Source organism: Apus apus, chromosome 5, assembly GCF_020740795.1.
Source record: "Apus apus isolate bApuApu2 chromosome 5, bApuApu2.pri.cur, whole genome shotgun sequence".
Classification (NCBI taxonomy): domain Eukaryota; kingdom Metazoa; phylum Chordata; class Aves; order Apodiformes; family Apodidae; genus Apus; species Apus apus.
This window is the reverse complement of record NC_067286.1, coordinates 37,418,583-37,540,478: the sequence shown is the minus strand read 5'-3', so window position 1 is coordinate 37,540,478 and position 121,896 is coordinate 37,418,583. Positions and strand designations below refer to the sequence as shown.

Sequence of the window (121,896 nt, the reverse complement as noted above, 5' to 3'; positions counted from 1 at the left end):
CAGTGACATGACCACGTTAAGGAGCAGAATGTATTTGAATGTTGCTGAAAATTACTTAGATTTCTACATGGAGTAGTGTCATTAAACCATTTCCAAACGAAACAGGTGGGACAAATCTACTGAGTCCCTGCAAGAAAATGATTAATGTTTTCACTGATCTCTGAAGTTACAGAGAAATCATTGCCACTGTGATAGATTTTTTTTTTTTTTTTTTTTTTTCTGGGACACTGACCAAGCTTGGCTTTCTATGAGCCAGTGCCACCTAGCAAAGAGTAAGAACTAATGAATCATCCAACCAAAGAGAGTGAGGAAGGCCCTTCACTGACTGTCAGTAAACAAGGGACAGGAGGTTGTTTTGGCCCAACACTTTTTATTTCATATCTGAAGAACTCAGTTGTGGTAATTTTGAAGTTGGCTCATACAAACCTACCTGTAAACTTTTTTACTCTTGGGATTGCTTCAGTCAGCACACTGGACTAACCACTAAGCAATTCCATTTTGGACTTTGTAATTTAAGTGAAAAGATAAATGGTGCACTTTTTTCAGCTCTAGTCATGGGGCTTTGTATGCACAGCAGTGTTGGCCTGTAACTGTGAATGACAGCAGTGTTCCTGAAACTATACATAAGCACTTGAAAATGCTGTGTATGATTTTCAGTCAGCTCTGTGATGTAGCACAGCTAATACTGCATTTAAAATGTAATAATGTGAAACTGATCCTCACCAAAAATACAGCAGGTTTTAAGGTTTATTTCCGAAATGTTGATATACATGGGATTAATTACAGATTTTTTTATAGTTACCATATTAATGAAATGGGTTAAAGTTTTAATACAATGATAAAATTATATATATGAAGATATTTGAGTGCTGTAACAATTCTTTGTTGTCACGTTGCCATCCAGGTAAAGGTGTTTCAGTCTTATTTCTGGCCGAGTTGGGACAACTAACACAAAGAGAGAGAAAACCATTATATTGCTAATCTTATTCACTCAGTGAAACTAATATTCAGTTCATACAACAAGTATTTCTGTCCTATAAGCTTTGTTTGCTTCTTACAAGCAAAAATGTGCTGGTAATAGAGTATTTAATGCATACCCTCACAGGAGAGGATTTGAGCATCACATCTTAAGATGTGAATAAATTTTAATCAAGTCATCAGCAGAGATAGGCTCACTGAAGAGTTGTGAGCTGCTAAGTGTGGTTTGTCTCCTTCAAGTGCAACAAGAATACATTTAGTTCTTTAAAATGTCAATGCTGAATAACAATTTTTTCTCATCTTAGTAGAAAGACCATAGCTGGTGTCAGCTCCTGAAGGGCTATTTATATGCTGACCACTGTGGATAATTATTATTTTGCATCTGTACTGGAGGAAGGCAGAGAGAGTAATGGCAATGTAACATTTTTAACATCATTAAAATACTGATTTTATTAAAAGTAGGGACAACCTCAAGCTCCCAGTAGGCTGATATTTATAAATAGCAAAATTTAAGACAAAGGTTTCAGGATCATAGTTGAATAGCAGTTTCTACCTCATAAAAGTCACTAGAAGAGCCTCGAAAGACATGCTATTGGTGGAAATTTTCTCGTTAGGATTTATATTAAGACAATTATTACAAACTTGTTCACCTGCACTTCCCATGAACTCACATTGACAATACAGGCCTTCAAAAGTGAATTAAAAATAATTACTCCAAACACCCAATTCAATAAAGACATAACAGTAACTTGTCTTAATCTTTCAATATGTATATATTTTTTAAACCCATAGAGAGATTTAAAGGTAAATAAGTCAAAACACAATTACAGCAGTGATAAATGTTATCAAAGGTACCTGTTTTATAAACTGTGTGGCGTTAAAAAGTTCACTGCAGCCATAGAGGACATGTTTGCCTTGTTTACCCTAAAAAAGAAAAGACAGGAAAAAAATCAAGTCTTTAACAGAGTAGCGGAAGTGGCTTAAACCGTGTATTAAAAAAAAAAAAGAGAAAAATCTTGATGCTTAAGTACTACACTTTTGGCTGCGAAAAGAACAGTTGTTACAACAGAGAAAAAAATCTGTAATTAAGGGGAAAATGAGAGACCAGAGGCAGAAAGAGAGTGGGAAAAAAAGGTGCATTTTACACATTTAAACTCCCTAGAATGCTAAGTTCTGTGAATGGTTTGGGGCAGGTAAGGACCTTATTTGAGCAAACCCTATTCCTAAAATAACTGGGCACTGCTCTAAGCATAGTAACATATTTACTGTTTCTGTTATGTTAGAGCCTGAAAACTTATGTTTGTACTTTACTTCCATATAACGATGATGTTAAAACTAGCAATTTTTTGTAAAAGGATTCTGAAACAAAACACTATGTTGATTTCAGTTGTATGCATAAAAAACTTAGTTCATGGTGAATTGTTTAATAGTAGATGCTTGATGGTACAAAGGCTGCTCAAGTGTTATGTTAGCATTTTGGAAGTGAAAATTAGTTTATTTCCAGTGTTTGGCTCATAATCTCCAAGGCTCCTCGAAGTTTAAGCTTGAGAAATCTTGGATCTTCTCACATTAGTTAGGTAAAACTTCCTTATTAAAGAGCAAAATAGGAACATAAGCCTTGACAGAATTATTTAATTTCACATATATTACCAATTGTGCTATTTAAGCAGAAAGTAACAAGCAGATTCTACCAGTCCTGACCTGTCAGTTGCACACTAATTGAGGAAATTATAATCCTGGGTCAAGTCTGCATCTTAATCAATTTTGAGTGGTTTGCAGCAAAAACTATTTTCATCACTGAGCAGAATCATAGACTTGCTCCTTCCCATGTTTCAGGATAGTTTTCTAAATCTTGATACCCAAACCAGTCTTTTATCTCAGCTGGTATTTTGACACCTTCCACTTGCAGTAGTATGACTGAATTTGTTTCTGTCTAGTACCAACAAAAAATCTTAAATGATAAGAAATAAGTGAAATGGGATTGCTGTCTTTCAGGCAGCTCTAAAACACATTCATGTACACTCCCAGCCTGTCATTCATATTCTCCTAAAAGTAGAATTTTAAATAAAAGCACAAACATTTTACAAGTTAATTACTTAGTTGATTCAGACAGAGAGATGTATCTCCAGATAATTACTGAAGCCAAACAGAACCTGCTTAACACCTACAAAAAATAATAATCAAACTCAGTAATCTTCGATGTCCCCTGCTTTTAAGGACTGAAAATCTATGCTGGATTTTTTTTTTTTTTGGTGGTAAATGATAACATCTAGCACAGGTAGACTGGAACAGATTATCAAGCAGTATCCTTCTAACCATCCAAAAAAAGGAAACGAAAGGACATGCTAAATTCTTTTGTACAAAGCAGTACACTAGTCTCCTCTTAGAGGCTTCCCTATGGCTTGCAATTTTGATGACACATTTTCAGCATATTAAACTGAACTTGGCCAATATATGTATTTTAAGGCACAATCTGTTTTATTGCCATTATAAATATTTGTTTTTTGACGATGTGAGATAGTCCATTCCAGCAAAGAACTGCAAATAATTGAATTTGAGGGTTCCACTTAGTTCTCCTACAAAAAACCCCAGAATAGCAAAGTGGAATGAACACCACTTCCTGTTTTAGAAAGCTTTAAAATACTTTCTCTGTGCTTTCAGAGGCAAACCGGCAAAACAGATAGGGCTTAGAAAAATAACAGTGAATAAAATCTTTGTGGAATCTTCTTGGAAGAACAGAGCTGTTGATTTTTCTCTTTTTTATTCTGGAGGAAGACTGATTGAATATTAGAATAATTAATAAGCTACTTCTGTTGAAACAACAAATGCTGGAAGTGCACCATACAGAAAAGCACATTTTTCTGGATAAGCCTGTAAGAGTCACCTGGGAGAGGTACAAGACTTCAGGGACTGGGAGGTGGAATTAAGGCTTTAATTAACCTTTCTTATTCTTTCAAGAGCGAATGGCTAAGTGGGATAAAGGTGAGGGAGTCTTCTGCCTTGGGAGGTCATCTCCCACCGGCCAAGCACACAGTCTGACTGGAGAAACATACATACAGCATCCTTCAGCTGTGACAAATGATGATGAAGAAACCTTTGACCACGGATTCGAGAAGAAGAGAAACCGTGTCCAACTTCTGACTCTCTGTAAGACCTAACATTACTATTCCTGTAGTTTTGAGTTCCTTCTGTCCTCTCCATCTGCTTACTAAATGACCTCCTGCTTGCCCTCTTATTCCTCAGAAGTTTCAGCTTCCTGCCACTCTGTATGAAGTGCTGTTTAACCTGTCATCATACAAGTGCTCTGTACATACACATAACATACATGCAACACAGCAAACCTCAGCTCTGTCAGTATACAGCTACATACCAGAGAAGTATTTTAGCCTCTAGGGGATAAATAATTCTATTTTAGAAGGAAGTAACAAACACACATCATAAATACATGTTGCTGGGAATCTTTTGAAGTGATGTGACACCTGAAGTGGATTTGGGTAAACTAAGGACCAAGCCGAAAGTTAGACAACGCACTCTGCTACAGGCAGATGCCCCACTGAATGCTGTAAATCAAGACTAGCAATAAGTGCTAAGCTGAGCCTAAATAATTTACTTAACTTACATTTCTCTTCCCCTCCTTTCTCCTATCCAGACCAGCTCTGTTCCAAAATGGCTGCTAGAGGGGGAAAACAACCCAGCACGTGTGTTCTGACTTTAAGTTCTTCAAGATTTACCTGGGCATAAAACTCGCGTGTGCTTGTCTTATGGAAGAAGTGTTTCTTCAGTGACTAATGCTCCATGTTTATTCTCCTGTGAGAAAAGCCGCAATCCAGTCCACTGCAGGACAGGACGATCATACCACAAACAAGGTTAAGATGAGGAAGGAAGGCTGGTATGCTGCTGCTCTTCAATAATTTCTTACCTACTTCAAAACTTTATTAAGGTTCCTTTTGTATTTTTATTTTTTATTCCTGGAAAGCGCTTGAATCCCACCCATGTGCCCCAAGAACTGTAATGATGTAGTTACTTTTCTCCATCTCTGATTTTTGGTAGGGGTGTGTTCTGCCAGCTGGAATCAGAGAAATTAAATCTGTTGCACCAGCAGTACACAGTTGGTTACATATTATCATCTTTGTGCACATGGCACCTCTTGTGAATTCTATGCAGAATCGAATAATGTGGCACATCAAGACTGAGCTCCAGTAACTCATTAGCAAAAATCTCTAAATATGGGTAATTAATAAATGCTCAAATATTGATTCCAATCTAATGTTTCCTTTGACAGATAGCACAGTATTTGCATTATGCTGGCTTCAGAAACTGCAGATATTACGCTAGGTAAGACAGCTGTAAAATAAGATACTGTTATCTGTAGGTCCTGAACTGACTTCATACTGCTAAGTTGCATGCAAAAAAAGCACTGTAGTACCTCTCTTGTGAGATTTGTGAAAACTAGAGAATTCTGAGCAGTTCCTTCCTTTTAAGGCTATGATACACTACAGCTGCTTTATTTAACATCAGCAAATTACAACTAGTAACAGGATTATAAAACGGTGTAAGTGGCCACATTGACAGCATTTGATGTATCAGAAGAGAGACTAATGCAGTTAGCTATGCTGGCTGACAGTTTTCAGCTGTGTCAGAGTATATTAAGATAAAGTAAAGTAGAATGCAGTTTATTTACTCAATTCAAAAGTGCAGCATGAGCAAAAATACCAGAAACAGTAACTCTTCGTTGGTCTGAATTAATAATCCAAATTTTCTACTGATTTCTTCCATAATTTTTCCCCAGACTCTGTATATAATCAGGATGTTAAAGCTCATTTCATAGACTTAATCTTCTAAATACTAAGTGTTGTGGAAAACCTGCTAAAATTGGTTTATAACTGACAGAAGTGCACGTACCTTTATGTAGTCAATAAGATTTTGATATTCAATGTAGTTGCCTCCTCCAACGACGAACACAATTGCCTTAAAAGCAACACACACAATCAGAGTATGCATTCAAATTTTTAATGTTTCAGTGGTAAAATTATGTAACAAATCATTAAACCTACAGCAAAAATCATCCTAATCATACTGCAGTCTAAGTTTGTTAACATTCACTATCCAAAATTCTTTGACTATACCATACAAATTGTATATAGAACTTGTTATAGTGCCAAGGCAAAGATTTTGCCTATGAAACTTGGTAGCAAGATCAGATAAGTAATACTTGCATTGAAAAACACTGAAAGTTACTAGCATTTATATAAAAGGAAAACATTCACTGTTTTCCTTTCTTCCTTTAATTGCAGAGACTGTTTAAAATGCTGTCACTTAAATCAGTGGTCAACACTGCTGTTTAAGGCTGGACAATGTATTAGATCTAGAAAATTCTAAAGGTCTGGTATAAAAATGGGGGTTTAAAATTGCTGAGTATTCAACTATGACACTAAAAAATCCCTGTAATTACCTCTAGAAGAATTTTCTAGATTTTTTTTCTCCAGTATTAATGTTTACATGGTCCTTTGAAGATGAAAAGACTTCTTCAGAGTATCAGCTAGTTACAATTAATACTGGATGTATTTAGCCTAAGTGTTTTATGCAAACAAGACCTTTTGTTTTCTTAATTATGATCATCAAAAGTGATTGGTGCTTCAGGATTTGTTGGGTTTTTTTAACGCATGAACTCTGCAAAATAATTTCTATACGACTTACCTCCTGGAATGGATTTTTGTTTCTTGGAACTGAGCTATAAAAAGAAACAAACAAACTACAACTTAAATTTGATTAGGCATTAATATAAATATGTAAAATAAGTGTATAATACACACATCATATTTATGGAATACTATATAACAGTAGAGATATAAAATAGAACAAGAATTGCCTTTCTGGAAGTATTTTATTTAAATTTGATTTGTTGTGGAAAAATCACTCATTCTACAGGAAATGTATATGTGAATAAATAGGAGTTTTACTTCATCAGTTTTAAAGTTGCTGTGTGAATCATAAGCTTTATGACAACTCTTCTTTTAAAGCTTAAAAGCTCTAACAACAGAGCTGCTAGCTAGGAGCAAATGGAATGAGTAAAAAAATTCATGAACATTAGCACAGTTCATGGCACTTAAAATGCTGCCATAAGGAATGTTAACTAGGTAAGGCAGTCAGACTGCAGTGCCTGCATACATACTGATGCTTTACAATCTCAAAAACTACTACAGGGCAGCAGATATGTGTCCCACTGTCAGGTGTTATAGAAACACTAAGATTAAAATTATTTAAGGAAGAAGAGCTAAGTTACAGTTTGGGTGGTACAGACTCTTCATCTCCATTTGCATACACAGCCCTTGCCATAGGGAGATAGTAGGGAGAGGGGAATAAAAGGGCAAACGCAAAGAGAAACCTCTGAAGGGTCAGACTGCTCTCCTGCCCTTTGCTCACACACCATTACTACCTTCCTGACCTGTACTGGCCTGCAGCTCCAGATAGTCAAATACATAATTTAAAGTGCTGCATTTTTCCCTTCAACTTATTTTTTTCCTTATTTCAACAAGTTTTCTCTGAGTGACCAAGAAAAATTGACTCAACACAGATTGCAGTGTATCAGAAAAACAGCTTTTAAGAAGGAATGGCTATCTCTAAGTTGTTGTTTTGACCTGTCATGGGTGCTACAGACTCCCCATAAATAGAACCGTTAGCCCAATTCTTTCACCCTTTGGGTATGACAAATCCACGTACATTGTGTCATCCTTTCAGAGGCAAAGGCTTGTTTATACTTGACACAGGCTTTATACAGGATATAAAGATACTGTTTTGCTAAGACTGAATTACAGTAATGCAGTTCCTACTTTATTTAAAAAATAGGTAGAAATGTCAGTATTTCTGAAAACAGGAGCAGGTTAGAGATAAAAATTAGTCACTGTTCAAAATAATACTGTTTACTATTTTATTTTGTTATTTCAAACTAGTAATATTTTGTCATGCCAGATTACCTATTATTTTATCATCTACAAAGATATTTGAAGGGAGAATGAGACAAACCCCCATGTAGTTATACTAGAGTTTTGATGTAAAATATCCAAACAAACCCCAAACCAGAAATTAAGTTTTTCCCTATGATGATCATTATAACTACACAGAGTATTTATTATCTTCTGTAAATGCCTATCTTTACATTGTTTAAAGCAACATAGGAAATACATAAGAGTGAGTAAAAATGTTACATGAGAAAACCCCATTGGCTTTGTTAAAATAAGTATTTGCAGTTTTGTACCAAATCCTCAAAAAATGCTATAAAAGCAAAACAAAACAATGCAGGTTGCAATTAAAATGAAACATAAAAGAATGCAATTTTTTTCTTTGATGTTTGCAAAATCTGCTTATCTATGAAATTATACAGTCTGTAATAATACTTTCCAATAATATGTATCTATTATCTGAAACTTGTTTCCTATTACTACTTAAGCTGTCAGAAATAAACTTTCAGTGCTTTAAGAACAGAGGAAATGGGGACAGATTTTACTGCAAATAACCAAAACTAAGTCTGGACCTACTTTATCCATATTTGTCCTGTATTTAACCCCTACAATTAAATGAACCGATTTTTTCCCCACATCTCAGATGAACATTCTTTTTAGAAGTATGTTAAGTCGCTTCCCTGTTTCTAGGATATTAGAGGTGAGACTATCAGCCACAGTTACTGGTCAAAGATAGAAAGCCAAACATATAAATTTATAAACTTCCAGTATAATTCCTCTTCCTCTCTTTGTTGGCAAAATAAACTACATCCAACTCTCTCCTGCGTATGCACAATTCTAAAATTTGCACCTGCCTATCGAGAGCAAATGCAGTGAATTTTTACTGATTTTTTTTTTTTCCAAATTTATTAATGTATTACTGAAGAAGGTTTGTCTTCAAATTTAAATTCATCACAAAGTGATAAAGAAATTTTGGTACACTATCAGATGACTTCTTAATTTAACAGTTAAAACCACAACACAATTTCAAAGAAAACAAGCAGCATTAACTATAAAGAAATCTAACATTTATTATTGCTAAACACCAGTGCACATTCTGTGACTGATCTGATGTATGTGTTGGCAACAAGTTCAGTCACTGGAAGAAAGATGTATTGTTCTTTTTGTAGTGTTACAAAAATGTACTTGGTTGATCCAATTTCCCATTGTGGATTCCTTCAACACCAACTGTCTTGACTTAGAATTAATGATTAAAATTAATTATTTGTAGTGAGCAAGTAAAATAAAACTTGACTTCTTTAGTTAGCCTTTTCACAGAATACAAGGAAGGAAGCAAAACTCACAAACTCACCTGTCACTGCCTCGTAACATCTTGGGGTCAAAATACCGGTAGTCATCTGTCTCCTATTAAAAAGCATGTTTTTAACTCAAAAGACTGGAATTTTGGTTTATGAGTATCTGCTTGTATCTATTACATTAGACATCATCCAAACCAATGTAATTTCCCATTAAAAAATCAATTGTGGTGTCCACTAATATTTATAGTATTTGTACATAACTGAACCACTACAGAATAAACAACAAGCTATGAAGGGTGCTATGGAGCTTTCTGTTTCTGGTTCACCTAGAATTGACTATTACACTATTTAAAAAAAACGCATTGGTTGCATAATAAATCCCAACAGAAAGGCAGTATGCAGAAAGAAAAACTACAGTGCTACCAGCTTAAGAGAAACATCACATGGTTAGCTATGAGTGCTAAAATTTTCCAGATTACAGGGATCTGCTATTGATTTAATATTATAAAACAAAACCAAAACACTTATATGGCAATGAATGCCAAATACAAGACAGATCAAAATTTGCTACTGTTATGTAACTTACCCTTTTCATTTCATGATTTATGACTACTATTAAACCAAATTTAAGCTCTTGAAGAAGAAATGAGTTCCAGAAGAATTTGAAAAGTCTGTCTAAAGTATAAAAACGTTCTTCTTCACACAAAACAATGAAGCACTTCCAATGTTTTTACTGGCAACAAGCAGGATTTTTGCCAATTATTAAGGATGAAAAATAAAACTCCTTAGTACCTCCTTTTGACAATTACTTGGCTTTCTTCTCTTTCTATATTACATTTTCAGCAAAGTACTGTGAAGTTTAGTTTATGGATAAACTGCATACAAGACTACAGTTGATTTCATCTGGGTGCCTACATGCAAAATCTCTGTGTTTTGACGAGTCTGTAGAGCAGAAATAATTCTTCTTGAGTAGTAGACAGATTATCTGGGAAACTTATCGGAGATTGCAAAGCATAAATATCTCTCACACTACAGCATATTTAATATACATGTGGTGGTTACACACATGGAAGACTCTACTTGATATTAAGGACTTTTATGTAATTACATAAAATAAGCCCTTTATCCTGAAATTTGGCTTTTTAAAACATTTAATTTAGATCTATTTTCACACTGAACCTCTATAAAATGCTTTTATATTCTCCACCAGGAATTTCAATGACATTTGTAAAATCTGCCAGCATTAATGATTTTGGCAGCCTTGTATGTGAAGGTGGTATCAAGATTTTTGAAGTAAAGAGAGCTGGAAATGGATAGATATTGCTGGACTGAATCTGAGAGGTATTTGAGAAACCTTTAACTCAGATAAGAGTTGCACCTTCCCTGCTTGTTGGAATGAACTTCAGATTAATGCCAGAATTGAAATCAGAGTTTACAAAAACTATAGTACAAACATCTCATCCTGAATGTATTAAAGCTGTGGGTTTTTTTGCTGTGGGCTTGTGTAAGTAGACACAGAAGAAGTGGTAAAGTAATAGAAATCTGATAAGTTAGTTTGTTGGTTTTTTTTTGTTCCGAGGGTGAAGAGAAAGAAACTCTACTAGACTTTATTTGCTTTAAAAGAGAGCCAGTCTGCCAATAAAAACAACTGTATAGCGCTTTGCTTACACAAAATTGAATTTGTGAATTCCCTAAGCAATTCAGGAATAACACGAATACTTTTGAAATTATAAACTTATTTCCAAGATTTCAGATTAAAATGGAGTAAGTTTGGATTAAGGAAATCCCTCATTTTTAGAATATTTTCTTGTAATGCATGAAAGGTAATCATACAGTATATTCTAAGCCTGAAAGATCCCATACTCAGTGAAAGAGAAGTTATTAACCAAAATACAGTTCCATTCATATAAATCACAAATAAGATTTGTCTACCTCTTAAGTCAATACAAATGTACCTAGTGTATGGACAGACTTAGCAACTTTTTCATTAAAATACTAAAGGTTTACTTACTCAAGAATGAAACTATTTTGTGGAAGATACTTAAAATATTTTCTATAATTCTATAGTTAAGTAGTGATCAGTTTCATTTCTATGGGTTAAAATTTGCATATTTATATATATACTTGACAATATGATTTTTTTTGTTGTTAGGAAGATTTAAGATTTTAATCAATCTCTATTTAGTGACATCAAAACAAAGCAACTATGTTACTAGATTTATGAAATGAACACGACTTTAAGAAAACATAATCCCAAAATCAACTGCTTAAAAGATGCTTTGACCAATAAGTGTTACTATTAAAAAAACTCCAAGTAACTACTTTAAGGTCATCAATGTTTTTAAAAAAATACTTCAAGAAAAAGTGTAACTATAATCAAACAATCCAGACAATTTAAAAGGATTAGTATTATTGCCTTATAAGAACTGTTCTATCTGTTCCTGCTTCTGAAAAACTTGGAATGCACAGGTGTAGACTCATTTGTCCTTTCTCATAGCTGTCCCTGTGAGACAAAAGTAGCAGCAGGGACAAGTAATACACAAAGTGATTTACAGACAACCCCACAGAGTTTTGCATGGTGAATCATTCTGAAGAGGTTTCAACTAGCAATAATATTTCTGAATGTTGTTGGTGCAAGTTTTATATTTCATATATTTATTTTATTGTTGCACTTTATATTTAGAAAATAATTTAAAGTGTTTGCATTCATTGCAATAATTGTTTGACTTCTGAATAATCTGTTCTAATTTTGTGTTACAACTTTTATCTGTATGTATATTTCACACACTCATCACTGTGGTGAGTAAGATTCAATGAACTATAAAATCCACAGAATATTCGGCTTTTTCACCCCTCCCTTTGTATTTTCCCTGTAGTGCAACAGTTTTCTATTGTGAGGAATACAAGAAGACCTCAAACATCACAAGGTGAACAGAGGCCACAGTGGTGTTTTTCTACACATTGTCCTTTTCCAGATACAATTTCACTTCTGACGGTACAGGAAGTCTAAACACATTCCACAATGACTCTGGCTTGCTGCTGTTAGCTGAAACTTACTCAAAAAGTTGTTGTCAATTTCCCTGCAGGTTAAGGGAATTATCTTTTAGGGCTTGTCTGGTGTCCTATGACTTGAAAAGCAGGACTCCCAGTTTTGGGCATGAATACCACACTCTGACATGGCAGTGAAACATGAAACTACTGTCTGACAGACTGGTTCGATCTCTTCTTTTTTAAGTGAGAAGATCAATGTTTTCACTGAATTATGAAAGTGATTGTAGCTGTTTTCTGCTATGTAAATTGTGACAATATCAAGTCAGCAAAAATACCCTACAGGACTTGCAAATTTTTCCAAATCAATTTCTTCTAGCCTAAGGAAACCAGTGTTTGTTTAAAACAAATTGTTTAATTTTTCATCTACTTGTAAGTTATCTGTAGCTTTTAATTTCAGTTTTCTGTATTAAGTGCTCTGAGTGACCCCTACTGGTTGACTAGATGGAAAAGATGTACAGGTCTAATTTTAAGTCTTGCAAATAGGGGACAATCCACTGCCACTGAAAACAGTATTAATTTCTTTGTTCATTAAGAGAAAGCAAATTTTCTGCTAACAATCATGACATATATTATCTATGAAGTATAGTTTAAGAAAAGACAGGGTAACTTGCATGTTGATATTTTTAATATTTTACCTTTATTTTCCTTTACATATAGTTTAATACCTGAAGGTGAAAGTGGACTAAGAAGAATGTGTTAAATCTACAGAAGAGTGAGAGATAGCACAATTGTATCTGTCTGAGGCTGATGTCATTAAAACAGGAAGACTTACAGGATGTGGCAAACATATGAAACCTTTCAAATCACTGAACAGGTGATTTTTTCAGAACACTTTTGTGCAGCACAGGATGGTTGTATATGAGAGTACTACAGGAATGAAACAAATAGCAAGAAAGATTGCTTTGACTATACGCTACATCTAGAAGACAATGCTTTTTTTAGCTGTAAATTCTAGCAAATGTCTTGACTATCTAGCTAACACTTCAGTGATCCAAAAGTTTGCAACTTACATAAGTCTGAGTACATTTTAAGAGAAACAAGGGGAAAAGAGGACTTTTCTGACACAAAACAAACTCTGCCTGCAAACTGAAAAGGCTGTACGAGTACCTAACTGTTTTCCTGTAAATAAGCAAAGCTTTAAAGACATGGGAAACAGTTTTCTTTAACATACCTCTCTGTAACCACTTTACTTCTGAAATTACACTCCTAAAAAAAATTACCTTAATGCAATGAAAATTTCAGTCAGCAGTTCGACTTTTAGAAATTTAGGAGCAAAAGAAACTTGGCATAGCACAAGACTAACAGAAGGTCAGAACAGAAAAAAAACCTCAAAAACATTTGTCCGAACAAGACACAAGAAATTGTAATTGTTTAGAAACTATTTTTATGCAAAATAAAAATTTTGAAATAGTTATTAAAATAGTTCTATTCTTGAGATACAGCATGATTAGATTTAATAGCATTATCATGAAAAAAATTGCCACAGCATACCATGGCTTATTACATATCACATCCTCAAGATTTAATTCATTCCATCTCTTTCCATGTGAAGGCAGTTATACTCACAGGGTTTGACTTCATCTCCATAAGGTTATCCAGTATACGTGTGACTGGTAGATTCTGTAAAATATAATGTGAAATTATTGGAATGCTGAAATGCTTACTAAGAATTATTCACAGGCACACTTATTTATGGAATAAAGACCATTTGAAATACTACTTTAAACAGTTTTTCTCTTATATTTTGTAAATTTTGAGCATTTTTATGCTCAAACAGAAAATGCAATCATAAGGAGCACCTAGCTATGAGATGTGCAAAGGAAGTGTGAAAATATTTAGGTACTACTCATATATGCAGACACGTGATGATGTATTAATTCTTATTTTTAAAATACTTTGCAGTTTAAGGAAAGAATTTAAAGCTGATGACGGTAATAAAAGGTGTGATTCTAAAAAAGTACTAATGTTATTATCAAAGAAAAAAGCAATCCTGACAACAAACTGGAAAGTAATAAACTGAGGAGATTCAAGATGATTTTTCCTTATTTAAGATGGGAAATGTTATTTTGGACAAAAGATGCAAAGTATTACACAGTCAAACGCTTCAATTATAATAAACTCAGGGACAGTTTACATAGCAACGGAAATGGAAATGCATCTTGTTGACACAGTGTATCAAAAAAGGACATTCCAAAGGATGATCTACAAATAACACTGAAAAAACAGTAAAAAACCCCCATGTAAATACCCAAATGACTAAATGAGAAAAAAAGAAAGTTAACTTTAATAGAAATACCACAGACCTACATCAAGTTTAAAAATATGAGGAAGAACAGCATTTTTTTTTTGTTACCCTAAAACACCTGGAGAAGGAATTAAGAGCCAGAAAAAATAAATCCTGAAAATACAGGCATTGTGGGTTCTGCATTAAAAACATGCACACACTAGAGTGAGATTTCCTCCTACTTAGTTCTGATACACTGTGTTTCTAAATTAAATTCTGGTTCTTCCAGTAAGAATTATGTTGAATGATCTTTTTCTAAGAAATCTTGACATCAAAATATTACAGAATCAAGATTTTAAACTGTAAATATTTATTTATTGCCATCTGACAAGAGTGCATATTGGAGAAAATAATGCGTCCTTTACGAGGAAACAGGATTCTGGGAATCACAATTCAAAATTTCAGCTATGAGTTATAAAACCAGTGTATTTTTTTGTTGTTTTCTTTTGGGGAGTGTACATTGAAGTTTGCTGCAAGTTATGCTCAGAAATATCATCTAAAGTTATGTGCATATTTGAAGGTAGCCATGTCATTACAAACACACTTTGACTTTCAAGCACATTTCAAGATTATGGTTGCTGTACATTTACTTATATGGGAAATAGAAATGCTTGACTTGCAACTGGACAGTCACTCTGGATTAGATGCATTTAATACATGCTGTTCTAAGTAAAGACCGAGGGCTTCCTTTTGTTTATGAAGGTCTAGTCTATTTTGAGTATTCCACAGTATAATGCTGAAATCAGTCTTAGTAGCACATACTGGCATCTAATTCCTTAGAAACGGAGATATTCAAAGTCAATTGAAACATTATTTGTTACAGGTCTGAAAACTGGAAGCTATAAAGCGACAGATCTATCCACCAGCAGAATGTGATGTTTGTTTTTTTACTGTACAACTACTTTTATTAATATAACAGAGGTACTGAAAGTTGCTTTTCTAAGTGTTCACAATGCTCAAGTGGTATGACTTTTTTTAACTGGTTTTAAACTTACTTGTTGCTTCAATACCAAGTTCTTCACTCCTTCCATTACAAACTGTGATCCTGTATTCATAACACGTGAAAACAGACTGAAAAACAAAATAAAGATTATATGTAAAAGCTTTTTTAATTTGCATTCTTAAGCTCTATGCTGACATCCAATTCCCATTAAAGTTGATGGGACTTACTATGTACCAATTCACCCAATTTGTAATGAAAAACATTCTTCAACCACATGGCAACCAAGTGTTTGAGAATACACCTATAATCTAGCAGTTAGATCCTCACCTATCAATAACAGTCTTGAGTTCTAGTCTTTAATTCATTGAACAGTTCATTTTACACCTTCAGTTAATGCAAGGATTTGAGTGCTCTTATTCACCAGAGTTAAAAGAGATGCTCAGTGTCTCCAATGAAACAAGCTGTAATTTTTCCAAGAGAGACAGCACCTGAATTCTAACCACTCTGCAGCACAGTTTCCTTATGACAGTGACAGTGCATTTCTGAAAGTAAAGCTGGCAATGAGGATTCAAATCCTCTCAAGCATGGAACACCTTAATGAAAAAGCAGTGTGTTCTTGCATTCTTAACAGTCTCTAAACCATGGAGAGAACCAGTTTTGAATACATGGGGCTGTTCTTCTGCCATTGACTAAATAAAGCTCAAAATTATGGCTGTCATACATCAATTTCCCGGTGCCAAACTAACATGGCAGTGCAGGCAGCACTATATTAAGGTACTTTGTGTATTTAGTCACAGACCCCTTTATTTTGTAGGGAATTTTTTTTATTCTGGGCCTAATATAACACTAATTACACTTTCAGTACCACTGAATTAAGCTAAAAGAACCCAAAGGCTTACAGAAAATTAATCAAAAGCATACCCCAAAGGTTTAGGTGTAGTGTTTCCATAGCTGGTTGGAGCCGAAGCCATCTTAGTGAAAGCCCTGTGAAAGCAGGGACAGAAATCAAATGCTTATCTTGTGGCACCTACTGTTGTAGAATGTTCCACTCTGACCATATGAAAGTGAAAAAACTTCTGCTTCTCAAACTCTTTCAGGAAGTAACGGTTTATTACATGCATCCCTCTTGTCTAGAAACACAAAAGTTAAGAAACTGGAAGGAATTACGTATTATACATAAAAGACAAAGACTTTAGTTTCATATCATGTAGAATTAGAATAACTGACAGGCAGCATAGATCGCCCTTCAGGATGAACCAAAACAATCTGGAGTCTGAATCAGTGCAACCTTTAATTTAATTAAATAAGTTGCTTCTGTCTTGGATCATTAAGTGCACTACTCTGTCACATTCAGTGGTGCTATGGCATTACTGGAGTTTTCTTTTAAAATAAGATTTGCATGTATTACCATAAGAAACACAGCAAAGAATGGCAACTTACTATGTATGAGAAGTAACACACAATTCTTTGATAGCAATGTTGAGTTCTGTAAAATTACCCAGCTATAGCCTTACACAGGAGAAAAAAGAAATTACTTACTTCCATTGTTTTATGTAGCTCAAAGGAGCAAGGTTACAACCTGCATCCATCAATGCTTTTTTATATTGCTCCAAATCAATCTGAAATTATGAAGTGAAAAATTGCAGAAAGCTGAAATTACCCTTGATTTTCTTTATGTGGAAAGACAAGATACCCTTATCTACAAAGTTAAAAATTATGAGTCTTAATCCCATCTCCTACTAAGTATGAAAATATAACTTAAAATGCTATTTACCATTAGCAGCTCTCATTAAACTTAAACTTAGCAGTTTTTGTGAAATTAAATCCTGTGCACTTTCAGAATACTGATTTTTGTAAAATACCACAGAAGCAAATAATGTAAGTGAAAAGAAGTTAATATACATTTATAAGAATACTTTATTTTTTGCCTAACTCATATTTTTTCTACAACATATTTCTAGAATAAGAATCTTCCTGGAAATGAATCCTAAATTTAAAAAAAAATAAAATTAATAGTTTCCTGAGTTACTCTGATATTGGCACAAAAATAATTTCTCCTTTATTCATGTGTTAGTCAACTGACCCAATTATTTTAATTATACAAGGACAGAGCGAAAAGAGTCATATTAACATTTTGTTTTATCTACTTCTGTTGAGCAGCAGAGCAGAAAAATAGAAAGCATGCCAAGATGTGTCTTGAAGTTACTCTGAACTAAGTATTTCAAAAGATAATCTTCTTTCTTACTAGTCATTTATATTCTTTTAAATGGTGGCTAAAGCTTTGTCAGCAGACTCCCTGATAACAGTACAAAATTTATGTAAAGTTTCAATATTTCCTGGACCTACAATACTTCAATTCAAAGAGAAGCATAATTATCTTTCTAGTGCTGAAATGACTGAGAAAAATTCTGAGTGGCAGAATTTGGTGTTGGAAGCTGTAAAGAACATACATACCTCTGAAGGTGCCTGAGCTGAGCTTATGTAATAGATGAGAAATAATCGCATTTTGTCTTCTGGAGTTCCCGCTGCAGTGAAGAAAAAATAGAATAAAAATTCAATTGTAACTATGCTGCTATGTTAATTGCTTTTAAGTAATAATAAATAAGTACATTCAGACCTTTAGTTATGACAATAATCCTTAACTATAATCATGGCCTTTTTCAGTGTATAAAATGGCAGAAATACAATTTTATTAAGAGCTGGGTTAGACTGGCTCACTCTTTCTGAAGTTTTACTTACACTTCCCCCTTTTGCTTGTAGCAAATACTATTCTTCAATTAACATACTTCTTAAATTATGTAGTGGTATTATGTCTTATTTTATGTGGGGATTGCAAGCATTTCTAAGGATTAAATCCACGAAAAAGGAAACTAAAGGAAAATTGTATCAATAAAAGCCACAGCACGTTAGTTCTTAGATCTCCAGCTTGTTTATGCATCTCTATGGTTGACTGTAGTGCAACACTTGAGGGCTGCAAATGCATTTATGTGAACTTTTGGTCAGGAAAAAAATCCTGAACTTCCAACTGCTACGTATTCCTGGGAAGCATTATCAATGGCAATGAAAATTCATCTTAGCCAGATCAAAGTGATAATGTGGCCATCCCTGTGTTACTTGGACTATATTCTACTTCAGCAGATTTTGAACACCTTCTACTTCTTTCTAGAAGTGAATTGCTATTAGTAAAGACCATAGCTTCAAATAAAGGTTTCAGAAGTACAACTTCTCAAAACAAACATTTCAAATTCAGAATCAAATATTTCATTAAAAAAGCTTTATAATTTTAGCTATAGTATAGTATTTTATAAACATTCACTTTCTTGTACTTGTGGATAAAGAAAAAAGGCAATTTTTCCCTTGTTTTTGGTTTGTTTTGGGTTCCCTCCTCCACTATGGAATGTGAATCATGTTAGCTGTGGATCAGAACACCTTGTCTAATCTGCAACTTCTGTAATATGTGAACATGTATTTAGTTTGGCAGAAGTTAAGAGTAAGCACTGTCATAATGAACATTTATGACTTGGTACATTTTTTTCTGGGAAACAAGTTTTATTTGCCTTTACGAAATACCAGTAAGCCAGTGTCTTTGTTTAGCCAGCTGTTCTATCATCCAATGACCCTTTCCCACATGGGAAGGGGAATCAGGAAAAGGAAAGAAGACCCACAGGTTGAAATAAAAACGGGTTTAATAAAATAATAAAACCACCTATTATTAGTACTAAAATAAAATACGCTAAGCTATACTCAGCCCATGTAAGGGTCATGAACTGCACACTTCCAGCAGGGAATGCCAGGTGTCAAACACTGCGAGCACCACAGCTCCAGTGAAAGCGCGGCAATCACAGCAAATGGGGGAGTAGGCCTTGGGAGCAGAAGGACTGGTGAGACCCTTCAGGGCTGGTGACCACTGAGGAAAGAGATCTGTCCCCAGCAAACGTTTCAATTTATAGTGAGCATGACATCTACAGTACGGAATACTTCTGTGGTTCAGCTTGCCTCAGCTTTCACTCCTTCCAGCTTCAGCACCTGGCTAACTCAAAACTGCCAAAGACCTCTATCCCTACAGAAACAGGGAGGGAGAATGCTAAATGTTCTGAAGAAAAATTAACTTGGTAAACCTAGAGCAGAACAATTTTATTTTCCATTCAAAAAACAGAAGGCAGCCTTTAGGGCTACCAGTTATCAACTGGAGCAAAGCAAAACCAGTAAGTCCATTTTTATCACTACTCCAGGATATAATAATATCCCCTGAACTGGCAGGCAGCTAATAGCCCCGAGCGGTAGACTAGTACAACACAGTAGAAATGGGAGGCTGAAGCCTGAAGCTGTTAAGTGGTCAAGCATAAGTGCTTTTGTGAAGAGCTTTGCAGATAACATTGACAACATATTTCCACAGATAATTCTCACCACTGAAAGCATTGGAAGACTTGACACAATACTCCTTAAAAATGTTTTCTGCTGGTATTTCTCAGTGAATCACAAAATAGGAAGCTGGCCTATTTTACAAGATGACTGATATGATACATCAGGCTTGGAAAACTATTTGCTTTATTCTGCAATCTAAAAATGCATAGGAAATGTGGATTCAGGTACACAGTAATTGATCCAACAGGAAATACAAGAATTTCTGTTTTCATATCTAAGTTCATGCAAACATAAATGCTGAAATCAACAGTTCTGAACAGTATTAATTTGTAGTGATGCTTAATAAAAGTACAGATTATACATATTCCTTTTAGCTTCATATTAACAACTATTGTCTGTACTGAACTACAGATTGATGCCTGACATTAGATTTTCTGAAAGTCTGTTAGTTTCTAGACTTGTTACAAGATCTAAGATTTTACCTCAGACTTCTACCAACAGTGTACTAATTCTTCTACTGCCTTTTGATTCTCTGGCACAAACACTAATGAAACATTTTTTTAAAAATGTCAGCAGGATTTATGTATTATCTTTCTATAAACATGCATTATTAGACAAACTCTGAGCAGAGATTATGTGCAATAAGTAGCTACAAGACTATACACATAAGCATGGAGTAAGAAAACACTTCCTTAAAGGGCATACTGGGAAAAGCGCAGTAACCCTGTAACTCTAAATGCTTGCAGTTTGCCAATGTACTAGCCAACATTGAGACAAGCCAGTGGTCATAACTAAGTTTTACAATCTTGCTCTGCAGGTTATTTTGTTCCAGCCGACTGGTATCAGATCATATTGAAATGCATCAGAGGATTTCACATATCTCAGGTTGCGAGAGGCTGAAAGGAGAACTGATGCTATAATACTATGAAAAGCTGAGAACCCATTCTAGTCTCAGGCTTTTACAGAAAGACTCCTAGTGACACCTAATAGAGAATGTGAGCATTATCCAGTGGGTAAACCTTCGTTACGTATGAACCATAAACAAAACAGAAGCTGGGATGCATGGCTGTTGGATGATGGAAACAGACATGCCACAGTTGGGTCAATGTCTGTAAAACTTCAGGTGAGTCTCAAAGTGAACTGGCCAATTTATGTTTTGCTTTCCTTCTCTCCACTTTCTCCCATTCATCTTTTTCCTCACCCAAACATGAGCTACTTACACTGCAACTCCTTGATCTAACCAAGTTCTATGAAATGCCCTTGTTCATTCTCTTTGTCAGGTGTGTATGCATTATAAAACACACAGTAGGATTTTAAAGAATCAGCATTCTATAGTTATATTAATTCCATTCCATGCTATACTAATAGATACTGGAGAAAAATGGAAGGTAAAATATTTTCAATTAGGAAAGGATTTTAGAGGAGCTGCAAAAGTTGCCAATATTTTGGATACTACTCAACCCAAATACTATACTCACTAGAATGCTCCTGAAACTCAATAAAAAGTTGTCTTCTTTACAAGTCGTGCACAGCCAGCACATAAGCTTTTTATCAACCCTGAAATCCCAGCAGATACAGTTTTATGGTATATCTTAATAAATTTCATACCAAGTTCAGATTTGAAGTACTCACCATCTGGGTCAGAAATCATGTCCAGAAGAGATTTATCCAAAGTGGATTTGCTCATTATTTTTTCCTCATATTCAAAATACACATCCAGCTTTCGACTCTGTTTAAGATTAAATGTTAGGGTTAACATCTTAACACTGTGAAAGAGTATTTATTTCCTCTTTAAAAAGGTATATAGTTGTAAGTATCACAACTGTTTTTTTAAAAAATATTTTAAAATAAATTATCAGTAAAAATAACTAACTCTTGCACTACAATATGTTTTTATTAACTCTCAGAAAACTGATGCTTATGCAATTCTGATTAAAATGCAGGCTAAGCAAGAGATGTCTGACATGCTAATATTAAATTGGAAGAGGAACTTTGTCTTCCACTATGGTTTTGCCACAACTGAAAACTACATAGCAACATACGTAATGTTATGCTGTAACAGGAAAAAATAATGTTCAAGTGACTATTATGTCAAATCTATGCTGATCCTTAAGTTTCTCAGTCAATGAAGCAATTACTCAATGCAGATAAATGTGAGAAATTCCTAAATACACTAAAGCGTCATCCCAGAGAAAAGTTCACAACTGCCAACTTCGGCTACTACTGAAATAACTACCTCAGATCAAAGGTTTGCAATAACTCATTAAAAGATTGAGGACTTCATAATTAAATTATCTCAAGAGCACCGGAAAAGAAGTCTCTCATTATACAATGACACATGTAGATCAAACTGTGAAAATCCTTTTGTAGGGAGGATAGCACAGGGACTGCACAAAATCAATGAGGCAAAAGCTTTATGGAAGACATCAAATGGCCATGCAATTAATGACTGCATTGCAATGCATCTGCACGAACAGCCAAGCTTTGTACTTCTCAACCATCATACCATGAACTTACAATGTAAAGACAGAAAAAGGCATTCCAAAACTGATTTTAAAAACTTCTGTTACATCACAGAACATTATGAGTGTTTGAACAATAAAATGTAGCAGCAGAAGAGGTTACACTTACTCAGCTTACAAAACATGAATAACCATTAACTAACTCAGTCTTGGTGTTGGGATACATTCAGCCAGGTATTGGCTCAAAAAAGAGACAAGCAGAATGGATCTCCATCTTGTTGCCTTGGAAGTGTTTTAGCTCCACATCATATCCCTTGGGAGACTGAAATGATACTGCCAGAGTGAGGCAAGAGGCCCTGGAGCTTTTCTTGGGTTGATAGATTCAGGAAATTTTGTCTGATAATAACAAGGCGTGCAAAACTTCTATGGCACCTTCTAACCCAGTGCAGTGGTTGTTGTATGAAAACAACGTAAAAACTAGGTTTCATATGTTTTTGAGCTGTACTAAAATTATTCCTGAATTCACAAACAAGGAAATGGAATTTTAATACACATTTATTTCACCACCATTCAAACAAAAGGAGAAAAAGGGGGGAAAGGGGGGAAAAAAGAAGAGGTACTTCTCTAGCTGAAGGATATTGAGATATTTCACCTGGCGAGTCTTATAATTCATAAAAAAAAAGAGTTGGAGATAAGAATACAAAATTAAAGTAGATGTAACTCACAAGCATATTTTAATATTGAAAGCCTTTGGCAATCAGTTTATGAGGAAGGTAGCTATGTAACACTTCTATTTCTCCTTCACCTTCTACCGAACTCACTGAGAAGAGCAGTTACTTGCTGAACAGCAACTTTAAAGCCTTTGTGGAAGCTTCTAGTTACAACTCACAAGTAAATTACCATGGAGAGTGATCAAAAAATGTCCAGTCACTACTTTTATGGGCAGAAGGATGTCTTCTGTTGTTTGTCACAGTGATTAAAACTACACTGATAGGAAAAAAAAAAAAAAAAAAAGAGGGGGAAAAAAAAGACAGGAGGGGGGAAAAAGACAGGTTATGTTACACTAGTTTAAAGTCTGAATAGAACTGAACTACCAGCCTTTTTCCAAGTCCTTACTTGAGATGTAATCTGGCATCTGGCATGTCAGAAATATTCTAGAGCATCTTGGAGACTACCTGCGTTATCGTTTCCTTAACTCTCTCTAGAGAGATAAAATAATTGCAAAGAAACTCCTACAATTTTTCTAGTCTTTCCATTACACTCACTTGCCTTTTGTGTTTTATCTACATTTGTACCTTTTTATATGGAGCTAAATTAAATGCTTTTAAGATTGAAACATTTTTACCAGACAAAAGGCATCCAAGAAAGGATTGTGTAGAAACTTAATCTTATTAAGATAAACACAGTGGTTTTGAATTTGGAAAACTTATGTTAGCTAGCGATCTAGGAAAAATTCACTCAGATGGCATGTACAACATAAAAAAATTTTAAAATTAACTAATTCATTGTATTTGTTTACAGACTAAATTAAAAAAAAAATTCAAACATGAGATACTTTAATTTGTAAAAACAGATTTACAGTTAACTTACTTGGAGCATAAACTAGGTAAACTTCTCAACCACGTGCAACTTTATGACTCTTTGACTAGGACTGCCGATAGTTTAACTGCAGCAAAAACTCACCAGTTGGATATATTTGCTATACTTTGAGCCTAAAATGAAACTTTACTCATACAAGTACACTCACTCCCTCAAAAAATTTGGGACAATTTCTTTTGAAGTGTGAAGTTAGCACACTTTGGTAAAAAAAAAACACAAAAAAACCACCTGACAATCCTAAAACTTCAGATCCTTTCTTTCTCTCCACAACAGGGACATCAGAGATAAGCAGCAATATAAAATTTTTTACTCTTTTTGATGCAACAAAAGCAAAAGCTAAAGAGATGGATCAGTGTGTTGAGGTTATCCAGCTGCTTCCTCACTAGGTAACTAATGAGGGTTACTAGCAAAGATACTAATTAGGGAAATATTTTTCTTAGCCTGGATTGCTAGGAATTAGATGGACACCTAATAAAATTTCATACAGAATACTCAATAGCCTTAAACACTACTAGTTACCTTTTGACAGATTTCCCAGATATGCCACATCAATGAGAGTTACTTCTTGAAGAGCCAACTTGTCTAAGGAGTGCTGATAAGGAGAAGATGTCCCATTTAATTTAAGTACAATTTTGTTCACTCAATGGCAGACTCACAGACATGCCAAGAGGAAAAGCTGGGGAAAAGGAGCTAAACAATCCTGTAGATTCAATAAAAAAGACAGCAGAGAAGAAGTTCTTATGGGTGCCAAACTGGCAAGCAAGGTGAAGAAAAATAATAATAAAACCCAATAATAAAATCAAGATGCATTTACAATTACAGTTATTCCCTTCCTGCCTCCTGTTCTTCATTTTGTTTTATGACATCTTGTTTCACAACAACTTCATTTAGCAGACCTTTCTGGCTGCCAATTCAGGAAGAGGATCCGTATTGCAGTTAAAGTGCTACACTTCAGCTTGCTTTGTTTTTTTCTTTGTTTGGCTTTTTGTGTTGTGCTGATTTATTTGTTTGGTTTTTTTGCGGTTTTTTTTGGGGGGGCATGTTTTTTGTTGTTTGCTTGGTTTGTATTCGTGTTTTTTTAAAATATACTTGAGAAAGCTTTTCAACTTAGCCTCTTTAGAAATAGGCTGTTTGTAAGCCAAAACTTATTTTAGGGAAAACCTCTGCCTGAGCACAATACTTCAAAACAAACACAAAATTCCTTTGTTTTTAAGCAGAGAAGTGAAAGCAGGACCTATGGAAATCTCTTAGAGGGTCATTTTTGTGAGTTCACTCCTATGCTCTTTACAGTCCAAAGATTATTCCTTTTATTAAGCAGGAGAACATGCAGAAGAGACATTTTCTAAGAAATTACTAGGAGGAATTTCTCAAACATACTGACAGAAAACCAGAAACAACTGTAATGGAATTCAGAAAAAGCTGATGTTTTCTGGAAAGTTACTCAATTATCAGTTCTGAAATACAGAAAAGACAGCCTGGACCACTGTGATGTGTATTTCACAAACACATATTGCTTCTGTTCATATAGTAAGACAAAAACATAACTTCATTTAAAACACAGTAGGTAAAACAGTAGAATTCCTTTACAAAATATGTATTTCATAATTTGAAAGTCTATCAGCAATCACAATAATGAAGCCATTCCAGGTATCAGGGCTTGAGAGCAAGCAAAATTGGAGATACATGATTATAAAAATTACGTCAGATATAAAGAAAAACCCTAAACCAAAGAAATGTTAAGTAATCTAGGACAGATAATAATTTACATTAAAATCTGCCACTTAGATTAATATGTATAGAATTCCACCAAAATATTCTCTAATCTATCAGCTCTTCAGTTAATCATTTTAGAAAAGTGTACATATACACCTTTTTATATGCCATGATTTAACACACTTCATATTAGAATGACATGCAAAGATAAACATTATTTGAAACTCTAAAGCAGCTAGAAAGGCGTTGGTAATTCTAGTCCTAAATCTGTTATCTGCTGGGCACAGTCCTTCAGTCACCAACTTCTTCAGAGAAAAATAAAATAAATCAATGCAAAACAGGGATGCATTTGTTCTAAGCACTGACAATAAATACTTGATGGTTCACTTAGTGAAAAAAAGTGATGCATTCTTTCCATTATTTCACTAAACACTTAGATATGCCAGAAAATTGCCAGGACTCCTAAGTATGTGATTAATTTTGGGTTTCCTCTTGCTGTGTTTTAAAAAATGATCCAAGAGAATGTGGAAAGCAGATGTAAACTGAACACTAAAGATGACCACAAGCAAAACTAAATTCACTTAGTGTATCTAAAGTAGGTCTCGGCATTCTTTGCATTGATTCTCATATATGTAGTGCAGAAAAATGCTCAAATGCTTAATGTTGCAATAAACTCCATAATGGACAATGTGAACAGTCTATTTTGAAGTATGAATGTACTTCTAGATTATCTTAAAAGTGAAATAACAGTAACCTGAAGAAAAGCATTGTGCCTCGCCAGCTCCTCATGCCAAAAAAACCCTAAAATCTTTGTTATCCTAATCTGGCTTAATTATTTAACTGTGTATAAAAGATATTAACCACAGTCTCAAGGTGCCATCAGAAGGACTTTAAAAAGTACTGGCTGAGATACTGCCCTTCTTGAGAGTATTTTTGAAGAATCTATTAGGCAGTATATCATCCCGCACATTAAAATTCCACAGCTTGAGATAGAAAGATACTTCTTGTAACACTACAGGGTGAAAAGAGGGGAGAAAATGGACAGCAGCACAAAGCACTTGAAAGAAACTTTACATTCATTCAGTAAAATGGCTTTAGTGTAGATAAATTCCAACAGAAAAACATGTGCTTCTGCACTAGTTTAAGATAGTTTCCTAAATATCTGGAGATGAAGAAAGTGATTCTTTTGAAATTAAAAGATGATACAGATGCACATATCATCAACATATTGAAGAAACTGTGTGCCCATTTGGCTGACAATCTTCTTTGAGAGCTATACAAAAAGAAGGTAAGGAGCTTGAGCACTGTGCCATACCATAATTAAGAATCCTTTAGGGAGACATGGATCACCACTCCCTGGCATCTCTTTAATAGCAGGCTCCCTTTCTGAGAGGAGAGCCTAAAGGCTAGTGAAGTGTGACAGCAGAGGGACCCCAAGGTAACTCCTTCTACCTCTAAGTAACGGAAAAGTGTGTCACTTTCACATAATGAAGAATGAACAAGTGATCTGGCTCTGGTCCACTGCCAAGGGGACACTGACAATCAAAACTGATGTTATTGCCATTCTACTTCCTGCCCTGAAACCTGGCTTCCATCCAACAAATAATATAGAAAATACTACTGGGGAAAGCCTGCCATTACCAGCTCAGTATCTTTCTCAGAAAAGTGAATTTACAGACAAAGCACCAAATAAAACATTGACATTGTCAACGTCTATTTTTGCTCAATGGTACTAATGTACCACTTTTAAATTGCCAGATAGGAAAATTGATATGCAAAAGCACATAAACTAGCCCCTAGAGTAATGAGACCAATATAGGCACACACAGCTCTTCCCCAGTTTTATAAATACGTAAAATTAATTCATTAACATTCAGAATTAATCATTTGTTCATTTATAGCACTTTAAAAAAAACAACAGTAGTAGTCTTAAGGACAGATACTACGCACTTTACAAATGTTAAAGCTTCAAAACACTGCCTTCCCTGAGTTCTAAATAGCATGGTGTAAAATTTTCTAACTACTGATTTCAGTGAGACTTGGTGCTTTCAAAAATAGAATTTCAGTGTTTCTGAAAGCCTCACTTGCAATTTCTGTTCTCATACTGCAAAACCAGATGCATCTTCCAGTTTATCCTAGTAGTAACCATGGTCTTGATACTGAAACCATCATCACGTTCTCTCATACAAGAGCAGCAGACTTAGAAAGGAGGACAAGCACCCTTCTAAAGTGCTTAAATTATGCACAAGGTATCTAACACAGACCCCGCTGGAAAGACCAGGTAGTTTAGTAGTTACTAAACTAGCATCATTATTACCACACCTATGGGTATCACTTACATTGGTGAACAGAAAACAGTACCCTTCTGATAAAAACATACAGAAAACGGCTTAGCCTGAAGTCATAACTTGCCATGACACATTTCTAAACACTTCCATCATAAGCTTATTTTAGAAAGACTTCAATCCACAATAAAAATTGTGGCCATCATAAAAAAATAAAAATAAATTAGAGCATACCAGTAAATTCTGGTAAGAAAAAACTGGACGTGTTTACTTCACTTTCCATGAAGAGGCATTCAAAATTCATTCCCTCTCACCCTTGCATACTAAGTAATGCGATACAGTGATTTCTGTAAAAGGTAGCTCAGTTGAGAAGGCTCTGTTTCTTATCTCACTTCACCTGCTCAAATATATTTCTCCAAGTAAGGAGTACTACTGACAGAAAACTGAAGTTCGAGAGCAATCATACCTTTATATGCTCCAAAACAGCTGTTGCAACATTTGTATGAAGATCAATGAGCCTCTTCTTTTCCAGAAGCTCTGGAAGAGAGCTGAAGAGATTAAATACAAACTAACATGCTGAGTTGCACAGTTAGCTGAATTGTGTATTGTAAGCAGTTGGTACAAAAATATTTATAGAATCATAAACCAGTTCGGGTTGGAAGGGACCTCTGAAGATGAGTAAAATTTAAAATTATAGAATACTAGACTGTTATCTAAAAAATTACAAAGTATAGATGTACTGTGAATGCTATCCACATGTAGTAAACCCAAGATTTTTACCTTGGCTAGCAAAAAATACACATAATGATCAACAACAGATGTATGTCTTGCCTACCTAAACTAGCATTATGGCTAATATAATCAACATTTAGTTAATGTCTAATACATATAGAAGTGTCAACATCTGCCAAATATTTTTTGTCAAACAATATAAAATTATGTCAAGTAATTAACAAGAATATTAAGTAAGAATAATGTCTGTCAAATAAACAACCTCTGGATGTCCTCAAATTTGTCAGTGGTGCTTCTGCATAGTACACAATTCTATATGCAGGATTCATGATGGAACTATTTTCTTTTATGAAATGGGCAACTGAATGTTTAAGTTCAGTTCCCAGAAAATTTTTTACTTAAGGTGTTGTGATGTCTGTGATTTTCACCTGCTTGTATCACATGTATAAAGGACTGCTCAGGGTTTGTACACTTTCACATCCAAAAGCACCCTGGACAATCAGTGTCTTACTCAGTTTAATAATGAGTGAATGAGAAGGCACTTAATGACATTGACTGTATATGCTGAAGAAGCATGAACCATACTTTCTTTCTTCTGTTAAGTCTTTATGAAATCAATGTTATCTATGATAACCGGCTATGAATGACCTTATTTATATCTAGAAGGTGATTAGTGCTGCCTTTGTAAAGAATGGCATTTAAAAAAAAAAAAGAAAGGAAAAAACCTCAGGAGATTCTCTATGTAAGAACCTGTTTTTTAATTGCTAATATATATTATGAAGTTTTCTAGAAATTGTAAAGCCTCAAACAACTCTGAAGGGTGTCTTCTTCCTGCTAGCAGATAATGGACAACAAAACAGCAAAGCCTAGTTTAATTCTGCCAGCAGAAATATGCCTAAATGGCAGATCTTCACAGTATTTGGGCTTCTCAGCATAATCATAAAGATTAGAGCCAAATCATTGCAATAGAAGAGTTTACTGCTATGCACTTTTCTGAGGGGGGTACAATGCTTTCCTTAGTAAGGCCAAATTAAAGAAAACAGTCATACAGAGGCTAGCTGAACAGTAACACTTCCTGATGAACCTTTAGTCATATGATTTATGTTTTTGCTATCAGTTTAAAGCTTTTGATGCTTGTCACTTTCATAACTTGCTGCCTTAACCTGAAAACCAGCATCTTGAGAAATACAATAAATAATATCTACATATATAATACAATAAATACAAGACTTCACAGGGGGAGCTTGGAAACATTATCTCGCTTTTTTGAAACTGTCTGACCCATCACACATCCTTTGTAATTCCAATCAAATTCTAACTAGGCGTAGCACATCAAACAACTTTTGAACTCTCAGAGAGACAACTAACTAATGGACACACATGCTGGATTTCACAGAACACTGGGCATACCACTCCATCTATCCTCAGAATAATTATTGTTCCTTCTTCCTTCTGACTGGGGTTTGAACAAAAGGCAGCAAACTGAAGAACTGCCTTCTCCAAGCCATCAGTAGAATGAAAAATAAATTTACAATGAGAAACAAATCTAAATCTCAGATTTTCAGTGTCCTCCATGGTGGCTAGGTCTCTAAAAGCAGGAAAGTAAATTTCCCACCCAGAGTTTTTAATTACTATAATCTTGCCAACAGATGTTACAGTAACTGCATTGATCAAAATGTAATTAATTATGCACTGTGCAAAGCAAGCAGATGCTTCATGAAGTAGATTTCACTGACAATTTTTTAAAGGAAGGAATGAAGAGGTAGGTAGTTGGGTTCTTCTGGTGGAAAAGCATAAACAAATCTATGATGTACTTCTGTTATTCAGCTTTGCTGAGGAAACACTCCAGAGCTATGCGTAGAGGGCTCACACACACATGCTGTGGAAGCTACATCTGCAAATATTTCTCTAGGACATTGCACTAAAGTTCAGAATTAATAAAGATTTAAACTCTATTGTTGAGCTGAACAGCCTACTTTTAAAGCGATTAATTTCAAAGGATATTAAAAATAAAACGATAGAAAGAATCAGAAATGGTTCCAAATGAATTAAACAATCATGTATTATTGATTACTTACCTGACAGCTGAAGTTAGCTTAGCTGTATTATCAGAAAGCATACTTATTGCTCCTTCATCTTCCCCTTCTATACCCTGGGTTTTGGGGAAGGGTTTGGAAAGAGGAATAAAAATAGTCATAATAAACACAAAGATCAAACATGCTAATACAAGCAATGCATTTAGAACCTGTTTTCTCATAATTATATTCATGTCTGGATTGTGTTTGACAGTTATTAGGAAAGTTATACAAATGTAATGCTAATAAACACAACAAATTGAACCTTCTCATGAAATATGTTACTTGTAGTCCTATTACTTTTAAGGTAGTATTATGCCTCAAATTTTGGGGAGGGCAAGGAGAGACCAGGCTAAGCACCTCTACAAGTTCTATTATGCTTTACATAAAGTACATATAGATGATAAAACTTACCATGATACTTTTAAGTCTTTTGACTTCATCTTCTTGAGCTCTGTAGGATTCCAGTTCTTGCTGAACAGACTCGGCTACCTCCGGAAAAGGACTAATGAAATAGTCTGCATTAGGCTCAGTTAAATCAACAAATGCTAGAACCAGACAGGCTGCATGATCAAGATGATAATGAAAATATTTGCAGAAATATCAATACACAAATCATGCAGCAGTTTCAAATCAGAGAAAATACTGACATCTTACTGTAGGTTTACTTCAGCTTTCTAAGATATATTCACTGTTTTCAATAATTTCATGTAATTCTGATGAGAAAAGTTTTGTGCCATGTTATAAAAAGCTATAATACAATTACTGTGGACAATTAATATTCACAATGATCACTCCTTAAGAAAAACAACACCAAAACGTCAAAAATATTTTCAAAAAAGCTTAAAAATAGCACTACCATAATATTAAAAATACTTAGAACTTATATTGACTAAAATAATATAAACTCTATGCCTATAGATGTTACCTGCCCTTATGTTTTTGCCAGAATTTATCAGATGCAGTTAAATCATAGGACTTCTTATTTTTTTTCTTAGGTCTAGCACCTGCTGGAGAACTTTCCATTCCTGTTGATTCTTCCAAGTTAACTCTATTCAAATGGAAATCCTAAAAAAGAGGAATCTTAAGTAAATATTTGACAGTTTTAAATTATTTAATCAGTCTTTTATACTCAACCACTTCTCTTATAGAATATTAAAAAAATATATTAACACAGCTCTTTATTAGAGTTACTTAAGAAGGCTGGAAACATTTTACTAACTAGATGATAACAACAGCAATGTAAGAACTTCAAAATTACTCATGCTTATTGAAAAAACACCAAAAAAAGAAACAGGTGTTAAGCAAAGACATCTGATTGTCCCACATGCAACCAGTCCTCTGACACTGAACTCTGAGCACTGCTTTCTCTATGAAAAATGAATTATTTAGCAACAACTGAACTCTAACAACTGACTAAAACTTTAAAGTAACAAGTTTCTGTGTTACAGACAAAAAAAATGTTTCCAAGGCTCAATATCACTTACAGCAAATGTACCAAAGCTGAAGAAACTCATTACATCGGCAACAGGAATATACACTGTGAGGACTAGTTAGCCACACCTTCACAGCTCTTTCCCTGTTTTTTTAAACACCAGTGAAATATCAAGTGCATGATAAAGCAACAGTTTGCAACAAAGCTGCTACTGTTCCTTACAGCTTTTCTCCTGCAGATGCATGAAGGACATCTTTTTGCTCGATGACACAGTTATGCTCACATAATGTCTGCACGTGGCTCCCTGTATGTCTCCTGATTCTTTCCCCCATTACTTTTGCCAAGGACAGCTCTTCATTTTCTTTAGCATGTATTTTCTCTCTGGTTTCCAACAAAGATTAATAACTACTCCACTTGTCCTTTTCAAGAACATGTAAGGTGCTCTTTGCATAGCAAATAATGATAGAGTCAAACCTTCAACCCTCTGCCATGAATCTTTTAAAATTGCTATTTTTTTTTCCAGAATTAAATCTCCACTTTACTATGTTCATTACAGTATATAAAACTAAATCACTGTAAGTGAAATAGTAAAATAAAATTTTAAAAATGTTTATAGTTATCCCTTGGCAGAGTTCACACTTAAAATGAAAAACTATAAATTATCCATGCCAGAAGAGAAATAAAATCAAGTAGCTGCTCGAAGCACATGCAGTCAATAAAGACAAACCTTATCTTACAAGATGTGTTCAATGTTTCAGGAAAAAAAGGGTATTTTTCAAGTACATATATTCAATAAAAATATAAAGGAAAAAAATATAACTGATTGCAAATTCAGTGTTGTCGAACCTAAGTGAAACGGTGACAACAGAAAGCTTACTGAGGAAAAAAAAAAATAAATCACTAAAAAGAAAATTGGCTTCATCCTGACTCAAACCAGGACATTCAGCTATAATTTTTAATGGAGATCTATGTTTTGGTTCAATTTAACTCACTAGTAACCTGAGTTTCCAAGTTAGTTTTGGACTTTACATGGAGTTTTACCAAAATTATTCTTATTGATTAGCATTCCTCCTTTCACCTCCCCATTTTGTCTTTATAAGGCTTTCTATCCAATCCTCCCATTTTTCTGTATCAACTCCTGAAAGGTTTTTATTCAGAAATGGGTATCTCTTCATACAAGCCTATTTATGTGCAGAAACACCACCATTACAATCTAAATGGATGTAGCACACAATTTTGTGGCCGGGTTAACATTTAGTTCAACATGCCATAGAATTCCTGGACTATTGTAACTGAGAACTTAAATGAAAAGCAGTTTATTATTACACAATCATCATGTTGGTAACACTTTCACAGTTAAAAGGCTACTGTGGTTATTTAATGAAATATCATGCTCAGTAAGTGAAGAACCTGGCATGCTCGCCTTTAAGTGACTGGTTTTGCAACTGAACTTTTGGTCTTGACATGGAATCACAGGCCACTTGGTTACTATTTCACTGGACAAATTCATAATCCTATCAACTCAAGTCAAAAATTAAAACACAACATGCGACATTTAGCAAGTTGTTCCAGAGGAACTACGGAAGCCTGTTGCAGTATAGATAAATACCCAAGGATCCTCAAACCATTATTCTAATGTTATTCTGATATGCCTCCGTATTTGTAGCAAAACAATTATAATTCTGGTTTCCATTCCCTACTTTTTCACTGGTTTTTCAAAAGCCATCTGTAGAAACGCAGGACTTCTGTTTGCAAGTCTCCGGACAGTTCAAGTTATTGGAGAAAACAAGGGAAACCATGTTTTTTTCAATCAGGTCAAAAATTATTTGCAAAAAGCACCCTTAAGTTTAAGATGAAGAGACTTTTCATAAGGAATTAAATACATAAAGTAGACGCTGAAAGCGTCCTAAACCATCCCATCAGTGCCAAAATACTTTCATGGTAGCATTGCAACTTTATGGACAACACTATATATATGACTATACAGTTCACAACCAACTTTGTATACATACATATTTGTGCATATTTTATGTATTCCTTTAATACAATAATAAAACCAAAGTATTTTTCAAACTAGATGCTGAAATTATTTGCATTATTAACTCTACAGTATAAAAAAGCCACCAAAAAGTAATTATTCTTACTCATTATCCTTCATTATTTACTCTGTATATGAAATGCATGAATCTTAGGTTAATAACATTGGCTTTCATTCAAGTACATTTCCACTACTGGTTTTATAAAATAAACTTGAGGAAATACAAGAGGTTTAAGGCTATCTGAATTTCAAAATAATTATTAGAAAACTCCAGCTATTTTAGGTTCCTCACAGTAGGGTCATATACCACTTGGCATCTATGTTGAAACATCTCTACCACCTTGTGGAGAAAACAAGAAACAGGCTTTTTTAGAAATTCAAACTAATACTTAAATTATTTTAAAAACTCATTAAAAGCATGTATTTTTCAAAACTGAACTGCACTTAACAGAGTTTGTAGTTTACATAACATAAAAGATCATGAACTACTGAAGAAAAAATTACCTATCTTTTGATAATGTCAAGAGTTCAACTTTTAAACCATTTTAGAAGTTACTGGTAAATAAAACTTCTAGAGAAAATCTTTCAAGTTGTTTTTTTTTGCTAAACAAATTCCAAATGCAACAGAAAAAAAAATATTTTAGATTAAGAGAGAATCTGGTATTAAGTTTAATAACAAACTGAGTGAAAAAACAGTTTTGGTAACAAAATCAGACTTATTCTTACCAGAACATCATGCACTAAAGCTTGGTATGTCCAAGTATGATGTAGAGGAGTTGCTAAATCTATGTTTCTGTCAACAAGGACTAATAGCGGCCTTTGGAAGCTGAAAAGATGACACCATATTAATACTTCTTTAAACATGCTTAGAACATCCTAGTAACATCCTAAGTGGTATCAGCCACCTTCTACACCATATTTCAAATTAAAAGCCAAACCGCCTATGCAGAGTTCCTCCAGCCTTTCTACAAATCATCTGGGACTGATCACTACCAGAAATTCCATGAATCAATGTCTTAGTTATGATGAAAGGATTTCTTTATTTTTTACTAAGTGAAATTATCAACACATAAATATTGAGCAGAAGTCAAAACACTAAACTGTAACTAGCATTTGAACTATTAATTAATGTCACTTTGAGTAGATACACGTTTGAGTTCTGAACAACTGTCTGAATGCGTAATATTTGGTGTTCATCCCCATTATGAACCTCAAATATAAAATCTCTCTCTCTAGGGTTTTTAATTTCATTTTTCTCTTTGCTTTTATATTAAGTCAACAAAGAAAAAACCCACGAACTTCTGAGATGCACTGTGCTAATTCCACTGATATTCAATTTTGTAAAAAAAGAATGCAGACATGTCTAAATGTCTTGGGTTATGGCTACATGAAAATTTTACAGTGAAGACAGGAAGGCTGTGAATTGACAGAACATTACTACAACCACTTCCCTACATTAACCCTAAAGGAAATGTGATGGCTAAATTACGGTGTATTTGCACAGAGTAAAAGCATATTAGTTCCATGCTCTGGATTTCCTTGCAGCATTTTCAGGTAGCTATTTAATCTCAAAAGCCTTAGTGACCTGATTCTGAAAAGCAAACTAAAGATCTGAAGCCTTCTACCTGATTTAAAGTTCCTGTGTTTCTCTTTCCTTGCATTTTGATTTTCTAAGGGTAATGATGCTATACTATCAAGAAAACAAGCCACTCCCCTGAAGGAAAAACAGTGGTTACAATTCAGTTCCCATGAAAATGAGTGAACTGGTATTTCACAGCTATTTTCTCCCTACCAGCTTTCAATCTCATTTAGTTTTGTCACCCTTGATGTTTTTCCTGTCTTTTATCCAAGTTCTGCTCTTAACTTGAAATATAAATGATTACTATTTTATACCAAGTTAGAAGATCCTGTTTCCTTCAGTTACACTCTTACCAATACATCTCCTCAACCTTTTCATGTATAGTGTAAACTAATGTAACACACTTTCCTAAGGCAGCCTGTGGAGTATTCAGCTATCTTGGGTCAAGCATCCACAAGTGTCTTTTCTCACCCTTCCTTCCCCTCCAAAGATTCAAACGGTCATGATTTAACAATCCTGAACAATCTAATTATCCAACTCCTAGTCCTTCAGCAGTCCTCCTCTGGTAGATACAGGGATTGGCTGAGAAACGTGCTTTTGACAAAACTACAACCGGTAATGCTCACAAGTGAGAAAATGGTACTTCTTTTTAATGGACTAAAGGTTGCTAATGGGTATGTTCAGATATTCAGCTGCATATTGTGGTCCTGTAAACTGGGTGAATTTACAGGAGATTGGTTCCTGCTGGGTTTAGAGGTTGGACAAATTACCTGGTTCGATAAATAATTGTTGTCTCACTGTTCCAGCACTGAACACTGATCAGCTATGAAAGTTCTCAAACTGGTTATGATAAGAGATTGGAAAAATCCTTGAAGAGTATATAAATTCTTTCAGAATATCAACCAAATCCCTGTAAATACAATTTTCAGCACAGTGGTGATTTATCCTAATGAGATATTTCGGATAACTGAAACATGAAAAATAAAAATGCATAGTTATTCCAATCACCATACCTGAACTGGCCAGCTCCAAGTGTGTCACCTGTAAAAAGACTGTTCCTGGCATCTCTTAGATTCTCTCTGAGCTTCTTATCTAATTTCTGAGGAGGAAAAAAAATCAACCAGCTTTTAACCAACTAATGGTTTCCTAACCTCTTTATATGATCAGCATTTAAATATTTATTGTGCTTTTTTTGTAGTTTACAAATGTCTTAGCTGCAGGAAGCCTAGGTCCACTACATATGGGAAAGAAAGAAAGAAAACTCTTCCTTCTGTTTTCTCCTTCCAGCATTTATGTCTATACCCAGGGCTACACAGAAGAGAATTCCTTTATGTCCACTAATCTCCTCCCAGGCAAGTAGGACTGTCTCACTAAACATGCAAACAGAAAATAACAGTAGGAGGCACCAAGAGGGAATCTCAGTAGAAGCAGGAAATTGGACTGTCAGACACTGCCACACAATGTTTCATAAAAATGAGAATACCCTCTATGAATGCATGCATACTGAAGACTTAGATTTAAGCAATATTAAGGCTTCATTGACAAAGAAAGATGCAAGGAACATGGAAGAAATGAAGCACAATGACTTCTAATGAAGATAGTGCTGTAGTCATTTTTCATTCTGATCTAGTTTGGTAATTTCATCCCTACTTGATTATCTAGGTCAGTTTAGTTTCATGTAGGAAAAATGTCTTGTACTTAACAGGGTTTCCCAGTAAGAGAAATAAAAATTTCTTACTAAGACACACAGAAAAACCCAGGCCAGACAGGCACTTTTTAAATTGTGTAGATATAGCTTAATGGTTGTAATTATAATGCCTGTCAGAAAATCTTGATAAATTCTAGACTAGGAATTATTATCCATGTTCAAGTTTCTCATCAGCTGATTCCATGATATTAAGGTTTCTACAGATGAGTTCTATTGAACTGAAATCAGATAGGAAAACTGGTGTATCTCCTTCCCTATTTTATTACTCTCATGAAGAAAAGGATACAATGACACTAGATCTCTGCCTAGGACTGAGGAAAGTAAACAAAATGTTAATAAAGTTTTAAAACAATGACACTTGTTTAAAAATAGTTTCTTACCACTGCCACCATTTCAGCTGCAGTTCCTCTTGAACATCTGATAATAGGAATAGCTCCTAATAAAAGATATATTGATTTCTACTTGCACTATAATTTTCAATTATAAATTTGTGTACACTTCATAAAACAATTTTTAGTAACATTCTGAGTTCAAATTTTTCAAGTGGACAACACAAACTTTTATTTGTCTCTTTCAGTCTTTATGTATAAAACAAAAATTACTTTCTAGAAATTACACAAAATTTTACAAAAGGAAGTAAATACCTCATACCTATTGTGGAGGAGACAAATTATCTCATAGAGAAGCATTAAAACTTACATTTCAGTAGGTTAGAAGAGCCTTAAAAACACTAATAATTACTGTAACACCAACCATCACAATGTATTAGTTACAACTCACCGCAGGGTAATGTTATTCTCAAAAGCATATTTTCCATTGGCTTTCAGGTTTCTTTTGCTATTGTTTCTAACTGAACCATACAAATATGAAAATTCCAATACCATAGAGTTTAAGTGACTGAGTAAAAGACTTTATTTGTATCATGCTAGCACTTAAAAAAACTCAACAGGTCCAAGGGAATCTCTCCTGAACAGACTGCCCCATGGCACTTTCCAGCTTCTCTTGCAGGAATGCTCTCTCAGACCGACTGAAGTGAGAACTTAGATCATATATCATCACTATGGAAAATGCATGAGTTAAACATCAAGAAAACTCACAATAAAATCAGTAAATTTAATATACCTTCCTATTCCTTGAGTTATTTCAGTTAGATCAGTTAGGGTTTGTGTTGGGGTTTTTGTTATTTTCTTATTTTTCTGTGTCTTGGGTTTTTTTTTTTTTGAGCTATAAATCTAAACTTGGAGCACTACTGATCTTCACTGCAAACTAGGATTTTGTAAAAACAGTGAACACTAATATTTGCATTTCAGTATTCTTCTCCCATTGATACTGAAGACTAGGACTCAGCTCCCACACAGGACAGCTTTAACTGTCTTCTGCAGTCATGTGTAGCAATAGTTTGGTTAAGGCCATTAACCACCCTCACAAAACATTAAGATTTCTGTCACAGAACTAATTCTGCCTTTCCTATATGAAATCACGAAACTTCTAGGTATCTCACGGAATACAGATATCTTCTAAAAGGAAAACATATGAAAAATATTCTAGAATTTGAAAACTTACCAAGCGTAACAAAAAAACAGAAGAGACTATCAACAATAGTGTCCATTATAGTTTCCATTTCTGTGTCAGTTATATCTGGTCGATTAATGGCTAAAAGTGTGGAAAAGAGTTAAGAATAGGGTTAAAGAAGTTTATGCCACTTTAATACTGAGAAAGCAATCCTCCTCTTGCCTAATGGCTGTTAGTAGTCAAGAGCTTTTGTTGCAAAATAATCCAATTGTGAAATGCCTCTTTTAGCACATCCATTTTTTTTCCCGTTTTATTTTGAGCAAAAAATTAGGAGAACTTAATTTTGCTCATCATATAAAGTAAACCACTACACAATTTTTCCAATTATCTGTGACAATGCATACTGTTTTTTCAGATATAAAATCCTCAGTAATTACTAGTGTAATTTAAAGAGAATTACAGTATGCCATTATCTAAAAGTAATGATTCTAAATACCACCTCTTGTAATGGAGATTTTCTTTTCTTTTTTTCCTTTTAATAAATTTATTGTCAGTCTCAAGATTAGGGATAATTCCAAATTTCTAAAACGTTTCACGCTACAGATAGAAAGATTTCCCTCACATATTTAGGTCACGTAACAACACTTCCATGAAATAATTAACACTGACAAGAATATATTAACAAACAGGTAACATCAAACCTAATCTTAGCACAGGTCTCAAGTAAAGCACTACCTCAGGACTCATGCCATAAATCCCATCCTTCTTTCTTTTATTTAAGCTTTTAAAACTTCTCACATAATTACCCACCTTATACTCTTTCTTCTAACATGAACTTCAAATCTCTGAACATTGGTAAACTTTCCATCCCAAGTTTATACATAACCAGCCATAATAATTCCCTAAATATAAAGGGGCTTTCTCTTCCACAGCTTTTAACCTCCAAGGACTTCAGAGAAATGGATTATATTAGCAATTTCTATGAGCAGCTATACTTAATAAGTCAAACATTTTTCTAGGCTGCTAGGATGACAGCAGTAATAGAAGCATCCCCCCTCAGCACCTTTTTATTCTAAGTTCAAGTTTCTGAAATAATCAGTACCAAGAAAGGCATGCTGTTGTCAGCTGACAAAGCTTTGAAATTAATTGGGGCTATCATTCTGCAGTTATCACCAACTAATGGTCTCCCAGTTTACAGGGAGGAAATAATCTTACTTTTACCCCTTGCCTTTCTCAATTTAAAAATGTAATTTCCTTTAATGTTTAAGGTACTCATTTATTATGTTCCAATAAACTGCGCACTGTCAGTGCCTTCTAATTTTGTGTAACATGCACAATTTATGAGCACATTCTTTTTTTTTTTTTGTACCATAGCAATCAACACAAATATTACATATTACTGCTCCTTAGATCAATCATTGAGAAACTCCATTAATAATCTTCTGTTCTACAATGTTTTCTATATATTCCTCTCTCTCCACTGTAACAAGCTTATTTGGTATGTATCCACAGAAAAGTAAACTTGGGTCTCCTGCATTTTCTTGTTCTTTTAGCAAATTGATCCAAATTTGATAAAGAAGGATTCATATACCATCAAACAGGACGGAATGAAAATTTATTGTATACCAGTACTACCCATTTACTCTTCATTCTATGTACTAGTAGAAAAACAGAACCAAACGGAGCCTGAGTGATTATCTTGTCAGTCCTCTTGCCCAAATATGAGTTAAACCTATGTTATTTCTGTGTCTAAACCAACTCCCAAAGCCACTCCATCAGGAAAATGCCATAATGTTTATAGGTAATCTATTATAATATTTCACTACCTTTAATGTTAGAAAGTGCTCCTAATACCGGATCACAGACTTTCTGGTTGTAATTTAAGCTCACCACTTCTTGTCCATTACTAACGGACAGAGAGGATGTGTTATCTTCTTTCTGTCTGCGCAAACCTTTTACATAACCCAAGAGTTATCATGCTTACTTAACCTGATACCACCTTTCTGTAAATGCGGTCATAACAGCCAGGAAATCAGGAATCTGAAAATTAACTTTTTGTGTTATACTTGTTCTTATTTCAGCCATTCACCTACATGTGTGGCCAGACATGGCAGTGCTGCTGCAAGAACAGCAGCCACCTTTCATCACCATCAGATTTACATCGATTTATGTAGATCACGAACCTATCTAAAAACTGGCAGTTTCCTGCAGGGTTACTCTCCAAAGGCAAAAAACAGCACTACTTTTTCACCCCTGCATTCCTGTGTGAGATCTCACACAGCGAGATGGATCAGCTCAGTGCTCTAAGGGACAACAAATCATGCTCTGTGGTAGATTAATTTCTGTTTGATCAGCTTTTGGAAACAGCCAACTTCTAGACTGGTTTAAACACAGTGTGAAACCATGTGTCATGTGGCAAATTTCAGCAGCTAAAGAGAGGAAAACAAACCACACATAAACTGAAGGGTTCAAAACATTTTCAGTCATTTTAATGCAAATTCCTTGTTAGCTAGCAGGAAACCTATGAAAAGTGGTGAAGTATCTTACATACACACACGCAAACACATCAAAAAACAACTATTACTAAAACTCTTAATAGCATGCTTCAGTAAAAAAAAAACCTGCTTTTCAAACAAAAATGCCCTTCGTTCTGACAATGGAATCAATCCCCAGTGTGAGACAGAACTCAACATTATGGATCCAGTTTTAAAGAAAGGTACTGATTTTGGAAACGGGGCAAGAGGAGAAAAATCTCTTTCCATGTATGTTAGGTATATGGAGACTTCTCACCTCTACCTGATTACTAGTGAGTATTCTCTGCATCCAAATAAATCAGGAACTAGCTGTGTGACACTGTAGACACTGTAACTACACTAAAGTAATGGGAAGCTGCTGCTAAAAAAGTACTGCTGACTTACACACTTCTGCTGCTTCCTTTGCATTGGGATTTGTAGATCACACAAATGAGCTGGTATTGTCTATGGGATAAGTCATCTGAACAAACACTCTGCAGCTCCAGGGTTCTGATGTAAAAGGAGAAGATGAGGGAAATGACAGCAGAGGCAGTAAGACAACCTGCCCTGTATAGCTACTCATTTGAGTAAGAGGGGCAGGAGAGGTACAGTGACAATTCTCTGTTGATTTAGCATACTGAATTTTAAGGGGAGCGTAGAAAGCAAACCAAAGGAGGTAGGAAAACCACGTGGACAATTATTACAACTAGTATATACATGGACTGGAGCTGCCATAGCAACATAGCTGTAGAGGTAACCAATCTAAGGCAGCCCCTTGGTTTTCCTACTAGGTTCCAAACCATGTTCCAACTAAAGTCCCAAGAAAGGGAGTTCCAGGAGGCTGACTTAACTTGCAATTCTGACAATTTAAAGAGAAGCTGACCTGCTTGGCTCACATGTCTGCAGAAGAAATCAGCAATTCTTATTTTGTAGAAAGCCCTTTCCCACATTCTTCTCTGTGTTACTCCAGTCCCTGATCCTAACCATCTCCCCTTGCACACCTCCACGTGTTCTCATGTCTTGAAAAGAATGTACTGACTGGTCACTGTCTAGAAGATACCAGAAACTCTATCAGTTAAAGCCATTGCTTTGCATTCCTTATAGTAACTTTCCAACTGATCACTCCTACAGAAAAAAAAAAATACTTAATTCCTTAAGAACTGCAAAAGGGATTATGACTAAATGGTGGTGCCAAAACACAGCAGCCACCCACAGTGTCCGTCCACATGTATGAAATTTTTCCTGTAAAAAGCCCTACCATCCATTTATATGTCTGTACTGCAATTTTGCTTTGCTAAATCTGTTCTTTAAAAATAAATAATTAGTTTTCAATAGTACAATAGCTGTGTAGTAAAGGTGCTGAAATTAATATCCTGATCTAGTGGGAGGTGTTTCTGCCAATGCATGGGGGTTGGAACTGGATGATCTTTAGGGTCCTTTCCAACCCAAACCATTCTATGATTCTGTGATCTAAGAACTGCTTCCTTCATGACTTAAATTACACATCTAACCAGCCATCCTGAATTCTGAGCAGATCAAAGGAAAATAAAGCCATTGCTTATTGGTATTAGCTAGAACTTCAAAAGTAAATTTCAGACATTCAGGAATAATTTTATACAAATTTTACTTACCACGATAGGAAACAAGTTCTTTGTTTTGGTTACACAATACAAACATGTCATCTTCTAAAGTAATAAAATTAAGATATTGATCAAACACCTAGAAATCAAGGAATAATGGTCAGAACAGTCCAGAGTGAAGTGTAAAGAAAAACTGATTTACTGTTACTTCTTTTTGAACCTTTTACAGAACTATCTACTAAAGAAAGAAATGCAAGGCATAATGTATGAATTAAAAAACTTGTGTAAGGATTGAGTGGTAACACAAAACTTCAGAGCACTTAAGTGCTAAAAGAAAAACAGTCCAACTTCAAGTACCTTTGTGGACAAATTTTTAGTAGCCAATCATCACAAAAAAACCCCACATGTAGGACATTATAATATTGTAGGTTTATTTTTTATTAATACAAAAGACTACAACATAAATGGTGCTGAGCTCTCAGGCAGGAAAGAGGACAATATCTACACTATGAGAAATTATAGCTCACAAAATCCAATTTTTCTGCAACATACCTTCATTCAGGAAAAAAATTAAACTTCTCTATAGCGTAAGGTGTTAAGGGGACATCATAACAGAAAAATAGATTTAAGAAGGTTAGTTCACAGTGCTACACCAATTTGCTTCTGATGAATTCCTAAGGCTTAAATAATACTAGCAGTTTTAATTTCCTTTCACAACAACAGCTTCATTCTCTCATGCCAGTAGTGCTCCCTAACAGAACTGAGAAAAACTGAATGTATTTAAACATGTATGAAAATAATTAGTAAATAATTTGCTAATTTTTGGTTTTGGTACAGGCATTCAACAAAAATAAGAGGGCACATACTTGACACCTGTCTTTAAATCATAAAGGTATAGGGGTGTAGTGAGTAACAGTGTGTGTACAAAACATCCACCTCTACAGTACACTTAAAATGACAAGTGCACTCATAGCACACTTTTCATGTACTTAGAAGCTAAAAACCCCATCCCATTATATATGCACTGGAGGTACTCATTGAGCTGATGGAATCAGGAATACTCTGAAATAATTCTTATTTCCCCTCTTATAATTTAGCACAAAGGTCTTGCAGCACTCGGACTTTAGACTAAGATGAAGTATAGCATTACTGAGATTACTGTAGACAAGCCTGTCACTGAATCTAGGGAAACACTCATTTTGTTCATGATTCAGTCAGAAAAAGGTGTGTACTGCACTGAAGTGGCCATGTAAGACCGCAGTAATACCTGTAATGGTTTTATCTTGAACATTAGAGACTGGGGGATTTTCTTACCTTAGCCACTTGAGTTACTGCATTAGCACCTATGGCAGCATTTGCAATATCTTCCAGTTTACTTCTCGAAATGGCAGAAATAAAGTTTAAATAATAAGACTCATAAAGCTGGTTTCGAAGATCCTAAAAGGAAGGAAATCCACAAACTTTTTCCTGAATAAGTACCAAAATATTTCTGATCAATTAAAAAACATTTAAGAAATTAGCTGTCTGCTCATATAGCCCTGTATGCAGTGTTTTGACTGCGTAACTAGATATAATTAGATAACACAGAACTGCAAAAGCCATGAAATTAAATTTAAGCTACCAGATAGCAACTCCATCTCCACCCCTTACCACTGACAAAAAGTACCCTTCGTTCTTCTCCCTTCCTTTGGGAATATGTCAACTTTCTCTCAATTCCTCACAGACAATGCAAAAAAATGTTAGCCTAGTCCAACCCCTTCCCTCAAAGTAGAGTCATTTAGATCAAGCATCTCATTATTATGTTCAGTCAATTTTTTAGCATCTCCAAGGATGGAGACTCCACAAACTCTCCAGGCAATCTGTTCCAGCATTCAGCCACCCTCATCAAAATAGCTTTTTCTTACATTTAAATTGAATTGCCTATATTACCATTTGTGTCCACTACCTCTTGTCTTTTCACTCCCAAAGATCTCTCTCCAAAACATTTTTAACCCTTCAACTTTCTGGGAAATGAAGTTTTGCATGTAAAAAGTTCTGGGTGATATCTGTGATGAGAAAAACTTTTGACTCTATAAAAAATGCAAGCAAAGGTGTTTAGACATGTACAAGAACTGGATACAGTACGGTTACACTCTGGTGACTGTAGGATTACTTCACACATTCTACCTCTGTTGTATCCACTCATTTGAAAAACTAAGCATGCAAGTTACCTGGCACATTCTGTCAATATTTTCTTCTGTTGGCATCACAAAGTAAACAGCAGGAACATCTGGAATAGCATCCCGATCTGAATGCAAAAGCCTATAAGGAATTAAAAATACAATCATAGAATGGTTTGAGTTGGAAGGAGCTTTAAAGATCATCTAGTTCCAAACCCCCTGCCACGGGCAGGGACACCTCGCACTACAACAGGTTGCATCCAACCTGGCCTTGAACACTACTAGGGAGGGGGCACCCACAGCTTCCCTGGGCAACATGTTCCAGTATCTCACCACCCTCACACTGAAGATTTCTTCCTACCATCTACCCATAATCTACCTTCTTTCAGCTTGAAACCATTATCCCTTGTCCCATTACTACAAGTCCTTGTAAAAAGTACCTCCCCAGTTTTCCTTTAGGCCTCTTCAGGGACTGGAAGGCTGCTATAAGGTCTCCCCAGAGCATTCTCTTCTCCAGGCTGAACAACCCCAGCTTTCTCTGCCTGTCTGTATAGTAGAGGTGCTCCAGCCCTCTGATCATCTTTGTGGTCCTCCTCTGGACTCTCTCCAGGACCTCCATGTCCTTTCTGTGTTGGGGACTCCGAAATTGGACACAGAACTCCAGAGGGAGTCCCATGAGAGTGAAGTAGAGGGTGAGAATCACCTCCTGCTGGTGACCTGCTGCTGGTGAATCACACGACCTGCTGGTCATGTTTCTTTCAAAGAAGCCCAAGATATGGTTGGCTTTCCGGGCTGTAAGCACACAATGCCAGCTCTAATGTTCCTCCTCTGATTTGTGTAAAAATTACAAAAATTGTATTATTTCTTTATACAGACACATTTAATTTCTAAAATTTCTCCCTATATTTAGCTAAATTTTAGCAAGAACAAAACATGAAAAAATGGCAAAATAATATTTGTGTAATTTTTGGCTGAATATTTTAATAGAGGTTTCCAAAGTTTATTTAAGGCTTGAGAAAAGGTTTTGCAAATCTTCAAAAATAGATTAATCTATTCCAAGGAAGGCAAAATACCATATCCACAAAGTTCATATACCAATTATTAATTGCTGACATGATAACAAAAAAACTGCTTATCTCATACTATTAAACTTGCCTTTCCTGGTCATTAAAACAAAGACAGGCAAGGTGCTCACACGTTTCTTTCACATTTCTGCTGCTTTGTCAATGTGTTAAAGTTACTAAACTTTTTCTTAAAAAAATGATTTATCTTGAAAGATCCTCCATGACTATTATCATAGCTAAGGAATTACAATGTACCATATAAATGAAATCTGGAGAGACAGAAATGGGAAATCTCTTAAAATAATACTCCATGTATTTAACAAGAGACAATTAAAATCTATGTGTAAAAAGGCAAGCAGATAATATGCAGTCTCATGATACAGCTTCTGTAAAAATAATTTTAAGATATGTGAATACAGAGGGAATTGTACAGACAGATTCCCCCAAATATATATTGGATAATTTATCATTTAAGTGGAGGTCCCATCTTTTTAGTAATTAATCCTACTGAGCAGTGTCTGGGAAGACCTTTCCATTCCCCAATTCTGAATAATTCCATCTCATTTTAGAAACAGGTCAGGGTATAAGCTTTATTTTAGTAGTTATTAATCAAATTGTTTTTAATGTTTTGGGGTTTTTTTTTGTGATTTTGGGGGAATATTTTAAAAAGTTACTTTTAGAAAAACAAAACAGAACAAACCTTATTTTTTTTACTTACAGATGTAAAGTGATCCCCATATCTCTCAACTCTTTCACTGACAGCAAAGGTGAGATTATGTCTTGGCCAAACCTGTCATAAATGAGAACCTGAAACAGATACACAGATTTTTACAAAGTGGTGTAAAAAGTGCACAGAGTAGAATACAGGATACAGTGGATATAGGAATTCAGGTTTAAGGAACTACTGTCCTAACCTGAAAAGTGCTAAACATTTACTAATTTATAATACATCACTAATTTGTTATGGACTTCCATTTGTGCTTACTAATAAATAACAAAAAAAAAATTCAAAGAAACTCAATGGTAAGGCAAATAAATTCATCATTCCCTTCTCCTGAAATGTGTCAATCAAACAGGAATCTTCTGTCATAAAATTTGTTATTTTAAGTGCATAGTTCCTCTGATTGCATGCCCTGGTTTCAGAGTATCAGGAGCATCTGTCACCTGCTTATCGGCTAAAACCATGACACTGCATTTGGAAGGAAACAAAAGGTGAAGCAGAGAGGAAAAAAAGGAACTAGCAAAAAATCCCAAATAAATAGGCAACTTTTTAACACTATAAAAATTCTCCTACTCCTGTTCAAACAGTTCTTACCTTCCAAACTGGTTCTCCGGTACTGTTTTTAACAGGAGGAACATTGAAGTTCAGCATACGTTTCAAAGCCACTGGAAAATAAAGCAGAATAATGCTTTACTCACTTTTTACCCTTCAACAATAGAGATTAAACACATTGCCAGAATTTTATTATAAGTTTCATTTGAGAGGAAAACCATCATAAAATAGAAATGCAACAAGTCACATTTTCATTATTTTTATGCACCTTTGATTGACAAGTAGCATACACCAGCTAGAAATTATAGGTTCTGGAAGACACTGCAAAAAGAAGAGAAGTAAGTCTCAAGTCACAAAGAAAGAATCTCTCCTTAGTTATATGGTCTACATTCTATCGCAGTCTTCCTTAAAAATAATTCCAGTATCTTGCTACAGCACATTCTGTACAATAAGAACTAGTTTTCTTTATTCCCCTGAGCTACTTTTCCTATGCCACAGGACCAAAACTACACAGGAACACAACCAAAAAATACTGTTTCAGTTAACTAGAACTGATAACACTTCCTAAATAATTTTGAGAATTCACAGAAAGAAACTGCTGCCTTAAGCAGTACAGAAATACCCCTAATTTGCAGCAGGAAAACTTTCTGAAACAGCAATAAGCTTTATTTTACCTTCCCACTCAACACAGAAACCAGAGTCCTTCACCTACCTCTGATTTATAAATCTATTAAGTAAGGAGTCCTGCCTCATTTATCTGATTAAACAATACACTATGTGCTTTTCTCCCATCTTTGACTAGAAGAAAATGACCATTTGCATCAATTTACGTTAGTGGATATTCTCTTCAAACTCATCAACAAAATAATCACAAAGCTTTGCAAAGAAGAAAAACTTTCAGAAACCAGGGCACTCATAACTGCAGAGCAGCAGAAATTGTTAACTTCTAACTCTTTAGCTGAATGAGGCTTGTGAGCATACTCACTACAGTTCCCCTGGGATATACAGTATCACAGGACAGCTCAGGCTTGAAAGGACCTCAGGAGATCTCCAACCTCCTGCTCAAGTACAGTCAGCTGTGAGGCCAAGCCACAATGCTCTGGGATTTATCCAGTCAAGTCTTGAAAACCCACAGGGGCACCATCACCACTATATGACCAGCTCCATTTAACAATGATCGAAAATTTTTCTTTATACATATTTTCACCACTACTGACACAGCACTGGCTTGTCTCATTGCTCTTAGCATCTGCTGCACATCTCAACTCCAGCTGAACTTTGGCTTTCCTAACACCATCCATCCATGCCAAAAAACATTTTTCAAGTCCTCCTTCACAGACTATCCCTACTTTCTCTTCCTCTGTACTGCCTTTTCAAATCACATTACCAGCAGTGAAACTTGACCACAGGAGGAAGAAAGCTAGCAGTCAGGCCTGGGTTTCCTTGGAATCCAGCCTTCCACTTGCCTATCACTTTTTTTTTTTTTCTTTTAATGCCATGAAACAGTCCTGAAGGCTGATTAGAGACTGCTCCCAGAGCCTTCACTCCCTCACTGCCAGTGACACTCGCTACACATTTCAGCCATACAAGCAATTCTGTATAAAGCTGCACCATTATGTATTTGGTACCAATGGATCTGAAGCAGCTGCTTTGTACATTTTACCATTTAAATTAAATCTTGGCATAAGTTCTCTACTAAGGAAGACAGCAATCAGACTAGTGATGTGCTACAACAATTGTGACAAACATTCAGCAAGTCTCTGGGTTTCTTTTCTGTATTTATATTCCCATTTAATTTACATTTAAGCTGAATACTCTCTGGGGCAAGGATTGAGTTTTTACTGTGCTTGCACAGTGATATGGTTTGACTGGTTATGAGGCAGGATAAAGGTCATAACAGATGGTGCACGTACATGGTAATACCAGCATGAAATGGTCATAACATATTTTCCTTTCTGTAAGTATCTTTTACCTGTTCAATCTACCTCCTTGCAAATTACTTCTCCCATGTAAAAACAACACAGGTTCAGCGGTAAATGCTGACTGAAACAATAAAGAAACAAGATGAAGCACAATAGAAAAGAGTAAAGCTGTATGGAGTAAGGACTCAAAGACAGCTGGCTTTATTAGAAAGGTATCAAAGAGAAGAAAAGGATTGCAAAGGAACATCAAATAGCACTATTAATGGTAGATGGCCACAGGAATAAGAGTACAGGAACCAGAATTCTGGTACGAAAAGAAGATGGACAGTACTAGTAAATATTTACGGTCCACACATAGACTCAGAGTCTCTGGCTGATAATTTTCAACATTTCATGTTAAATAAATATACTCAGAATCCTCTATGCCACCAGAAAGATACTGCAGTTGCTAAGGGGAATGTGACAAGATTACAGCTCAAACTACTGACAAAAACTTTGGTAAGCAAGGGAAGTACAGGACTTCAGAGCTGACATGCTCTGTGCTTTAGAAATATGTTGAAATGGGTGGCTCAATGTTCCACAAAGCAGCACGAAGACAGAGTAGAAAAAGTCAATGATGAATTTGTAGTCATATGTAGGGAGGGACTGTACACCTAACCCTTTATCCACAGAAAACCTTATGCAGAATTAGTTGTATTCTCAATTTCTCGAAGGTCAGTATACTCTCTGAGCCCTCTGTGTAGCTTTAACAGCAGCATCACAACAGAAGCTTTATTTTTGCACAATTAAAGGGTATTTCTCGTTGATCCTTGCCACAGCCAGAAATGAAACAGAAAGGGAGGGAGCGCACAACCTGCTCCCCACGTCCACCGCTCAAGCTCCGAGCCCGCGGAAGCCCCTCCCCGGGAGCGATTTCCACACCACGGCGGCACCTGCAGCCACGTCGCTGGGGGCCCGCTCAGGAGCGCGGCCTGTGCCCCGCCGCGGGGCCGCGCCGGCAAGAGCTGCGGCCAGAGGCCCCCGGAGCCCCGCCGCGCGGTCCCGCCGCTGCGGAGGTGCCTGAGCGGCGCGCCAGAGGCCGCCCGGGGAGGGGGAGGGAGAAGGCGGCCGACCCGTTGCCGGGAGACCCAAGCCGGGTGAGAGGGCGCGAATCCCCCGGCGGAGGCGAGGCAGAGAGGAGACTCCCGCATCCCGACGGGCGCCTGGCGGGGGGAAAGGGCGGGGGGGCGGCTGACAGGAGCCTCCGGCTGCAGCACGGGGCTGACCTTGCTCCCCCCCTCCCCCGAGCCCCGGAGAGGGCAGCTGCCGCGCCGGCCAAGGCACTTACCTGTCTGCTTCTCCCGGATACCGGCCGCCATCTTCCCGCCCCGCCAGCCCTGCCGCGGCGCCCCGCCCACAGCCCCGTGCGCAGCCGCCCGACGACGTGGCGGCCCGTGCGGCGGCGGCGGGCGGGCCCGGGGCGGGCCCGGCGCCAGGTGCCGGGCTCGCCACCGCCTCCCCAGCGGCTGCCGCGGCAGGGATCTGCGCTCTCGTCGCCCCGGCGGGTTGCAGGGCGCGGGGAGGCGGTGCCTACCGCCCCGAGCAACCTTTGGAGTCCTGGAACCCGCCCTCGTTCTTGAGGGAGCTGTAATTAAGACTCTGCATCTTAGGATATGACATTTTGGCCTGTGCTTTTCTCTAGCTGAGAACTAAAGAACAGGTTGAGGTCTTTCAGACAACAGGGTGATGCCACTTCCCCCTTCCCCCCGCCCCGAATAAATGTCATACCATCATAGAATAGTTTGGGTTGGAAGGGGCCTTAAAGATCATTTAGTTCCAACCCCCCTGCCATGTACAGGGACACTTCCCACTAGACCAGGTTGCTCCAAGCTCCATCCAAGCTGGACTTAAACACTGCCAAGGAGGGGATGTTCATAACTCCTTTGGGCAACATGTTCCAGTCTCACCACCCTCACTGGAAGGAATTCCTTCCTAATACCTAAATGTACCCTCTTTCAGCTTGAAACTATTCCACCTTGTCCTACCACTACAAGCCATAGACAAAGTCCCACCCCAACTATCCTACAGGTTGCCTGCAGGTATTGGTCTGCCCGGAGCCTTCTCTTCTCCAGGCTGAACAACCCCAGCTTTCTCCGCCTGTCTTCACACTTCTTTTGATCAGCCCAGGATACAGTTGGCTTTTTGGGCTGTGGGTGCACATTGCCTGCTCACGTTAAGTTTCTCATCAACCAACATCCCAAAGTCCTTCAAGGCTGTTCTCAAACCATTCTCTTCCCAGCCTATATTTGTCCTTTGGAGTGCTTCAATCCAGCTGCAGGCACCTTGTACTTGGCCTTGTTGAGCTTCACGTGGTTTTCTCAGGCCCAACTCTCAAACTTGTCAAGGTCCTTTTGGATGGCATCCCTTCCATCCAGTGTGTCAATTGCACCATACAGCTTGGTGTCATCAGCAAACTTGCTGAGGGTGCACTCAGACTGTCCCTGTCACTGACAAACATGTTAAATGGCACTGGTCCTAATACTGACCTGTGACGAACACCACTCATCACTGATTGCCACTTAGACACCAAGCTGTTGACCGCAACTCTTTGAGTGTGACCATCTAGCCAATTCCTTATCCACTGAGTGGTCCATCCACCACTTCCATATCTTTCCAACTTAGCGACCAGGATGTTGTGCAGGACTGGACTTTGCACAAGTCCAGTAGATGACAACAGTTGCTCTCCTCTTGACTAGTGATGCTGTGACCCCATCGTAAAAGGCTACCAAATTTGTCAGGCATGAGTTGCCCTTAGTGAAGCCATGTTGGTTGCCACCAATCACCTCCTTTTTTTCCATGTACCTTAGCATAGTTTCCTGGACAATCTGCTCCATGATCTTGCCAGGCACAAAGGTCAGATTGACTGACCTGTAGCTCCCTGGCTCTTATTTTTTTCTTCCTTTTTAAAAATGGGAGTTGTTTCCCCTTTCCCAGGCAGTGGGAACTTCACCAGACTGCCACAGCTTCTTAAATATGAGATGGAGAGTGGCTTAGCAACTTCATCCACCAATTCCCTTAGGACCCATGGGATGCATCTCATCAGGTCCCATAGACTTGTGCACCTTAAGATTCCTTATATGGTCTTAAATCCTATCTACCCCTACAGTGGCTGGTTCTTCATTCTCCCAGTCCCTGCCTTTGCCTTCTGTGACTTTGGCAGTGTGACTTGAGTGCTTGCCAGTGAAGACTGATGTGAAAGTCATTCACTACCTCTCCTGCTTCCTTCTGGAGAGGTCCCACATTTTCCCGTGTCTTCCTTTTTCCACTGAAACACCTGCATAGAAGCTTTTCTTGTTCTCCTTGATGTCCCTGACCAGATTTAACTCTATCAGGGCTTTAGCTTTCCTAACCTGATCCCTGGCTGCTCAGAGAATTTCTCTGTATTCCTCCCAAGCTACCTGTCCTTGCTTCTGCCCTCTGTACGTTTCCCTTTTATGTCTTGAGCTTGTCAAGGAGCCTCTTGTTCATCCATACAGGCCTCCCCTACTGTTTTTGCATAACTTCCTCTTTGTTTGGAATCATTAAAATTAAAACATTGAAGAAAGTTACATATTTAATCCAACAGATTTTTTTTATTGCACTTTGAACATATACATGACAGTTATTTCCCGCAATTACTGATAATTTCAACACTGACACTACAGCTGTTGCTTGAGGATACAACATTTCAGGCACTGCTCCTGCAGTTCATGTTAGAGCTAAAACTATTTACAAAACTATACTTTCTTGTGTAATACTCTTATTACCATAACTTTATAAAGAACATTGTTTATGCAATACAAAATCAGTGGGTTGCAATGTTTTTTTACAAACTTTAATATTTTCATGGTGATTTTCTGTATCCTTATCACATTTCAGAAGTCTTTGCATTTTTTTTTATTCAACCAGCAATTACCTTCCCTAAAGAACAGTAATGCTTGAGCTTGAAAATGCTTTACCCTAAATGCCTTATCATATAATACAGAATATCAAGATAAACTTCAAAAGCGTATTTTGTAGTCTCCAGAATTGCATTTCCTATTTGGATGAGAATGTTTTGATACTATTTTCAAACTGCACATTCAAAATAAGAACATGAGCTCTGTGTGAATTAGTGATTAATACTCTGCTCTACATTTTGAATATACCTCTCAAAATCCTCAAGTCTTCCAATCCCAAGACTGAACATGTTAATGCGAAAAGGAAAAGCTGCAGCACACAATTTAGACCCTAAGTATAAACTGGTACCAGTTTCTTCTCCTTTTGACTAGATTTCACTCAAACCAGCTGAAAATGATAATGGCTTTTTCTAGCAAGCATCCTTTGCAGGGGTGAAAGCAATTAATAGAAATTTCTTCTCTTGGCTTTTCAAACATAGATCTAAAATACTTGTGGTTGTTTGTTTTGTTGTTTTTTGTTTTGTTTTGTTTTAAATTCTATGTGCATTTTTAAGGAGACCATACTAAAACCACTAATACTAATCTATTGCTTTTTACTAGAAAATTATCACTCTAGAAAATAAATAGCTTATTTGATGTTCTAATTCCAGATGGAAGCTTAGGGTTCAGTGCACAAACTGCAGAGTGAAGTCCTTTGCCCAAACACAGTCAAAGAAAGAGGACTGCAATAGCTCCCTTGTGGCCCTGATAAATCTTTTTTAAAAAAAATAAAAATGCAACTTCTATAAAAATATGCTTAATAGACAACAGCTAATACATATGCAATTATTCTCCTTGTGTTACAGAAATACTGAAAGTAAGCAACTTCTGTAATTTCCAGATGTGCCTCACATTAAAGTTTATGTAAAACAAAAATTACCCAATAATATTGCACTTCAGTGACCTGCTATAGCAAAGTAAAAACCTGATGGTCATTATAGCTACAGAAATGTCTCTTACAGTTTCTAGACAAAAGAGATCTTTCTGTATTTTGATGGGTTCAAGTCAGCTTATTCAATGGAATTTTAATGAACGGTTAAGAGAAAATTTAATATTGGCCTATATAAATGAACATAAATGAGCAAGTTCCTCTTCACAGTAGCATTTAGGAACACAACTTGAATATATAAAGGATTATATTAGAATGTCCAGATAAAGCTGATTAAACAAAAAATAAAGGACACGTCCTGAATGTGTACATCAGTATTAGAAAATGGGAACAAATTCTGTGTAAGCAAAAATATTTTCAAGCAATATTTTATAGCATACAGTTTTAAAGTAAACTTGAAGATTTCTCTTACAGCTGACAAATAGGTTAGTTCTACGTTTATTTACAACTTATCAACTGCTGAATTCAAAATTAATATGCAAAAGATGTGAACCCAATTTTTATCTCTAATGCTTTTTGAAACTTTGTATCCATGTTACCTTATTCCTTTCTCCATTGAAGGTTTTAAAAAGCAGTTTTATTTAGTTCCAAGTTATAAACACTTTCCCTCGCCATTGCTGGTACCAAAACCCCAAGATTTGTCCTTTAAAATTATCTACACTTTGCTTGCCATTTCTGTAATTCCTGTACTTCCCACACAGAAATGGAACATAGTATTACAGAAGACATTTAACTCTAACTAAACAAGAAAAAGGAATGCTATATTGGGTACACTACTTATTTTTAAAATATAATACTCTGCAGGAGACAAATTGCTATGTTTTAAAAATATAAACATACAACATGAATCCTTATTATGCAGACAAATTTGCAACAATCTTCCTTTTGATAGTAACAGATCATTCTGAAGGGTAAGGAAATAAAGAAGTTATTGGCAGTATGACATTCAAAAATTATGTGAAGATGACAAACATGGAATAATATCGTAGGAGAAAATGAAGAGAATGAGAAAACGCTTAATATATAAACAAGTCAAATTATATTTGCAAGAGCTTGTACATTTATTTTAAGGGGGATTTTAATATGCTTTTAGCTCAGAAACAGAAAAACACCACTAGCCCTGTCTTAATTTAAAATATTCTTAAATTTCTAATGAGAGGACTTTGACGAGATGAGATAGTTTTAGCTGTTTGAAAGTAGTGAGTCTTGCAGTAATTTAGAAACTTTGTAATATAAAAAAACCCAACACATCAAAAAAAGTGGCATACATGCATGCTTTTGTTACCCAGTGCCGGAAATAGGTCTGTATGAAAAAAAAGATTAGCACCTCTCCCAAGATCAAGAAAGAGAAACTGTAGAAGTTTAAGAAAGATTTCAAAATACCTGTGCACCTGCCTCTGTCTTTAACCTTTCATAGCATGGTCTCAATGTAATAAGTCTTGACTACCACTTCTGCAGTCCTTGAGTTGCAATATACTGCCATGTAATTAGCATTTAGTAATGCAATTTGTTAATTAGAGGAATACTTGCAATGAATCATAAATCAGAACCTGAAGCCAGATTAGTTTGCATTATTATTTTTTAGAAGCATCTGTCCATTTCTAATTTATTGTGGATGTACTTTCTTGCCAAAACAGTAAAACACAGAGCAAGCCTGCGTGTATTTTCAATTAAAAAAAAAGCTATATTGATTATAAATTTATGATTATCGTTCAGTATTTTGAAGAATGTGGATACGTTTAGGTATATACAGATATATAAATCTATATACATCTATAGCACAATCTATGTTTAGCACATAGTATAGGTGATCAAACTGATGGGGGGGGAAACAGTAATTTCAAGAGACACCTGCTTACATTTAAAATACCTGTACTTGTATATCCTTTTAGTTTCATATTTTTATCATTAGTAACATTGTTACCATGTAGAAATTTCACTACTTATCTGCCTTTAACTTAATAGTTTTAGTGAATATTCCTACAAAAATGATTTCCATGGAAGATGAAGTAATATATTCTGATGAGCAACAAAATCTTAACATTTCATTCTCAGTAAGTCTAACTCCTCTATTTAATTTTGAAGGACCACTTACTGTTGCATATTCAAAATGTATTTCTAGTTTTTACTATTTTGGCTATATACATAATTAAAAACTAATGTATAGCAGTAGAATGCAGAAATGTGTGCAAATGTCACAGATTTTGTTTAATAACAGAAACTCAAGTTCAACCAGATTTTGTTCCTTTGCATCTTATTATTTTGCCTAGGTTTTCTCCAGACCTTAATTGTATTTTAATGCACTAACCACAATGACCATAAAACTCCAAGTATTTTAACTTTCATAGGTTTGTATGAATCATCAAAATGTAAATGAATCATAAATATAAAAACAATTATTGAAAAAAATATACAGGGAACAACTGAAGAACTACATCAGTTTCACTTGAGACAGTCCTCTTCAAAATGTACCCTATTTGACTTTGATAAATAAGTTACTGTATTATGTAATACAATCAACATATTTACCTGTTCAAAACAGCTAGAATGTTACAGAGGCTGGTAAATTTTCACACCTGTCTACAGCAAAAGTAGACATTTAAAGTACTTATGCAAGAGATTGCTGACACTTAAGGTCAACTTCAAACAGGAAGATGATTAAACAGATAGTGTATTTTCATTTGAAAATTTTTTCCATTTTGCAAGATTACTACTTCTAGCATATCTTTGGGGAAGAAGCAGCGAAAGGCCAAGAGCACGCTATCCAAAAACACAGTAGCAATTTGCAAGCAATGATCCTGCAGAAAATGGAAATTTCCAACATCCAGTTTAGTAGCAAAATACTTACTCTCTTTCAAGTCTCAGTGTGTTTCTGATGGTGAACTCCATTTTCTTTTTAAACTTCTCGTATGTCTTTGTTATAGGGAGCTCTAAGCAATTAAGGAGTCTATTTCCAATGGGATAACTTATATGCAAAAATTTAACAGTAGGTTCGGGATCAAAACCAATGGGTGGTATAGAAGAAGAACCTGTTGTGAAGAGCAGAATATCCTCCAATGTCACCAGAGACTCACCACCTAGAAGATATGATTAGGTTGTATCATTCATTGCTTATTACCTACAAAGCATTATCCTGTACGTTAAGTGTTAGAGGAAAAAAAATCCCTAAAAATCAGGAAACTCCAAATTATGCTGAATGACTATGCAGTTGTATGGCCAAATAAGAAAAAACTTAGCAACAAAAACTTGGGATAGTTCTGAAAAATCTTAAGTGAAAACAACCTGTCCTGGTTTGAGCCAGGATGAAGCCAATGTTCTTTTTACTGATTATTTTTTTTATTTCAGTGAGCACTCTTTTAAGTAGCAGCAAGTTTTCCAGCTAATGGACTGATAATGCTGGAATGTTTATAGGTACTGCCAAGACACCAGGGACACTTTGCTCTGCTCATATCAGCAACCCTCCTATAGGGAGGAGCGGACTAGACAGTTGGCAAACCTGGCCAAAAAAGAGTATTCCATTCCATAATATCTACATAGCTCTCGGTATAAAGTCAGGGATCACAGAAGTCAAGCTCCTTCCTTCTTCTTCTTCCCCTTATGTTCCATTCATGGCCAGTGTCCAGAGAGGACTCCATCCATCCATCCATCCATCCATCCATCCATCCATCCATCCATCCATCCATCCATCCATCACCATTGATCCCTAGGCCCGTGCATTCCTGACCCTCATAGCTCTCCCCTCAGCTCCTGTCTGCTCTGCCACTCTCTCTGGGACATTTTGGAACTGCTAACAGCTCAGGAGAGTGCCATGGGAGTTGCTCAGGCAAAAGTGTTTTGCACCTTCCTGCACATACTTCTATATATTTATACATATTGTCTTTTATCATTAGGATTTAATTAAAGCTGTCTAGCTTAGTTTTCAATCCGGAAATTCTCTCTCATGCTCTCTCTCCTTTCCCCACTTGAGTGGGAGTGGGAGGGGATCAAGAGCATTGTTGTCATCGGTTTAATTGTTGATCCTGAGTCAAACCGTGACACAACCAAAACTCTATTCTGCAAGAAGAGACCACGGTTTTTAAGCAGTTTTGAGACACACCATTTAATTAATTCACCACAAAGCTGAAGAAATGGGATTAAGGGATTCTTCTGTACTACTCATGGTGATTTGGTTTTTGTTAGTTTGTGTTTTGGTTTTGTTTGCTTGTTTTTTCTGTTTTTTTTTGGTTTTTTTAAACTCCTATGAGTTCCTAAACAGGCATGGGGAAAAAAAATAATAAATACTCACTTTCCACATCTTGCAAATAACCCATCCAAAAATCAGCACCTTCACCTTTATTTACATCTGATGAGGAATGGATTGTAAAGAGATCACAAACAGTTTCTGCTGAAAGTCTTTCAGGTTTGTGGCACAATACATGGGAGAACACATCTGGATGCATTTGCATTTTCTCCAACACACCAAGAGTTTCTAAACCTTGCCTAAAACTAGGAGGAGAAAAAAAACCACACAAAAAAGCAAACATGTATCAGAAAACCAGTATGTAACTAATTGTACTCTGCATTTTATAACACAAGACTGGACATAATGAAGTTTCCCCATCTGCAATCTCCAAGTCTTGTCAACAAGGTGTACATAGTAATCCCATTTCATTTTAATCTTTAAAAAAAATCTATTTAATTCTCATTTTAACAATCTAAGCTTTCTTGACAGATGAGAGATATACGAGTGATATGCAGAAATTAACTTTATTTCTTGGTACTTCACATAGTTTAATTTTTATGTAAGAGAAGGCTCAGGTGCAATCTACTTGCCATTGCAATTTTTAAGCCCATTTCCAAAAATGCAAAAAAAAAATAATCACAATTTTACCTTAAAAGTCTCCTTATTATCTGTCACTTTTTAACTTCCTAGTTTTAAAATACAACATACATTGTTTATTTCTTGCTATGTGGGCCCGCTGCTGAATGAAGGGTGTGCCCTGGTGACAGAAGGTATAGAGAAGGCAGTTACTGAATGCCTTCTTTGCCTCAGTCTTTACTGCTCAAGCTGACCCTCGGGGGTCCCAGACTTTCAAGATCACAGAGGAAGACAGGCTAAAGGAAGACTCTTCTTGGCTGAAGAGGACCGGGTTAGAGACCAACTAAGTAAATGGGACATCAGCAAATCCATGGGCCCTGATGGGATGCACCTGAGGGAGCTGGCTCAAGTAATTGCTAGGCCAATCTCCATCTTTCAAAAGTCCTGGAGAACAGGAGAGGTGCCTGAGGACTGGAGGAAAGCCAGTGGCACTCCAGTCTTCATAAATGGCAAGAAAGAGGACCTGGGAAACTACAGATGGGTCAGCCTCACCTCCACACCTGAAAAGGTGATGGAGCAGCTGGTTCTTGGTGTCATCTCAAAGCATGTTGAGGAAACGAGGGTCATCAGGAGCAGGCAGCATGAATTCACCAAGGGAAAGTCATGCTTGACTAATCCGATAGACTTCTACAATAGCAAAACTGGAAGAATACATGAGGAGACAGCAGTGGAGGTGGTCTACCTTAATTTCAGCAAGGCTTTCGACACCATCTCCCACAGCATCCTCACAGCCAAACTCGAGAACTGTGCATAGGGCAGTGAGGTGGATTGGGAATTGATGACAGACAGAGCTCAGAGAGTTGTGGTAAGTGGGGCAGGGGTTGGTGCTGGGTCCAGCCCTGTTCAATATATTCATCAATAACCTGAACAAAGGGATAGAATGTACTCAGCAAGTTCACGGATGATACAAAATGGGGAGGGGTGGCAGACTCACTGGAAGGCTGTGCTGCCATTCAGCATGACTTGGACAGACTAGAGAGTTGGGCAGGGAGAACCTAATAAAATTCAACAAGGCCAAATGTAAAGTGCTGCATCTGGGGAGAACAACCCCATGTATCAGTACTGGCTGAGGGCTGACCTGCTGGAGAGCAGCTCTGGGGAGAAGGACCTCAGGGTCCTGGTGGACAACAGGCTGACCATGAGCCAACAATGTGCCCATGTGGCTAAGAAGGCCAATGGCATCCTGGGGTGCATTAAGAAGAGAGTAGCCAGTAGGTCAGAGGAGGTTATCCTCCCCCTCTACTCTGCCCTGATGAGGCCACATCTGGAGAACTGCATCCCTTTCTGTGCTCCCCAATTCATAAAGGATAAGGAACTACTAGAAAGAGTCCAGTGCAAGGCCACAAAAATAATTAGAGGAATGGAGCATCTGCCCTATGAGGAAAGGCTGAGAGCTGAATCTGTTTAGCCTGGAGAAGAGGAGACTGAGGGGGGATCTCATAAATGCTTGTAAATATCTAAAGGGCAGATGCCAGGAGGATGGGTCCACTCTCTTTTCCACAGTGTCCAATAACAGAACAAGGGACAAGGGGCACAAGGTGGAGCATAAGAGGTTCAAGCTAAACAGGAGGAAAAAACTTCTTCACTGGGAGAGTAACAGAGCACTGCAACAGGCTGCCCAAAGAGGTTGTGGAGTCTCCTCCTCTGGAGACATTCAAAACCCATGTGGACATGTTCCTGTGTGATCTGCTATAGGTGATCCTGCTCTAGTAGGAAGGTTGGACTAGATGATCTTCAGAGGTCCCTTCCAGCCCTGATGACTCTATGGTTGGTGAAATGTGCCAAAGAGGGTCTTCACTGAAAGAATACTCTCTCTCAAATTTGTTAAAAAATCCTCACATTCAAAATTATGTTTTTCACAGAAGATTCAGTTAATGCAAATTTGGCAAAGATAACATCCTAAATGCGTTTATTATAAATCTAACTACAGCATCTATTAGCATCCAATCCCTTTAAGATAAGAAGACAAATAGGAAATATTGTAAGAGACTAATGAAAAGGGAGTAAGTGGCTGCAACTTTCCCACCTATTTGAAGTCATCACTACCTCATGGAAACACCAGTGTAAGGGCTTACATTTTAAGCAGGCCAACTTACACTTGTGCATATTATTGCCTTCTTAATAGCACACAAAAACTTCCTAATTAGAACTCTGGAAAACTCACTCAAGTTCTAAACAAGTTTAACAGTTCTAAAATGTAAAGATTCTAAATTTGAAAAATTCTGAATTAAAAATTAACATAAGCTAAATCAATTTTTTAGTGCAAAGGTCTTTGTCGCTCTATAGTTTAGAACTGTGAATCTGCACTCTTCATAAGGTTGAAAGAGGAATGCAATCAAGGAGTCATTATTTCAATCTTTCAGTTTAACTACCTAGTTAACAGTTGCTATTTAATCCACTGAAAATCACAGTACATTTCATTGGTTTAAATGGAGAATAAGTAAGAACATGTAAGTTAGTTTTAGAAAACAAACCTTTCCAGAGGTAATTTAACTCTCTTGATTACATGATGGATCAGTATGTCATTCACCAGCATATTCTTATCACACAAAGCTGTTATAGGTCTTAAACATCCAGCAGCAGCAAGGAATTCATGGCAGTTGTATATTGTAGACTCTAGGCTGGACAGACTATTTGCGTATTTTATCTGTATTGGAAGATAAAAGTCAGGAATTTATTTACTACATGCGTGTGTATACACATATGAGTAAGCTTTTTAACTCTGAACTAAAATTATAGTCAATAAGCCCTTCTTTATTAGTCCAAATACAGTACTGAATAAGTTTTGTTCTATTTACCATTTTTATTGTTTGTGCTACATCAACATCAGCAACATCTTCCAAAGCTGGCTTCACATTCTCTGGACCATAGACAAGACAATTGAACAGTGTTTTGGAAAAGAAACCAGGAGATGGGCCCCCATGAACCAGAGAAACTGCAATCATTTTACCAGCTTCAAAATAAAGATTCTCTTTTACAGCTGCAAATGAAAATAAAAATAAATTACTATATATGCATAAAACTAATTTGTGCTACTCTTTTTTTTTTTTTTTTGTAGAAAAATCTCATAATGCAGTTCCTTCTTACTTCAGGAGATGTGACAAATGAGGGTGGTTGTCTCCTGCTGGTTGAAACAGTAAGACTGGTATATTTTACATAGGAGTACCATATAATTATACTCCAACTTCTCAGCCACTATCAAGGTTTGGGAAGAGAAGTCACTTCCTTTTCCACTTTGTACCAATGCACATTTAACTCTGAAGCGTAAGAATTTAAATAAGCTAAGTTTGGGTCTTTAGGAAGCATGCTGACAGAAATAATGTTCTAGAAATTTGAGGAAAGGAAAATGAGTATCAGAGAAAGTGAGGAAGAATGCAATTCACCTGTAGAGAACAAATACATACATTTAAAAGTACCAACTGCAACTACATGCTGTGTTTTTTCCTTGGTTTAGTTGGAAAAGTTGATGACAACTGATTTTTGTTATTACAACTCAACAGCCCACTCCCTTTTAGAATTGAAAAACAAAGAAATTCAAAAAGCAATTTCTGTTCCTCAGGACTATAACTGAGAACTGACAACCACAGTGGCTGAAGATTTCAAAGCCTTTTAAGTTGCAGAGTTCTTAATGTATTTTTAAACAAAGCCTTTAATTACCTTGAAAATCAAAGGACAAGTTCTTTGCAGAAGAGCCCTCAAACAGTGAAGAATTCTGAAGGTGAAGCATTAATAATTGGAAGAAATGGTGTTTTGATGCAGCAGAAATATCTGTCTTTGATCTATTTTGGCAGTTGGTGAACTTTATTTTGATGGTGTTTGTAGGACTGAAGCTGCGTTGTCTAAATCCTTTTAAAGAACTATTCCAGATATTGTTTGCATTGATGTTAAGCGTTGTAGTTTTTTTATTAACTTGTAGCTTTAATTCCTTCAGTATATTAGAAACTTCCCTTATTTGCTGTCTTAAATGCCTACAAGAAAATTGCACATATTTTCAGATGAAATCTGTGATTCATGATTAGTAACAGTTATACAGGAAACATCGTAAAAATCTATTAAGAAAAGCACCTTCTTAAATACTTTGGTGGAATAATTTAGGTATTGCCAAAATTGTATCAGTAAAATATTTGTTGTAGATCCTTCAAATTTTAACTCTGTAGTGGCAAATTTTAAAGTACCTCTAAGGAGTAAAAAAAAAGGAGGTTGAAATAATTAACTTAGCATAAGATGAAGTTATTTTCTTAATTCAGTAACACAAACATAGTGCTAAACGATTCTCACACCTTTGTTCTACATTTGAACAATATGAAACAAGTGAGAAATTGAAGAGCTTACTATGTTTGTATGAAATATATGTTCTGCAACTAGATTAGCATACCCTGTCAACTATTCACTAATATTTAAAACTTGACACTATAATAAAAAATACATTTGAGTAGAGGGAAACATTGCAGTTGTCATGTAAATAAGTAAGACACGAGTCTAAATAAGACCCCTTTCTTTTGCAACTTGCAATGAAAATTATTTCAATACTCTACCTACTAGAAGTAACCAACTCCCTCATCAGAATTTTTAGCACATATAACAGGTTGGATTCATAAACTACAACAAGACAAAATAATTTTTGTATCCTTAAACTTAATCTTCTATATTAAAATGTTATTTTACCACTGATTTTAGCACAATCACAAACTATTTCTATGGTATAAATGCAAAACCATTGAAAATTCAGGACATGTCTGATTTGTAGAAAATAATCAGGATTCTTTGATTCTTTTTGTTCACTTTTAAGTATGACTAGCCACACTTTGGTAAGGACAAATAGGTGTTTCTGAGTTTTGATCCTCTCACTACCTAACTTAAAAATTCTCAACAGGTATAATTCTTCTCTCCTCACTGCCTCCCCCCCTCCTCAAGCATTTAGAAACAGAAGAAGCTTTCAGAAAGCTATGACTTTAGCTCTTCAGTGTAGTCATTCAACTTTTCCAGTGACTATACACATGCACGCAAACATATATATAGCCACTATTTATACAGACACACACCATGTTCTGTAGGAAATATGGTGTAAATCCATATGCTAGATTACTCTTCAATGTAAGAAAAATAGAAGAAAGTACTTTTTCCTCAGGGACAAGTTCCTGCTTGACATCAGTGGAGGTAAAGACATCGTCACTCTGTTGGATGCTGGAAGTTCTATGGGTGAGCAGGGTGACAAGGTGTTCTGGCACATTATCTTTGATGATCTGTAAGCCAAACCAGTATTTTAAGAAGAGATACAATTGAAGAATGCATAAACCCTTCTTATTTGAAAGTGGCAATATAATTTGCCCCTCATTTCAGTACTGAATCTCTTTGTATGATCATTTACATTAAGTCCATCAGTGCCTTAAACACAATTTAAAAAAATAATAATCCAGTATTTTATTATGTGGTAGCTTTCAGATCTGTTTTTAGTCCTGACTGATAGTATAAAGTAAAAAGTAAGAATATCAGTTTCTACAGACTTGTGACGTTTTTATTACAGTAGAGGAAACATTACTTATACAAAGATGTTTATAAATCAGATGTCTAGAGCACTACTAACATTAAAAAATACTGACAAGCAACCTTAGCTTGAAGTTTTGCCTTTTATACACTTGAAGTTATCCCTAAATTGTTAATATTCCTTTTATGAGTATCTAATTTTATCAAAATAAAAACTGCTTTACATGCCACCAAATGTAACTATAACAAATCTTCAGAGTTCACAGCTTAGAAAACTTCAGTCACTAAACTTTACTCAAATTTTACCCAATTTGCAATTCAGTGTAAGAAGCGTCTCCTACAAAATAAGCCTTCACCTCCTCAGGTTTAAATACTACTTTACGTTATAATCAGTTTCTGCTTGAAAACAGAAAATTACACACTGGAGAAGAACACTGCGTTGAGATCCAGGAGACTTCCGATGGCGCTTTGGAGATGGCTCTTCCAGCAAACAAGGTGTTCCATCTGTCTTTTCACAGGTAGCCAAAGAACGCTTTTTCTGTTTGCTATAGTTGCCTGTATGATTAAATTATATTGATTTAGTGGATTTGCTAGCTGTAAAATACATAGTATTAAAGTTTACCATTTTAAAAAGTCACATCCATAACATTACCTGATTTTGCAAAGATACTTCTGCATTCCATGCACTCCCAGTTTTGCTCCCATGACTTCATATACGAACAGGCCAAATGAGTTCCACGGGATCCACAAGACTGACAACGCTTTATTTCCCATTTACTAACATTAAAAATTAGGTATTTAGAATTAGACAGAATAATGACACTAGTTAAAAGACAGAATATTCAACAGCAGGTGTAAACCAGACACTAAACTAACAAAGCACAATTTTATCAATCTGGTAGGACTGGAGGGGAGTTTTCTTCAGATGAGCTATACTCACAATTCCTGGCTGCAACAAGTGAAAAAATAAAGCTATCCATGTTCCAGTACCTTGTACTGAGAGAGACCAAGCTAGTGTGGTCCCCTCCTTGAAGTCAAGAACTTGCAGCCAGTATTTTCTTCTCATGTTGTCAGGCAGCAACATCCTCTATATTTTATCAGTACACACCATTCAGCTTTTACAAACATTAAATTTTTTGAAGAAGCATATCTGATTTTTCCTAGAAGCCTATAGTACAACTCTTAAAGGCAAAGTAAATCCTGAAGTACACACTCACCATGAATGAACCAAGTAATATTTGGTCAAATCTGTTCAAAAAGCAAAAGTTAATGTCTACGGGCAGTAAGCTACAAGAGTACCACAGAAACAAGTCTTAAAAGTAGAGGCTCCAACAACTCTGAGTATGCCCATGCCAATGAAAGATACCCATTTCAGAAGCACACAAATAAAACAAGAATGCATTAAGATAATGAACTTGTAAATAAAAATTAAGCAAGTGGTAGAGCAGAATAAAGCCTTTCACATGATCACCCAAGCCTCTCATTAAGCTGTCAGCAATATTCTAGCTGCCATTTGCATGCAGAAGGATAACTTGGAGCTATATCGATTGTACACAGATAGTTACTTTTTAGCTAAGTCTGCTACTTTAATGAACTTCATGTAAAGGTAATAAGTATTCTAAGATTTATGAAGTTGTTGAATTAAGCTTTGACTGACACAGAACACTAGTTTAGGTACATGCTATTCTATGTGTTATGTGGACATACAAACTCTACTTCAACTCTGTATCAAGTGAGAATAAGGACAAGATAACTGGTAATTGATTGAGTTGGTTCTCTTGGCTTTTACAACCTGATTAGAGAAAATTAGTATTGAAATATTATTATTACAGTGGGTAAAACAAACATTTTATTTGGACATGGAATTTTGACTAGGCATTAAAACCTGATGCTGAAAAGTATTAAAGCATTTAAGTACAAAAATTAAAAACCACCAAAGACTGACTCCATCCTAGGTCACACCTTCCTGCAAAACTGCATACCTATCAGGTTCATTATAGTCTCTTCCTTTCTTGCAACGACATCTTTTAATGTCACAGTGTTGATAACATTGAAGTAGGTCTTGATAGGCATTCTCTTCAAGTTCCCAAGATGCATCCCTATAAACAAGGCAAAAGATCTGTTACTACAACTGTTTCCAGTTGTTTAGATGGGTTACTCAGTCTTTGGAAAATATGCATGTAATAACCACATGAAGGTATTTCAATCATGTAACATTCTAAGCAACAGCTAGACAAGTGAGAGGTGAAAGAACATCTAGGAACCAAAATAATACTATAAAATACACAGAGTTTTTCTTGTGCACAGTTACTTTGATTAAAGTATTTCTTATTTTTCACATGACCTCTATGCATGTTTGCTGTTTCATATTATTGCGTTTTCCCTCTCACAGCAGACATGTTTATTTGTTTTGGCAGTCTACTCAAGCTGACTACTGAAAATGGTCCCACAAAAAGTAACTCAGAACAGCTACAAGGAAAGAAGCTACTCCTTACCAAACCAAACGATTATACCATTGATGGTAGAACTGAGGTTTCACAGTTCTGTAGTCTAAATAAAAAAATGCTATAACACCCTATGAACGGCTTTATAGAAAAGTGATTATTTACAAAATTACTTACTTTTCTGGAATGTGTATGCCCATTCTCAACATTTCTTTCTGAAATTTGTCCTTGTTATTACATACTGTGCACCTAAAGAAAAATATCCCAGCACTCAAAGCTTGATACTGTGTCAAGAAAAAAAAACACAACAAAAAACAAACCAATTATTGAATTACTACCATCCTTAGGTTGCCAATAACTAATGCCTTAGTATCTATAACCATTACATTAATGGATATTTTGACATTAATAGATATGTTCTGACATGGATATTAACACTGACATCAATCTTGGTGTCACTTGACATTGGAGCAAGCGGTGAGCATTTTCTCTTCCTTTAAAGGACAAGAGTTCACATGCTGGAATAAGGTTCATGGAAAGAAAAGAAAAAAATAAAAAGCACAATCATTTTTAGTCAACCTCTCCAAATCTAGAAAGTGTTTACAAAAAGAACTTGACTTTTCCTAGCTCTGGACACAGGCAAAAACAACTAATGATGGATCAATGACATTTACAGCATTTAGATGCTGCACATAATGACTTGGTAGAAAGCAACTACCTAGGCTGGACTTCAGTTCCTAAAAACAACTAAAAGCATCAGGTTATCACACCTGCAGAAACATGGTGGAGGGGGCACGGGGCTGTGGGAAATTAATAGTGAAAAAAAAAAATTATCCTAAGACACCAGTCTTGTCTCCAAAACACAATTTTAGCATTGCCCTTCAAACTTAGCATACTTCTGTATCTACTGCCTACATTAACCCTAAGCATTGTTTACACAATTTTCAGCAACTGTTCTGTTATTTTTAAACACAAAAGATATGTGATCTCTGGGAAAAAGAAAGGGAGAACTTGTGTTACCTGTATGCATTGTCGATGAAACCAAGCGTTTTTACAGCAAGGACTTTTCAATACATTGTACACTGGAAGTTGTTCAACCAAATCCAGGCATATTGTACACTGTGAAGTTCCTCCAGATTCTTTATTTGGAAAGTTTTGAACAGGTTTATGTTCCCAACAGTATGATCTAAAAATAATAAATTAAGGTTCCCGTATGAAAACAACATTTTAAGAACCTTCCTTATAAAATCTGAAGATAGCAAAATGAATTCCTTATTACATCTGTTTTTTCATGAACAAATGCTGTGGAACTAGCTAAAAAGGCAGACTCGCACTGGTTTGGCTGGGATGGAGTTAATTTTCTTCAAAGTAGTTTGTGTGGTGCTATGTTTTGGATTTGTATCAACAGTGCTGATAATGCACGGATACTTTAGTTATTTCTGAGCAATGCTTATAGAGAGTCAAGGCCTTTTCTGTTTCTCACACTGCCCCAACAGCGAGCAGGCTGGGGGTACACAAGAAATTGGGAGAGGACACATCTGGGACAGCTGACCCCAACTGACCACAGAGATATTCCACACCATGACATCAAGGTCAGCAATAAAACTGGAGGAAAGGAGGATAGGGAGACATTTGAAGCTATGACATTTGTCTTCCCAACTAAGTGTTACAAATTATTGAGTCCTGCTTTTCTGGAAATAGCTGAACATCTGCCTGCTGATGGGAAGCATTAAATGAATTCCTTATTTTGCTTTGTTTGTGCATGCAACTGTTGCTTTACCTATTGAACTGCGTGTTATCTCAACCCATTAATTTTCTCTTTTACCCTTCTGATTCTCTCCCTATCCCACTGCAGATAGCAAGCAAGTGGCTGTGTGGGGCTCTGCTGCCTATTAGGGTTAAACCATAACACACATGTAAACAAGTTATGTATATCTAACAGACCAAGTCAATAGAAGCAAGAAGTGTGTTGCCAGCTGATGCTCCGTAAATTACACAGATTGTATACCTCCTTTCTTTCAAAACTTCTTTTAGTCCAAATAACGCATTTCCTGTCCTCAGAACCTCAAGTTCTTCCTATATTTTAGCATTACCATGACCTTAAAGAAACAATTTTGGGTTTGCATATTCATTCTGCAAAGTCTAGGTGGTGTGATAAACTTGATAATTTAGCACTCTTTCGAAGAAATAAAACAGCTCATAAATGCAGGTCTAGAAAGAAGCCTTTAAAAAATGCATTACTTTTACATGTGCTTGACTTAATAGGAGCTGTTTATTTAAGGAGTTAGTGTGTCTGCCAGACTTCACCCATCCTTCAAACTCCGCTTACAGTGGGCAGAATACAGCTGTTATTGAATGCACTCAGGAGTATTTTGATGACAGCTAAGATGCTGGACAGATGATAGTAAACAAAAATAAAACTTCCTTTTTTTTAGACATTTGCTATTAAGCTCATTTCTCCTACAGTCCATCTCTAATAAGCAAATCTAGAAGTGTTGTGCTTTGAAACACAGTGGAATGTCATACAAGATGTTTTGACTGTCAAGATCGATAGACAGCCAAACCACTGCCATTTCAACAAAGGCATAGGAGGTAGACAATAAAACAGAACCAACTATTTTGAAGCCTGTTTCAGAGTTTAGGATTTGTGGACAATTTAACTACTTGTAGAAGCATTAAATTGTATCTTTATAAGTGCTGAGAATTTAGTTTATAGGTACTAGGTAACCAATAACTGCTTGGTGTTTGTGTTTTCCACAAATCAGAATACTTTTTTCTTAGATAATTTATAATGAACAGTCCGTCCAATAACAAATCAGGAAAAAACAAATCACATCCTGTATAAATATAATGAAAAAAAAACCAACAAGAAAACCTCAGAACTTACCTGAAGTCTTCCATAAACTGGAAAATACATTCCTTTTGTATCCCACAAGGAAAATGGTAACTTCTTTTGCATTTGGGAGCTACACATCCAATTGAAGCACCCTTTTTCTTACAGATATTACATTTCTAGAAATAATTTGTTTTAGAAATAAAAGAATATTAACTTTGTAAGTCCAAGCAAAATTACAGGAATTAAACCAGTAGAAAAATTGCAAGATGCATAAGAATATTATCAGCCAATAGACTGTAAGTGACAAGACTACCATGTCTTACTTCTATTTCAGAGTAAAGATACATAGATATTGCACAGACTTTGATGACGTATTATTTTATATGCATGTTGACTTCTGACACGCAAGCTAAAATACAAGCTACTTTACCAGTATCTACAGTTTAGTTGCACTTATAAAACTACATAATGTCAGGTTGAGGCTCAGCATAGTATCACGAGGTACTATGCATGTGTCATTTGCTCTTATTAATTTATCTGCATCATACTCAGGAAATAAAAATACTAGTAAACTTCTGCAGATTTTATTGTCCCCTGTGGCTTCCACAAACCTAATATACTTGTTACTTAAATGTAAAATTCAGATGCTTGAATGGGCTCAACACACTGCCCATTGGAGAAAGAAACCAAAAATCCCTACAGGCCATACTAAATGCACTTGAAAGTCTGTTGTTTTTTTTCTTCCTTGTAAATACCAATGACTTTATTCTTACCAGTCTGGAAGCTCTCTTTACTTCTTTTATAATATCTTTGATTAAGAATCCATATACACCTTCATCTTCTTCCCCTCTCTGCCATATGCCACTTGACATCAACTACGAAAACAAATTAAGTATTTTAAAACACTCACCTACCTAAAGATTAAAAATTACCTACACTAAATTTGTCAAGGGAGAAGTTTAGCCTAACAAAGTTTGTGTGCAAATATTTTAATCATGAAAAATCTGATCCAAAACATCCAGAAAATAGTAACCAGTAACATGAAAATAAGTATTTCATAACATCAAAGCCTTATTAGCACTGTAGAGCCCAAGATGCTGTATTTTACCTTCCTTTTTAATTATACAGACTATTCAGTTAATTATCAAACCATCACTTTGAGCTCATGAAGCTTCAGAGGAAATAAAATTAAATTAGTTTAGTTAAGGTGAATGACAATTGTGCTGTGAAGTTAATGAAGCACAGTAGGAAGTATCTGTACTGAAGTGCAACCTAAGAGGAAAAGTAATTCACTTTATGGAATTAAATAAAAACAGAATCAAGTAACCAGGCAAGTCAAAAAGCCTCATGATAACATAAAGTTACTTAGTAAGGCATTTACATCACAAAATTAAAATAACTAAATAGTTTCAAAATTTGATGCCACCTATATTCTTTACAATCTCATTTTATAGTACTAATTTTATAATTTCAACACAGCGCTGTTTTCTAATTACAGTTTGATCAGTATTTTAGTCAAAAAAAGTAAACATTGATACCAAAAGCAATTAAGAATATATTTTTTTCAAAACGTGAAACTGCACCACTAATTGGCCTCCTTCTAGAAGAACTCTTTTCTTACGTATTTACTATATTTAAGTAAAATCAGAGGGTTTTGTTTGTCTGTGTTTTTAAAAGGAAGCAGGGTCTAAAACCTAGAAGATGACTGACTGCAGGAAGCTCATCACAGTAAAATACCTTATAAATGATAAAATGCTCAGGCTATTTTGCCCCATCAGGAAAGAACTTTTCCCTATCATTTCATATGGCATTATGTATGAGAAAAAATTATCACAAACAGACCTAAATTTACTTCCAGCTGCTTTAAATTTGAAAAAAAAAATAAAATTAAAAAATATCAATACAACTTCAGAAAATCTCCAGCTTAGTCTTTAAAAGACTCAATATCCAACCTATTAATCACCTGCAATAAACACAATCTTTAAAGGAAGTAGTTGAGAAAACAAACACCCTAAATTGTTCCTGATATTCTTGACTGTTTTGTTTTGTTGTTTAACTTGGGGAAAACTTTCAAACTGTATTTACTAACAAACAAACAAACCAACCCCTGCTCTTTTAAATAGTCATATTATTTTAAATACCTTCAAAATGTACAGTTTGAAAGGTAGTTAAAGCATACCTTTAAGAACATGAATGTAAGAAAACGTTAAGTGTGATAACAAAAGATACTCAACTGTAGTTTTTATCCATAACTTTGTTCAAATTATAAACTATTAATGAATAGTGATACTGTAGATAATTTTATATATGACCAGCAGGGTACATATTACTAAACTAAAATGTAGGAGTATTTCTTAGGTGTTGCAATGTCTTATGTAATGTCAGAGAATAACTCACAGCCAAACAAGAACTAATAAGAAATGAGGGAAAAAAAGACAACTTTTCTCTACTTTTTCCACAAGGGGTGGAATTTTCACATTCCAAGTTTTGAAACTACACTTCTCTTATAGAAGTGAATATGTAGGTGCAATCTCTTCCCTGTCCCTTAACATGTATCTTCATTGCTATGATAGGTTGGGAAAACTAAGTGATGCATTTAAATGGGTTGTGAACCGAATTTAGCTCTGAACAAAGGCTTGTTGGGATTTATTTATATTATCTGCTGCACCTAACAAGTACAAGACAGTTCAATCTTTATGGCAACAAAACCGTTGTAGCAACTGTTTGGACAGGTTTTTACTATTTAATACATGTTGCATTTACCTTTTTTTTTTTTTAGTTAAAACAGACAAGCTCTAAGATCAATGCTACATACTTACCAAACAGTAGTAATGAACAGTGAGCTTGTACTCAACATAGGTTCTTTTTTCTCCATACTTTTCAGGGCAGTCATCTGTCCGTGCACAGAGAACACAGCCTAAAATATAGAATAATGTTTATAACCACAGTGAATGTACTGGAATTACTATGCATCAGCTGTAAAGCAGTAACTTAATTCTTTTTATCACATTTTGAAGTAGATAACTGAATGAAGGACAGTAGATACTCTGTCTCCTTAATGTGAATTCAGAACAGGGTACTATTTGTTACTTTCTAGTTCCTAAAAAGAAAATACTTCACCAGTTCCACCTGCCTGGTGATTCAGAAAGCTATCACCAAGCTACATTCTGAAGCATATTGTGCTCCCAACTGAAACGTTCTTCCCAAAACATCCAAAGATAATTGTCAAATGGCCAAAAATGTCCAGGTGCGTGTAAAATGTTATCTAATGGTTTCTAGTATTGTACATAAAGACACTGCCATATTACAAACTATGAAGCAATCAAACTGTTTCTTTGTATACCTATGGGATAACCTTTGTGAAAAGCCTATGAATGGCATCCTGATTGTATCAAGTCATATGCTATTAGCGCATTTGAAACATATGCCAACATATGAAAGTTTAAAAACTTTCAGGGTTTTAAGACAGCACTGGAGTCTACTAGAACCTCGAGGATTCCCTACTTCTGCAGTTTCTAGCCCATTGACATACTTCCGCAGATATTGAATATCTTCCCTTCAATTCTCAATAGATATACATTTTCAATATCCTGACATCATGGACAGTCATAGTAGTGACACAATAGAGGTAGGCCTTCAGCCTAATAAAGTCTTGAACACCTCAAACATAGCTGTGTGTGATTTGGCAGCTGAATTTCCAAGGTTACTTTTTAAAAACATATGCAGAAAGAGTATTTTTAAACAATCCAATTCCACCAAACAAATCCAAGGAAGTTTTTTCTTTTCATTCCCTGAGACAAGTAGTTCTGAAAATCTGATTACAGAGAAGTCATCTGTTCTTTGAGCCCAAATAATACATAAGTTATAATTGGTTTTGTATATTCAGATTAAATATTTCTATAAGTATTTAATTAAAACTTTACTTACATGGATTTTGAATGTCAACATTCTTTTTTTTACTCATCCTGAGTTCTTCTGTCTGTCATGAAAAAGAAGCAAAGTGTTAAATACAACTTGTGCATTAAGATGACCATTATATACCACTTACAAATTTTATTTTAAATTGAATAAAACCCCAAAGCTTAGTAAAGTAAAAATGGGATCAAGAACAAAAGAATATAATTCAACTGTTATTGTGAGAGAGAGATTTGAAAAGAAGGATGCCAATTTTCAGAAAAAAATATTACCAGACCAATGAAACATGCAGCAACTTTTAGCAATTGCCCCAAACTATCAAACAAGATATTTTATTTCCAAAAGAAAATATTAAAAAGCCTAATGCAACAGCTAGTTATGTATAGACCTATTTTTACAGAAGAGTTTGTAGTTATTTTAAACATCAAAAATAACAATTCAAGGACACCTAAGGAAGTGGCAGTGACTCCTGCTGCATTAAAGATAGTATTACCATGAAGAACTTTGAAGAAAAAAATAACTGGTAGGATAGTGATGTAACTATGAAGACAGTCTCTGTTGTTTGGAAAAAATGCTGTATCCTGGCTTAGTCAAAGAAATAGTGATCAAAGATTTAAAAAAAAAAAAAAAAAAAAAAAGGCCAACAAAAAACCTCAACAAAAAAACCCCCAAACAACGAAACACAACATAGCTGAGGAATCCAAAACTGGTACATGCATACAGGGGAATTTACACCGTTTAGAACTATGTATTATACATTCTGAAGTGGAGAGGAATTTATTTAGAGTCATTGACCTAACCTGAATTTCTTTCAAACATCACATCCCTAAAAATTAGACCCCCAAGATACATTACCATGAATATACCTGAAGCTAGCCTTTACTGTGTGCTCCACCATGCATCCTAGCCCACCCTGGAAAAAAATAGATACATGGTTCTTCACCTCAGCACTAAGATGATTACTCTTTCTCTAGGTCAATGTAGCAGCCTTATAGGAATATATCTGTAGATCTTTGACTTGCCTTCTCTTGGGAAGCTGAAGAAAATATTACATAAGTTCTGCAAGACCAAACTAGAAGCCTGACAGACTGAGCTATTGGAAGTTTAGATGACTGCCAGGTACAGGCTTCAGGAACAAACCTTAGGCTAATCCACTACTGCAAAGAAAGTACTGCAACCATTTTACTAGAGTTTTAGGAAAGTAGTTGTATTGAGAAATAAAAAAAAAAAAAAGGAGAAGGCAGAAGTCTCGGGATTACACCACTTCTACACCACTGCAGTCTGTTAAAAGGCAAATGGAGTAGCTGTACAAAAAAGACCTTCGCCAGAAAATGGTCTCAAAGGAAAACAAATAACGCCCCAAGCAAATTAGGTCAAGAGACTCTTAATGAACACACACTGCAACCATATTTAGATAAAAGGATTAGTTCCAGGTTCCAGTTTTGCCAGGAACACACTTCTCTCTTGCTAAATTACAAAAAAACTAAAGGTACTTTATCAGGTAGAAGGGAAGAAAAGACAAGCACACAGCTCTCACACATTGCCTTCTCCTCGGGATTTCTCAATTACGGTCATTGCCAGTTTCACAGTCCTAAACCTACTAGGGTAATGCAACAAAGAAACAATCTATACATAAGAAGAGAAGACCAGATTTTCACTCCCGTGTGTTGTTAAAAAGTCATACCACGCGGAGAAAGCACATATCTGGAAAGAAGAAAAGCACCTTCCTACCTTTCCCTAGCTCTAGCAAAACAGAAAAAAAATAATAAAACCTCTCTTTGCTTCCCCAACTCCTTCTACTTTTATCAAATTATTTCAGGGAAATGAACCCAGAGTCCAAATTTGCCAGTTAAAAGACATGCAAGAACAACCGTTGAGGCTCCATGAATAAGTCCTACACAGCTTTCTACAGGAACAAAGCAACTCCGTATCAGTCACAGGAACATATTATCACCCAGTGCTTACAAAACCTTAAGTATAAATAAAATGTATCTAATTCGCCTAAATAGGGTAAGAAAATCCTCAGAGTAGATACTTAGGTTTTTCTAAGTACTAGAAATCTTTACTGCTCCAGGACATCGGACATTTTAATGGTTTTTAACTAGAGGATGGGGAAAAAGCAAAGCAAAACAAACTCAAGAGCGAAGGTTTCAAGCACACGTTTTCCCTCGTACACGAACAAAAGCTTCACGGAACCCTCCCAGATCCCATTAGTTCCTGCATCTACACATGGCAAGGATTCCAGGTCATCTCGCAGGGCATAACACGACGCCGTGTCCCGAAAGACGCCCATCCCTCAGCAACCAGCAGCCGGCGAGAGCGGGACTCCCGCCCGATGTCGAGGAATCCCAAACGGTTAAGACTCGGGTGGCCATTTATTGTCCGAGCCTCACAGGGGTTCGACCACGGCACTCGACCGGCGTCACTGCAAGTGGAGCAACGGCCGCGGCAGCTTCTGTGGGACGGGCCCCCCAGCCAGGGCCCGTCCCGCGGCCGCGCTGGGCCGGTCTCCGCGGGACGCTGCTCACCTCCCGCTACTTTTCCTCCCAGAAGCGGGAGGAAGACAGAAGGTTTACTCTGATATTGTTAATAATAGACGGTTATTACCTCCTGCTCCTAGACAAGGGGCGTGAGCCAGGCTCGCAGGCTGAGAAGCTCTTGGACGTTGCTTCCTCGCTCAGCTCCCCTCTCGGAGAAGCAGCGACTCCCACTCCTCTGCCACGGGCAGCTTCAACTTCTCCCTCAGCGGCTCAGCATCCTCCCTCCCCCAGCCTCTCCTCGCCTCCTTAGCGCCAGGCTCAGCCAACCCCGAGGCTGGGGGCAGCGGGGCAAAGCCTCAGCCCGCTTGAGGCGCTACTCACGCCAGGCCCGCCCGCCAGCACCGCGCTCCGGCGGCCGCCCCGCCGCGCAGCCACCCGCGCTAACCGACAGACGATTCAAACCCCAACATCCGCCGCCGCTCCGGAAGCGCCCGCACCCGCCATCCGTTGCATCGGCGCTCGGCTACCGTCACCGAGCAGGCCGGCTCAGCGGGGGCAGACGTGCCGTCCTGGAGGCCGGTACCTGGCCGGAAGGGCCGGCTGCGCGGCGGGGCGCGGCGGCGCGGGGCGCCGTCCCGCCGGGCCGGGCCGGGCCGGGAGCGGCGCGGGGCGAGGCCGCGGGGCTGCCCGGGGCCCGTGGCGCTGGCCGGGGCCGCCGTCCCGCACACGCCCCGCGGGCATCCCAGTGTGGGTGTTGTGCGGGGCTGCTCGGCTTCTGGGGCCCCGGGGAGAGAGGCGCCGCCGCCCGGGAGGAAGCCCCTGCAAGCGGCTGCGGCCCGGGGGGAGCGTGTCGGCAGCCGGGGCTGTCCTGTCAGTAACCTCTGTCCTGACGAGGTACGGGCCTTCACAACCTGTTTAAGCTCAGCCCTTGCAGACTCCTGCGGAAAGCCTGTTTTTGGAGTACTTACCTAAGGGAACAATACGTTTTTGTTTTCTTTTGTTTCCCCTGAGAAATTCGCTTGATGTAAATGCCGTCTTTCACAGCTTATTCTCAAGGGGCCTTAGTTATCCCACTTTAAAGCTACAGTGCTGGCCTGGCATTTTTTCCCATAGCTGATGGGTAGCCCACTTGGACACGATGACAGTTGCTACAGTAGAATGGAGTTTCTTGACTAAAGTTGTGTATTTGATGTCTTTTTGCAGACATTTTGCCATCTGAAGACAACTGTAGGGGTGGACTGCATCAAAGGGAAGCTCCGTCCACTGGGCTTTGGGATGTAAGCACGCTCTTCTTCCTTCCCTGGTACAGTCAGGCTCGTCCTGATGTTCAGCTTTGGTGGGAAGGCTGACCAGGCATCCCCAGTACAAAATGAGTCTTTGCAGTACCTGACACCCAGACTCAAGCTCTCTCCAGTAGCTAGGTCCCAGACCACTTACCTGTTTGTTGGCTAGCCACCCTGGTTTGAAGTTCGTTAACAGCACACACAGAACAGAGACCTTACTTGGGAGCGAGGTCAGGACCTGGCTAGGCAAGTGTGGCAACCAGCAGCTTGTTTACACACAACTGGTCCCTGTTGTCCCACTGCCTCTCCGTTTTCTTGTGCTCAGTCATCCTCAATGTACCTTCATCCCATCTGTTCTCCACCTTTGCCTTTTCCCCTAAGAATCCCATCATGCATTTTGCACAATCATGCAAGTGCTTTAAAATATCCCACATGTTTTTCCTGCAAGTTTTCTCCCTTATCTATCAGGAAGTTCCAGTTGAATCTCCCTAGACCTTTGAGTGGTTCCTCCAATGTCCCATCAGTGGCCTGAGATTTCTGGTCTTTGGTATTGTCTCAGTTATCTTCTGGGTTTGTGCATCTGGGACCTACTTGTCCATTGTCCAAGTCTTGTATGTTAAAAAGGTGTTAATTAGATATCCTCAGAAAAAAAGTATTGTTCCACATATCCTTACACTATGTGCTTCTGAAAAAGAAGGGTGTCTCTGGATGTGATATGAGGGAAAAGGTATAGATAGGTAGTTATTTGTTTACTATAAATACGTACGTACATACATACATACATATTTTTAACAAATTCCGTGCTTCAGCATGCTGGGTGTCCCATTTTATTCAATAACTGGGCACCTACTCACTGTATGAAAAATCCAGAGTACATTCCATGATCCTATGTGGATTTGAATCTACATTTTCAAGAAGTGTAGAGTATAATTCTTGCCTGTACCCTCTCTGGCTATTCTAATATATACAAGGAAGTGTCATGCTGCCAGTGGGAATGATGATCTTTGCTGTTCTCTTGAGAGTCAGGGTTTAATCCCCAGTCTTTCACAGTCTGGATAAATGTCCCAAGTATTGGTCCTCTGAATAAAGTAAGGATGTTATTATTATTATACTACCGTCATCTTTTGTAATCTATGCCAATATTTCATAGAATCATAGAATCATTTGGGTTGGAAGGGACCTTGACAATATTTTAGTTCTTTCCTGTAGGCCCCTTTCATGTACTGGAAAGCCGCTACTGGGTCTCCCCAGAGCCTTCTCTTCTCCAGGCTGAAGAACTCTCCGAGCCTGTCTCTGTAGGAGAGGTGCTCTAGCCCTCTGATTGTCTTTGTGGCCCTCTTCTGAACGTTATCCAGTAGCTCCTTTTCCTTTCTGTGTTGGGAATTCCAGAACTGGACACAGTTCTCCAGGTAGAGTCTCATGAATAGAGTGGTGACTTGCTGTGTTGTCACTCCAACAGATGTCAGGGTGATTGAAATCCCCTATGAAGACCAGGGCTTGAGAATGCAAAGCTGCTCCTGTCCATCTATACAGTGCTTCATCCATTTGGTCTTCCTGGTCAGGTGGCCTGTAGAAGACTTCCACTATGATATCACCTGCCCCTATCTGCCCTTTAACCCTGATCCATAAACTCAAAGTCAGCTCCTCATCCAACCCCAGGCAGAACTCTATCAATTCCAGCTGATCACTGAGGTAGAGGGCATCACCCCCTCCTTTTCTTCCCCACCTGTCCTTCCTAAAGACCTTGTACCCATCCATCCCCACACTCCAGTTGTTGGAGTCACCCCACCATGTCTCAGTGATATAGAGTATTTAATTTTGGATAATCTTGATGTGTTTTTTTTAGGTTTTTAAAATTATTATCAGTCAGAAAAAGCCTGAACTTGTTTTCTTTTGGTCTTTATCAGTAATTCCTGTAGTCTATCCAGAAGGGAGAAAAATTCCAAAGGAAGTATTAACATTTAATCTGTCAGCATGTTCTGCTGGTTTTAGTGTTTTTTTTTTTTTAACCTGACAATGATGGCAGCATTTTACACTCGATTTGCATCGTTATGTATTAATAAAATAAAATTAATAACTAATCAGGTCCTTATTATTTTAACTGTTTTTAGGAGAAAGGTTGCCAGCTTGCTTTTTTTTTTTTTTTTTTTTAAAAAAACATGAACTGTTGATGCTTTTTGTTTTCACTTAATCCTTTGAAAAGTGCTAGCTCAGTATTTACTAAAAAATGCAAGGGTTTTTTTTCCTAGTTCTTTCACATTATCTTTTCTGGTCCTTGTTTGAATGTTTTGATCTGAAATCACTTCTGATTGTTCTCAGTTTGTTTTGAACTCAAACATACCACCTCTTGGAAGCAGGAATTTCCTCACAAAAGAGCAATTTCAGGTCTCCTGGTACCGCACTGCTCAGATAATAAGCAGGTAGGTGAGCAGCAGTAGTTAGGGGTGATATTTCTCCTGCTGTGAGACAGTGTGGCTTCACTCTGTAGAGCTCATCTGCTGCCTGCATTGCTGTATTCATTCTGGGTCAGGAGCTTAATGTGTCTATATAAATGCAGTACCACTCAGTTCCATTCCTTGGCCTTTCAGACAGGACATAAGCTAAATTGCTTATAATTTTTCCTTCCTGGGCTAAAAGTTTAAATGGTGCTTCTCTTTTGATGTATCTGAACACGGTGATCCATGATCAGCACTCTGCTGAGGGCAAGACAGTTGCATTGGGTAGATGAAATCTGGGGGAACAAAGGTGATACTGAGGTGAAAGTGATTACACAGATTGTATCTATTATTCTTTCTGGAGTTGAGAAAGCACTTAGAATTACCTTTCTACATGTGATGACCAGTTGTAGTTAATGTATTGATGTTTTTTTACTTTCTTGTTTATTGAAATTTTGAGGTTAATTAAAAAAAAGGAAACAACTTAGAAAATTTTTCCTATTTTATCCTGTGAATAAGAGGGATGAAAACTTCCACTTGTCATCTCTAATCTAAAGAACACACTCTGTCCTGTAGGTGTAAATGTTCTGTTTCGCCTAAATAATATATGTTTTGTTTTGTGTTTGAAAGTTATATATAAACGTAAGTAATACTTGCCTTGCAGTAAGGATTTTGTAGGGTTCCTTAACTGCAGATTGCGCAATGCTGATGATGCTTCATGGAGTATTTTATTAAGATGCAAACAATATATTTTCAAAGACTAAGAAACATCCTGTTTTTCAGAGGATAGAACACTGTTAGGTATTAAAGAGAAGTGGTCTTACATGGCTTCTTCAGCACTCTGAATTTGTTTCTGTACAGAGGAATGCTTTTAGTTCAGAGACTTGTAAAATATTCCAGAAGAAAATTACACTGTTTTTGTACAGTGAGTAGCTTTAAGGAAAATAGGTAGTTGGGAAAATGTTTTGATACTCTGCTGCCACTTAGTTCTTTGAACGTTGAAGCCTATCTCATAAATCTTTAAAACAGATTAGAATTTCTTGAATGTTCATTTGAGCATACAAATATTTTACATAACTTGGGAGATAGGTAGCCTTGCTTACAAAATTCCTTATGCTCACCAGGCAAAAATCTTAACTATACAGTTTAAGTAGAATATAAAATGTTTTATTTGAGCATTTGAATAAAATACTTGTTTTAAAGGTAGGTGTGGATTATTGCTTTAAGGGCTGCTATTTTTTTTAGTTTATTATAGAAATCTTAAAGCTTTTATATATAAGGAGAAGTTAGCAAACTTAACTGAACCAAAGTACATTAGTCAGATAGACTGTAGTCAGCTTACTTACCAAATAATAACTAAACAGGTCTATGACAGTGCTGAATGAAACAGGTTCCCTAAAGCCATCCAATAAGACTCAGATGAGGGAGCAGTCAGCAGATGCAGAAACAGAAATTTCTCAAGCATCTCAAGATCAACCAAAATTGTACATCACTGTGTTGTCCTGAAGGCAAGGTCCATCACCTGGTGTGCAAGAAGCCAATCCTCACACATAGTTGGGATATTTGCTTTAATACCCAGTTCTGTGCAGAAAAGGGAGCAGGCTGGTATTCCACAAAGCAAGCTCAATTTCCTGAAATGCAAGTGCTACTTTTATACCCAAAAATGTGAGAAAGAACTTTAATATTATTTTATCACTCGCACACACAACTGGTCACTTATTCCCTCTCTTCCATTTAAAGTGGCAATGCTCAAAAAATTTCACAAGACATACTCAGAGAGTGAGGGGCTTGTTAGTAGGGGTCCTTCTGCTCTGTGGGTGTGTATTTTAGTATGCTAATAGATCATTAATATATGAATATGGTGATTTGAATTACTCAGTGTTCACAAAGTGCTCAAGGCAGTAACCAAGATAAGCCATGGGGAGTGCTGCTTTCCATCCTTTTCATCTGTCTAGCATGCGACATTCAGACCTGTCTGAAGGCCTGGCTGTTAACTACTTGGGGCTTGTTTTTCTCTAATTGGAATCTGGTTTTGTCTAATTCTTATTGTTTTACTGTTATCTAGGCCTTATTTTTATTCTGCGTGACTTTATGTTCTCTTTTATGTGATATTTCCCCAAATTTTACTTATTTCAATTAACAACTGACATAAACACAAAGGCTATTTTTTAATCTGAAGAAGGTTTCCGTCCCCTCCTTTGCTTGTTACTTCTGCTAAAAGCTCATGGAGCACCCTACTGGAGAGGCAATGGATAGATTTCTTTCTTAATAAAAGTGGACTTATTACTGTTTCACTGATCTTTAATGCGGGTATCAGAGCCTCAGATTTTTGAAACAATGGCAGCACATCCCCAAGTTGTCATTGAAGGTTGACCATAATTTAGAACTGACTTAAAATTCTTTTCACCTAATACCATCTTTTCTTTTCCTTTGATACTGATGCTCTGAATATCATTCATGACTAAGATAGATAACCCTCATATTTTGTGCAGATACAGGGACAAAACTTCACACACCAAAAAGGAAGCTGTCCTGACAAATGCAAGGTGGTTTTTTTTGTTGTTTTGTTTGGTTGTTTTTTTAAAGACATGTTTTTTAAAGATGTTTGGGTTTAACTGTGAACAATGAAGATACTAATTTTGACTTCTCAGACATTTGTAGATCATCCTTCAGTGCACCCTCCAAGTCCTTTGTTTTCATTAGTCCCAGACAAGACAGAAACACAGCTCCACTCCTTTGTGAAATGGATGGTGTACCCCAAGGGGGTAGGTAATTGCACTGTGCTGCTCAAATGCATTTGAATTACATATGAATGAAGATCCCAGCTTCAAGATCCAAGTTTGCTTGGTGCAATTTTATTGGTTTGTAACACTGTCTCTTTTCAAAAGGTTTAGATGCTAATATAGGGATTTCACCATGAAAGATTAGTTCTGGAGTCTGAGAAAAGCAGAAGAAAAATGGTGATGGCCTCAGTGAACTCTCTGCTGACTGTTCTTCACGTAAGTAGTAAGCAAGAAGGTATCAGGTGGTTACAATATCTACATTTTGTTTGCTGCAATAAAGAGTCTGGGAGGGAAGAGCCTTTGCAGTGCTCTCATGAAGTTTGTGGGTAGATGTAAGGAAAAGATCAGATGAGCTAACACCAGGCAAAGAAGCATTATTCATAGGTGATAAATGAGTATGAGTCTTGATTTTTTAATTTGTTACTGATGACTTCTCTAGTATTTCCAGAGAAAGGAAATTTGATCTTAACCTTCTTTATAATTTCTTCTCAGGCACTGTGGTGAGATTAAATTCTCAGCTCTGAAATGGTAGACAACCTGAAATCTCAATTGTTTTAATGATTATGATATATTCTGCACCTGAATTCAACTGTGCTGCCCTTACATAAGCATTCTGTGTTTAATTTGCTATCTTCCCATTCAATTGAGAAATGCTTTCTTTGGAGGACACAAATAAGTTTGGTTGAGATATTACCTCGTGTTATCTCATTGCAGAAATTTTGAATTGAAGCTTGCTACCACAATCCATGATTATCCAGACTTCTTACATTCTGTAAATTGCCCAAGATCTGAAAAAAGGCTAGACAAAAGATTAAATATAGCAGATTACTTAGTTCCTTGAATACATTATTTTATTGGATCACTATCAAGGGAGTGCAGCCTTTATTCTTTTCAAATATGCAAATAGTTACAAATAAAGAATTTTATTATAAAATTGATAGTTTTTAAACTAGAAGGAGGGAAAATTATTGCTATTTAAAAAGTCTGTTCTTCTGTTTAGGCATTTTCCCTTTCTCTAAGGTATGAGTGTAATAAGAGAGGAAGGTTTTAGTATACAGCTGTAATACCACAGTGTTAGAACTGTGAACTGGGGACCAGCTATGGCATATAATTTAAAAGGCAAGTAAAAAAGTGCCAGTACCCAACACTGATCTTTTTAAGACATTGTTAAAGCTGTGTTTCTTATAGTGCTGTTTGCTGCATCACTTAGGATGAAAAAGACAGTATTTGTTACAAGTTCTGCATTTATTGTGTTGATCTACATGCTTTTTTGAACAATCAGAAGAGAACTTTTATTCATATCAAGCTACTCATAGAAAAATATTAGTTAGACGCTGTAAAGGCTGCAGTATACCCTAAATAACTGATCTCTTGCTAAATTGCAGTAGGCTCAGATATGAAGACCTGAAGCCTCCCTGTATCTCCTTCACTCAAAAACTGGAAAATAACTTTTCCTCTATTTTACAATTTGATAATCTTGTCTGAAAGATAAATATCCTATGAAACTGTTTATCTACTGAAATCACTTTCAGTTGCTCTGTTCATCCACAGGTGCTGACAAGGACAGCATGTAGTATACTACTTTGTCCTGAAAGCAGTGAACTGAACACATGTAATGGCTTGGGAGAATGAAGGCTAACAGCTAAGAATTCCTTAAATCCAGTGAATTTTCATTAGTACTTTTGTCAAAGGAAGACAGGTTTGAGTGAGAGAGGGCTTGGCTGTACAAATTCTGTGAATCAACCATGGTTAATAAAAACCAGCAGAGGATAAGTGAGCTTCTTTATTGACATGTACTATTTATATATGTATTTTGAAAGAGCACTCTGTTTGCCAAGTTTACTCAATCAAAATAATCTTTGGATAATTTCACCAGTGAGCATTTTCAACATTCAGATTTTAGCTCTGTAAACACAGTTCACTACAGTGTTAATCCTTCATGCCGTGACGTAGGTGTTATGGCAGATTGTGAGTGATAGGTAGTGACAGATCAACCACAATTGTCCTGAGTATGGAATGATGTTTATTTATATCAGTAATTGATGGTTTTTTTCATAGCTGTGGACCAGTTCACAATTTATTGGAAGCTTTCCAAAGTATTTATTGTGAAGTGTTTTGTATTTGACATCACATAGAACAGAACGGTATTTGGGACATTTTTGTTGCTGTCCTGATTTGAGCGAGGACAGAACCAGTTTTGTTTCTAGCAGTTTTACTTTTCACTTACGTGTCTTCTAAGTAGATGCACTTGCTGAAATTAACAATGTTTCTCATTCAGTGTCTGCTTCTTGGGCTGGTAATGCTGGAGAATGTTGTGCAGAACCAAGACCACCTGTGGCAGGTAACCAAAATTGACCAAATGAAATATTCCATCCTATCTGGGTCATATTTGGTATAAATCTGAGGGATCACAAGGGTCAAGCTCTCTTCATCCATGGATGGCATCCTGGGAGGATTCTGTCCGTTTGCCTGTCTTTGGTCTTGATCTGTGTTTCTGAATTGGTGTGTTCAAGCATCCAGTCCCCATCTGCTGCTGACTCTAGGTGTTGAGTCCCAGACCTTTCCAGGGATGGACCTGCAGCCTTGGTGGTGATGTGAGCATTGTGGGGGAGAGTGTGATAGTGGTTTTCTATGTATTTGCACGTGTTTCATTATTTTCCTTTTAATCTCTATTGTTTCATTAAAGCTGTGTAGTTTAGTTTCCAAACCATAAATGTCTTTCCCTTATTCTTTCTCCCTTCCCTATAGGGGGAGGGAGAGGTGTTAAGAAAGAGCATCTTTCGTTTGTTTAATTGCCATCCCAGTGTTAAATCGTGTCAGTTGCCTTGTCATGGAAGCGCTGGAGATCAATACAGGGCCTCCTTCCTGAGGCCCATTTTGCTTGAATGGTATTGTTGTAAAAATAGAAATAAAAATTAACCTTGTTTGATGTCTACATGTCCCCAAAGCCTCAGACTTTCACTATGTTAAAAACACTTTTTTCTGTAGTTCCTTTGATTCTGATCATTAGGGTGGACTTCACTATGGACATTGTTTTCTTTTCATTGCCCCGGGATAAGCATGTGGCAGCCTGGTGCATACTGCTTTCCAAGCCTCTCTAATTTAGCAAGCATACTGATGTTTTAGTTGTTACATAAACTAGAATATCCAAAATTACTTCATCGGGATTAAATGCTTTTGAAAAATGTCAGTTATTGCCCCAGGAACTGGACATTGATTTTTTTCTGTAGAATGAGATAAATCACTGGGGAGTGGCAGTGTAAATTCCTTTGTGCTGTGCTGGTACTTTGATTGTACACTGGTGGAGTCTGCTTAAGCACATCAGGTTTTAAGGTCGGATGAGTTTTATATCATCTCAGCAGGCTGCTGCAAGCCTGCTTCCTTGTAATGGCTAAGGTAGTGGCTTCCTCTTCTAAGTTATTAAATGAAAAAATAGAGTTTAATTCAACATGGAGTGCCAGTCACCACTAGTTTGTCATTTTTCTGAGCTAAAAGTGTCCATGGAGAAAGACTGCTTCCCTCATCCTGGTTCTCTGTGAGGAGAACCCTGAGCAGGGTGGCTGGGGAGGCTCAGGTTCCTTTTTACATTCTGGTGCAGGCCAAAATTGTCTCATTTCCCTCTGTCTCAGCTTCCCAAGAAGAGATACATACACTTTCCAAGTGTATAAAAAATTATGTTGTCTTTCTTTACAAGACATTTTGAGCACCATCCTTGGAAGAAATACAGGCATTGCTACCAATTGATTTTCTTATGATTAAATTTTTAAGACTTAAGCATATGTTTTGAAACTGATTTACTTCAATACTATAAAAGTCTAAAAGGGTTTCCTATATCAATCAAATGGATTGCTGTTGTTATTCATTATTATTTCTTGAAGTGTGGCAAATTATAATCAAAGCTTGAAATAAATTTTCTACTGAAGCAGAATTGCAAGTGAAAATTACAGAAAATCACCACTAGATGGAGTCGATGATTTTCTAAATTATTCTTCATCGTTTTGGATATAATAGTGTTGGAAAATGATTATGATCACTGAGCTGGTAAGTGGAATATGATAATTTAAGTAGTTCACCTGTATCTTCTTGTAATTACATTATCTATTCTTTAAGCTTTACAATTCTATGATTTTTCACCTAATCTAAAAATATGTTTTACAATTTTGTGCTGAATAACAATATTTAAATAGATTTTTTTATCAGACTTACAACACCTTGTATCAATGCTCACATTCCCTATTCACGACTCTGAGTTATTCTTATGATTTTCTTCAATTCTGTCATCTCAAAAGGTTAGTTCCATTCTAGTGGTTTCATCCTTTTAAGTAATTATAAATTGATAAATAGGGTGAATTGCCATACTTATAATTTTAGTTAATATTTAAATAAAAATACTGTTATTCACTGTTCTGAAAAGCAACTCGGAAATCATCAACAATCATGAAATTCCAGTTGTTAGAATTAAACTCTGCTTAATTTACCAGAACAAAGATTCTTCTGTCAGGATCTGCAAACTTCACCTGAGACTAGGGTATTTTCATTTCAGATATGATCCAAGTGAAATTGTAATAATTTTTTTCATGACACATTACTGAGAATAGTCTTATCTGAAGATAGCTAGCTGGCATTTTAAATTTTTTTTCCCATTTTTATTCCCATTTGTGAAATACAACTTGTTTTCACCAAAGAGTTGTCCAAATGTCCCAGCTTTCTTCCCATGGGCCATTACTGCTGTGTCACTTGTGAAGCTGTACAGAATATACATTCTCAACTTCTTTATTTTCTGAGGTTTTTGCTCTGCAGGCAGACCCATTGTGGCTGTCTTTTGTACAAAACAAAACAGGAAGACAAGATTTCCCTTCAACAACATTACTCTTCTTGGACTACAAGTACCAGGCAGATTTTTAGTAATTTGTTGAAGAAAACCACTTCATTTCTGGCAAAACAAGCACGTGGCAGTACTTAAAACAAACTCTCCCACTATTTACTAAATCTAATCATTAATTCAGAACTCTTTTACCAGTGCTGGATCTCTTCTAACACAACTCTGACCTTATCTTTTTTCTTCCATCAATAACAAGAAAAAAAAAAAAAAGTAAAAAAAGAAAAACCTTATCTTACACTTTATGTTTCTGTTACTAGACTAATTAGTTAATGCTTTCAGGGTATTACTTTTACCCAACCTCTGGGAGTATTCATTTGTACTAATAAAGGGTTTTTAAATGATGCTGAAAATAGAAGATAACAATTTTGGATATGTATCCTACATAGTGAACAGAATCCTACATGCAGACAGAAAGATATATATTATTTAAGTACTGTAGAAAAAAAATGAGAAAAGTAGATCTATCATTGACTGTAACTATAAAAAATTATAACTACTTAAAGAAAGCACAACTTGCATCTTATTTTTAATAATCATAGAAATGTTACACTGAAAAAAGATATTTAACATATTTGTGTGAATCCCTTACTCACTTGCCTTTCATCGTCTTGTATTTAGTGAAAAACATAAACAGAAAGAAAAACAGACATTTTTGAGTCAAAAGCCTGTGCATTGTTTTTTATCTAAAATCTGAGCCCTATTATTGCTGTATAATATTACTGTGGAACTTGAACAGTCATATTTAAGCCTATCGGTATGTAGCATTTCCTATTTAGGTTGTTGGAAGCCAGAACAATTATTTTGCAGACTAAATTCATGTTTTATCAACTACTACTGCAGGGCCATAGGTTTAAAAATGCACAGTACAATTATTTTCATACATAATGATGTAGCTGAGACTTTAATAGTTTGTGGTGTCTTTTCACATCTAAACAAGTAAATGGGTTTATGCAACAATTGTGTTGAATAAAGGTCACACACTGACAAATGGAACACATTAGAATAAGCAACTTTATATATAAGCTTTATTTTGTAAAGTTTACAAAGACTATTTTTAAACCATATGTAAGCTCAAAGACAGCTACATATATTGTGTATCAGATGATATTGTCATCTCTTGGAATACTTTGTTTCACTCTACAATTAATTTCAGAAATATACCATATGGATTTGACATGTTTGCTTTATGTATTCATGGCTGTTATCAAGAAATTCAATGGCTTACTAACCCCCACCTATGAATAAAACTTTTTCCTTTGTAAAACTGGAAGGATGTGGCAGAATAGAAGTAAGAAGAGTTTTTACACCTCCTCTTGTCAGTCTGAATGATTCACTAGTCTTGGTAGGCTGGGTGCTCTGTATCAATACAATTAAATAATCAGTACCTGTAAGTTAAATCACTTCTCACACCCACTTGTAAAAATATGACAATAAAGCTATTCCCATTATAGTTTTCTTTTTTCATTGAAAGTAATTACATATAGTTTAGAAACTACAGCTACAAGACATAAAAAGGGTACCTAAAACTTTTTCTTTATAGATAATAAACTAAACAGAAGAGAAGATACATTTCTGTAGAAGTACAGTATGTAATTTTTACAGGGACAAAGCATTGAGAGACAGCAAAATTTCTTTTGTTTATGTAATTGTAGGCCCTGTAAATGTCATTAGGATCCTAGACAAATGGTAGTTTTGACTTGGGAATTAACTGCATGATGCAAAAACTACAAAATGAACATATAAAACTTTTTTTTTTTTATTTTTTTTTTTTTAAGGGAAGTATTGGTTTAACACTTAAACTTATTTAGTGGGAAGAAGGTACTTATTTTTACTATGAGTTGCGTGGCTAGATCTTCTGATTACCTGCACAGGTTCTTGACAGCTCAGAAGCTCTGCTAATTCCATGTAAAACCTGTGGTGCCTATCATAGATTTCCATTAGAAACAAGGTGGTAATGAAAGATTTTTGCTATCTATTCATGCGGTTCTTTATCTAAAATGAAGTTGTTACCAATGCGGTAGGTATGGTGTAAGAAATACCATTATGATTAATCAGAATTAGTATTTCTGAACTTGTGACTTTCTTAATCTGCTCTGAACTATATCCAAGCACCATGGAAGTCCAACTCACTGTCCTTTTAATTCGATTTTAACAGAAAGAAATATCTTTTAAAGAAACAGTGAGAAAGGCGTAAAGCTAAGGTCTTACAGGTTTATGTCCTGCAATGACTTGTACTCTAGAGGTGGACAGGCCAACCTTGGATTCTCTGCATCTTAGAAATACAGTGTCACCATATTATATAAAAGATAACTCCTACCTTTTGTTGTGTTTGAGTAATGAGTACCTTAATAGTGTAGCTGAGCTCTTTTTGGAGCCATCAACACCAGTTTACATAACAAAGCATTTCATGGAAGCTCTAGGCATGAAGTTTAGATGTTCAGCCTAGACAGTACAATCAAGCATGAGTATTTTAAGGCTGCATGTAGCATTCAATATGCATGTAAGGAGATTATCTGTATTATAAATTTCATTTTGCTAGCATAAGTGGTCTTTTTAATGGAGGGAGGATAATGAAAACAGAAGTGATGCAACAGGCCATCAATGAAGAAAGGCTAGAGAAAGAGGCATCTCAAGGCATATTTTTTCAGGAAGGTTTCATTTTGCCTTGTAAACTCTTGTATGTACCTCTGTCACTCTGGAACTCAACGTTTTTAAAGGCTGAGAAAAGATTTTAAGTCTTCTTTAGGGAAATAATTAAGTTTTGACCTTTTAGACTTTCTATCCTTTCACCATATTTAGGAGAAGTGTAAATGTCTAATTAGAAGGCAGATGAGCTTCTGTCTCAGTAAGAGTTCATATTGAAATTTCTCCAGCAGAGGGAGTAGTATAGGAAGAAGTTACAGGGCAGAGCCAGAAATTGTGAGGAATTCATCTTGACAGACTCATTTTGCTGGCTTGCCGTGAAATGTACTGCGGACTTTATGTACTGAAGCTTGAAAATAAACTTAATTTGGCATTTATCAATGACACTGAAGCAAGTCACCTTTCATAGTATAATGCCATGCCTTTTTAGAATTCACAATGTGTCTTCATTATTCATTATTGAGTCATAGGAAGGGGGTGGCTACACTGGATGCTTTTGGGACAGACACTGTTATTAATATTGATAATTTATGAGAGATGTTCTTGGACTGCAGGAAGCTTGCCTTTTTTTGAATGGGCAACTAAGGCAACAGCAACATTTAATGCTGATAATAACACTGCCACTTTTATTACAGTGTTCACAGCTCATCTGAAATCAACAGGCAGAGTTAATGTATCTGGTAGGTAACTGCTCAAGGATGCCTGCAGACTAGCCAGATAGTGCAGCATTGGTTACTCCAAGACTGCAAAATGCCCTCCCTGCCCTGTCCCCTCATGTTTTCTGAAGCACTGTTCTGTTATGTGTGTTTTAGGGAAGTATATGAGCCAACTAACTTACCATAATGCCTTCTGAGACTCTTTTAAGGGCCAAGCTATTCATATGCACTCTGAAGGTCTTCAGCATGCTCTTGAGGTCCTGTGACATACCATGCAAATATAGGTAGACTGAAGTGGCCTTTGTTCTTTTTTAAAAGCATGTACAGTGTTGTTATGTAGTAGAGGTCGGTTGGAGGATGGTAGAAAAGAACAGACAAGAAAGAGAATGCTGAACATTTCATGTCTGTTACTAAAGATCATAGAATCATAGAGTCCTTTAGGTTGGAAAGACCTTTAGGATCATCAAGTCCAGCCATTAACCTAACTCTACCAAGTCCCCTGCTAAACCATGTCCCTGAACACCAAGTTACCTGGTTGTACCTGTGCTTCCAGGCTGGCAGCGAGATTCACAGTTTTATGTGCACTGACAGTACCATTTGGGATAAATGGTCTTGTGATGAGCAGACTCATGAGAAAGAGAGGGATGGCCTGGGATGCCAGAGTGGGCTATTCCCAAAGCTGAAAGCTTCCTCTGATTTTTTGTTTGTTTGCTTGTTTTTTTCTTTGTGTGTGTGTGTTAGAAAGTGCTTTTCCTGGGATTGATACTGAGGGTATCAGCCAAGGGTGAGGCTACCCTTGACACACACTAGGAGAAGGCAGTAAAATTTGCTCATTTTGGCAGCTATCACCCTGCAGAGTAGTGTAGCATGTACAAATTGTACTTGAAGCATGTGCAATGAGTCCTGACTATGTAAGCCTGTTGTGATTGTGCAGGGATGTTAGATATGTGAGATTGTTAAATCAAGTCATTTAGAAATGCTGGCAAGATTTGCTGGAGCGGAGGCTCCGGAGGGCTGGGGCAGGGGACGTGCTGACCTTGGAAGCCACAGGCTGCAGTTACAGTGATCCATTCTGGTCATGCACGTGATAGTTTGGCAGTCAAATTTCCAGGCCTAAGTATACATTTTTCTTTATTTTGTGACAATACTGCATTCTGCACTGATATGGTGCATCCCTCCAGCAGGGTTGTTACAGCTGAGGCTGCATGGGTAGTCCAGGGAACCAGTCCTACATAAAAATTCACATAACTAGTGAATTTTGTGAATGCAGTATTACAAAGTGGGCAAATGGCAGCATGTATCTCTTTCCTATATGTGGGCAGATCTCTGTGATGTCACATTTCTTGGAGTGACTTAAATTGAATTTTGGTCTTGGGACAGTTTTTAAAACATTTGTTCTGATTTTTTCCAATATTAGGTGTGAGCCACATTTACATCAGTACGTGACTCATTTCAATAATTAGATCCTTTCTCACTCGGCTTCGTGTGCACTCTGCTTATAATATTTAAGTCAAATGTTGTGTATGTGAGACAGAAAAATTACTGTGTATAATTCTGCTATGCAATTTGTGATTCTCTTGTGTAGTCTTTGGAGTGATTTTTCCAAATTATGTATCAGGTATTTCTCGTGGTACTTGCCAAAACTCAAGGTATGTCCTTATCTGTTTGAACCATATTTTGTATGTGTCTCTTTGTCTTTTGTTTATTCAACAGTTAATATAAGCAGAAGGATACAAATTAAGCTTTTAACTGGAGTGCTGAATGATTAGTTTTCCGAGAGAAAGATATCAGTGGTGTTATATATGGTTTTAGGATGCAGAGCACTGGTGATATTTATGAACACATGGTAGGTGTGCATAAATGAACATGTTTGTGTGCATGTAAAGTGGCATTTTATTGAAGAATCTGAGGTAGGTTGTCATGGAGATTAAAAGCTTTGAAATGCTCTTCATTGGTATTAGTTGTGTTCCCTGGGCATAAGGATATTAATTCTGCTACTTTGAAACTTTCATCATAAACACAGTTACACTTTTACCTGTATGGCCAAGGCTATTCTAGCAGGCTAAGTAAATAAAGACTTAATGAGTACATTCAACTTAAGAAGAATAAACTGTGATCTGTTTTTGATCAACACTACCTTAGTTGTGAAGCCATTAAAATGCTTGACTTTTAACTGTGTAGTGGTTTCAGGCTATTTATGAAGTGGTAGAAAATTGTTAAGACCCCCAAACTGTTCTACCTCCTACCAAGTAAAAAATAAAAGATCTGGTCACTAGTAAATGAAAATATTTTCTCTAGATATACAAATTAAAACATCAGGTATGTTTTGCTAGCATTTGCTTGTATGATATTATATACATTTTGAACTTTCTCTGCATAAAATGCTAGGAAATTTCTGGATTTTTTTTTCCTTAAGTAATTAGAATAAAAACTTATAGACAGGTTTACCTTTGAAGAGTATTGGTTTCTGCATCAGATCATTGATGTGTTGCAGTTCATATTGCTGTTTTTTTAACCAGTAAGTTGACGAAAAGGCTGCAACAAAACTGCATATGTACACAACATCACACACAGGCTGAATGACTAATACCGTTTTCATAACAGACTTGAAGTGATGATTATTAACTAGAATTATATATATTTATATTTAAACTGACACTACAGAATTCTTTTGAGTCTTGACAGATATGTGGAGTATTTAAATGGAGTAATTGTAGTTAGCAGGCCTCCTGGGATTAACCTGCTGGAAAGAAAATGACATTTTGCAAGGAGAAAAATGAATTTATAATGTAGAAAAAGAGCTAAAAATGAGGTTATGGTGTGCCTGTTTGTAGGCATTCAGTTGGAAAATATGTTTATGTGGAGCCACTAATATACCATAGCAATATACTTCACTTACACTTAATTATAGAGGGGTTTTCAATGTAACTTATTGGGTTCTATGTTTCCTGAAATAGAATAAGTCATACTGAAAGGAAACTTATCAGTTATTTTATTTTGATGCAAGTTGATTCTGTGCTATTTGTATTTTCATCAGGAATAACTACTAAATTCAACGTGCTCTGTGTCAATATAGAAAAGTACACTCAAAAGAGAACACTACCAGTCTCCCTCTGTGGCACAAACTACTTTTGGGTAAATCACTTCCTTTCACTTATAAGAGGGACCTATTCCTGTTCCTTCAGGCATACTCAGATTTTCAATTAGGGTAGTTTCTTCGATGATGAACACTGCCTGCTGGGATATCATGAAGTAAAGTTGAATAGAATTGCAGAATCACCACATAATTAAGTTGGAAGAGACCTTTTGAGGTCATCTGGCCCTACTCAAAACAAGACCAACTTCAATAGGTTACTCACTACCTTGCCAGAGTGGTATGATTCCGCAACTTCTCCAGGAAGCCTGTTCCACTGTTTGACTGTGGTGAAAATATTTTTCCTAATGTCTAACTGGAATTTCCCGTGTTGCAATTTGTGTCCACCACCTCTCATCCTATCACTGTGCACTCTAGAAGGAGTTAAGGAGTTTGGCTCTGTTCTTCCATTCCCTCTGTATAGGTAATTGCAGGCAACAGTAAGATCAATAAAATCTCCCCTTTGTTTGTGCTTCTTAGGACTGAATGAACCCCCCTCTTCCAGCCCTTTCTTGTACACCATGGTGCACAACCTGGTGGCTGGCTGGGACAGAGAGCCATTGTCCATGGAAATGGTGGTCGATTGCTAAGAGCAGAACTAGAAAAATTCAGGATTAAGTGGAAAGAGGTTGATTCAGGAGAAGAACGTGCCTAAGTAGGAGAGAGATCAACTGTTGCTTTAAGGACTTGCATCAAGTGCTTGTCTCATGCAACAGATAATGCCATCCATGAGCTGTCAAGGAAAACTAAGCCATAAGAACCTATGAAATTACAATTTAAGAGAATCATGATGTTCATGGGTATTTGAAGCAACCATATCTCAGGATCTACCTATGTATTATGATATTATCTGCAGCATAAATAAAAGTGAGGCATGGTGAATGACTTCCTGCATTATAGAATTTTCATTTAATCACAACTATTACATTGTATACAATATATATAATGTATTTTTAAATTAATTTAACATATCATATATTCTCAGAAACCTTCAATCAGTCAGGACGCATAAGTCATTTATTTCTAAATTCTCCAGGAAAATAAATGGATACTGCATGACTAAGATGAGGTGAAACTCACACATGACCCTCCTTCTCTTTCTGTTGCATGCCACTTAGCAGCTAAAATCTGAGGTTACTACCATTGCCTTTCCTGTAACTATGGTTATTTGTTAACTTCAAATGTTATTACTAGGAAAAAAAAATATTGTCACAAGCTTCTTTTTAGCAGCAAAATGTTCTACTCTTTTTCTCACAGCACAGTCATTCAGCCTTTGCTGAAAGCTGCACTTGCCCAGAAATAGTACCCACTGCTATGCTCTTTGGTCTCTTCTCATGTCCAGGCAGCAAAAGAGGATTTAAAAAAAAATATAACTACACTATAAATTGCTTCAATGAACCATGCAACTCGTTAATGAAATACGAACATTTATTGGAAAAACATTTGGCCAAGTATTTATTGAAGGTAATCACATGCAATTCCAATTATTAACCCTTTTCTGAGATGTAGCCATGGTAAATGAAGAGTAAATAAAGGAAAAAAAAACACAACCCCAAATATTCAAGGTCCCTTTAATATTATATTCTGTTCTTATAGTATCTTTTATCTTCATCAGGGTAGTGTCGGCACCTTGTCGTTGTGCATTCAACTAAGTGTATAATGAGTATTTCTTCCTTAGCTTCTCTTCAGGGGGAGAATGAAATGTGCACCCATGCATCCTGGTTTGGAAGGGCTTTATTTTTTAATGTTTTACAAGATTTATGCAGAAGATGCCTTACCTGCAGAAAGTTGTTAATTAATTAATTAATGACTCAGGGGACAGAGAACTGCAGAGCAGAACATCATTACGTATCCTAGTAACTATTCTTTTAATCCTGTCTCAGCCTATGCATCGACAGAGGGGCAGATGGAGGAATGAAGGCCTATTTCCCTTATTTCCTGAAGCTGTATGTGATTTTTCAAAGCAAGGCAAACACCGAAGTGCTTAAGTGTTGGGGGTTTGGCTGGACAATGCGATCTTCTTGGATGTGTGGAGTACGTGTCATCCCACTCGCAAGTGATGCTAGGGGACTTCCTTTCAAGAGCTACACACAGTAGAGCCTAGCCATTTTGGAAGAGTGTCTGCAACATAGGTCCTTGCTATTCAAGGAGAATATGCTACCTAACAAACAAGAGGTGACAAGTTTGTTTCTGAGTCCCTCCTGTTTGAGACCACTTTGCACAGATATTAATTCTTCACTGGAGATGAGAAGCTGGACAAGTATGGGAGTCAAAGGGTAAAAGGCTTCATACAGTTCTGCAACATGTCTTGACTGCACACCTCCTTTATCTTAAATAAGTTTTAATAAGATTTATGTCTTTTTCTGTATTCTGTCTTTTGCTGTGCCTTCACCTGTTGGATTGTCACTGTAAAGGAAAGGTAGCATTGTGGCAAAACTAAGTATAATTTTAGATAAAACTTAATAGACGTCTCCTTTTCCCCAGTTTATTCTTTCATGTTTTGCTGAATATTGGGAGAATAAAAAGACAAGGAGGAGAGGGAAATATTTGCCTAATATAAAAGAGAGAGTTACAAAATGAGCATTCAACTTGAAGAGAATGTCAGGGAACAACAGTACCTTATACTGCACTCTGAAAAATTCTAAAAAGTACAAAGGTTCATAACATATTGTAAAGAAAATTCTTTAGAAATTGCTCTGTTATCTTGGAGGTAACAGACACACCATATGGTGTGTCTGGCAGTTGCTATGGCAACTACTTTTAAAATTTAAGCATGGGGAAATTATTGCTTAAAATCTCCATGACTTGGGGCCAAATCTGGCATAATGCTGAGCACTGAGGGAGAGTAAAAAAAGACATAAAGGAAATCTTAAAATATCTTTCTTGTTAGATTTTGAATTTTTACCTTGAAATACCTCTTATTTATTTCAGGAGACTTCAAGTCCTGAACTCCTGAGCAATATCTTAACTTCAATGCCAGACAAACTATTTGCAATGAAAAATGGGAAAAACCTGTTTGTTCATAGGGGAGTTTTACATAAAGGTTGTATATTTATCTGGATGTCATCTCTCTGTCACTGTTTTATGTGCCTAGGAGTTCTTGTCTGTAAGTCAAAGAACAGTAAAAATCTTGAAGGAAATAGATGGGAAGGTAATACATCATTATAATCTGCCAGTACTGAGTAAAAGTGAGTATATGCTGTTTCTATGGAAAAGTAGTTTCAAGCTTTGAATAATGTTTACCCTGTCCCATCAAGCAGCCTGCATAATGAACTTCTGAAGGCAAAAGGGGCTTAAAATATCAAATAATGATGCTTCTAAGGAAAAATCAGTGCAAATAAAGTTAAGAAAATTTTGTTCATCTTCACTTTAAAAGGTCTGGTGCAATGCATGCCGTTACAGACAAGTTCAGCACTTCAGTAACTAGATTTCTGTGATCAAGCTGCGTCATAAATAAATCTTGCCCACATGCCTTCTAGAATGCCTCCTAAAGGAGGCTGCAGAGGTGGGACACTTCAGCAAAATATGGTCGTTGTATACTGTAGCTCTTTATGAGGATACCTGTACATATTGCACAGTGTGACCTGGAGTCATTCAGTATGGTCTGATCTAAAGTCCCTGAAGTAGGTAGGAGTCTGTCTATAGATATCCTCAGGCTTTGTTCGAGGCACTGCCTGTGCTGCTAACACTGTATTTATACTTGTCAAATCAATAATTACCAAAAATGTCTCATGTTTTGAGCACATATCATGTAATGCTGGCTTTTTTAAAAGCAAATTTATTTTAGAAAAAAAATTTTAAAAAATCTTAGATTATACTACTGAAAGAAAGTTTAATCAGTCGCAGTGGTATTTATCTCATGCTGTTAAGTCACACCGGGATGAGAACTTTCTGTAAGTTCCCCTGCCAAAATAATGTGTCCTGAGAGCCCTTATCCTGTGATTCTGGCTCTTGTAAGCTGCCACAAAATTGCCAGTGCTATTATTCACCAAAGAAAGAATGTAAACTTCGAACCTAGCATAGGCACTAATCCTCTCAGGGCTCATGGAATAAATTAAATTACTTATATTGCAAAGAAAATTATATGTTCTAGATTCACTCTGTTCAACTACATGGGTCATTATTCTGTGTTCCTTACATTGGCTGCTATTCTTTAATGAAGGCACCTTAATTTAACTTCTTGAAAAGTTTTTTGATGGACAGCAGCAGTAAAGAAGGTTAAATTGAATGGCAAGTATTGTGACATGGACTAGGTTATGAAAATGGCAAATACATTCCTTATATCAGAAATTATTAATAGGTAGGGATCTGAAATGAATAGCAGAGGTTGGAAGAAAGTGAGGGAAAGGCTTTCTTTTTTGGCTCTAAATCCCTTTTAAGTATTGCGTAGGGTATTATAATAGGATCAGGATTGTACTGAAGGAAATTGAATATTATCTGGCAAAACCAGCTGTTAAAAACATACCTAGTTTCTGGACCTACTATTAAAAAGAGCTTTAGCATGTTTTGATCTCTGATTTTGCTTCCTCTCTGGGGAACTTGGTGACCAGCTCCTTCTCCTCTCTTCCCTGTCCACTGAGGTTTGGACCTGAGAGCAGCTGTTAAGTCTGTGAGAAAGACAGTCCTTGCTGGCTGCTTGTTTCTGTCCTCTGGCTCTATCCCTGCACTGTCTGGCTTTCTCAAAATATCTAATATTTCCTTGGCAGTCTATATCCGAAGGGGACACACATGATCTGACAATTTTGTATGCCACATTAAGGTATTTGCTTGCAAAAGCCAACCTGCTGCTGATTATACATGAAGGCACTGATGTTCACAGTATAGCTGATAGCTGGTGGAAATGAAATAATCTGTATTGACACATTTGGAAGTTTCACATCTTTTTCCACTTAACATGGTAACGTGATAATTGCTAGACTGATGATTTTTCCAGTGACACCTCTCCTTTTGTCAATATTTAGACCTGTGTATAGAAAGCTTATCTATCACACCTGGCTAATTTTCACTTAATTTAAAAATAAATGGAACATGTTTAGTTTGCAAGGTTAGCAGAACAAAAAGAGGTTTTTATAAACATTTTTCTTCAAATGTTCTTTGAAGGATAGCAAAAGATAAAGGACTAAAATAATACAAAATCAGGCTCGTGGTGCAACGTTCCACAAAACAGTAAATTATTTTAATACTCAAATAAAACTAATTGAACATTGAAATTGAGACTTCATTTTGCTACCATTTAATGAAAATGGAAGAAAATCTTAATGCCAAATAAAAATAGCAGCAAATACCCAATAAAATCACATAGTACAAGAGACAGACACATTTTTAGCCAAAATGATTCTGTTTCACTGGGCACTTGTTCATAGGGCTTTAAAATTGAATCCCAGGGTTTTATTATCCAAACAATCTATTCAGCTAGACTTCTAAAGTAGCATTTGCTTGCTGTGTGTGCAATGGCTTTCACTATTAATCATTAGGTAAGAATTTGTCAGTGAAGGAACATAGGCAGTAGTATTTTGAGTATCCCCAAAGAACTGGAAAACAGTGTTAGCTTTGGTTTTCTTTAGCTTTGGTGGTTTTTGTAGAACTGATCATCAGGAATGAGTTTGACCAAGCTCATTTACAAGAACAGCTCTCATGACTGCAGAGTGAATCACTTAACCTTATTACTTTGAAATCTTGAAGTCACAATGTTTCTTCTATGTGCAATTATTCTTTCTGTAGTTCTGTTTTCACACCAGTGTCTTGCAACTGTGTTCTTCCTATTGGAGTGGAAGATCTATTCTCTTATCTTTCATAGCAGCACTTCTGCTGCAAGGAATTGTGTTCACCTACTTAAAGCTCTTACTCTGCCAGTTCTTAAATGGTCTTGCTTTATTGTGGTAAACACTTATATTCCAGGCACATGATTGACAATTTAGTAATAGTCAGCTTTTATTTAATCTGGGTGTGAGAACTTACACATAATATAGGTGTTTCACAGGCTTTTCAGTATTATGCTTCAGATATATAATAACTTTTGTTTAATTTCCCCCCCCACCTTTTTCTTCAGATGTGAGAACCCACCTTTGGATTTTGTGCATGGAAATTTTTTTCTCACAATCTGAGGGATGGATGGTATGCTAGAAACGTACCACTGTAAATTTGCAACATGCACCTGCATGAGTTGTAATTCATACCTTTTTCCACCAGGTCATCACCATTCCTAATCCTTCTTTAATATTAATTTTTTTCCAATATCACAGCAGTGTCACCTGAAAAAAAGTTTTCTCTTGTATATTTTTAGGACATTCAAGAAAGAAACTTTTTCTGTATGACCATGATAACCACAATAACTTTGTCTTCTAGTTACATGCTTATTAATACAGGTCTGCTCTGCTTTGCATTGTGTAGTGCAACTTGTGCTGAAAGGTGGAAACCAGCTGCTTTCCCTGGCTGTCTGACACAGGGCTTCTTTGCAAAAAGTCTCTGAAAATGCTTCCATATGTCTTAGGAACAAATCTGGTCTTTGCCATTTGACTATATTCATATTCTGTTTTACTGCTCAGTTATTAATCTTTGATTAACAGACTTTATTTCACATACTATCTCTCAGTAGATGGTTTTATTTTATCCTTCAAATAGTTGCTGTTGCTTGTGAAATTTGTCAAATAGCTTATCTTTGATCAGATACCAGGGATTCTGTATGCAGCTTTTAGTGGTTTTTAGACCCATATACTTCACCATTATTGTGAAGGCCTTTAAAATCAGAAATGTGGGTAAGTGGAAAGAAAATGTGCTTTTTCAATCAATAGCCTTGTTAGAAATATTCTGTGTTATTCTGTCTTGCAAGCTTTGCAAAGGCTTTGCAAGTCTCTCTCGTTCTGCTGAAAGATTATGTTGTAACTTTCTATAACCTGCAGACACAGCTGAATATCTGATTTCCTGAGTGGTAATGCTTTTTTTCCACAAAAATCTGGAAATATTGCCTTCATTTCTTTCATTTCTCAGATTCCTATCCAGACTCACAGATTCAGATGGCTTATTTTTTTCCAGAAAAAAAGAAAATTCACTTGGTTCCATAAATCAGAAGTGTCAGAGCATTTGCAGTATGACAGTTACTTGACAAGGATTACAATAGGTTTGTACCCATTCATGTGACAGTGCTCATAAACTTTTGGAACAAGAAAACTAAACTGCAGGCCATGGATCCAACATTGTCACCTTTCAGATTTGATCATGGTCTTGTTATATGTGATACATTTCTGTATGTTTCAGCTGCTAAAATTATTTGGATTGAGGGGAATTTTTTGAGGATTTGTTTTAATACCTATAAAAATTCCTAGACTTCGTGTTTCTAAAAAAACCCAACAAAATCAATATGTTTTTGATATTCACAAAAGTTTTAAAAATAAAAAGAAAATAAAATTCTAAAATGTGTTATTACATGCATATTTTAAATGTATTATAATTTTGGCCCTAAAGCAAAGGACAAGGAGTACTTTAATGATGTTTGAAGGCTTGTGGTTGATAATGTTGTGAACCAGGGCACAATTTTGCCAAATCCATGTGATTTTTGAAGCTGTGGAATTTCTGCATGGGTTCATTCTTCTGTAGATGTATTTGCACAGAAGGGGGACATTAGGACTCTGGTAGGGAAATATATAAAACAAGTAGAGACTAGCTTTGCCTTAAGACTAGAGTGTTACAATCACTCTCCACAGCTTTGGGAAACAGGAGTCTTGGTTTTGCATTTAAATCTGTTTGGCAATATGCACCATGTCTCCCAGCCACTTGGCTGTTTGTAGAATTTACTTTATTCATGGGGTCTGAAATACTTTAAGACAAATTGAGCTGAATGGGGATCTTAAACCATTTCCTGATTGGTGTGTCTTCTAGCCCCTAATGTGCCTTTCTAGGTCTTAGTTATTTCCTTTTCATAAAAAAATAATTGCTCTTAAAAATGTCTGGTTGGATTTCTTTTGTAAAGAGAGCCTCTGAGGAGCTCTAGGCAGATTAACCAGACTGCTTCGTTCAGTAGGCTCTCAGAGCTTTGAAGAATGCTTTAAAAGTATGGAATAAAGCTCTTTTTCTTCCTATTTTTACATGGGCTAGCAACTTCACAGTCTTCTAATTTGCTGTCCTGTTGCATTAGAGTTCATTATCTTTGTGTTACAGTTTAGTAATTCTGTCTGAGTTTCTATCCTTTCTCTCTTCTGAGTCCCTGCTGAAAATGGTAATACAAGTAAGACAGCAGAAGCTTGTATACAGACAGAAGATATAATGAGAATAGCACTTCTCGTGGGAATTAAATGCTGCATCACAGGGTTTCATTTGCAAATATCTGCGATGGAAAAGCATGTTTAAAAGTGCATTCAGATTCACTGTTTGGAGTCTCTTCTCTTCTGTACTATGCCTGCAATGTTCACATTGTAAAACAAGGGATGCAATTAGAGGTTGGTTGAGGGTTAGAAGTGTAAATTTGGTGAAAAAAAAAGTCAGAATATGGTTTTAAGGTACAGTAAAGACAAAACTGACTTTAAGCCTACAGCAGAATTCGCAAAGTAATTTGCAAATATTGGCTGATAATATCTTTACTTTGCAAATGAGAAATAGAAAAGAACAAAGGCTTCAAATGGCTTTTCCAGTGTTCTTTGGCCAGATGGTGGCAAAATACAGGTCTTCAAATGACAGTTCCCATGCGCTGACTTCTCAGGGACACGATCACTTTGGCTCTGAACACACAGATTACGTTCTGAGTGGAAAACCTGACCAGTCTTGTACCAATCTAGTAGAAGTCTTTAACAACACAGTAAAAGGTGGGGAGAATGGGTGTGGACAGTTCACACATGGAACTGCTATTTCAGTGAAATGGCTAACTATTGTCCTAGCTATATGTAGTTACAGTTACTAAGTGGAAAAAAAGACATACTGCATGGAGAAAAACGGGGTGTCTCTCATGTGACATTTGTTCCCCTTGGTCTTCAAAGGATCTTCCATCAATTCCATTGCTTTTTTAAAATGAGACTTTGGAAAAGCCTAAAATGTCAATGTGAGTATTTTTTTCTTTTAATGACAAAGAATGCAGAACTTCCAGAAAGGTAATCTTGGCTTTCAAAGAGATCTTGTCAGTTCTGTTGATGTCAGTATCAAAAGTTGATAATTATCTGAAGAAAACACATTTCTCTTAGTTACTTTCTTATACTAAATTTCTCAGGTTAATCACAGCAGCAGATCTGAGGGGTATGTACTGTGCACCTTCACTTTTGCAGCACATTGTCTAAATGCTACCGAGATTCATCCAGGCAATTATAACGTTATAACTTCTCTGGCATGATTAAACTGATGTTTGATAGGCTGCAAAGAGAAAAACCTAGTAGTTATCTTAAGCGTATATTTCTTATACAGTATAATTGTACTAAAAGAGTGGGTTGCCTTTTTTGCTATTTATAGGTCACGTGTTTGGCCATGTTGTATATTCCTAAAGGAGACTGTAGAAGATTCCGAAGGTGAGCAGGTAACTTATGGAAAACAGTGAGTGAATTTTACTTCTGTATGATTAGTGTTTATATGAGACAAATTAGGACATGAAGTTCATGGATAATGTCCAGAGAAGGGCCATGAAGATGATCCAAGGGCTGGAGCACCTCTCCTACAAGGACAGGCTGAGACAGTTGGGGTTGTTTATGCTGGAGAAAAGAAAGCTCCGGGGAGACTTCATAGAGACCTTCCAGTACCTGAAGGGGGCCTACAGGAAAGCTGGGGGGGACCTTTTATAAGGACTTGTGAGAGGACAAGGGGTAATGGATCAAAAATGGAAGAGGGGAGATTTAGGTTAAACATTAGGAGGGAATTGTTTAGTGTGAGGGTGATGAGACACTGGAACAGGTTGCCCAGGGAAGCTGTGGAAGCCCCATCCCTGGAAGTGTTCAAGGCCAGGTTAGATGGGGCTGTGAGCAACCTGGTCTAGTGGGAGGTGTCCCTGCCCAAGCAGGGGGGTTGGAACTAGATGATCTTTGAGGTTTCTTCCAACTCAAACCATTCTGTGATTCTATGATTATCATTAAGTATAATGACTTCTTAACCCAGAACGGGCTCTATTCTGTGGTCTGGATTTTGATCTGTATACCACTGCTAAAAGCACGTTAACTCATGATGCATCATGAAGACTTCCCAATGAGAGTTTAATTTCTAACTGAATTGCTATCAAGATCAGTTCTGAAAATCATCTAGATGATGAAATAAATAAAAATGCCTTATTACAAATGAAGCAGTGACTTTTATTTTATTTTATTTTTATTTTATTTTATTTTATTTTTTATTTTTATTTTTTTTTTAATATAAGGAATAAATGAAATCCTAGTACAGCAGTGCTCTTTGGATTCTCTTTAACGTTTCCTTCAGAATGCAACAGGATAATCCTATCTGCAACTTCCTTTAGTTGGGATTGTGCAGCTTGATTCAGACAACAACATCCTCAATTCTGCTCAGCAGGAATTATCAGCAAAGCAGTGCACAGCAACAGTTGTTTAGTTATTTATTATATTCAATTTTACAGATTTTTTTAAAGATCTGTATTTTTAAAGATTTTTAAAGATAGGTTAAAAATGTATGTCTTATGCTCTCTACGTTTCTCTAGCTGCATCCATGGAAAGCAAAAGGAGTTTGGAAATGCTAGAAAATTCAAAATTTCTCACATACTAATTTGTTCTCCTTTGGATTTTTCATAATGACAAATCAGTCAGCACATTTCTGTGCCTTAGTTTCCTCAGCTGGAGAAGGAGGCGAAAAAAAGAAGCTGTGCTAACTCCCACGTATATTGGGAGGGTAAATGCATTTGATAGGCTTGAATGGAAAGCTTTATATGAGGATATTTACAATAACCAGCGCTTTTTTTTTGTCTGGCCTCTCATCAAAAGAAACACAGGGTTAATTCTGGAAGCTAATTCTTGGATCTATGCTGTTGTGTATATCTAACCTTGGTATTATTCAGTGCTATGTTCTAAAAAGCACCACTTTTTTTCTCTTTCTCTCTCTCTTTTCCCCCTTGCCCCCCCCCCCCCCGCCCGGATCGTACTGCACCATAATTACAATTGCTGTAGAGGCAGGAGCTAAGCAATTAAATTCCCCATAGGTGTCACATGTAATTGTTCCTAGCGAATCAGAGGATTAAACATGGCAACAATGCACAGCACAGGAGAGCCTAAACTCAGTTTTTCCTGCAGAACTGCAAATAGTAGCAAATCAAAAGACTGTTCTCCTTAATTACCACTGTATGAGGCATCAAGCTAAAAGCAGGCTCACTCTGTAATGTTTTCTATACAGCTACAGTATGTACATACAATGCAAGCCTTTATGCACCACCTAATAGACAATATTATGCACACAATGATTGCTAACTTTCATTTTACAGGGAGAAATCGCTGGTGAGCATAGGACATTGGCCTCTCAGCTTCCCCAGCAAGTAATGTGTTGACTAAACTAAGGGAACAGTTTTACTTCCTGAAGCCAGTTGATGCTATTTATACTTAAACACATTTCTTCACAACTTACAGCATGTTGTATTAGGTGAGAGTCTGTGAGCCGGATGGGCTGCAATCTTTGCGAGGTTTGCAAGCTGGAGCTTGTGGAGCACTTCACCAAGTTTACACATTTTCTCTCTCTCTTTATTGTGAAATCAGCTACCCTGCTGATCACAAGTCCATTTGGGACTCGAACTCAAGTCATCAAGAGTCAAAGAGCTGAAACAACAAAAGCAATGTGGGGTTTGGGGGAAGAAATTGTCATTCTTGTACGTTCACATAACAAGTAGTCATCCAATCAATACATTTTTTTTGTTGTTCTGAGCCAAAATAAGTATTGGTGCAAGCTGAAATATCTGTCATTATCCTCCCTACTGCTTTTGCCAGCATTTTATATAGTTTCACATCATTACTTCTTTAATCAGCTTTTCAAATGCTGTAAGGCAGCAAGCTACCCCAGTAATGAGTTTCTTCCTATTGTAGGTTAACTGCATGTTGAGATTGCCATTCAGTTGGAGAAACCATCTTGCTCTCTGACATGTTTTTACTGATTATCAGGGTTACTGGATACACTGTGCACTGAATTTTAATTGGTCTCAAACTATATATTTTTAGTGAGAAAAATGGGAAGTTGCTTTCATGAAATCCTTGGGAAATCAAGTGCTGTCTTTGAGGAGAAACAGATTCATAAGATTTTCTGATTCACACATCAGAAGCAGATTATAAATCAATCTTCCCATTTACGAAATTTTCACCTGAGGCAGAAGCAAAAGAAGGGAATTTGTGAAAATCCTCGTTTAAACATACAATTATTCATGTTTTTATAGCAAGTATTATTTTAATTACTGTACAAGGTCACCGGCTAGCAAATTGATTTTAACTTCCAGCCTGTTCAATTGTTTTTATTTATTAATTGACATAATGCAATTGTACTGAAGAATAACTCCAAGCAGTTGCATTTTATAAGAGCTTCTTTTAGCAATATTAGTACATAAAATAAAGTTATCATTTTTAACATTAATAAAACGCAGTATTGGAAAAACAAAAGCGGGAAAAATGAATTTATGAGAAAATTGCCTGAAGCATGGAAAGCAAAATAAGCTTAGGTAAGCAGATATTCACTATATTGACACCAATAACCAGAGAGATGCAGAGTTTTAAATTTTACAAGTGAGTCAGAAAGGAATGCACTTAAGTTGGAGTACCTCAAACATTTGTTAATTACAGCACAATAGACAATCTCATCCACCTAGGAAGTCTAGGTGCTATCTTTCCTGCCTATAGTTATAAAATCTATTGCTTCATCTTCTTGAAAAGACAGAAATGATTGTGTATTCCCTTAGACCATCACAGCCCAGCCAGCTGAGAGGACAAGCTCTACAGCAGCTTGTAATTCCATGTATTTGCCACCAGTTACTTAAAAGGTAATGTCTGTAATCCATATTTTCATTAGTAAAAGGCAGGTAAAAGGATAAGGAGAATCATTAAGGAAAAGAGAATTATTAAGAAATACTGTAGCCAAGGTAACAACATGTTTTTGTGGAAATAAGATACACCTCTTTTGAGACCATTTTATTAGTGGTGATTACACAAAACAAAAACTGTCATTATACATCTCAGCAAAGAAGCTGTATCTATATTTATTTCTTTATAAATGTTTTAAAACCTGCAGAATGAACCAACCTAAAGATGAAATGCAAAGTAGATTTTATCTGATTTTCATGAGACAATAAGCCACTGTTAAACTACAAATAATGGAAAGAGAGGAAACAAAAAATATAGTAATGAACATGTTGCAATGAAACTCTCATTTTTATCTCAATGCCTGAGTCTATTTTCCTTCAAATATGGCCTGATTTATAGTTGTTTGCACAGCTATTAATAGTTTAATTTCATTAGCTCACTGCAGAAAAACCTGATTTGCATCTTGTGCAATTATGTGATGAGTCAGACTCAATCACATACTAAAATCGATTACTCCAGTGCAACGTTGAAGGTGACCTGAACATGTTTTTGACATTGAACTTAATAAAAACATTCTGAAAAACATAATTTTGTACTCTGTCTAGAGAAAAGTAAACTCCAAAAGGCTACCTCAGTCACTGCCTCTTTTAAAATTGATGGGGTGACTAAATCCTGATTCCACCACAATTAATGAACTTGTGTTTTTACACTATTGTAAATATTACAAATGTAGCCAGTAGCCATCTGGTGGAAAAGGTAATCTTGCAAATGCAGAAAGAATATTTTAGGATGGGAAATAGTCTAAATTGTGTGCTGAATAGCTATGTGGGAATTTGCTGCAGTAATTACCCTCCTATCATTAGTGACAAGTAATTGCTATAGCAACCCCACTGCCACCTGTCTCACACACACTCTTTCTCTCTTTCAAACACACACACACAGAGGAGACACACACACACTCTCTCACGCACACTCTCTCACTACATGTTCATAGTATTGAAACAAAAGCAGAAAAGCCAGTAGCTTAATGTCATTTATTGAATTACTTCTTTTTCTAATCAGCAAAATATAACCTCTTCCTCCCCTGCCAACTCCTCATAAATATTTATTAAAAATAAAATGTGTTGTAGAAAATAGTGCTGTTCAACCAAAGTATCTCTTTTCAACACTAATTCTCTGAGGGAGAGAAAAGAGAATTCTCACAGCTTGATTTCATTTTTTACTCTATTGCATACACTGGGGCTGAGACTCATTTTGCAGATATGAATGTGACTCCTCTCAAAGGCAACCACCTGACATATGTAAAGCTGGTTTGATGTTCACATCCAGGGCAGCCGAGAGGCATTCTTTTTCATTTAGACACATCTAAACCACTATGTTTTCTGTGGCTTTCTGTCAGCACTGGATATTGCTTTATTGCATGCAAGCATTTAAAATTTGTACACAATATTTTTAACTTGCTGGCACTGGCAGGAGACTGAAGGGCAGGCTGTCTATCAAGGTTTCATTATGGTATCATCTAACCCCAGTTCTAATCTGCTCTGCTGCTGCTCCTGAGAGAATCAGTGGAACCTGACTGAAATCTTGAAATAATCTACAAGTAAAACAGTTTCTTTGCTTTTGAAAGTACCGGAAATTCTCTGCTCCCTGTGATTAAGCAGTGAAAGGAAAAGAAAGAACTGTTGCTGAGCCTTTTCTTCTGCAGCTTACAAAATGCCAGCCTCGCACCCAGTTGTCAGCGTTCTTCAGGATGCGACGATCCTGCTACAGCAGCGTGACATGAAACTGGCTGCAGGCTTTGTCACCACTAGGTGTCATCAAGATACCATAAACGGGGTTCAGACGTGCGAGTTTAAAACCACTAGATCTCTCTAACCCTATCACTCAGCATGTTCTCATGTGAAGATGAAATAAAGCCGCATTTATAATACGAAAGAACAGTAGGAAAATGCAGGAACAGCACGCCTTGACATAAGCCGTTTGTGTCCCACATCCTTATTCCACCTCTTTTGATCAAAAGAGGCCTCTCATATTTAGTTCTTAATATTCTTTTTTATTTTCCCCTGAATAAGACAGATTTTCTCACTCTGCATAATCCATCTACAAATAACGCTGTCCTACAGTTCTTTGTGCTGCTGAGGAAGAGAAGGGAGGTGTCTAATGAAGTACAGCAGTATTCCACTTTTTCAGATAAACAAATAATATGAAATACTATTCCAGATAAAAGCTTTCATGCAAAAAGTAAATATATGTAATATTTTTATGGAAATGAATCCTACTGTTTTCATCATTTTTTTAATAAAAAATTTATTAAAAACTCAGATCAAGTGGGTAGTAGCCTTAATCTTATAATGGCCTCTTAGACTTTTAGTAAAGGTACTTAAAGTTATGTGCTAAATCCACTGCATCTGCTAGCAATCTGAATGTTTTATCTGTTTGGTTTAGAATCTCCCAGGAAGAAAACTGCTTCTGATCAACTCAGCATTTTGTGTGAAATGGTTGACTGATCATGTGAAGCGTGAGTAGACTTCAGCTTTCAAGAAGGAAATCCATGTACTGTCCCTTATACTATTTGTCTCATCTGTTTCTGATTAAATTATTCATCCTTTTCCTGATGTTCTATCTCAAGACAATATGGCCTGTCAAAATACAGAATTTGCAAGCAGAAAGTAGTATTCATTTCCCAGATATGAGTAGTCCTTCAGTGCTAAATCTTTCAGCAGTATACATTAATCCAAAGGATTTGTTGGTAAATTGTGTCCTATGTTTTGTCACCTATATGTCTTGAACTGTTCCAGATTTGGAGGATTAAAAGGCCTCATATATTGTTAATGGGAAATTTCTGCCTGCTAACAAATGGGAATCTTTAAAACAAATTAACAACAAAGAAAATTCTGCAAGCATATAAAACATTAAATGTGGTCTCAGAAAACTTATAGTAAGAGCTATCTAATAGCTGGTGATGAAGAGGAGACATACACATTTTTTTAAATGTCCATCAGAAATAACACTGTGCAACGAATGCATAGCAGGAGCAAGATGGCACACCACCAGTGCTCTCCTCACACGTCAGGGGTGTGTTCTGCCAGTGCCCAATGCCATGACATCCCAAGGGCTTCTTGTAACTCACCTCTACTGTGTGTTGAGACTTCTTAGCATTTTACAGAAAACACCTGTGTTCTGATAGATTCAGGTCCCTACTTTGAGTCCTTCAGGAAAAAGATTTCCAGAGATTTCCCTGAAGCTTACTCTTATAAATGAACAATTCACTCCATTGTTTCCATCCACTCTCAGTTCAGCCAACCAAATGAATTAGTTTTGCTTTCAGAGACAACGAGGTGTTTGTACAATCTACCTTCTGAACATTAGTGCAGAACTAGAGACAAAAACATGTGAGGGTGAATGTTAAAGTCCAGTAAATGCTCAAGACTCAAGTGTTTAATAGCACATTAATTTATTTCTGTCCCTTAAAATTCAGAGCCTGATCTCTTCCTGATCCTGCTAACATAGCAACTCTTCCCAGAGGAGGAGGCAGAGCTTCCTGGGGGCTGTTTGAGGAGATGGTACTCTCATAGCTACACTGATACTTTCAGGAAAACCTGCAACAGTGCCTTCATATTTGCTGAGGGAAACAGTATGCAGAGCTCTTAAGTCCATGGGCAACAAGGGTGGTTATTTCTCTAAGGTAATGGAAATGACAGAAGAAAATATCCAGTTCACACCTGACTTTGGGTTCTGCAGACCTAAGGATCATTCTATTAAAGTCAAAGCCCATTAGCAGTGTGTAAACAACATCTTAGACACTGACTGTTCATGTTGAATATATTTTAAAATGTTTTCAGTTCTCATTCAAGGCAGAAATGTCAACACTTTTGCCAGACAGTAAAGGGCAGACATTAAAGGGTGCTACAATCTTGAGGCTGCCATCTGGTATACTTGAGTGCCAGTCCTGATAGAAAGGAGAGGTGATACTTAAGAAGGATGACAAGGGAGAGGCAGTAAGGCAGTGGGAGGGACTGAAGAGGGGGAGGCTTTGTCAGGAATTTCTGTTGCTCTTTCACATTGACTTTTTCACTTAAATCTTCCACATACATGATTTTTTTTGTTGTTGTTCTGGAGATGAAAACTGCTGACCTCTCAAAATCTGCTTGGTATCTTATGAAATCTCAGTGCCTTATACATGTGAGTCAAATACAAATAAAGGATTGATCGCATTATAACATCTTCTACAGAAGGCATATTGATGGGGATTCATGAGTCACAAACAAATTGCACATGTGAAAGCAAACTGTATTGGAACACATTGCACTTCTATCCAGAGGCTGTTTGAGGAAGCTAAATACTACGCCTTAATAATTATGGGGGAAAGCTGCATTTTAAATGGTAGTGGAATATATTCTCTTACACAAATGGATGAGGAAAGTTCTTTTCCTTATTCTCCATTGTCAAAAAGAGGGAGAAGAACCATCATTCTAGTAGGATGGCAATTTTTTTTTTTGTGTGTGTGTGTGTCAAAGATCAATGGGTTTATTTTCCTTTCTGACCAGCTTCTTCTATCCTTAAAACAAAACATCAAATCTGCATTTACATCCAGAGACTTCTGTTGAGGTTCTAGATTTTTAGCTGTGGTGACAAACTGCCTGAAAATCAGTAATTGTTTGTCATAAAGGAGTAGTCATTCAGCTAATGAAGGTAGATGGTTACCAAAAGAATAACCACATTTAAAAAGTCACTGTTTATTTTGAACTCCTATTGTCCCTCAGGATATGGTAGACAAAATTCAGAATAAACTGCACCTCAGTAGACTGAGACACTTAACTGAATACTAGTATATTTACACTGTTGTAGCTAAAAGCAAAGATAGCAAATATGAAAAGCACTAGACCTAGATGTTACTGCTGGTGCTGCAAAATCAACCATTAAAGATTGAGGTTTCCATTCGGAAACATCACTTACAATGTGAGTTAAAATATCTCCCAAGATAGGTCATGTGGAAAATGATGGCGAAATTACTGGTAAGTCAGTAGCAATCTGCAGAGCCTTTCTATCTCCTTGCAGACTGATCATATTTTTAAAGTGAAAAACCAGGGTGTTGTGTTCAGGGGTTCTCAGGGAAACATTGTGATGCAGGGAAAGGGAAGCTGGCCAGGCATGCAGAAAAAAAAATAAAATTGGAAAAAAAAAGGTGGGGGGGCACTCCTCATCTCACTTTCAGTGCTAAAATGGAAAACTAGGACACTTTGTAGTAAGGACATGTTGGGATAATTTTTTCTGGCTGTGTCACCTCTTCCCTGTCTCCACTATTAGTTACATTCATTGAAATCTAGCTCAAGTCTTACCCTCTCATATCAACTCGTGCACCACCGATTTTATACATAATTTATTTTACTTTTTCTGCAGTCAGTTTTGACAATGCAGTTCAACCATTCTTAGCTCAGAATCTCCCATAATTTTCCAGTCACTAACTTAAGATGTCTAAGAGAACTTAAGCTCTCTCTTCAGAAATGCTCCTTCCTCTGCCTCCTGTTGGATCGTTTTGCAATCAGGACCAAAATTTCAGCACTGAAATTTGCCCGTCACCAGGTGTTATGAGGCTCAGAGTGCTACTCTGCTCTCTTTTCTTTCTCTTCAAAGATCAACCCTTTTCCTTTGAATGAAAACTCACCTTCCTTTACTATTAAGTCCACAACTGATCATACCCTTACCCCTCACACATGCATATCCCCTGTCCTGAACCATCTCTTACTGACTGAAAAGTCTGAGCATGTATCTAAAAAAGTCATGCTGAATTTTTTGTGTGGAGATTACCTGTGTTAATTACAGACTTTGCTGCCTCTTCATTCCCCCTAACCCTCTGCTGAAGTATTGCAGTATCTTTCACAATCTTTCATCAAAATTAATAATTCTCAGATTTATGGGAAGAAGTACATATGCTTTGTTACCAAAGTTCAATATGTTCTTAAGCAAAAGACAGTAGGCAGTAACAAGCAAATTATCATTTAAGAAACCTGCCTAGAGCAACAATGGAAGAAGAATGCCGGTTTCCCTGAAGATAAACTGTGGCTCTTGGGAATATGACTTAGTGCTGGACTTGGCATAGTAGGGATACTGGTTGGATTCAATGATCTTAAAGGTCTTTTCCAACCTAGGTGATTCTATGATTCAAAATATATTGGACTTAAAAAGAAAGTAACTGGCAAATCGTCACAGTATGAAGAATACTATCAATTTATAAGTGGACGTACATTATAAGTGCTCAAAAATTTGATTTTCAGGAAGAACAGATTATATTCAACAGAACTGCAGAAAACATTGATTCTCAGACCACAAACACCAGTTCTCCTACAACATTGGACCATGTATTACATCTTTACAGGCTCAGCTCCTGAGTAGAAAATGCAGATTATACAGTTTAAATCTGTACAGGGGATGAAAAGATACTGAAACAGGGACTGAATTCAGTAAAAATAATTGTGACTTTCAGTCTATGTTTTTGACCCACTTCTATTATTTGATAGGATTATCAGATTTGGAAGGTACTGTGTTTAATTTGCATTCGATGTAAGAAAGTAGTTGTCTTAGAAGTAGGTTAGAGGTTGATGAAATCTGGTGAATATTCATCCCTGCTATGGTATAATGGTATAGCCATTTAGCAGGGAGGACTTTTAGGCAATTCAAGAAGGAAATAAAATGTAGAAATACAAACTAACTTGCATACAAGTGTGCTAGTATGGTGAGGTTGTGGAGTCAAAACCTGACTGGACACAGTTCTGAGCCACCTGAACTAGGTTATCCTGCCTGAGCAAGGGGGACTGGTGACCTTTTAACCTCAACCATTCTGTGAGTCTGTGATCCTCCCAGGCAAATTTCTTTCACTATCTAGAAACAGCCAAGTGTTCCTACTAAGACTCTGTTGTTGCGAAGTAGAATATACAGGATATATCCTGTTTATAAATATGATCTTGTTACCACTAGGAAATAAACTGTCAGTTAATTAAATTAATTAAAAAAATAAAACCACATCTCAGATGAAAGCTAGCTTGGAAGCAGCCCAGAGGTCAGAAACTGAAATCTTTGATGTATGCTTGATTATCTCAGTCTCCAACATATGTCCTTGCATGATGCTGTCTGTGCATTTCTGAAAAAGATGAAGACACTCCACATTTCCAGTGGGTGTAGGAACAGCAAAAGCAAGCACAGAAGTGAACTTCCTGGATAATGCAATGGAAATAGCATCTCTATGCCCATCTGAAACTCCATTTCAGTAGCTAAGGTTTACAATCAGTCTACCATTACAGTGCTAAATTCTTTCAAAGGCTAAATTGGCTTATTGCAAGTGAAAACAGTATTGCAAGCATTGTCATTTCTGAATTTAACACTAGGTGAGGTACTTTGGTGAAATATAGGTCATTTGAATTTGGGCCTTTCAGTCTGCCTCTGTAAATTACAAAAGCAAGAAAAAAATCTGTATCAAAACCATAACATGATTAAAAACTTAAGAAATTGTAAAATTATTCTGCCAGTTTGTAGAAGAACTGAAGTTTTGAAATAAATTATGATCAAGTTTTCACTAATATTTCACTAAATTGAAAGAGTTTGGGCCCTATTTTTTCAGAGTACTTTAAATAACAAGCATAGATCCAACTCATTTCAGTCACAGCTGTGATCACTTGGCACTTCTGTGAATCTGCCAAGGATGACTCAAGTAGGTACCCAGAAAATGTGGCCATTTTTAGCAGCCATTAGCAACCATATGTAAAAATTTTGGTTTAAGTGTCTCAATAACCATCACATTAGAACTTTGTGGTAGATTCAGTTCTCACTGTCACAATTCAGATCCCTTGTCCTTCACCTACCATTTTCAGACATATTCTGTTCCTACAGATTTTCCTAGTTACATGATGGATGAATCAGTTTTGGTCATTAAACTCCCTCACAGTTTATCCTTGACATGCTTTCAGAACACAGTGTAGTCTATTCAATAAGGCAAAATGTGAAAAATATCTTGCAAGAACAGATAAATAAGGACAAAGCCTAAAAAATACATGAGGGTTGTATTAGCATTTCTGAATCAACGATAACTCTTGGGTTTCCTAAGTTTTGAGTTTCTAGCTTGGAAAATTAACATCATTGCAATGTAGTATGTACAATTTCTGTTTTTTTTTCCCAGAAAACAAACAACAAAAATTAGCTGCATAGTAACTATGTTGCATCTTGTATAGAAACACCAGCATGAAGTCTTACTAGTATATCTGGAAAAATAGCTGCTAAGTACCAGGCCATTGCCTTTAAACTAGTGTTACAGCCATGTTCCCCAGCATGCTTCACAGGTATTTCTCTCAGCAGAATAATTCTGGAGCAGTTAAGCAGGAAATTTAGTTAGGGTGGCAGACTTCTGTCCTGTAGCTAATGAATCTGTGGTCTTAGCAGGTTTATTAGAATGGATGCAGTTTGATGCTGACATGCCTAAATCCCTCTTGGACTTGACCTAATCTCTTTAAAGTGGAGTACATTGGATTGCATGGGCCTGGTGGCTGCTGGGTTCAGCTGAAGGATGCTTAGGGCACAAAGTGTGGTGTATTATTGACTTAAGCATGTCTGGCGTTCAGGAAATTATAATGCTCAATTCTAAAAGCTTCTCATTAAGATCTAATACATAAGATTCCTAGGTACATGATTAACTGTAACACCTCAAAGTTCATAACTTGCCTGTATTTCAGTGGACAAAATTGAGTTGATTGGGTTTTTTTTTTTCCTGTGGGTTTTTTTTTTTTTTTCCCCCTTTTTTTTCCTGAGGTTTTTCAATTGAGGAATTGAGAATTCCTTATGAAAGGCTCTCATAGTATTAGCAAATCTTTGAAAATTATCCAGCATCCAACCAACATGAGAACTGCAGTCTAGCGTTTGAAAATTTAGCAAATTTAAATGTAAGTAAAAATTGAAAATTAAAATGGCAAAGTGTTAGATATTTTATAAAACTAGTGTCCTTATCTGTAGGAGCATGTGTAAAAGTGACTATTTCTTTGTTAGCTTACTCCTTATCTGCTTTCAAACAAATTAAAAGAACAATGCAGCTTATATGATCCTAGATTATTTTCTCCCTTGTATCTTTAAAGATGTGTAAGTTAGTTTTCATAAGGCCTCCTCAGAAGGAAAATGGATATTCACTTCTATGGTGGCAGGCATGTGACTAATTATTGTCAAGAAGGTATAAAACCACCTCTCCTACAAAGACAGGCTGAGAGAATTGGGGTTGTTCAGACTGGAGATGAGAAGGCTCCAGGGAGACCTTATAGTGGCCTTGCAGTACCTAAAGGGGGCCCTACAGGAAATCTGGGGAGGGGCTTTTTACAAGGGTTTGTAGTGATAGGACAAGGGGTAATGGTTTCAAGCTGAAAGAGGGAGATTTAGGTTAGTTATTAGGAAGAAATTCTTTGGTGTGAGGGTGGTGAGACACTGGGACAGGTTGCCCAGGGAAGTTGTATGTCCCATCCCTGAAAGTGCTCAAGGCCAGGTTGGATGGGGCTGTGAGCAACCAAAATCTAGTAGAATGTGTCCCTGACCATGCAGGGGGATTGGAACAAGATGATCTTTAAGGTCCCTTCCAACCCTAACCATTCTATGTATAAACTTGTGTAAGCAACTTCAGCAAGATATTAAAGGAAAGATAATGCAGATACCTCTCAAAGTTTCAAATGGAATACATACATACTCTCCATCAGAAAAACAATCTTCTCTGTTAGTGTCCTCATTATTGTGACTTTCTCAAATGATGAGTAAACTGAAGACTGGGGAAGAAGTTTGGTACAGTTGTCTTTCACGATATTACTAATATTTAATAATATATGGCAGTGATGAATAACCTTTTCTGTATGTTTACAAAGTAATGACATAATTGTTCATGCTTGTATGATAATTAAAAGTGTAATGTTTACAATTAGATGTAATAACATAAAGATGGTCTGAACATTTGCCAACCTAATGTTTCCTCTATCTGGATCTTTTAAAAAATAATATACAGTATCAACCAATTAAGTGACTAATTTTTATGGAGATTTACAAATGGTCCATTTGATATACACACGGGCACACACATATCTAAACATAATTACGTGGATAAAGTAAGTACATTTTTAGTATAAGTGCTTTACTTCAGTCTAAGGCATATCATTCTTACAAAACACCTGACTGGATTTAAATTGAAATACAACATATGCAATTGTGAAGTCTTTTATAATAAACTTTTCATTATCTGATGATATGAAATTTTTTTCTTACTGCTGTGATTTGTATATACTTTTTAGACTAGTAGCATGAATTTATTGACTCCTGTAGAATAATGACAAAACAGGTCTTTTATGTGTCTGACATAGAATTTGCATAAGAATAGATGTTTTTTATATTTTGATAAAGGTGTTTCTCTTGCAGTGTCATTAGAAAGGACAAAAAGCTGTGAGTGTCGTTGCTTCAGAAAAGTGTACAATACAATCTTTAACCCTTGCAATTAACCACAATTTCCATACACAAAAAGGATAGATCATGGGCTGTTTAAATATCCACAAATGAATGCTAATATATTTCTGTTTCCAAACATTCTTTGGGAAAGATTGGTCTAAGTTTTAAGTTTTCAAGGTATGGGGATTATTGTGGCCTCTACATTTCTGAAGAAACAAACAGTTTATTAAAACTGACCTGCAGGAAACTTAAACACAGCAGGAACTTAATAACCTGTGTTCGCTGCAGCTTTACAGAACCTAGAAAAGGGGACAGTGCATAAGTACTGCTTAACACATTTGATACGATACAGTTGTAAAACTGTAACCATGAGCAACTAATCTAATTAAAAAAAAAATAAAAATCAGAAGTGATTATTAAGCTTCAAGGGAGCTGTGAACAAGTGTTAGTGATTGAAGAATATGTGGGACTTCCATTCAAACAGTCAAATTAAGTGATCAGCCCCTATTTAGGAGCCTTTTCAATATATTTTATACCCCAGGGAATATAGTTCCAACCAAGAGCCATGGCCTGTGGTTGTTCTGCCTACATTTGCAACAGCTTGAGGTATGCCATCTCACATGGCTTAGGGAAATTGCTGCCAGCATAAACCAAATAATTCCCTCCCTCTGGTCCTCAAGAATAGCTGGAAAGTGTAATCTCTCATTATCAAACCTTCTGCTTTATTCTGTCCTGCTGTAGCTCAGTGTCACTGGCCTTGTTCACAGACATCTCATCTTTGTCACAGATACATTTTTTTAATGTGACAGAACTGCATTCAGTAATCATGAGCTTGACAGATATGTATCTGTAAAGGGAAAATGATAGATGGCAAAATTGGAAAGTTTTCATCCGTTTAATGCAGAAAAGTATACATTTTTACCCATGTAGGTTCACACTTTTCAGCTGAACAGATAAAGCCTTGATTATAATGTAACTTTATACATTCTTCATTTAAATGATAAAGATAGCATCCTACTTAAAGATTCCTTGTATTCAGTTTTCATTCTCTCCATTCCGATAATTTCTTCAGATACACTCATTTCAATAGCTTCAAATTTAATCTGTAAAATCCAGCCTCGTATGTTAAGATTTTTTGTAAGCATTGCTCTAGTGTTTTCTTGTATGTAGGCGAGTCTATTGATGTAAACAGATTTCACTTTGGATAAATGAGTGCTCATTTGCCACTGTCATAAACCAGCCCAAAGATACAATCTTACCATTCATACACTCAATCTATTGAATATTTTCCAGCCCAAAACATTCAGATAGAATTACTTCTGGTTTTTGTAGTGCTAGTATTAAGTAGAAGGATGGAATACTGAACTGAAAGCATGAAGCTACTCTAGAGAAATCATGAAAAACTTCTGAGGGATGTTGTATATTTAAAAATGCTAAGAAACCTGCCCTGTTTGTGGCTATCAGTACTGAATGATGACATTCAGTGCTGAACTTTCACTGTTGCTTGAACTGACAAGGCAAGCCCACAAACAGCTGAAAGCCTCATAATCTTTTGTTGACTACAAAAGCTCTCAAGCAGATCTTGTTCCTCTCTGGTCTGTAGGGATACACTATATTAGCGTAATCAGTGGAAACAGGATCTTGCTTTCTCAGTAGTAGGGGGAAAGGCAGAGGGTATGCTCCAGCATCTTAAAATAGACTCATTAGAAAGGACAGAATCAAAGTGTTAGTCGACAATCTGGGAAGAACATTGTATTCAACATTTTGTAGTAAATCAGAGGCAGAAGCTAAAATGAAATAAAAGTTAAGCAAGAGCATTTCCATATTCAAATCCTAACAATTCTTCATAAGACAAATTACTCATATTTTGTCTTTTCTAGTTACTTGTCTAAAGAGTGTTGTCTAGATGTTAGAGTATCATGTAAGTATAATGCATAATGATTAGAAAAACGGGGGAAAAAAAGAGAAAAAAAATACATACTTGAATTTATCTACCCCAAAATGCATACTGAGAGTTGCCCCAAAAGGCCACTATGAGAAGTTGTTCTCATTTACATGAACTTGGTGCTCTTCTCTTTGAAGTGTGGTACAACATTTTTTTGTAAGAAGGTGTCATCTGGAGAAGAAACAGGGAAAGGTTTATAAACATGGTGTTATCACATGCCTTGAATAGGGTGCTCTTTCCCAACCAGATTCTGCAACCTGATTTTATTTGTTCCATCATGGCTAGCTTCCAATCCTAATTCTGCCCAACATGCTCAACATGCTCCTTTAATAATAATTTGGGAGCTTCTCTCTCCCTCTAACTGATTTCCAATATACCCCAGATTTTTTCCCTCAAAAGAACAAAAATTATCAGTGCAATTAGAAGCCATTTAAGACAAGAGAGGAAAAGAGAATGACTGGATCAGGCTGTCTCCCCCACTCATTGCATGTTGACTCACTTATACTATGCATACCTGTTCTTTCTACAGGTCAATGGCCACTTTGTCTCACACCTCCTGGTTTTCAGAGACATATTAAATTTACTGGATTACCGTTCAAGTTAATTTACTAGATTTATTCCACCCTTCACTAATTTTACTGTGGGAAGAAATTAACGGGTCATAATAGTTACATGATTGTCTCATATTTAGGTTGGGAATTCTTGAGAATATCAGCTATATCCTTTCTTGGGAATTCAGTGATTCATCACTATCAAAATCCCACTTGTAAGACAGAAGTAGCTATATGTTTATTGACATAAAACAGTGATTTAACTAAGTTTGATAACAAATGTGACATGTTTAACAAGATTTTTTGCCAAGGTGCGCTTGATTATTTACTGCATGAAGAATAGGGTCAGGCAATCTGTCAGGGAGACCCTTCCATTGAGTCCTGAGGTTCAGAAGGACAACCTTTGCTTTCTAAGCTAGATCCAATCCTAGTTCCAGACTTGGTCAATGGTTTAGGTCTAACAAGATTGTATGTGCACAATCTATCCTTTATATCACAAGATTTTCAGTTTCAGCCCTTATTCCCAATATACTTACTATCTGATGTAATAAGGATTCTCAAAACCCTGAGGAGTAATCTCTAGAAGTGTCCCTACTCACGGGGAGATCCTGGTATGCAGCCCACTGTCACTGCAGGGGAGCCCAAAAGGCTCTTGGGCTACCCATTATTTATGGAGATAAAATGACTGTTTGATAGTCATATTTATACACTGACCACAGACCAGTCCCCTCTAAGTCTAACTTGAGTCAGACATTGACCAACACCATGGCTAGATGGATGCATTACTCACCTTAGTCCTTGGCTATTGAGTTTTTCTCTGTCTCCCCTGAATTCACTTTGAGCAGGACAAATCTACTACAATCTTCACTGGTGGTAATCACTTCAGCAGTGTTATGGGAGATAAAGGTCAGGTTGGGGAGGGGAAGAGCACACTGTCAAACTAATGTTTGTGTTTTTGTTTGTTTGTGTTTTTGTTTGATTTATTTTTGTTCATTTTTTTTAATAACACACACATAAACAAATATGGTAAACAACTGTTGCACATGTAGACAATCTAACACAATGCCCAGTATTGCATTTGCCAACCATCAGATTAACTAAGTGCTGCTCAAACCTTCCCTGTTGTGTTAGTTGTTTCAAAGCTGCTACTGCAGGAAGTTGGATATTTTATACCGAGAGTCATTTGACCAACACATTCACTTTCCTCAGCAACTGTGTAGAATAGGGGGGGTGCAGAACTGTGCAGAATAATAGGGGTTGGAAGGGACCTTTGTAGATCATCGAGTCCAATCCCCCTGCCAAAAAACCCCCCACAAAACAAAACAAACAAACAAACAAGCAAACAAACAAAACTAGGGCAGAACACTCAGAAAGGCATCCAGACAGGTCTTGAAAGTCTCCAGAGAAGGAGACTCCACAACCACTCTGGGGAGCCTCTTCAAGTGCTCTGTAACCCTCACAGTAAAGAAGTTCTTCCTCATGTTGAGGTGGAACTTCCTGTGCTCAAGTTTTAATCCATCGCCCCTCGTGTTGTGACATTTCATTGTAATAAGACTCATTAGGAGAAAAATATAACAGACTCTGATTAACAAGACCACACAATTTTTTTCAATACTGGGTTTTGGGTTATGCCTGATTAAGCTGACGTTTGCTGGTCCCTATAGCCTTTGACCATGCATATATCCCTGGGTGAATATACATATAATTCAGTAACGAAGTCTAAATTGTTCATTGCTTTTGTTCCAAAGTCTTTACCTTGCCAAGGAGAACTTGGTTTCC

At 36.6% G+C, this 121,896-nt stretch overlaps 2 protein-coding genes across 2 annotated transcripts; both read right to left on the bottom strand.

The window, feature by feature from the left end:
- Positions 1 to 727: 727 nt before the first annotated feature.
- On the bottom strand, positions 728 to 50,916 carry SCFD1 (sec1 family domain containing 1). The gene is made up of 25 exons (XM_051620434.1): positions 50,855 to 50,916; positions 47,648 to 47,718; positions 47,051 to 47,139; positions 45,320 to 45,410; positions 44,424 to 44,546; positions 43,161 to 43,248; positions 39,068 to 39,157; positions 37,885 to 37,940; positions 36,810 to 36,895; positions 34,944 to 35,043; positions 31,673 to 31,812; positions 31,159 to 31,249; positions 30,748 to 30,821; positions 28,404 to 28,485; positions 21,511 to 21,607; positions 17,968 to 18,038; positions 17,053 to 17,132; positions 16,435 to 16,497; positions 15,566 to 15,641; positions 13,853 to 13,906; positions 9,289 to 9,341; positions 6,676 to 6,709; positions 5,881 to 5,946; positions 1,834 to 1,902; positions 728 to 945 (listed from the first exon to the last, which is right to left on the bottom strand). The coding sequence occupies exons 1-25, from the start codon at positions 50,883 to 50,885 to the stop codon at positions 922 to 924; spliced, it is 1,899 nt and encodes a 632-aa protein (XP_051476394.1). The 5' UTR covers positions 50,886 to 50,916; the 3' UTR covers positions 728 to 921.
- A 2,221-nt stretch (positions 50,917 to 53,137) lies between these two features.
- On the bottom strand, positions 53,138 to 76,812 carry G2E3 (G2/M-phase specific E3 ubiquitin protein ligase). Its single transcript, XM_051621853.1, has 16 exons — positions 76,517 to 76,812; positions 73,922 to 73,973; positions 72,814 to 72,911; positions 70,768 to 70,869; positions 70,046 to 70,170; positions 68,179 to 68,344; positions 67,336 to 67,442; positions 66,697 to 66,813; positions 65,367 to 65,491; positions 65,137 to 65,269; positions 64,348 to 64,473; positions 62,888 to 63,198; positions 62,029 to 62,210; positions 61,705 to 61,877; positions 58,658 to 58,857; positions 53,138 to 57,449 (listed from the first exon to the last, which is right to left on the bottom strand). The coding sequence occupies exons 2-16, from the start codon at positions 73,956 to 73,958 to the stop codon at positions 57,217 to 57,219; spliced, it is 2,235 nt and encodes a 744-aa protein (XP_051477813.1). The 5' UTR covers positions 73,959 to 73,973; positions 76,517 to 76,812; the 3' UTR covers positions 53,138 to 57,216.
- Positions 76,813 to 121,896: the final 45,084 nt, after the last annotated feature.

What these genes read in the sequence shown, in the direction of transcription:
- SCFD1 (XM_051620434.1), bottom strand. Translation starts at nt 50,885, where the DNA reads ATGGCGGCCGGTATCCGGGAGAAGCAGACAG. An exon ending in ATGGGGATCACTTTACATCT is followed by an intron (nt 45,411 to 47,050) that starts GTAAGTAAAAAA and finishes AATTCCTTATAG; the next exon opens with GCTTTTGCATTCAGATCGGG. An exon ending in ACTTGGTATTGAAGCAACAA is followed by an intron (nt 13,907 to 15,565) that starts GTAAGTTTAAAA and finishes TATATTTTACAG; the next exon opens with AATCTACCAGTCACACGTAT.
- G2E3 (XM_051621853.1), bottom strand. Translation starts at nt 73,958, where the DNA reads ATGAGTAAAAAAAAGAATGTTGACATTCAAAATCCAT. An exon ending in GACTATAATGAACCTGATAG is followed by an intron (nt 65,492 to 66,696) that starts GTATGCAGTTTT and finishes TTTTAATGTTAG; the next exon opens with TAAATGGGAAATAAAGCGTT. An exon ending in TAGCACAAACAATAAAAATG is followed by an intron (nt 61,878 to 62,028) that starts GTAAATAGAACA and finishes CTTCCAATACAG; the next exon opens with ATAAAATACGCAAATAGTCT.